The sequence below is a fragment of the Rattus norvegicus genome, chromosome 18 (assembly GCF_021556685.1).
Source record: "Rattus norvegicus strain SHRSP/BbbUtx chromosome 18, alternate assembly SHRSP_T2T, whole genome shotgun sequence".
Taxonomy (NCBI): domain Eukaryota; kingdom Metazoa; phylum Chordata; class Mammalia; order Rodentia; family Muridae; genus Rattus; species Rattus norvegicus.
Genome location: NC_141551.1, coordinates 75,512,491 through 75,656,008, shown reverse-complemented (window position 1 = coordinate 75,656,008; position 143,518 = coordinate 75,512,491). Strand labels below are relative to the sequence as shown.

Genomic DNA, 143,518 nt, shown 5'->3' with positions numbered 1-143,518 from the left:
TCCAGAGGTCTGGGATAAAAGGCTTGTGCCACCACTCCAGGGCTGGTTCAAGCCCACGTCCAGTGACCCACTTAAGGACACACCTACTCCAAGAAGGCCATCGTACTCCAACAGGCCACACCTCCTAATCCTTGAGTAACGCCACGCCCTGATGATCAAGCATTCAAATCTATGAGCCAATGGGGGCCATTCTTAGTCAAACCACCACATACTCGTACCTGTTGACCACTCTTCCGCAGTGGGACGTGATGCCTTTACTGGAGCGGGAGGTGGGGGAGGTGGGGAGGTAGCGGGTGGGAGGATGGTGGGGTGAGAAGTGGGAGGGGACTTGGGGGGAACTGGGTGGCAGAGATGTGGGCTGATCCCCTTTGAGAAGCAGGGCTCACCACCTGCTGGCTAAAGTGGCTCCTGCTATACCCAGGTAGTTCTGACACCAGGTACACTGACTAGCTCTCTAGGTGGTGTCCAGTACAGTGAACTGACACCAAGTCATGCCAGATCTTCGTGGGCGGAGTATATCGCGTGCGTGCGTGCGTGCGTGCGTGCGTGCGTGTGTGCGCGTGTGTGGGTGTCTATTTGTCTGTCTGTGTCTGCGTGCATATGTGTGACCTTTTCAATCACATTCTACCTCATTTGAGATAGGGTCTCCTGTTGAACCTGTACTTAGGCTAACTGGTCCAGTGAGCCCCCAGAGACCCCCGTCTCATACTTTCTCGAAGCACTGGGGTGACACATCCATGATACCACACCTGGGTTTACACGCCTGCTGGAAATCCAAACTCGGGTCTTCCTGCAAGCGCTAGAGTCACCTCCCCGGCACTCCAGCACCTGACCCAGTTCGTAAAGTCAAGAGTCCAGTGTTCTAAAGATGGCTTAACATCATGACTCTGAGCAAGCGTCCTTGGGAAGCAGCAGCTCCCACGTGTGTTCTCTTTAACCTACTCAGCTGCTTGTCATGTTATCTGAAACAAGTACCCTATGTGTATTTTTTTTTTTTTCGGAGCTGGGGACCGAACCCAGGGCCTTGCGCTTCCTAGGCAAGCGCTCTACCGCTGAGCTAAATCCCCAGCCCCCCTATGTGTATTTCTATACATGTTGGGCTTTATGACACCACGGAGGGACACCTAACGATATTTTTATACCCAGCTTGGTAGAACCTGCCCCAGATTAGGGGTGACCCCATTGCTTTCAGCCTTGCTACAACCTCAGGTTGAGGGACGGGATTCTAGCATGCCTTCTTGTTGCCGTCACTGTCCTCTAGTTGTGAGCAAGACTTTGTCCTTGCTCTGGCCACTCACAACTGAGACCTTCCTGTGACTTCGAGCAGCAGGGAGGGCTCTGAAAATCTGTTTGTTGCCTGGGCATGTCCTCCCATAAGGCTCCCTGTGGCCAGAAAATTTGTCATACTGGATCTCTGAACCTCTATGAGGAGGCACACGTGCCAGATACAGGAGGGGCCGTTTCAGATTGCCCTTGCTGCTTGGCGGAGGAATTGGACCTGGTGTTCCCTGGGGCGCTCTGTGTCTGTGATCAGCCCCGGCACAGCAGAAGCCATCTGCCAATCCCTCTACCAAGACCCAGCGCAATACCCAGAGGGAATCCAACATGGCACTGTGTTGAAACACGGTCCAAGAACTGAGTCACGTCAGAAGAGTTGTGAGTGCGTGTGAGAAAATCCCAAGAAACCCAGGCAAGAGTCTCGTGACCTAAATTTCCTCAGAACTGTGGACGTGCCCTTGGAATGAGCTTTCATGCCTCTCCCAAGCCGAGTGGAGAGCACTGAGTTCCCTTCGTATTACTCTACAGCTGGCTTTTGTCACTGTTCACACGCCTCTACGGAAAAACATATATGTGTATTTCTCGCTGTATGCGGTTTGCCCTTGTGATTGTACGCTTTCCTCATGGGACTCCTCTTAACCCTCAGAGTAAAAAGTTGACGGGCGTTCCGTCAACTTGGTGCTGGGTATAAAAATATCGTTAGTAAAAAGTTGGCTACTGCGTTAGGTTTTAGTCAGCCTCATTTTTAGACTCCAGTCTCCCAGGTTCCACCCCCTCCACTCACTCTGACATATTCTACACTTAGCACAACATAGTCCCTTATCCTGATTAGAGTCCTATGTTCAGACATTATCACTCGCCTCAACGTTGACTCTACATGGACACCTAGACCCACAGCCTGTCACAGCCTCTCACACCAGACATGCCCACACCAAGACAACCCTGCAAGACGCAGTCTTCCCCTTACCCAAAGCCCTACACTATTATACACATCCTCTAACCGGGCCACATCTGCTGATCCTTCTAATCTGTTCCACTCCCTGGGGTACCCATCTCTGCCATGTTTGTTTTGCACCTCTGTGATTCCCAAGCCACCAGTTGAAAAGGGGGGGGGTCACAGTATATATGTCCACTTGTCTAGAACGTCCTCTGTTCCACACTCAGGATAATGCCCTCTGCTTGAGGAGGAATTCAGACCAGAGGTAGCCCCATAGGCACCTTGAGGCTAGAGGCACGAGACACTCCCCCCTCCCAGCCCTCCACCCCCGCAGGTGCATGGGCCATGGGACACCAGTATGCTGTGGTGCAAAAGCTTCACTTGGGAGAGAGGAAGGACAGAGGCTGGGAAACGTACACAGGCCTGTGGGTGGCAGGCTCTTGATTTAGAGCCCCTGTAGGTGGTGTCCAGCAGTTTAGGGTCCCCGGCACATCAGTAAGCCCTTCCCGGGTCACTCCTTTGTTGATGCGCCTGATCTTAATGTGATTTAGGCCAGGCATGTACAGAGGGAGGTACATGGGGGAAGTGCTTCCAGAGGGCGGGGGTTCTGGATGCCCTGTCAATTATTGCTCTGAGGCCCAGGTGCTGCCAACAGACAGCTGAACTGGGTGCCTTCGTTTAGTCATGGCCGCAAAAGTCACATCTGTGGCTCAGTCTGCCAGGCTTCCATATTCCAGAGGAGCTGACTTATCCCTCCAGAAAAGGATCCTAGGAAGCTAGCCAAGCATTTTCAGGTCCTCTCCTTCATCTCTTCAGGGGTCCTTCACTGGGGAAGAGTGGTGGTCGGTGCCGTCAGGAACCATATGTATTAAGAGACAAGACGGAGCACTTCCGGTGCACACTTTACAGAGCACTCCACTCAGCCTCTGTGGTGATTTGTATAAGAATGGCCCTCATGGGCTCATGTATTTGAATGCTCAGTCACCAGGGAGCAGAATTGTTTGAAAGGATTAGAAGGATTGGGAGATGAAGGCTTGTTGGAGGAAGCGTGTTACTGGGGATGGGCTTCAAGGATTCGAAAACCCACGCCAGGCACAGTCTCTCCCTCTCTCCCAACTGCCCAAGGATCAGGACATAGAACTCTCAGTTACTTCTCCAGCACTGCGTCTGCCTGCGTGCTGCCATCAATATGAGGATAGTAAGCCTCTGAGACGGTCGCCAAGCCCCCATTTAAATGCGTTCTTTTTATAAGTGTTGCTTGGTCACGGTGTCTCTTCAGAGCAAGAGAACAGTGACTAAGGCTGCCTTGTATATGAGCCTTAAATAAAACAGACTAAAGAGGATCGGAAGTGTGGTGTCAGCCTGGGCTACACACAGAGACCTTGCCTCAGAAGGCTATAGCGTTGGAGAGATGGCTCAGTGCGTCGTTCTTCTAGAGGACCCGAGTTTGATTTTTAGTACCCACATGAGGTAGCTCGCAAGCTTCTGTAATTCTAGCTTCATGGGGAATCCAGTGTCTCTGCTCTCTCCACAGGCACCAGCATTCACATGAACATGCCCACATGGGCACACACCTATACACATAATTACAGAATGAATGCTTTAAAAGAAAACCTGAAAAGATTTGCCAAAGAATCAAATAGTCACTCGAATCGGATTAACGCAGGCCTCTGCTAGAAAGTCAGTAAGGAATTTCCCTCACCCATGAACACCTAACGATCTCCGGGTAGCCAGCCAGCAGACATTTACAGTCTCAGCTTCTACATCTAAGGAAATCTGCCTGGAGGCCTCATATCCCTGTTTATTAACCTCTGTAGGCTGTCCAGGGACCAATCCCAGGTCGTACCTGTGAGAGAGTGTGGGCAGAACGCTTTTTCACGTGTCACAAAGCACAGGCCAATGCTCGAGATTCCTAAGGTTTTGTGCAGCAAGGGACTTGGCTTTTTTTAGGATTTTAGAAATTCTTTGATGCAGCTTGATGGGGAGGGGGTAAAACTAAGCCAAAATCAAAATTCATTTTCTGTCAGTGTGGTGGCTCATGCCTTTAATCCCAGCACTTGGGAGGGAGAGGCAGATGGATCTCTATGAGTTTAAGGCTACCACCCTGTCTCAACAAAACAAAGCACACACACACACACACACACACACACACACACACACACACACACACAGAGAGAGAGAGAGACAGAGACAGAGAGAGACAGAGACAGAGAGAGACAGAGAGGAGAACGATAAAACAAAAACAAAATCCTTTTTTTTTAAAATTAATTTATTTATAGGAGTACACTGTTGCTGTCTTCAGACACCGAAGAGGGCCTCAGATCCAATTATAGATGGTTGTGAGCCACCGTGTGGTTGCTGGGAATTGCACTCAGAACCACCTCTGGAAGAGCAGTCAGTGCTCTTAACTGCTGAACTATCTCTCCAGTCCTGTTTCTGGGGTTTATTAAATGGTGTTTGCGATGTTTGTCAGCTTCCCAGCTCAGAAGTCTGATTTCCAGACACAGCATCCCGTGGCATAAAATTGTCTCTTTCTGGTTTAAGGACTTTGTGCAAGCAGAAATCTTGAGTGGCAGGGGTCTTTTTTAATTGCTGCCCAAAGGGTCCGTCCCTCTGTGATACTCGTGGGGAAAGCGTAGGTAGCTCAACATGAATACTTTGCCTTTACGTACATTCTTTCTGGTTGATTAATCTGCCTTCAGTTAACACTGAGTATCATAGATACACATCTTTCCCCTGCAAGCTGACCTCACACTCAGTGTGGCCAAGGCTGGCTTTGAACTCCTGATGTTTCTGTCTCTGCCTCTTGTGTGGGGATTACAGGTGTGCATCATTACCCCAGGCCCCAGTGTTTCACTCGTAAGTGAACTGAAAGGAGAACTTGCAAGCACCATGCCTGTGCAGTCTCACTTAGGAAGTGATGGCTGGCATTTCTTTCGGTTACATGTTATCTCAGAAATCCCGGATCTAGCAGAGATAAGCTGTTAGAAATAGAACACAAAACCTCGGCCCATCATCCATCACTGTGACTGTTACTCAGTTCCTGCTTAGGGCCTCTCTCAGAGAGTAGCGATGCCCCAGTATCTGACAGTCAGCCAGCAGCCTGACCTCGGCCTCATAAGTGCTTCAGGACGTTCTGAAGGGCATTCAGAGGTTGTGTGGTTGTGTGCGGTTGTGTGTGTGTGCACGTGTGTGTGCACATGTGTGTGCATGTGAGTGTAGGAGGAAGACAGATTATACTGCTGGCTTTCATAGGCTTCTTGTGAGTGTTTGTCTCTGATATCTTTAAACCCAGCCCCCTCATCTGAATAAGGAAGTCATGCTGGAAACCATTAACAGTATTTAACATCTTCCGGATTCTGGGTACTTAATAGTTATAGCCATTATCTATTCATTATCTATGAAGCTTGTGGGAGGCATGAAGTCAGTTTTTTTTCTTCTCTCTCTCTCTCTCTCTCTCTCTCTCTCATAGTCACTGTGACAAGTGTCTGAAGGAAGTGGAGGAAGAAGAATGGATTTTGACAGGTTTTCACAGGTTTCAGGTTATGAACAGGCTCTGATGCTTCAGACCACCGTGAGGTAAAGTATACCAGTGGCAGGCACGTTCTCCTAAGGACGCTCTCCTGACTGACATGTTTCTTCCCACAAGGCCATACTAGGTAAAGTAGTTTCCAGCATTTTCTAAAATAGCACAGCTACCTAGGGACCAAGTCTTCAGTGGGAGTGCAAGGCTAGTCTTGAAAGCTACATTGTGAAACCTTGTTTCCAAAAAACAAAAACAACAACAACAAAAAAAAAACAAACCCAAAATCCAAAACAAAACAAAACCAAAAAACAAAACAAAAAGAAAAAAACGAAAGAAACAAAAAATCCCTAAAAGTTGGCTCAGTTAACTTCTCAAAAATTTTTCTTGAGCTGAGGATGGCTCAGTGGGTAAGGGCACCTGTTCTCTCTGCTTCCAGGCAGGGTGCAGCGTGACCAGGTCTTTCGCTTCTGTGCCTTTGTTTTCCTTGCCACGACAGACCACGTGGTGGTTTGAATAAGAATGGTCGCATAGACTCAGGTATTCCAGGGCTTGGGCACCAGGTTGTGGAATTCTTTGATAGGGTTAAAAGGAGTAAGAGGTGTGGCCTTGTTGGAGGAAGCGTGTCACTGGGGGGTGGGCTTTCAAAGCTCCCTTCCCCCCACCCCTTCCAGTTGTTTGGGAACCACGTGGAGACCAAGCTGCACTTCTACAGATGTGCAGGAAGTCCTAGGTCCAGCCTGTGTATGTTCTTTGGTTGATAGTTCAGTCTCTGAGAGCCCTGAGGATGCAGGTTAGTTGGTTCATTCGGTCTTCCCGTGGAGTTCCTCTCTCCTCCAGGAAGTCACAATCCTTCCTCCTGTTCTTCTATAAGCGTCCCCACGCTCTATTCACTGTTTGGCTGTGGGTGTCCGCATCTGTCTGAGTCAGCTGCTGGGTGGAGCTTGTCAGGGGACAGCCATTCTTTACTCCTGTCTGCAAGCAAAACAGAGTATCATTAATTGTGTCAGGGGTTGGTGCTTGCCCATGGAATGGGTCTCAGGTTGTTGGTTGGCCATTCCCTCAGTCCCCAATCCCCCCACCTGTTGTTCATTTCTTGTAGACGGGATAAATTTTTGGGTCAAAAGTTTTGTGGGTGTGTTAGTGTACCTATCGCTCCATTGAGGTTCCTGTCTGGCAACAGGAAGTGGCCAACTCAGGATCCGTATCCTCAATGCTGTGAGTCACAGCTAAGATCACCCTATTGATTCTTGGGTGCCTCCCTTATCCCAGGTCTCTCTCGGTCTCTTCTTGGAGATGCCCCCTCCCCCCTCCCCCCATCAATTGCAGATTTCCATTCATTCTCATGGCCGTCTGGCGATTTTGCTTTTTTTTTGGCTAATTCCTGGTTCTGAACATCTGAACAGTGAAGTTTCCAGCAGAGGAAGCGAGATCAAGCCCAAGGGTCCTTACTGGTTAAAGGGAGAATGGTTGAAGAAGCCCAAGGGTCCTTACTGGTTAAAGGGAGAATGGTTGAAGAAGCCCAAGGGTCCTTACTGGTTAAAGGGAGGATGGTTGAACAAGCCCAAGGGTCCTTACTGGTTAAAGGGAGAATGGTTGAACAAGCCCAAGGGTCCTTACTGGTTAAAGGGAGAATGATTGAAGTGGAAAAACCGTTGACTCTGGGAGAGTAGCAAGGCAACTGTTCTTCATCTCCTGTAGTCAGGTCTTTTGATTTGGCCCTCAGGATTCTATTGGCATCTGTAGAGTGAAGGCCGATATTGAGTCAGCTTCGTCAAGCAGAAGGTTAGGTCAGACACCTTACTCCAGTGTGTGGTTACGTGGTCACTGTTGGCCTATGCAAGAGAGAATGAGCTTGAGTCTCGTCCATGGGTCAGAGTCTGGGTCTGCCTTAGTTGTCCAGTGGTCACTAAAGAATGACACAAAAACCGAAGAAGGAACTTGCTCTCAAGTCTGGCTGTTCCTCATGGCCATACACTTGAGTGTTTCCGACATTAGCCCATAAGCAGCTGCCACTGAGCCCTGATGGCTGAGAACACAAAGCCAGCCAGGGTCAGAGAACGGGTCCTTATTGTTTCTAAGCTCTAGCGATGTGCCATGGCAGGACCAGAAATATGTTTGCTTCTAATTTTCTAATTCGGAATTAAATAAAGGACAGTAAAATCACTGTAGAAAAATCACTAAAGAAGCAGAAATACATGGGCCAACCAAAGATATGTTAATTATAATGTCAGGAGTGAGGGAACTTTTTGCTATCGTTTTAAAATTTACTTTAGGGTTTATTTTTATTTGTGTGTATGAATGTTACCTGCATGTACGTCTGTGCACTGTGTGCATGCATTACCCATGGAGGCCAGAAGAGGGCAATGTAAACCATGGAACTGGAGTTACAGTTAGCTGCCGTGTAGGTTCTGGGAGTTGAACCATGGTCCTCTGCAAGAACCACAAGTGCTCTTAACCATGAAGCGATCTCTCCAACACCTTTTTATTTTTCAGGATAGGGTCTTACTATGTAGTCCTAGCTAACCTAGATCATGCTGGACTCAGAAATATACCTGCCTCTGCCTCTCCAATTCTGGAATCAGAAGTCTGTGCCTAAGCTGGACTTGTTTTTAAAATGGTGAGCATTTTGATTTTTATGAGAAAACCAGAATATATTTAAATGACTATTATGAGAAAGAACAGAATCCGAGTTAGGAATTGTATCGTTTTGTCCTGTTTTCTGTTCAAAACGTGTGGTTTCAATTTTTGCGAGTGGCTAATCTCCAATGTTTTCTCACTTCCTTCAGTTTTCACCGTTGCTGGCCAGCGCACCTCTGTACAGGCAACAGTGAGTATAAATATGGTGACGTAAGGCTCGTGCTAGCCTACTGGCCAGGCAATTTTGGCTGGGAGAGAACCACTCATGCATCTCAGGGCGTTAAGTTTGAGGTCTCAGGATAAAGATCATCCTAATTTTATTTTAAAACACATCATAAAAATGTCCCCTAACCAACTGGCGCACTCAGAGTTGAGGGTGCCGCTTGGTGCCAGAGTGGTTGGCTAACACCCTCCAGGACCTGAGTTCCGATATCCGTTCTGCAATACGGAACTATCAATAGATACCACGCTGGGGTTGAAGGCGCCGATTTACAAGTGAACAAACGCTGATCGCGGTTTCTACCGATAGTTTGTTCACGTGTCAGAAATCACTTTGCTTCCCCACGAGGCAGAGGCAAGCCTCGAGGCAGAGGCGAGCCTCGTAGTAGTAGTACCTGTTTCCTTCGGTTACTGCAGACGCTGAAAAACCTTGTTTCCCACGCACTGTGGAGTCATTATGACTGAACCCATAGCCAGCAACACAGTGTGCCTGAGATGAAGCTTTTTCTACGCATGCCTCTTCTCCGTGAGACACGTTACAGCCACCTGTGCTAAGGGCACGAGACAACACTTCTGTCCTACGCTTGTGACAACTTAAAGTAGCAGAGCCAACATGAAGCACAAAAACATGAGCGTGGGATATGGAAGAGACCACACTATGGATCCTTGTCTTCTAGGAGGATCTGAGACAAGATGGTAGATCATGGCCCCATTGGCCCAGCAGGGTGAGGCTACAGCAGTCAGGGAGGTTGCACTGTATAGCCCTAGTGGGGTTTTCCAATGAGACAGCAGTAGGACTGGGGAATCCTCCTGGGAGTGGAGGGCTGCTGCTGTTGGCACAGCCTCGGCAATTGTGGGAACATGAGCCCTACCTTGGTACAGAGTTGGTGTTGATAACGTATCACGTGATCGTTCCACTACTGGTGCAAAATGACCAGGCTGTGCTTCTTCGGGTCTTCTGCTTCTCCCAGGCTTCTGCTTCTTGCCACCTTGAGCCTGTGGGTAGTTTATTTTTCTCTGTTCCCCGGATGCAGGGTAACTTACTTCATCTTGTCTCCAAGCTGCCACTGCCTGCCCTACTTAGCTTCTGTGAGTCTTGCCGCCCCTCTCTGAAGCACCAGGCACTGGGAAACCTGCTCCTGAGGGTTCTCTGAGTGACTTTGTACTTGTTTAAAAAGGGGGGGTTGGGGATTTAGCTCAGTGGTAGAGCGCTTGCCTAGGAAGCGCAAGGCCCTGGGTTCGGTCCCCAGCTCCGGAAAAAAAAAAAAAAAAAAAAAAAAGAAACCAAAAAAGGGAGTACACTCCGTGACTGCCATTCGTACTTCTTCTCCCTTGTTCACATGGGCCCTTTGTTTCGTCATCTCTTTTCCTAAGGGTCAGTCCTTTGTCCTGACTGTTTAGGCTCCTAGTCAAGCATCTGTGAACTGATAGGACGAAGAGAACTGCACTACGGTCTCGGGAGACCCGAGCCGCGGGGGTGCTCTTAGAAAAGGGCTCACCCCCTTGTTCTTCGCCCCAAGGCCTTGTGGTCTTGATGTGTGCATCATGAACCCTGAAGATGTTAGTGAAGAACAGGCAGAAGTGTCCATTCCTCTTGATTGCTAAAGGACAACTGAGTTCTACTTCTCTAGTCATTTACCGGGAAATTAAGGTGCTGATTGGGAAGGGGTGTGGCTTAAGAGTGAGAGTAGGGGTGCTTGGGTGGATTCTGGTTACTATGAGAACCCTACATTCCTAACTCTTGTGAACTGGAATCTGGTACTGTTTCCCTTCTGAGGACATTGGTTTCCACTCACTGTATTCAAAACAATGACATGGAATTTTCATTACAGAAATATAGTACATATGTATGTCTTATTTTGTTTGTTATTAGTAATAATAATTGTTGGGAGCAGCCTTGAGATGGCGAAAGCAGCCTTCAAGTTAAAAAGCAATTGTGTTCTAGCCTTATGCTAGAATAATAAGCAATAGTCTTTAGGTTAAAAAGCAATTATATTTTAGCCTTATGATAGAACAAAAAGCAATAGCCTTAGGTTAGATCAAAGCAGCACCCGCAGCTCTACATAAATTCAATAGATAGCATAAATCTAGGTGTCAGATCACTGAGTACCGGTGGTCAGGCACTGATGGTCAGGTCACTAAGCAACCCACCCTGCTGTTCCCCCGCTTGGCCGATTTACCCAGCCAATATCCTGGTTATCAAGCCAGGCCCCTTCTTTTGTGGTCACCCAACCCCTCCCCTTGCTTCTACCAGTATATCTTCAGCCTGAGAAAAATTAAAAATTGTCAGCTTGATCAGACTTCTTGACTTGCTGTCCGTTCTTTGCATCTCTTGTCCCCCATTCTCTCCTAGGTGGACCCCAGACCCTGGTCGACTGCCCTGCGGGTCGGGGCAAATAATAATTATTATTATCAATTTTTTTTGGAAATAGGGTCTTACTACGTAGTCTTAGCTAGCCTGGAACTTGTTATGTAGAATAGGCTAGTCCCAAACTCACAACAATTACTTCTGTTGCTCCTGTGATTAAATTAAAGACATAATCACCAAGCCTGACTTATTTATTTATTTATTTATTTATTTATTTATTTAGTTTTTTTGGTTTTTAAAATTTTATTAATTTACTAATACACTCTCCTCAGACACACCAGAAGAGGGCATCAGATCCCATTACAGATGGTTGTGAGCCACCATGTGGTTGCTGGGAATTGAACTCAGGACCCCTGGAAGAGCAGTCAGTGCTCTTAACCACTGAGCCATCTCCCCAGCCCATTATTTTTAATTTCTTACTGGGAAGAAACTATATTTATTTGTATGCGAAGGAGTCTAATAGTTGGCATTTTGTCATCTACCTAAGGTGGAACATTGAGTAATAAAAGCATCTTTAGCACATGTTCAGACCTGAGATCCCGTAGTTGGGGCTGAGGTACAGCTCAGTGCTAGAGCCCTTACCTAGAATGCACTAGGACCTGGAGTGCACTGAAAAAGAAAGAAGCCCGACTAGACTGTTATGAAAAAAAATACACAGGATGACGGCAAAGGGGACAAGAAGGAAGAAAGGGAAACTTTACTTTGAGCCATGTCAGATCTAATCCACTTGCCTGCAATGGCTTCTGTTTCAGTAATGAAGCCTTGGCATAAAGAATTTGGATTTTCTCTTGTAGAAACGAAAATACTTTATGGGTGAATTTGGATCTGTTCCTATGGTCGCAATTAATTTCCCTAACGAAGCTTGCCAGCATCCTAGGAGACAGTGAGAGCGTCTCCTCTAGTCCTGAATGTGGTGCTTTCCTCACCGGAACAGTTGGTGAAGCAATTGCGTAAGTTAAGTTCAGATACAATGTTTTACTTATTGACCCCCATTGTGTATGGGCTTCGTTGCATATTAAGAAACCATGGCCCTAAGGAAATGCTTGTTCGTGCTTGACGCATTGCTAAATTCACAATACGCAAAGTGTACTAGAAAGATAAATAGAGATAGCACTTATCTCTGGAGGCCCAAAGTTACCTCTTTCTTATCAGTATAAGATAACAGATGTAAAGGACAGACAGTTGTCGATTCAAACACCCGTGGTCTGTGTGCTCTTCCCAATGAGTGTCTGCTGTGAGGAGAGGGCTCCGTACATCTCTTTTAGGTATAATTCAGTTCTGGTATTCAAGTGTCCTCCTTGCCCATTGTCTCTGTCCATATGTTCTGCCCATTGCTGAGCGTAAGGCAATGAATCCCTAAATTGTCAGTGTAGAACTGTTTTTCCCACTGTAAACTCTGTGGAATTTCATTATTTTATTTAACGGCTATGTGCTTAAATTTGTTATATCTCGTTGATCAGTAGACTTTTCTATCAGTCTATAATGTACCTTTCCCCTTGCGTGTCACGTTATAAAAATTTTAATTCCTTTTTTTAAATTTTTCACATTTTCCTCACCTAGTCCACCTGTGATATATTTTTATATATTTTTTATATGTTGGGGTGGTTTGCACGAGGCGTGGCTTCCCCACGGGCTCAGGTATTTGAGCGTATGGCTTCCAGCTGGTGGCACTGTTTTTGTGAGGTCGTGGAGCCGGAAAGAGAGGGAGCATCGTTCGAGGAAGCGTGACATTTGGGGCAGGCTTGGAGGGTCTATGACCTTGCTCCACTTCCGGTTCGTCCTGTCCGCTTCATTCTTAAGGTTGAAGGCGGGCCCTTTGAGCCTCGTGCTCCGGCCACATGCTTCGGAGTCTCCCCGCTCCGGTCGTTATGGACTCCCCTCTGGAGATTACTCGTCCCACCGGAACTCGTCAGTTGTGGCGTTTCGTCACAGCCACAAAAAGTGCCTCACACACACAGGTAGAACGGACCTGCGTTCATTTTGGTCCTAAGTTGGTTAAGTCCGCGTCTCTTGATTTTTAGGTTAAAGCAGCAGAATGTTTGCACACACGTTACGCCATGGATGGGTGTGTTTCTAGCTAGCATTTGCTCCTCACTATACGCATTCCTTGGAACAAATTCCAAAAGGAGAAGTTGTTGAGCCACAGAGCGTACACAGTGTACAGAAGCGCGTTCTTCCCGTAAGGTTCTGTTGGCTTGTACGTAGTGTGGCAGGTCATAGAGGGAGCTTAGTTCGACCATATTCACCCCAACCTCGCTGTCTCCCTTAGGCATCCCTCCCACTTCTCTGCCGGTCTCTTGCCTTCCTCTCCCATCTGCTTTCATGGGGCGCACGTAGGACCCCCAAATGAGAAAAATATACGACATTTATCTTTATCTTATTTCATTTAGTATGATCTCTAAATAAAAAGTTTTTTTTTTGTTGTTCCTACCAAAATACACCCCATAATTTTATTCTTTTTCACGGCAGGCTAAAGTTCCGTTGTGTATTCATGCCACATTTTCTTCATCTGTCCCGTTGATGGACACTTGGCTGATTCCACGACGCGGGTGGTGCGATTACAGCAGTGCCACCGTCCACATGGACGTTTAGACGTCTCTGTGGCGTCGTCTCAGAGCCCCGGAGCTACATACCCGGAAGTGGTGTAACTCGGTCACGGAGTTCTACGTGAGGGTTTTGAAGAGTCCGCGAGTCTGCCTTCCCACCAGTTTGCACAATAATTCCCTTTCCCCCTCAACCATACAATCCCCTGTCATGGGGTGAGCCGATGGCAGCCAGCCTGACTATGGAGAGATGCGCTCCCAAAGCAGTTTTGATTTGCATTCCCCTGATGGTCGAGGATGTTGTGCATTTTTCGTATGTTATTGGGTATTTCTGTTTTATCTTTGAGAACGATCCGTTCCTTGTTACACTTTAAAACTTAAACCCATACAGCGTGGCATTGGTATCTCTACCCTAACTCCTTGGAACGTCTTCCATTTTCACCCTGCTTGTGGCCTGAATCTAAAGTCTCTCGGAAGCAGCGAACTGTATAGTTGGGTCATGTTTACAAACCATTCTGGGGGTTGAGGGCGCGGCTCAGTAGGTACAGTATTAGCTTTGCACATGCGAGGCTCTGGGTTTAGTCCCCAGCACTATACAGTACTGGTGTGGCGGTGCGTTCCTTTGCCTGTAATCCCAGCGCTCAGGGGTGGGGTGGGGTGGGGGTTGGGTTAAAAGATCAAGGACATTCGTTGGCCTAGCCTTCTTCTTTTGCTTTAAATCTTTTATTTTCTTAAAAGAATGCTGCACCTCTCTCCCTCCCTCTCTCTCTCTCTCTCTCTCTCTCTCTCTCTCTCTCTCTCTCTCGGTGTGTGTGCACGTGTGTGTGAGAGACAGAGAGAAACAGAGGCAGAGAGGGAGAGAGACAGACAGAGAGACAGGGAGAGAGTCAGAGAGGGAGGGAGGGGGGAGGGAGGGAGGGGGGAGGGAGGGAGGGAGAGAAAAGAAGCATGTATGGATGAGTGGGGGTTGTATGTGCCGCAGTGGTGTGTAGAGATCGTAGGATAACTTTGTGGAGTAGGTTCTCTCCTTCCAGCTTGAGGTGGGGGTGGGTTCTCAAAACCAATCTTGGGTTATCAGGTGTTGGGGTCCAGAGTCACCCTACAAACCCCACAAACACCGATCCCATTCAGACAGAGGTAGTTTATTGAGCATATACCCTAGGACAGATCAGTCAGGACACAGACTGGATTTGGGAGGCACAGACCGGCCTATGCCGCTGAGCCAAGATTCTATAGGGCTTTCCTCCCAGTTAGGGATGGGGATGACCCTGTGAACGAGTCTTTGTTGTACCTTTATCCTGCTCTCATCGGTTAGGCTATTCAGCTGTGGCAGGGGACTTGCCTTGTCTGACTTTCCTGTCTTAACTTGCTAAGCCAGGATGTCAGTTACCCACCTACACGTCTTTTTCTGCCAAGCAGTACGTCAGGGAGGTTTGGGGGGGACTTAAACCTTACTCGACCCCTACTCAAAATGGAGTCTTATTCCAAATAGTTTCTTATATTGTCGCAGGTGTCTCTCTGATGCTGGGGTCCATCCCAGGGGCAGCTTACAAAAGCAAACACCATGGAAACTCACACGCAGGTATAAGGAGTGCTGGCGGGGGTTGGTTCAGGTCCAAGGTTATTGTGTCTAACGATACAATGCAGTTCTGGCTGATTCTTGTTGTGATTGGTTTCCAAGGGCACAGAACATAACAGAATATGTAATCAACTTGAACATGAGAAAGTTTCTTAGTAACAGCAGAAATAGCATATGAGAAAGTTTCCTTATGAACAGCACAAAATGGACGGCTAGCCAGGGAATGCTACCTAGGCCCTAACACTCGTCGGCTGGGGCAAGCTCCTTTACCTAACTCAGCCATCTTACTGGACCCCTAATAACTTTTCCACTAATATATCTTATTGGCTAGAATACAAAGAGATGGGTTTCATTATGACAGCCCATGCACACACCATCACATCCTCTTCTTTGCTTCCTGCCCCCCTTCCTGTCCCCATCCCCAACCCCATTGGCTTCCTTTCCCTTTCTCCTCCGCTTTTTCCTCATCCTTCCCTTTAGACCTCCGCTCCAATAATCTCCCTTTTACTTGCATACTGTGTGTGTGTGTGTATGTGTGTGTGTGTGAATGTGTGTGTGTGAATGTGTGTGTGTGTGTGTGTGTGTGTGTGTGTGTGGTGCCTTTCCTTGTTTAACTTAATGATCTGATTTTTTTTTGCAAGTGTCATAATTTTGTTCTTTTTTTTTTTTTTTAAAAGATTTAATTATTTGTTATATATATGAGTACACTGTCACTGTCTTCAGACGCACCAGAAGAGGGCACTGTATCCCATTACAGATGGTTGTGAGCCACCATGTGGGTACTGGGAAGTGAACTCAGGACCTCTGGAAGAGCAGTGAGTATTCTTAACCACTGAGCCATCTCTCCAGCCCCATAATTTTGTTCTTTCTACCAGAATAAAATTCTTCTGGGGTATGCATCATATTTTTTTATTCACCCATCTGATGGCAGACATTGAGTTTGGTCTCCTAAGGAATAGTTGTCCAGTAAAAAAAAAATTTTTTTTTTTACCTGACAGGTTTTAAAAAAATAATATTTAGTGTTTGTGTCTGTTAGGGTTTTCATTGCTGTGAACAGACACCATGACCAAGGCATCTCTTATAAGGACAACATTTCATCAGGGCTGGCTTACAGGGTCAGAGGTTCTGTCCATTATCATCAAGGCAGGAACATGGCAGCATCCAGGCAGGCATGGTGCAGGAGGAGCTGAGAGTTCTACATCTTCATCTGAAGGCAGGTAGCAGAATACTGGCTTCCAGGCAGCTAGGGTGAGGGTCTTAAAGCCCACACCCACAGTGACACGCCTACTCCAACAAGGCCACACCTCCTAATCGTGCCACTCCCTGGGCCAAGCACAGACAAACCACCACAGTATCTTAAATATATCGTTGCCTTCTGGCTTCCTTCTTTTGTTTTTACTGCTTGTCTTATGAGAAAGGATTTTGCTATGTAGTCCTGGTTGGACTACAGGATGTATGCCAGATTGTCCTTGAACTCGTGGGTGATTCTCTTGCTTCTGCTTCCCAAGTGGTATTGTCTTGCATAGAGTTTGGGTCTCTAGCCCAGGATAACTAGAACCCTCTCTCTCATCCTCCTGCGTCTACTTCCCAAGTGTTGGGGATCAAACTCATGTACGCTAGGCAATTACTCTGAAACGTGAGCTGCATCTCCAGCCTGCTCCCCCCACTCTGCCTTCCGTGTGTGTGTGTGTATGTGTGTGTGTGTGTGTGTGTGTGTGTGTGACTTGTATCCATGCTCATCAGAAGAGGTTATCAGGTCCTGAGCTGGAGTTTTATTTCGTCATGAGCCACCTGCCATGGGTGCTGGGGACAAAACGTAGGTCCTGGGCAAGAGCACCAAGCACTGTTTGAAGAGCTCTAGCAGGCACAACCATGGCAAACATGGCACCAGCAGGCCTTGCTCTTCCAGCTCCCGCTTCCTTGCTAAGCCACTACATTCCCTTATTTAGATTCCTCCACACTCCAAACGCTAGCCACCCAGGTCTGTTCCCTTATTTGGCCAATTCCTCAGGCTTGACTCATTCCTGAGGCTGACCACCAAGGTCCAGCTATCAAGACAAGACGTCAAGGTCTCCCAATCCAGACTCCCCACTTGTCTACCCTAATGAACGTGTCCAATCAGAACTCACCAACCCATCCTTGCTCACTGTAATACAGATCCTCCCTGTTTCCTTTTAAAACCACACCCGCAAATCTATTTGCTGCTCTTTCTGCCTAGCTGAGATTCAGCCTCCATGTCTCTTTGCCTTGTTTAATAAAGGATCACTCTGTGTTTGGGTGTGGTCTAGGCTTACTGGGACCCAGAGGTGAGGACCCCGAGGTGCATGCATGGGTCCCTTCACTCTTAACCGCTGAGTCACCTTTCTGATTTTTCTTTTTAAATCTTTAATGTATGGGGTTATAGATATGTACTACCAAGCTGGTTTACGTGAGGCTGGGGAATCAAACCTGTGTATGCTAAGTAAGCATTGTACAAAGTGATCTACATCTCCAGTCCTCCCCCATTTTGTGTGTCTGTGGGTGTGTCTGTGTGTGAGCAGGTGTGAGTGGAGGTCATAAGAGGTTTTAGACCTGGAGCTGAAATTACAGGTGGTTATTAACTGCCCTGTATGGGTTCTGGGAATTAGATTTCAGTTCTCTGAACAAGCAGGACAAGGTTCAAACCCCTGAACCATCCGTGGTTTTTTTATTTTAGCAGCTAAAAGTTTTCACCTTGGAGCTGTCATACCTGTATGTTCATGACCCTGGCATGTTGTGCCTTCGTTTCCGTTCAGTTCCAGGATTTTTTTTTCTTAACTTCCTCGTGTGTGTGTGTGTGTGTGTGTGTGTGTGTGTGTGTGTGTTTTCCAGTCATTTTTCTTCTCATTCAAGAAAAATGAATTTGTGTAACTTCTGTGATTTCTCTCCCTATTATTTTCTAATTTTACTCTCCTATGATATGATAAACTACAGATTATTTTCATACCTTTTGTATTTTTTAAACTTTCTTCGCGGCTTTGAATATGAACATTTTTAGAAAAGGTTTTTGGGCTGCTGAGAAGAACAGAAGTTGCACATCTTTGGATGGACTATTCGGTGAGGATCCTAAGTCCATTTGCTTGATAGTGTGGTCTAACAGTGTTTCCTTGTGCTGGTTTCATGAAGTTGGGAGTCTCAATGTTCGATCCATATGCCTGTGTCATTGTCACCTTTGGGGTGACTTGTTCCCTTTATTGGTAGCCATGGTCTTCTGAGATATTAGTAATTTTAATTTGAAGTTGTCTTAGTCAGGGTTTCTGTTCCTGCACAAACACCAGGACCAAGAAGCAAGTTGGGGAGGAAAGGGTTTATTCAGCTTACACTTCCACATTGCTGTTCATCCCCAAAGGAAGTCAGGACTGGAACTCAGGCAGGTCAGGAAGCAGGAGCTGACGCAGAGGCCATGGAGGGATGTTACTGACTGGCTTGCTTCCCCTGGCTTGCTCAGCTTGCTTTCTTCTAGAACCCAAGACCACCAGCCCAGGGGTGGCACCAACTACAATGGACCCTCCCACCCTTGATCACTAATGGAGAAAATGTCTTACAGCTGGGTCTCATGGAGGGATTTCCACAACTGAGGCTCCTTTTTTGTGATAACTCCAACTTGTGTCAAGTTGACACACAAAACCAGACAGTACAGAAGTCTACATCATCAGATGCCAGAATGGGCCAGTCTTTCTTCTTTGTCCTCGTCTTCATCCCTGTCTTCTTCTTCTTTGCTTACAATTGCTTGGTAAATAGACTTTTATTGTTTTTTTCTTCAGTCCATGAGACTTTTTAAACTCGTCAAGGTGTGCTTTTGAGCACATACATAGCTAGATCTCGTCTTTGCAATCCAGTCGTCCATTCTGCGTCCATTGTATTTGTGTCCCCACACCCACAGTGTTCATTTGCTCTTTCTGTGAGACTTTTTCCCTGTGCTCTGTTCTCATGGTTAACACTTTAGTTTCTCTCTCTCGGTGTTGTGAGTAGTATTCATTCCTTCGAGCACACACCATATTGCAGCCTTGGTGGTCACGAGCTGCCTTCATTTGTACTGTGTTTGAAATGCCCTTAATATCGTATTCATACGATATTATCTGTTATCAACAGTCATTTATTTTCTATCAACAGTCATTTATTTTCAAGGCTTGAAATATGTCACTCCAGGCTTTCCTGAACTTTAGAGTTTAGGGTAAAAAGTCAGATGTTCTGATCTGTTGGCCTTTGTAGGTGAGTTCATATTTCCCTCTTACAGCCTTTAACCTATTATATATATTTATATAGTGTATACTTATATATTATGTATTTATCACGTATATGTGTTAAATATATTATATATATAATAAATATATCACTTTGCATTTTTATTATATTGAGTATAATGTACTGTGAAGAGGTTCTTCTCTGACCACGCCTATCTGGAGTTCTAAATGCCCCTTGTGCCTGAATGTACAATTCTATTTTAGATTTAACTATTTTCTCCCATAATCTCATTGACAAGGTTGTCCTTGCCTTTGTTTAAACATTTCGAGGTTGTTAGGTTTGGTTTCTTGATTGGATCCCTGAGTTCTTAGTGTTGTAAACTTTTTTTTTGTCGTGCCTGGATGTAAGTGACTGTGGTTGGAATGAAAATGGCCCCCATCGGCTCATAGGGAGTGGCGCTGTTAGAAGGTGTGACCTTGTCGCGGGAAGAATGTCTCTAGGACTTGGCTTTGAGGTTTCAGAAGGTCAAGCCAGGACTAGTAGTTAATGTTCTCTCTCTCTTCCTGCTGCCTTGCCCAGCTCCTTCTCCAGCACCACGTCTGCCTGCTGTGAGGTTCTCACAGCATTATGTTGGGACCATAATGGACTAAACCTCTGAACTGGGAGCCAGCCCTAGTTAAATGTTTTTGTTTTATAAGAAACCCTAAGACAATGTTTCTTTGTAAAAATCTTTTTTTTCTCCCCATCTTTATTAACTTGGGTATTTCTTTTTTTTTTTCTTCTTTTTTTTTTTTTCGGAGCTGGGGACCGAACCCAGGGCCTTGCGCTTGCTAGGCAAGCGCTCTACCACTGAGCTAAATCCCCAACAACTTGGGTATTTCTTATTTACATTTCGATTGTTATTCCCTTTCCCGGTTTCCAGGCCAACATCCGCCTAGCCCCTCCCCCTCCCCTTCTATGTGGGTGTTCCCCTCCCCATCCTCCCCCCATAACCGCCCTCCCCCCAACAATCAGGTTCACTGGGGGTTCTTTGTAGAAATCTTAATCTTAACTTAAAAACTATTTTTAAGTGTGTATGGGTGTTTTGTTTCCCCCTGCGATTATGTTTGTGTACCAGACATGTATGTGCACGGCCCCTGAGAAGGCCAGAAGCGGGCATCGGATCCCCTGGAACTGGACTTAGATGGTTCTGAGCCACTGCTCGGGGGCGAGGAGTAGAACCTGGGTTTTCTGGAAGAGCAGCAGGCGCTAACTTCTGAGCCACCTCCAGCACTCCCTGTACCCGCAAATGCTCCGTGGCTCTCTCCTCGTGCCCGTCTATCCCCGAGGTTTTTACTTTAGCTTGGTTGAGGTATTGGTAGCACTCTTCACTGTGGGATTCCTTCAGTGTCTCGGTTTCCTTGTTGAACTTTTCTATTTTTGTCCACATCGCTGACCTTCTCATCCAACATGACGGCTACCTTATGCCGAGGGGTTTCCTTTCTGAGTCCTTTCTGCACTCTATCTGCTTGCTGTATTCTTTATGAGATTATTGATCACTTTTGCTACTGAACTTTTGAGATCTTCATCCAGGGTTTTACCCACTCCCGTGTCTTTTGAGTTCAGTGGTCGAGTCTCCTCTGTCTTTCAGAGAAGTCACGCTGGCTTGCATTTGGTCATTTCCCCCGGGTTGTGATTTCTCTTTCCTGGCTCAGATCACCCTTCCGGGGTTACCTGGAGGTCTTCTTAGTGAACGGCCCGTACTCGAGGATTCAATCCCCGGTCCCATTCTGAGCACCTAAAGCAAACTGCTGTAGTAGCAAGAACACCGAAGTGTCTGAGATACAGAAAGACAATCAACAAGAGTAATAACGCGCAAATATATTATCAATTGGCAGACAGACAGACAGACAGCATGTCGTGGAGGTAAGAGCTGTTTAGGACTGTGGAGGTTTGAATGAGATATACCTCATATTCTCAGGCCTTTGACTCTCTGGTTCCCCCTCTAGTGGTGCTGATTGGGGGTTGGGGGGGAGGCACTTAGGAGGTGTGGCCTTGCTGGAGGAAGTTTGCCACTGGGGATGGAGTTTGTGTCCTTCTTAACTTGCCCTCTCTGCTTCCTGCATGTGCCTGGGAATGGTGGGCTCTCAGTTTCTTGCTCCAGCAACCATCCTGCCTGACTCCCTGCCGACCCTCTGTGTTTTACTCTTTCCCATCTGGAAGTCGAATAAACCCTTCCTTCTGTAAAATTGCCTTGGTCATGGTGCTTTGATATATAAGTACAGAGCAAAGAATAAACGGCTACGGTGAAGGGATGTGGCAGGGAGACGGAGAAGGAGGTGAAGCAAAGTTAAAGGGAAGAGAAGAATGGAAAAAAATTTTATGATGGATAAAAGAGGAAGACATTAGGGGAAAAATGAAATAACAGATATTTCCCAATCATCAAAGAGATTTAACCAAAGTATGATAAAAATAAGAAGGGAATAAAAGAACGAAAGCATTCGGGTCAGGGTTCCGCGCATCCCCTCTCGCCCGCCACCCTGGCGCTTTGTGACTGTGTTTGTGCTGTTCTTTGATTCCTATTGGTGATAAAATGACACCAGGAGGAAAGGGTTTAATGCAGCTTACAGTTCCACACGGCAGCCCGTCGCGGAGGGAGCTCCGGACAGGAACCGCAGCCCATCGTGGAGGCAGGAGCTGGTGCAGAGACCATGGAGGAGGCTGCTGACTGGTTTGCTCCTCATGACTTGCTCAGCCTGCTTTTCTATACAACACACGACCACCTGTCCCAGGGCGGCACCACCCCTATGGGCTGGGTTCACTCACAGACATCGCCAATCTAGAAAATGCACCTCAGCTTGTCCATAGGCTAACATTTCCACAGCTGAAGTGCCCTCTTCTAAAATGACTCTGGCCTGTGTCAAATCGATATAAAAACTAGCCAGTGTGCGGTCGTCTGTTTTTTCGTACTTTTAAAATGTAAAATCAGTCCTATATGGCTTTCGGAAGTTCTTCCTTTCTCATTCTTTTTGAAACAGAGCATGTTTTTCTTATCCTAACACTTCTCTGGGTCACATGATTCCGATTCCAGTCCGTGATCTTTCTCAGCTCTTCCTCAGTAGTTTCGTCGTTCACTGAAACAGAGCCTTCCATTTCTTGTGGGTCTGCTAAGAGTCTCCTCTGAGGGTTGAACCTGATCTCATGACCAGTCTTCATATATACTATGAGGAAAACCTAACGTAACCACCTTAGTATAGCTGGAGAAAGGATTTGATAAAGTTCAATACTTCTTAATGATAAAAGAACAAAAGATGCTCAGCAAACTTAAAAACAGAAGGGTGACTTCCTCACCATCATAAGGTTATTTATGAACAATCCACTTCCTGTATCATACACAACGGAAGGACCGAAGCTTCCCCAAGGATCAAACCAAGGCAGAGAGGTTGGCCTTCACATCCACAATTCGGTATTGTACTGGAAGTCCTGGCCAGAGCAGTTAGGCAAGAAAAGAAATAAACATCTTCTAGACTGTGGAAAAGAAGGAGCAAAACTATATTTCAGATGATTCTACATGTAGAAAATCCTCCGGAAAGCCAAGCCTTGTAATCCCAGGACCCTGAAGAATGAAGCAGGAAGGGCCATGGATTTGGGGCTGACTTGAGCTAGTAAGACTGTCAAAAATAAACTAAAACAACATTTAAAAAAAGGAGAGAGATGGGAAGAATTCCTTCAGAATTTACGAAAAGCTACCATGGCTAATAACCAAAAGTAGTTATTACAGGATGCGAGATCAGTCTACCAAGATAAACTTCTATTCCAATAATGGCCCCCAAGAGGATAATAAGACCTGTATGGGGGCTGGGGATTTAGCTCAGTGGTAGAGCGCTTGCCTAGGAAGCGCAAGGCCCTGGGTTCGGTCCCCAGCTCCGAAAAAAAGAACCAAAAAAAAAAAAAAAAGACCTGTATGAGAAAACCTATAGAATATAGTTTTTAAATAAATGGAAAAGGTATACCATGTTCCTGGACAGGACGACTTTAATATATTTTCCAAGTTATCTACATATTCAATACAATTTCTATAAATATTCCAGTGCTTTCTTGGGAAAAGAGAAAAGCTGACATGCAAATTCATACAGAATTTCAAGGGGTCCCCAGTCAGCTAGAACAAGATTGAAAAATAAAAACAAAGTCGGAAAAAACATATTTCTCTAATTAAAACACTTGGTACTGGCATAAAGGCAAACATATGGATCAGAGGAATAGGACTGGGTATCAATATAGAATGCCTTATATTTTATACACACTTGATTTTGACAAGAGTGTCAGAGACTATACAATATGAAAAAGGAAAAATATCACCTCAATAAATAATGTAGGGAACATCCACATGCAAGATAATAAATGTGATACTTGCTTCAGTCTGTACAGCGAAATTAGTTCAAAATGGGACAACCATAAATGTAAGCCAAAATCAAACAAGTCTTAGAAGAAAGTGTATTTGTACGTCTGTATGACCTTGGATTTGACAATGAATTCGTATGTCTAATACCAAAACATGAACATCAGAAGAAATTTGATTTTATAAAATTAAAAGCTTTAAACTTAATAATGAATTATCAATTAATTAAATCAAAAGACACAGACAAGATTTTCTTTAAAGGAAAGAAAATTAGGAATGTTGGTGGCAGCGTGCTTATCCAGTGGATACCAGGTTAGGTCCTAGCACTACACAAACAAAAGATAAAGCAGAAAAGAGTTAAAAGATGATAACATAGTCTTGAACAATATGTTAATGAATGCTTTGTGGGCTGGAGAGATGGCTCAGCGGTTAAGAGCACTGACTGCTCTTCCAGAGGTCCTGAGTTCAAGTCCCAGCAACCACATGGTGGCTCACTACCATCTGTAATGGGATCAGATGCTCTCTTCTGGTGTGTCTGAAGACAGCTACAGTGTACTCATATAAATAAAATAAATATTAAAAGAAATAAATGCTTTGTGTCCAGAATCTAGAAGAGATAGTTATAACTCACCAAGAACACAGCACAGGTTGGAAAGGAATAAAGAGGCAGTGGGGTGAGTTTGTAATCCTAGTGCTTGGAAACCTGAGGCAGGAAGGTCTCAAGCTTAGAGCTAGCATGAGTTACATAGTGAAATTCCTTTCAAAACAAATGGAGGGCCATAGTATCAGTGGTTAAGAGCACTGGCTGCTCTTGCAGGGGACCCAGGTTCAATTCCCAGAACCCCACAACACTCTCTGACTTAAGTTCCAGGGGGACTGGTACCCTTTTCTGGCCTCTGTGAACACTAACACACATGTAGTGCACAGACATACAGGCAAAACACATGTGGTGCACAGACATGCAGGCAAAACACCTACGCACGTAAAGTAAAAATAATGGAAAGAGTAGAATTATCCAAAAAATTCTCCACAGATCCATGTAAATGAACAATACATATATGATGTCCAACACGCACGATCAGTCAACATATATAAATAAAAGGCAAAGCAGGATACCAATTCACTGCTACTAGGACAGTGAGGAATAAGAAGAGAAAAATGGCAAATGTGTCTAGGTCGGTCTCTATGATAGTGAAACACAGAAACACACATGCCCACACATTACATGTGACCCTTAAAACTACATGTGTGTAAATGTACAGCTTGGTTTTTCTTGTTTTTACACATGTGTTACAATTTACAGGAAAAAAAAACTTCACGTAGCTTCGTAAAAGTTAAATGAACATACAAAATGTGTTTTTAATCACTTACATATACTTAAAGTATATTCAAGTCTAATATTAATAAACTTCAATTTTATCAATATCTATGCATACAAACACAGACTATGTATAATGGTGTTCACAGCCTAGAGGAATGTCAACAAATGTAAGGACTCACTGTCACTTACAGCTACATAAAGTTAACGACGTGCTGCTCTGACACGTTTGTGGTCACTCTGGGGAGCTCAGGGTTTGCAAGTGTGTCCCCATCGCTTGTCTTCCAAGTAGTTGCACACTTCGTAAAAACTCAGTATTTTGGGGCTCACTGTATAACACATATATGATGCAAAATACATGTGTGTGTGTGTGTGTGTGTGTGTGTGTGTGTGTGTTAGTCAGATGTTATCTCCAAAGATCTGATATCTCCAGTAGTGGATATCCAGTAGTAAGTGTTAGGAGCTTAGAAGTGACACAGAGTTTGATGTGGACCAGGAGCAGAGAGTAGAACATAAGACTCTGAGCCTCTCTGTCTTGGCGTCTTCACCCATCACCATAGCAACACGATGGTCCTTATTGCACCCTACTTATCACCACCACATCCCAGCAGTCACCGTCATAGGCACCCGGCATCGAATTCTCACCATAACCGTCACATGCGTCACACCTTGCACTCCTAGCTCACCATCGCAGACCCCATCATCTTTGCACTCCATCACCGTGTATCTAGGCCGTCATCATTGTAATCCGTTTGTCACTAGGAGCGGAGAAGCCGAGAGTCCCACAGCTGCACAGCGGTCTGTAGCCCAGGCCTTGTGGCCAGGCGCCTTAGTATTAGCTGCACAGACAAGGTCATTAGAATAACAGTTTTTTTATCTCTGGAGTGAAACAACTCTGGTCGTGAAGGATGATCTTAATGTATTCCTGAATTATTTTTTCTTCTTCTCCCCCTCGTCCTCCTCATTTTTCTTCTTCCCTTTCCCTCCCCTCCCTCTCCCTCTTCTTCTCCTTTTCTGTCTTCCTCTTCCTCTTCTCCCTCCCCTTCTGGTCCCCCTCCCTCTCCCTCTTCTCCTCCTCTACCTTCCTCTTCCTCCTTTGCTCCCCCTCTCTCCTCCCCCACCTTAGCACCCTCCTCTTCTGGTTTTTGAGACTCAGTCTCTCTACGTAGCCTGGGTGCCCTAGAACTGGCTACATAGACCATGTTGGCCTTGAATTCACAGAGACCCACCTCTCCCTCTTAGTTTGGTAGAATTCATCATTGACTTCTCCGATTCTGGGCTTTTCATTTTCAGGAGACCTTTAATCACTGCTTTAAATACATTGCTTATTATTGATATACTTGGGTTTTAAAAATTGGTCTTGGTTTGTGGGCCACTGTGCCAGATGTTTTCCACGGAGATCTCTGGTCCAGCTAGGTTGGCGGGTCCAGGAGAAAGGAGGAGAACTCGGGTAGGTGTTGTTCTGCCTCCGTTTCAGGCCAGGCTTAGCCAGCAGGAGATGGACTAGTCAGCGAGTGGTGCAGGAAGGTTTCTGGCAGCAATTTTGGGAGAGCAGATCTCTTCCCCAAGCGGGCGATGTTACAGCTCTTATGACAGAAGCTCTCAGACAATGGAGTGATTCTTGTGCACCTTTAATTCTGAACTTGATCCTGAAATTTTTTGGATAGGTCAGACCTCATTTACATATTCGGGGGCGTGGTCCTGTCTCTAAGACTGATCTGTCTTGAGCCTATATGACCTGTGGTCACGTCCTCACCTGTGGAGGAGGGGCTTGGGGCATCAAGCTCTTCGTGACTTGATCTGTCTCAAACATCTCTACAGGGGTTTGGGTGGGTGGGGGGCTGCAGCTAGTGACACCCTGATCTGGGAGGCTGGGAATGTGCCTGTCATCCATTTTAGGGTCTCCTGGGGATTCAACCTATTTCAACCAGGAATCAGGGTACCTTTTGCTGCCCGACATTGGGTCAACTTTGGTAGACCAGATGTATCTTGAAATTTATCTACCTTCAGATGTTCCAATTTACCAAAGTATGGAATTTAAAAAGTATTTGCCAATGATTCTCTGGATTTTGATATTTTTTTATATACTTTCCCCCTTGACTCTGAAATTTATTCAAATTATTTCAAATTATTAATCTGAGGCTTTTATTTTCTTTGGTTAACTTGGATAAAGATGTACCAATCTCAGTTATCTTTAAAAGAACCAGCTTTTTGCTCCATTGAGCCTTAGATTATTTCCTTTTTTTTGCTTCTATATCATTAACTTATTATTTATTATTATAATTTATTATTTATTATTGGCCTTTATTATTTCTGTGTAAGAATTTTGAATTTGGCCTCTTCTTGCTTTTGTTAAACCCTGAGATACACCATCCATTTATTTGTTTGAGATTTTTCTCAGTTTTTAATGTCAGCATGCGCAGCTGTGGCCTTCCTTCTAAGCTCTATCTTCGGTGTGTCCCAAAGGTTCTTGGACATTGTGTTTTCACTTGCATTTAAACAGAACAATCAAACATGTCCCTGACTCCTCCAGCAACCCACTGATCCTTCAGAGACATAGTATTCTGGTTAGGGATGTAGCCAAGTGGCAGATCACTTTTTTAAACAAGAATAAAGACCTAGGTTCAATCCCCAGAACCATGCACACAAATGTATCGTTTGATCCTCAAGTATTTGTTTACTAGCTTTTCTTGTTTTCTTTAAATAAAGATTTAAAAATTAGTGTATATCTATGTGCATACCTCACTGTGTTTGCTGGTTGTGTGCAGGCCAAAGGGGATGTCAGATCTCTTGGCAGCTGGAGTTCCTGCCACCTGACATGGGTTCTGGGAACCGAATTCAGATCCTTCAGAAGAATACAAAAAGTACTTTTTTTTTTTTTTTTTTTGGTTCTTTTTTTCGGAGCTGGGGACCGAACCCAGGGCCTTGCGCTTCCTAGGCAAGTGCTCGACCACTGAGCTAAATCCCCAAGCCCCACAAAAAGTACTCTTAAACACTGATCTATCTATCTCTCCCCTCTTCTTCACTTCTGGGTTTTATTGATTTATTTTTATTTCATGTGCATTGGTGTTTGGCCTGCATGTATGTCTGTGTGGGGGATCCACTGGAAGTTAATTATGGTGCTGGGAACTGAACCTGGGTCCTCTGGAAGAGCAGCCAAGGCCCATAACCACTCAGCCATCTTTCTGGCCATGACTTCTAGTTTTATCACATAATGATCAGGGAAGACACAAGAATTTATTTGAATTTTTATTTGTATTTGATAAAAAAAAAATCATCTTATGGCCTAAAATGTGCTCTATTTTGGAGAACGTTCTATGGGATAATCAAAAGAATCTGTATTCTGCAGATATCAGATCGCCGTTGTACAGATATCTTTAGTTCCATTTGCTCTATGATGTAGCTTAACTGTGAAGTTTCTTCTTTTTCTTTTCTGTTTTTGTCTAGGTGATGTATCCATTGGTGAGAATGGACTATTGAAGTCAATGGCTTTATATTTGGAGCTGTCTGTCTCTCTTTATCAACTAATATTTGTTCTCATACATCAAGTTGATGTATGAAACTATACACATTTATATTCTGTGTAATCTGTAGTAATCTGGCTGTGTTCTGTGAACATCTTGAGGCTGAATGAACAAGTAATGGACAAGTAGTTTGGTGGGGAAAATTCCAGGACAGTGTAGCACTGAGGATGGCACATCTCTTCGCCAGGCTTGCAATGAAGAAAATCAGCAATTGCAGGAATATGAGAAGAGTGCATTTGGAGAGGAGAAGGAATTGCAAAAGCCTGAAGCCACAGACACAGTGCATGTAGACACTGCGTCTGCAATTGTCAAAGCAATTAGGCCATTAAGGAGAAGACACGGACTGCACTGGGGCTCTAGGGAAGGTGAGCCTTGGCCTGGCTCTGTTCCTTGCTTCATCTGTGCTCCTCCATATGCCCGGATGTGAGCAAGCCCTGCCAGCCTGTCTTCCCCGCCTCGGTGAGATGTGTTCTTCATAGCTTTGAGTCAAACAACTGCTCTCTTAAGTTTCGTCTTTCAGATATTTTATCACGGTATGAGATCACGCTAGACTCTGAATGACCTTTCTGGCCCTTCTTTTAACCTATCCGAGCACCCCCTTTTCCCATTTTCTATTTTTCTTTAATTGAAAATATTTTTTTTCATATAATATATTCTGATTGTGGTTTCCCCTCCTCCAACTCCTCGGAGATCCTCTCCTCCCTTCCCGTCTGAATCCACACCATCTCTGTCTCATTAGAATCTACAACAGGCGTCTAAAGAACAATAATAAAATAAAACGAAATAGGAGAAAACACAAACTCAACAAAACTGGAATAGGACAAAACAAACAAACAAGCAAACAAACAAGCAAAGAGAGGAAAGAGCGCCAAAGAAAAAGCACATATAGACACAGGGACTAAAAGGAAAAAATAGAAAAACATAAACAAAACTGGGAAAATCCAAGAACCCAAAACAACAAAAGCCCTTTCCCCTTTCACTCAATATAGCCTCCCCTTTCTTACCTAGACCCTTCTCATTTTTCAGACCCACACAGAGTAATGCTCTAGCCCATCGCCGTGCTAATACTCCTGTTCATTTTTTTAAAGATTTATTTATTATATATGAATACACTGCAGCTGTCTTCAGACACTCCGGAAGAGAGCATCGAATCTCATTACAGATGGTTGTGAGCCACCATGTGGGTGCTGGGATTTGAACTCAGGACCTCTGGAAGAGCAGTCGGTGCTCTTAACCACTGAGCCATCTCTGCAGCCCCACTCCTGTTCATTTTTTTTTTGTTTTTTTTTTTTGTTTTTTTTTTAAAAGATTTATTCATTTATTATATATAAGTACACTATAGCTGCCTTCAGATACACCAGAAGAGGGCATCGGATCTCTTTACAGATACTCCTGTTCACTTTTAAATATAGCACACATAGGTTTCTGACTGCAGTGGGGTCAGTGCTGCTGGCATTGCCGCCTGAGTGTCATCTCTACACATTGAAGTGTAGTCTATCGAGTCTGAACACGGCACTCCTGGGCCCTCCCTTCTTCCTCTGATAGCATTGAGCCCTCTGCTAAATGCAATGACCATGGTACACCAAGCTTGAGAGAACACAGTGGAGCAACCCTTAGCCTGTATGCGATATTCGGGTCTGAACCCTGCCTCTTCCAGGAAAAGTCCTCCTTAGATACCCTAGTTTTTTTTTTTTTTTTTTTTTTTTTTTTACAATCTTAATTCTGTTCTCACTTTTTCTAAGTGGTGTGATTTGACCAATGATATGAGTCAGATTTTTATTGCTTTACAAACACTTGAAACATTTTAAAACAGAAGGATTTGTATGGGTTCATGTTTTCAAAGGTTTCAGTCAAGAGTAGGTGGCTGCATTGTTTCTTGGTAAAGTAAGGCAGAGGACTGTGGCAGAGAGGGCATCATGGTGCGGAATTTCTCTAATGGTAGCCAGGAAGGAGAAAGGGATAACAGTCTGGCTCCAGAGGTAAAATAAACCCTTCAAAGGCATGCCTCATTGACTCCCATCTAAGATCATCTCCCCAAGTTCCACCGTTTCCCAGTAGTCCATTCAAATTTTGAATTCACCAATGGCTTAAAACATTGATTAGTTCACAATTATATATATGCTGCCTAAGGGTTTTACTGCTGTGAGCAGACACCATGGCCAAGGCAACTCTTATAAGGACAACATTGGGGCTGGCTTACAGGTTCAGAGGTTCAGTCCATTATCATCAAGGTAGGAACATGGCAGCATCCAGGCAGGCATGGTGCAGGGAGGAGCTGAAAATTCTACATCTTCATCTGAAGGCAGCTAGCAGAATACTGGCTTCCAGGAAGCTAGGATGAGACTCTTAAGCCCACACCCACAGTGACACACCTGCTCCAACAGGACCACACCTCCTAATTGTGCCACTCCTTGGGCCAAGCTTATACAAAATATCATATATGCATAACACACATATATGGATTAATTAGATTGCCTTACAAGATGGGGCTGGGTAGTCCACCAATGGCTGTATGGAGAGGCTAAGAACCTAATGGATGCTCAGCCCAAGAAGTTGGATGCCTCAGCAGAACTGTTAAAGCCTGGGGGATCCCTGCAAAGTGACTGGCACTGAGTCTACAGTAGAAGGCCAAAGACATTGGAATCTCTTGTCAGTGGAGGATCACAGTAACAGTGATCAAACTTACTCAGAAGTAACAAAGCACACACACACAAACACAGACACACACACACACATACACACACAGACACACACAGACACACACAAACACACAAACACACAAAGACACACACAGAGACACATACATACACAGACACACACACACACACACACACACACACACACACACACTGCTTTTCCCTCATATTTCTTTGTATCTGATCCACCTATTAACGAATGTTATCCACACTGGTGGTGTGTCTTCTGACTTCATTGTATCTGTTACAAGATCATCCTATCTTAAAGGAAATTACAAGTGCTTTCCCATGAAGGAGGTTCTCATCTTTCTGCTGTACTCTTAATACCCAAGGCAGATTCGTTGAATTAATAGTACCCAAGGTGATGGTCAACCCCCTCCATTCTGTCTTCTTACATTCAATACTATCACCTGGCCCAACTATTTCTCTAGTGAACATGCCACAAAAGTAGTGGGCATTGCAAGTGGCCCACAGACTTTTCCCCTCATCTGTGTTGTCTGTGTAGCCTGCTGAGTGGGACACATTCTTTTCAGCCAGCCAATCACCTCTGAGAGCTTGTGACCTTGTCTCCTCACATTCTGCTGAACGCTGTCACACCTGTTAACCTGTCGCCACTGTTCCATCAAAGGAAGAGGTCTTTGGATTACCACCTCGGTTACCGGATCAATGTCTTACCTAGAGTTATGCTCTGATTGAGAATCCATAGGGAAAACATGTGGGACATTTGCTACAGAAGTAGTAGGTGTTGCGTGTTCACTGGAGGAACTGGTGGGGAAAGCGGCGATGTTTAATACAGGAGTAGATGGGGGTTGGGTATCATCTTGGGTGAGGTTAATTCGTTAATCTGTTGTAAGGCTACTTATTTGTGAATTCCCTTCGGTATGAGCTTTCGAGTCACCAGGTATGATATGCTAGGCTTCATTTAAGGTTTGCTATGGTGCTTCTGTGCAGACCCCGTGCATGCACCAACGCTGATCCACTAGTCAGAGCAGAGAGTAATAAGTTCAGGTGGCAGGTGCTACTCTATCACACTGAGAGAAGGGATCTTCAAAGCGCCAACTACCTTTTTGTTATGTTAATAAACTGGCTGACTCTAGCACTTTTCCAGTAGCTTCCGGGTGGAGACTAGATCGAGAGTAGAACTGTGACTTTCAGCCACATTCCCCAGCCTTCCGGACTATCCAGAAGGCTGGAGGTTGAGACTATTACCAGTGGCCATCGATTTAACCTATCGCTCCTACATGATGTTGCTTCCATAAGAAGGGGCATCAAAGACTGGGTTCAGGGAGCATCTTGGTAGTAGAAATTTGGAGGATCTTGGACTCTCATGCTCTTCCTGAGGGCAAAGGGCTTTGCTCTTTCCATATTCCTGGGCCATCTCTTCCCTCTGGGGTTCACCAAAGCTCTGCAGGTCCTTTAAATAAACCACTTAGCATGTTTCCCCGAGTTCATAGCACCACCATTCCGTGTCAATACAACACAAGGAGGAGAGACTCAAAAGATGATGGGAGGTTGGACCCTACCAAGCGGGCGTGAAGTGACTGACAAGGTACTTTAATTGTAAGTGGGACTGGGTCACCTCCCAATGACAGTGTCAAAATTGAACTGGAGTTGAGGACACCCAGCTGGTATCCACTGCAAAATTGCTAGGCTAGAAGTTGCCCCACATTTCTTGGTGACCAGAAGTTTAAAAAAAAAAAAAAACAAGCCAAAATACCACCACCACCACCACCACCACCACCACCACCACCACCACCACCAAAATATCTGTGAAGACTGTTAAATAGAGACTAGAAAAAGAAAGAAAACACCCTGGTTTTCCCCATTTCTATATTGTTAGAACATCACTTTGGAATACTCTGGAAGCAAAGAGTGTTTCTCACTTCCGCTTGCTCCGACTCTGTAGTGAGCTATACTCATCTGTCAGGAAAGTCGGAGCCCACCTAAAGAGATTCCCTACAGATCCTGGAAGATGCTCTTTAGAAAGTCATATGTCAGTCAGCTTTACAAAGATTATGATGCCAACTAAACTCCTGAGCAACAAATCTCCCCAGGGATCCCTAGAGGCCAGTATAGGCATCTTTAGCTATAGCTTTGAGTAGAAAGATAGGCTCCCAATTAGTCTCCTGCACTTCCAGAACATATGGTGGTACAAGGTGGTGTCAAATACATACACAAAGCACAATAAAAGTGGTTGCCACGGCGAAGAAAAATTGGTTGTACACTAAATCAGTGTGGTAGTTTGAATATGCTTGGCACATGGGAGGTGACACTATTAGGACGCATGGCCTTATTGGAGGAGGTGTAGCCTTGTAAGAGGAAATATGTCACTGTGAAGGCAGGGCTTTGAGGTGTCATATATATGCTTAAGCCTGGCCAGTGTGATCCAAAGTCTCCTGCTGACTGCCTTCCAATCAAGATGTAGAACTCTTGGCTTCTTCAGCATCTTGTCTGCTTGGATCCTGCCATGGTTCCTACTGTAATGATAATGGACAGAACCTCTGAAACTATAAGCCAGTCCCAATTAAATGTTAGCCTTTATAAGAGTTGCCTCAGTCATGGTGTCTCTTTACAACAATGGAAACCCTAACTGAGACAAAAGTTGGTACCAGGAGTGGGGTATTACTGTGATAGGCCTGACTATGTTTTAGTTAGGAGGAATGTGGATTTGGGGACTTTGAATTTGTAATGCTTTAAGTGGGACTTAATGGGCTGTTCTATAGGAATATGGAACATTGATGCTGAGGGTAATTTGCACTCTGGAGATTATTCTCATGTTTTTGGTGAAGAACATTGCTGCTTTTTGCTCTTGTCTGAAGAGTCTGTCTGAGGGTAAGAAGAAGAGACTCAGATTAATTGCATTGACAATGGAATTCTCAGAAAGGCCCAGCATAGACTTTGTCCTCTGGTTCACTTTCATAAAGAGCATTTTGATCAAGTATAGAAAGTTTAAAAAGAAAAAAAAAAAAACAAAATGTATGGATCAAGTATTAAAGAGGCACCAGGGAGTGCAATGGAGCTAAATCCTGGGTTAGAGGAGCTGAGCAGATTAAGGGAGTGGTGACTTTGGGGTAAGATCCCACCCACCTAAGCTCATTGTTTATGTGTTTGCAGTTGAACAAGCAATAGTTATGTCATGTTAGCTGGTATTACCTGGTTATTGTTTTTATTTAGATTATTAATCTGAAATGAACTACAATCCAGAAATGGATGGCATACCTGTGATCCAGATCTTGAGGCTGGAAGACCCAGGCTTTTGATCTGGATCTTGAGGCTTAGTGACCATGAAAAACTTAGGCCCAGGATTGGAGAGATGACTCAGCAGTTAAGAGCACTGACTGCTCCTCCAGAGGTTCAGCTCCCAGCAACCATATGGTGGCTCACAAACATCTGTAATGGAATTTGATGCCCTCTTTGAGTGTGTCTGAAGACAGCTACACTGTACTCATATACATACATCTTTAAAAAAAGAAACTTAGGCCCAGGCATAATGGGATGCACATTTAATCTTAGGAGACAAAGGCAAGCCGGTTTTTCAGTTCAAGGACAGCCTGGTACAGAGCAAGTTCAAGGTAAAAAAGATTTAGGTCCAGGCATGGTGGTGCACGCCTTTAATCCCAGAATTTAGGAGACAGAGGCATGTAGATCTCTGAGTTCAAGGTCAGCCTGGTCTAGGCAGTGAAGGATATAATAGAACAAGGGGGCCATGTTCCAACTCCAGCAAGCAACAGAACTGGACAGCTTCAGCCACATGTCTCTCTCTGGCTTTATAGTCAAGAGGATAAGGCGACTACTGGGACAACTGAAGCTGGTGAGCTGGAGCTAAAAAACTAGCAGTGATTAAGAAGAGACCAGCATCGCTGAGGTGATAGCTTCTGGGAAGTGTTTTCTGAGAGCACAAAGAAGCTGGGTTCCAGAGATAACCAAAGTTGTACCTCATGCTGCAGCTGGACTTGGTAATGTGTAAGAATTACCCAGGAGGTACTGGTTTTGAAGGCATTGAGGGGTCATGGAGAGCAGCTGAGGCCTAATCCTGTGAGAGGTCATTGGTGAAGGTTGATTGCATTGCAACTGCCTTACAGTTGATGGCCTAGGACTGAAGGGGTCATGCCAAGAAGTTGATGCTTGGCACCATGACGAGAGCCTATGAGAGGCTATTGCTGAAGCCTAGTTGCAGTGAAAAACCTTGGCACATTGGGGATGCCAGTACCACAGGATGACCATCGAAAACATCAGCAGCAATGGAGTGCAGTCAAACAGACCCTGGAGCGCTACAAAGGGTAGAGCTGGAAATGTGGCCCAAGCCCTTTGGAGGTGCCCAGAAGATCATGTGTCAATTCCAGACACTGGAACAAGAAGCTGTAAATTTGAAGTTACCTTGGAGACCCCAAGATGTTTGAGATGCTAGAGCTGTGGGATACCTGCTGAGGAGAACCGCTAACAGGGAGCGGAGACAGCCGAAGAGAAAGACGTGTGCTGCAGTCAACGAAGCAGAAAAGTGTCGGAGATCTGAAGACCGCTTTGACATCAGACACAGAGATGCAGAGTTTGGAGTCTGCCCAGCTGGTTTCTGGCCTTGCTTTGGTCCAATATTTCCTCACTATGATATTGTGGAATAGTAATGTGTATCCTATGATGTTGGAGGTGTGTGATCTGCTTTTCGATTTTGATTTTATAGAGGATTACAGTTAAGAGATTGCATGAATCTCAGGAGAGACTTTGGACTTTTAAACATTGGTGAGAATGGGATAGACTATGGAGATTTTTGAAGTTGAACCAAAGGTATTTTTCATTATGCTATGGCTAGGTATGGCCTTCATAGACTCGTGTGTTCGAACAAGCCTATACCAGGCAGAGTGTGGAATGTGGTAGTTTGAATATGCTTGGCCCATGGGAAGTGGCACTATTAGGAGGCATTATTGGAGAAGGTGTAGCCTTGTCACTGGAGGTAGGCTTTAAGGTCTAATATATATATTAGACCATATATATATATATATATATATATATATAATATTATATTAGCTTAAGCCTGGCCAGTGTGATCCAGAGTCTTCTGCTGGCTGCCTTACAACCAAGATGTAGAACTCTCAACTCCTTACTCCAGCACCTTTTCTGCCTGAAACCTGCCATGCTTTCTACTGTGATGATAATGGACTAAACCTTTGAAACTGTAAGCCAGCCCTCATTACATGATTTATAAGCGTTGCCTTGCTCACGGTGTCTCTTCACAGAAACCCTAACTGAGACAGTATTGGTGAGAAAAGTTTAAAAACACAGTTGAGTCTACACCCAGTCCCACAGTATAATCAAACTAATGTCTAACATGGTAAGACATGGTTGGGCTAAGCCCCAAGAGTGATTTGCTCCTTTCACGGGTGAGGATATGTTTTACTTATTGCTTATTTTCAGGATGAATTGAAGAATTTACTTGTCCCCCAAGCCAGAGCCTTTACAGTCACTAAGAACTTGCTTGCTTTTGTGTTTCCCTGTTAAAACATGCCAACTTTCAGCCTACATGATCAAGGTCTACACATGATAGGACTGTCACCACAGAGTGTATGCTACCTCTTATCAAGAGCCATCCTACCTTGGCCACCTGCAAATTCTGGAAAACTTTAAGGAACCACACATTCCCATAGGGGAAAAAAAAAGTAGGAAAACTGGATGCAAGGTTCCCTCCTCCACATACATACTAAGACTTTGCAAGCCAGAGCTTTAAACTGTGTCTTCCTGAATTCATATAAAAACCTAAGCCCTTACATGCTGGTACCAAGAGTGAGGCCCTGAATGTAAAACCTGGTGTGAGTGTCAGACATTTAGGTCAGATCTATTAGCCTTCTTTTCCTCGAGACACTGAGAAGAGTTTACCTAAGGATCCCTTGAGACTTTTCTTTCTATTCGCAGAAAATTTTACATTCCCTTGTACTGACATATGATCTATGTCCAAGGTTCAATTTCTCCTGTATCTCTTATTTTCAAAAGGTGGCCCTGGCCTTTCTCCTTTTTTCATTTGGCTCCTTCTAGTCCTTTCCTTTCTTTGAAGATGGGGACAAGAAGGGTATGATACAATCTGACTGATCATACCTTGTGTCCTCCCCCCCCCTTTTTGAGATAAGGTTGTTTTTGACTTGTAATCCTCCTACCTCAGCCTCTCAGGTATTGGGGTCATAGGTCTGTCTCATTGCACTTGGTACGATAAGGACTCTCACACTGAATAACGAGGCTTGTAGTTGAGCTTAACAGGGGGAAAGATATGCCCAAACCAGAAAGGTATGGGTTTCCAATATCTAGCCCAGTAACAGGCAAAGGAGGTGGGCAGTGATTACAGACTGAATGAGGAAGAACACCGGAGGAGGAAGCTTGGGAGTAGAGGGGCCAGGGAAGGAGCCTGAATAGCAAGTTTTGTGAGTGTTTAGGGCTTTAGGAAGGGAGTATCCATAGTGTTACAGGCGAAAGACAGGTCCAAAACGATGAGGACTAAAGTCTGACTTTGGATTCAACAACTGGGAAATCACTGGTGACCAAGTTTCTTCAGCGTGGTTGTACTGAGGAGGCAGTACTTGAGATTGAGGAGTCAAGAGCAGGTGAGGAGAAGGGACAAAGGCTTTGAGAAATGGGAAGAAGTGCGATGAGACATTTGTGCGCATGTCAGTCTGTATGACGGGAAGCTGAAAGACTGACTTCATTTCACCCACGATTTCTCCGCGGAGATGGGTGGGTAGGAACATCACGCTCACTTGCTGCTGTAATTTCACAATCAAATTAAACTACCACTTATGAACAAATAGGATAGGCCGGCTCTATTTCAGTTATGACTTGTCTTCATGTAGGAAATAAAAGCAGGTTGTGGTCAGTATCATCAGCCCAACATTGGACACGCTTAAAACTGATGTGGCCACTTATCGAGTGCCTATTATCTCTAGTAACTAGGCCAAACTGAACAGAAGGCAGACTAGAAAATGGTGCAATCGAGGCAGGAGGATAAAGGTTTCCGACTGGGCAGAGCAAACGTGGTGCATACCACCAGCCTGGGGAGAACCTAGAACCTAGATGGCGGTTGATGGGAGCCCAAGTCTTGGTTTGGTTGTATGGACATGACCTTCTGAATGGAGAGTTGATGAGGACAGGGGTTGTCAGACTGGGAAATCTCTGGGATCCATAAGGGGCGGGGATAGAAGACAGGCCTGTTAAAAGGACTGCAAAGCATTTTAAGAGAGAGTTTCTATTTGTCTTCTCCAAAAGTTTCTGCTGAGCCTCTTGCTGCATCTAGAGCAGGCAGGCTTTCTGTAGGAGGGGCTTGGTCTTTCCATGGATGGAGACTCAAAAACAATTTGAAAGCTCCTTCTCCATGTACAATCCAACTTGAGAAATATTCCACCATTATGCAAATACATGCAATTAAGTCTCTTGTTACACAGTGTGGTATGGATGTAACTTTAATTCTCAAAATTCTCAAAAGGTGTGACACAAATTTTCTTAAGAAGAATGATGAGTCAGGAGATCCTATCCCGTTGGCTCACCAAGATATGTCAATCATAGGCACACTGGTCCAAGTTCCTAGAGTTTCTAAGTCCTATCCTCCAATGGCAAGCCAGTATCCTCAGGGCTGGCTTCTTATTGGTTTGTAGGTATGGGCGGGGCCACCCACTAGGCTCCCACTGGCTCCACCCCCATTCCATGCAAAAGAGGGCAGAGCTCTGGTGAACCCATGTGATTGGTCATGTGGTCGAGGACGGATCGCCCCACCCCTTCAATGACGTCACAACCAACCCAAACTATCTCGAGAGCTAGCCCAGAGGTGGAGAGGGCTCTAGACCCAGGGGGTCCAGGGGAGGGGGCTGCGGCAGGCCCCACCCCCTCCAGATCCTCGAGGCCCGCGGGGTCCAGGGGCCTGGAGGGGCCCGTGAGATGAGCCCAGGGGGTCCCCAGGCACACTCTACACCCATTGGCTGGCCTCGTCGGCATGCAAATAAGGCAACGTCACTTCCTGAGGCAGCTGAGCGCCATCTTCTCTTTCTGGCGCGCGGGAGGAGGGACGGGCGCGGGGCGGGGGTCCCGCCGCGTAGGCGGAGGACGCGGCGGTGTTGCGACGGCGGCGGGACGCGGCGCTCCTCGCGCCCCGTGGTAGGTACGGTCAGCCCGGCCTGCGCCGTCCCCGATCCTCCCCGCGACCCACCCGCCGTCCACTCCTGGGTCCGCCCCGACGTCCCCACCGCTGTCCGCTGCGCTGTCCCCACTGTGGCCTGCCGCGCCGTCGCTACCACGGTGCCTTCGGAATCCCGGACATTCTAGTGCGCGGCTCGGGTCCCCTCCGCGCCCGCTCGCGGGTCACGTGGGAGCGGGGCCGTTCTGGGGAGGGGGAAGGGCGGGGACAGGGGACGGGGAGAACAGAGGAGAGGACTGGGCAGGGAAGGGGGACCTGCGGAGCCCGGGCACCGGGAACAGAGGCCGGGATGGATGGGGAGAGGGGGCGGGGCAGGGACGGGACGCCGGGCGTGGCGAGTGAGAGTGGTTGGGAGCGAAGGGAGGGTGGGCGAGGACGCTACTGGGAGGCGCGGAGAGACTCCGCGGTAGCGGGCATGGCGCCCCTCTGCGGCGACCCGGGAATCAAGCTGAAGCCTGACGATCAGTCCGTTGGCGAGGATGGCGGGATGCAGGGCAGGATTGTGGCCACGTCTGAAGCGCCGAGTTTTCTTGAAGGAGAAGCTGATCTCAGGCACTGCCGAGGGCAAAGCCCTGCCCCTTCATCCAAGATGCTGCGGCATTCGTGACTGATACGCAGATGCTGAGTGTAAAATTTAACTTTGCATCTGCCATTTTAGAGGGATTAAAATAGGTTTTATTCGCACAGTTTCTACAAAGGTTTGATTTGACGTAGTGTATTGTAAGCAGCACATAAGTTTTGTAACTATGCTTGACTTTGAACCAAAACTCGTTTGAGTGCTCAAAGTTAATGCGCTTAGGATGAGTGATCACTCCATACAGGTAACCAACCTGCAGTATACATTAGTACCGTCGTAACCTTCGCCTCAAGGGTTTTACTAGTTCGGGGCTTGGACTGGTCTAGTCTGATGTGGGAACAAGGGACAGCATGTGTAAGAAGTTATGGTAAGTGCGATGTTAAGCTCTGGTTGGAAGTCATGCATATCGCCTAGAGATGTCACAGGTGGTGGTGATGTTGGCCCCATAACGATGTCTTGGGTAGATGGAGGCCCTGGTCAGAAAATAGCGTTGACACAGTGATCCTTAGGTAGAGGTCCTTAAGCACAGATTTGTACTTAGGATAGGCAGGAAATGAAGTCATTTCAGGCTATTTTAGGCATCTCGTTGAGAAATGGGAGGAAGAGAGGTCTGGATCATTGGCTTTAGGGGATAAAAGTTAATGTAGTTTTTAGCTTGAGGTTTTGGGATTTGACGATATCTTTTTCATTTGAAATCAAGCTTTCAATGTACTGTTGCTTCATTGGTGGTCCCCTATACTCTGGGAAGGTAGGGCTTAGCTTTTCCACACCGCACCCAAATCCTTTGTCTGTTGCTAACCTGCTAGTTAGAGAAAGCAGATTGATGACGGTCAGGTGGCTAGAAAGGGGTTTTCCTGTGGGTTGAGGCAGACTTTCTGAATCACAGTGTTTGGAAGTTGCTAAAAGAAAGTCCTAATAATGGTTGGGGCATCTTACGGAGGTTTTTTTTTTAATATTTTATTTATTTATTATATATGAGTACACTGTAGCTGTCTTCAGACACACCAGAAGAGGGCATCAGATCTCATTACAGGTGGTTGTGAACCACCATGTGGTTGCTGGGATTTGAACTCAGGAACCTCGGGAAGAGCAGTCGGTGCTCTTAACCACTGAGCCATCTTTCCAGCCGCCCTCACTGAGTTTTTGATTTAGATTTTACTAATATGATGATTATGTGTAGGGCGTTACCAGTGCTGTCAACTGCTCTTGAAGTAAATTCCTTGCATTGCTTCACAGATGCAGGCAGCTGAGGCCCAGAGAGACTAGGTGGTTAGCTAGATTTTCCCAGCTATGAAGTGTTTGAGTTGGTCTCATCCAGGAAAAAGCTCCAGGACCTGTGTGCTGTGTGACCCTTGCTGTGTTGGCACCCAAGATAAACGCGTTTTAAAAATCAGATTTTGTTGGGCATGGTGGCAGATGCCTTCAATCCCAGCACTCAGGAGGCAGAGGCAGGTGGATCTTGGAGTTTGAGGCCAGTTTGGTCTGCAGAGTGAGTTCCAGGATCACCAGGGCTGTCTTGAAAAACCAAAAACCAACCAACCAACCAACCAACCAACCAGACCAAACCAAACCAAGACCCAGATTGTCTAGGAACTAAGATTTTCTGTGTCCTAAAGGGATTATCATCTGATCATCTTTCAAAATGTGAAGTATGTGTGTGCCTGTATGCTGTGTGCCCATGAGGGGAGGTGCTTGTAGAGGGGGGAAGACCAGGTCAGTCAACAAACGAGCTCTGGTGCTGGGAACTAGACCTGGGCTCTTTCCAAGAGCATGGGCTTAAACATTGAGCCGTGGCCCCAGTCATGTACATTTCTTTCCGACTGCCTAAGTGTGAACAAGGACAACAACAGACATCCTTAAGTGGATGGTGGGAGGTGGGGGGACAGGACATAAGGCTGCTACAGGTCACTAAGGGAGTGGAAGACGTAGTCCTCCTCAGGGAACAGCATACTGATTGGTTATCAAACACCAAATGGTCAGCCCTGAAGTAACATGCAGACCACTCAAGTTGTGTTTAGGAATATATGTGCATACACGTATGTATGTAATAAGTTTATGAAAAATGCTCTGAATTTGGAAGAACAAGGAATGGAATGTGGGAAGGTTTGGGGAGGAAAGGGAAGGGGAGTGATGTAATTATAATATCAAAAATAAAATAATAAAATACATATTCATCAGAACTACCCTTACCTGGGCATGACACCAAAGCAATAGAAGGAGCTCCTTAGGAAGTGTTTTGTGTAGGAGTTGGGTAGTTTGAGGTATTTCGGTGTCTAGAACAGGTTAAAAGTGTCTTTCCATAGGTGGGCAGGAAGCTCCGTTGTCTATCAGCCACTCTTTCCAGAGGTGAAGAATCTGCAAAACAGGGTTCCATTCCTCCCGATAATCCAGCGTTCTCTGTGAAGTTTAGTATCTTAGGATGGGTAAACCCTGTGACTAGAACGTTGTGCCCTTCCCAGAGTGATTGTCCAGTAGACCAGGGATGCTGGAGGAGGTGCTTGGACATTATGAAGCTTCAATAATTGCCTGTTTCACCGCTCATTTCCTCAGTTCTGTTTTTTAAACGGATAGTTCTGGGGGGGGGGGCTCTATTTTAAACCACAGTAACAACGAAGGAATGGGGGCACTTAGAGTTGAAAATGAAAGGAAAAAACCTGACAGCATTTGGCCCTGTTCCCAAGCCCTGAGCAAGTATCTATAGAAGCCCTTTAAAGCTCTCTGGTTCACGCACCCTCACTCTGTAACCCCTCTGCTTCAGAGAACCGTGAGTGCCGTTGTTTCTGACAGTAGGCCAGGACCTGGCACTTTCTCCTCCAGTGAAGAGTAGGTCTTGCCTGTGTGACTTGACACTGTTCTGTGCAAACGGTAGGTTTAACATTCTTGTTTGAGCTGAGTGGATGGGGCAGAAAGAACCACCAGTGTTTGGAGAATGAAAAGCCCTAGAAGATAACAGTGGAGTTTGAAAGAGGAAATAGCTCATTTGAGAGGACAAGTGAACATAATTGACTATGGTCTTGTCCTGCCTTGTTCTAGCTAACGTGCTCAGTCTGCCTTGCACGGTGACTGTGTGGTGTTTGAAAATGTATCAGGTTCTTCTCGATAGTATAACTTTTGAAAGTGCATTCTGTTTAAAAATTTTTACTTCATGTTCTGTAGGATTTTTGTAAAGGTCCTTTGTTTTGCACCACTAATGGTCCCTGAAGCTCCAAGACAGCCTTTCCTAGGTAAATGATCTGACAAGAAACTTAACTAACAGTTGGTCGACTCCATAAAGTTTTTCCTTGTTATCTCTGAAAGTGTCCTCTCTGTTAATCCTCAGCCTCCTCCTCCCCTGGTTTGATTCTTCTAGCTTTGAGTTCTAACAGTTGTTAGATTAGGGTATTGTTTCCTTTACCTCACTGGCGTTTGATGGGATGTTTGCCTAGAATGTGTTGGACCTCAGTCTATCCAGTCATCTGACCATTTAAAATTTAAGTTTTTGTTTACTTAGCATTTGTGCTGTTTTGTGACATTCTTTCCTTGAAGGAAGTTCAGTCCGTTAAGTGGTTGCAGCCGAGTGAAGGAGCTAGTGAAGGAGGCTTGTTGTCCTGCTGAGCCCGAGTCCCAGAGACTGCCGTCTTCTCCTTATCTAGGGGTTACAAAGGCTCTTAGAGGGTTGGGGACCCAGAGTTTTGGAAGATGGTACCAAATTGTGTTTAAACACATAAGTTATCACTCTACTCCAATTACCGGCCTGTTAAGAAAGTTACTCAAAAGTTGACTGTCTTTTTTTTAGTTAGCTAAAACATTTCCCACTTGAATTTGACTAATACTTTTTAAAGCTTTTAAAGATGTCTAAAAATTACATGTGTGTATGTGTCTGTCTTTCAGTTGCACAGAAGAGGTCAGAGGGCATCTTAGAGAAGTCAGTCTTTGGATCTTGGATCTGCAGCAAGCACATTGACTTACTCAGTCATTTCTCTGGCCCTAAAAATATTTCCTGACACAGTTACAGATTTACAGAAGAGTCACAAATGCATTACAGACAGGTCTCCCCCCAGTTACTGATCAGATGTCAAACAAGGTCTGAGAATCATCCCCCAGAGCATTCTCACAAACAGAGCATGTTCTGTACAGAGTCGTCAGGACCTAGGAAGCAGTATATTTTCCTGTCTAACCTTACACGCCTTTGAAAATTGGGGAGTTGTCCCAGTGATGTCGTTTGTAGGAAAATGATACAGATTAGAGTTGCATGGTTTAGTTTATCCTTCTTTCAGGATAGTTCCTTAGCTTTTTTTCCTTTCATGATATTAAAAATATTTTAAAATTACAATAATTTTACTTTTGTGTGTTTATTTAAACAGATATGTAAGTGTGTGCAGAAGTTAGAGGACACTGTTGATTGGTTCTCTTCTGCAGGGACAGCTCAGGGAGCCTCGCTTGGCAGCACGCACCCCACTGGCCCTCGAGAGTTCATACATCTGAAAAGGTCAAATAATTGCCTCCATGTTTGCACAGCGCACTTCCTAGTTCAACACAAAAACAAAAACTGCAGTTTCACTCAAAGGTGCCACCATGAGAATGCAGAAAGGGATGATGTTTCTCAGGACCTGATTTCTAAGCAGAATAAAAGTACATACAAGTGGTCTCTTCCTGTGTGGTCATTTTGTGAGTCCTGTTCTCTCTCTAGCCCTGCAAGCCCAATTTCAACCTCCTTCCCTGGTGTAAGCCACAGGCTCCTTTCATATTTTTGTGTTTGGTGGCAAAGGTAGACTTGCCTTAAGATATTTCTTAAAATGTAAAACTTATGGCTCTGTAGAGAGAATTGAGAAGTGTGGCCATCACCAGTCCCTAGGAGAACTTTTCTGCACCTCTCCAGTCAGTCTGTTGACTCCCCTGTAGACTTGGTCTCTTTAGATAGTTCCTGTAATGAGATGGCAGAAGGACTCCATCCAGCATCTTCTCAGAGTGTAGTGTTTTTTGCATCAGCTCCTTTTATTGTCAAACGGCGCTGCTCCCTCTGTACGTGGCACATTTGCTTATCCACGCACCATTTGATGGACACTCAATCGGGTCCCACGTTTACAAAATTAGCTGCTGCACTTGCCTTCTTCCGACCCTGACCGTGCCAGTCTGTGTCTTCATTGATTTTGGAGACTGGACCTCGCTATAGTCAAAGGTTGGTATTGGCTAGGATCTTTCAGCTTCAGCATTCTGGGCTTCTTAACAGACCTACCCTGAAGAAGGATTTGTCCCATTCTTTATCACACTTCTCAGCTTTTATTGGTCTGGGCCACCTTGAGCACTTTGTAGAGTAGAACAGCATTTTATTACCACATTCATGAGTCTGAATTAGAAATCTGTGTGGAATGTGGAGACAGCTACCCCTCTGTTGGAAGGCTGAGAAGCCAGTGGTGACTTGGTAGCTGGGACCAAACTTTGCAGAAGTCCCTTTATTGTGTGGAATTCCCACGCGGTCTTGGGTTTGCCTGTGCAAATGTAGCTGGATTCCATGAGAGTTCTTAAGAATAAAGTGTCTGGGGTTAGGGATTTAGCTCAGTGGTAGAGCGCTTGCCTAGCAAGTGCAAAGCCCTGGGTTTGGTCCTCAGCTCCGGGAAAAAAAAAAAAAATGAAGTGTCTTAGAGTTCATTTGTATGGCATGGCCTCTGCCATACTTGATTGGTTTGGTTAGAAAGTTCTGTCCAGCATTCTGTTACCTATTTCAGGTTCTGTCATAAGAGGAACTTAGGGGAGAGGCACTGCACCATACGTTTTTTTGAAAACTGCCACAGGTTATAGTCCTTTGCTGCCATGTTTCTGGTGCTTAGATCGCCTTGGTTTCGGCCTGTAGAGACTTATCCCAGCTTCTTTCCTTGTTCTGTTGACGCGGCCAGCACTGGAACTTCTGCCCATCTGTCTTTGCCTTGCTTTAGCCATGGAATTCTTTCCCTAAGGTATCCCGCCCTGCCCCTTGTTCAGTTTGAGACAAGGTCTCACATAGTACAGCTTGCCCTTGAGCTTGCTCTGTAGAGGAGAATGCTGGGAACTCTTGCCACCGCCTCTCAGGTTCTGAGGGTTTTTTTTGTTTGTTTGTTTGTTTTGGTCCTGGAACCTGTTATGTCGACCTCGCTGGTTTCAAACTCACACATCCCCCTGCCTCTGCCTCCCAAGTGCTAGGATGGGAGTGCTAGCCCCTTGATTTGTAGTAGATGGTACTATTTAGAAACTAAGATTAGGGCCTCGTGTACCTCTGCTGTTGTCTGGGTGTGCGATTGCCACCGCCTTCTCGGGGGCAGAGGTGTGGACTGAGATACGCACATTCGTGTCCGCGATGCACCAGCTCCTGTGAGTGATGCTGCGAGTTGCAAACGGCGAGGTTACCCTGCTGCCTCCCAGTTTAAGAACTGCAGGGTTTATCTGTACCTTTCTAGGTATTTTAAGTTGGTTTTATTGGGAGGGACTGTCTGCAGGTATTACATGCACTGTAATCATGGAGAAGACAGTGGTCGGTATGTTCACACAGTTAAGCATACTTGGCTAAGTTGGATTGTCTCTTCTTTTGAGGCAGACTTTTGTTTAATAGTTTAAACTAGCCTCCAACCTGTGGTCCTCCTGCTTCATCCTCTCAAGTTTGGGGATTGCAGATACGTGACATCACCCTATTTACAGATGTTTGAAAGTTGTCATTGTCCTTTCCCTTCCCTGCCACCGATCAGTTCTCTGGCCGAAGGCAGCCACTGAGATCTCCAGATAGGTCTGTCATTTCTATGTAAATGGAATTATAATTATATATACGTTTGGTTTTTTGTGTCTTGCTTCTCAGCAGACTTTCCAAGGCTGTAGCATGTGTTGCTACCTCTCTTTGTTGTCCAAACTATGGGTGTCCACAGCTTGCTTGCTTCTTTCTGTCTTCCTGCTTGCCTGCCCTCCTGCCTGCCTGCCTCCCTCCTTTCTTTCTTTTAAAGATTTGTTTATGAGCACACTGTAGCTGTCTTCAGACACACCGGAAGAGGGCATTGGATCTCATTACAGTCGATCGTGAGTGAGCCACCATCTTGTTGTGCACGGCTTTCTTAATGTGATGGATGTTGGAGTTGTACTTGAATAATTCTCTGAACACTCTTGCCTGTTTCTCTTGGGTGAAGCTGCTCGCTTAGGTGGTGGCATCTTCACGCTTGTTCCCTTGAGGAATTCAGGCTGCCTTGTGAATTGGCTGGCCTGTGTCCTCACCTTTGGCATCATGTGCCGGTTCTGATTTCCCCACGCCTTGGCAGGCCAGGACTTTAGCTTTTTAAAGTGACTCCGATGTGCGGCAGCCTTTCCTGTGTTTTGTAAAAGTATGTTCAGGTCCCTGCTCATTTAAATTTTTTCGTTTTTAAAGACACATTGTATTTTATGTGTGTTTGTCTGCATGTATGTTTGTGTCCTATACATACATGTGCAGAACAGACAGCTTCCATATGAGTTTGAGAACTGAACCTGGGTCCTATACAAGAGCAACAAGTGCTCTTAACTTTTGAACTATCTCTCTTCAACCCTGTTCAGTTATGAGTTCTTTATTCTGGATATATCAGAAATGCAATAAAAAAATCCCCTCATTTTTGTGGAATTTTTGCTTTTGGCGGTGCCCTCAGAGACATTAACTTTGTTGAAGTTTGTCTAATAGACTTTTTCTTCTGTGTGGGTGCATTTTGGTGCCACAGTGGGCTCTGGTGCCAAATCTGAAGCCATCAAAATGTGTGCCTGGGTTTTCGTCCAGAGCCTGCAGTTTGGCTTCCGTTTTAGGCTGAGTTATGATGCGGGTGTCGAGTCGAGGGCCCTTCTGTTGCTCGGGTGTCCTTTCCTCAGCACCGCCTGCCACAAAGGGACTGGATTAGCTCTGCTAAATGGTACTTGTACACATACGTTAGTTACAATTCTTTCTTCTTCTTTCAGGAAAATATCAAAAATGTTTCAAATTCCTGTGCAGAATCTTGACAACATCAGAAAGGTGCGGAAGAGGGTGAAAGGCATCCTTGTGGACATTGGACTTGACAGCTGCAAGGAGCTGCTGAAGGTGGGTGACGGGTGACAGGTGACAACGACGGGACAGGCCTCTGGGGCTGAGATTGGAGAGTTGACAAAGGGTGAAATTCTTCAAAAAATGCGGTTTCCTGAAGTCTTGAAAGACAATAGGATGGAATCTAGAGACGTAGGATGTGCCACCAGCCGCTGACGTGAGGTGACCCTTCCCTAGTCCACCAGCCACCGCACTGACGTGAGGTGACCCTTCCCTAGTCCACCAGCCACCGCACTGACGTGAGGTGACCCTTCCCTAGTCCACCAGCCACCGCACTGACGTGAGGTGACCCTTCCCTAGTCCACCAGCCACCGCACTGACGTGAGGTGACCCTTCCCTAGTCCACCAGCCACCGCACTGACGTGAGGTGACCCTTCCCTAGTCCACCAGCCACCGCACTGACGTGAGGTGACCCTTCCCTAGTCCACCAGCCACCGCACTGACGTGAGGTGACCCTTCCCTAGTCCACCAGCCACTGTACTGACTGCAGTGCTCAGAGGTGACCCTTCCCTAGTCCGCATAGGTCTCTGAACCAAATTCCCTGCAGGATGAAAGATACAAGCGGACATGTTCTCTGCTTCCACAGCCGAGGGCAAAGCAAGCACAGAAGACCGACTGTGCTGTGGTGGTGGCTTTGTCTAGTGTTCTTGAACTGTCTATGCCATCTACATCATCACTGCTATGACAGTGAACTGAGTAAAAATGAGTGACATGACCTTAATTCACCCTTGGCCTGTTGCTATGCAGTGCTAGCTCTGACATGTATGTGTATGTTGTGGAAGGTGTCTGCCAGGCCACACAGTAATCCAGTTGTAGCAAGAATTTTGATTTCTTTGGAAACTTCAGAAATGAAAGAAACATTATGGGAATGTGATTTTGTCTTAACCCCAGGTGTGGGATGCGGGGCTGCTTCAGATTGTCCACAGCAGCTGAGATTTGCCTCATGCTCTAGCTAGCAGGGACATGATTTGCTAGTCGCAGATAGTTTCTGTGATTGCGTGACATTTGGAATTCTGGGGACTTTTCAGAGGGTACATAAATGCTAGGGCCCTGAGAGTTAGGGGCTTTTGGGAGGTTGTTGGTTGTGGTCTGTTGTTTGTAAAGAAGAAGAAATCAGATATACTGACAGTGAGGATCAAACTTGTCCCAAGGAACTTGAAACCCCTCTTGGGTAACGTTCTTCTGCCTGGAGGACTTCCTTTAAGTTGTAGCGTCAGACTACATTTAGCTGTCTGTTCTTTCTCTCCCCAAAGTAAGGTTTTATCTATGGTCATGTCATAGACTTGTCATAGAGAGAGCTTTGCTGTTTTATTATGAGAACAAGGCTTGCTTTGAACTCACAGAAATCTGCCTGCTTCTGTCTGGAGTGCCTGGATTAAAGGTGTACATTACCGTGCCTGGCTATGTTGGCATTTTTGTTATGAAATTCTAACATCCTTTTTTTTTCTTAAAAGATTTACTCATTTTATGTATATGGGTGTTCTGTCTGTATTATGTATGCCGGAAGAGGGCATCGGATCCCTCTCTAGATGGTCATGAGCCACCATGTGGCTGTTAGGAATTGAACTCAGAACCTCTGAAGAACAGCTACTGCTCTTAACAGCTGAGCCATCTCTCCAGCCCCTATCTTTTTAGATTTTTAAGATATGCTTTATGTGTTTGAATTTGGTTATGTGTGTATGTATGTATGTATAGCATGTATGTGCCTTGTCCCTGCAGAGATCAGAAGAGGGCATTGGATCCCCTGGAACTGAAGCCATCATGTGAGTTCTGGGAAGCGAATTCTAGCCTTTTTCTAAGAGCAGCACCTGATCTTGCCTGTTGAGACATCTCTTCTGCCCTCCCCCATCTTTATTTTTATTTTATGTGTATTTTGAATGTATGTCTGTGTACCATTTGTACGCCTGATGTCCAAGGAGGTCAGTAGAATGTGTTGGATCTGTTTGTACTGGAAATAGGGTGGTTGTCAGCTGAGAACTGACCCTGGTCTTCTGGAAGAGGGCTCAACTCATCCTTTTAACCACTGACCTCTCTCCAGCCCCTTTTCTTCCTCCTCTACCTGCTCAGTTATCTCTGACACATGTATGTTACCTATCATTGCGTGTACTCCTGGTTTGGAGTAATATTTTACTCCTGATTAGCTAGCTGAAAGGTTTTGATTGGATACTGAACATTACTTGTTTTATGACTGCTGGAATTTTGTGTGATCTCTCACTGTGCTGGGTAGTTTTATGTCAACCTGACAAAAGCTAGAGTCATCTGAAAGAAGGGATCCTCAGAAAGAAGGGATCCTCAACTGAGGAAACGCCTCCATGAGATTCAGCTGTAGGCATTTTCTTGATTAGTGATTGATGGGGAGGGCCACCCCATTGTGGGTGGAGCCATTGCTGGGCTGGTGGTCCTGGGTTTTATAAGAATCAGGTGGAGCAAGTCATGAGGCAGAGTAGCAAGCGTTGGTGTAGGTGAAGGTAGTGTATTAATTACCATTGGCCATTAACTGTTAATTGGAATTAACTGACTCAGCTAATTTCTTTTTGATTATTAAAGGTAATCCTTGATTATAAAGACAATACTATAAACTATAAATGTTATAAAATGTAGCTAATTGTTAGGTAGAGAATGGAATTTAATTGCCATATTTAGAGAGGTTGACCTGTGTGCCATGTTGAGCTTCTGGTTTCTGTGCACATGGCCGTTGGTTTACAGGGTTTATTTCCCGTGTTTGTACTGGGTGGTAACTTTGCTGGTTCTTTGGTTAGCTTTGTCTTGTCATGAAGTGTGTACTTTACTGACTGGCCCATTCGGGACTTGGGAGTGTTACTGATGACAGGTTTATCTGGTCCTGTCATTTACCTAGCCAGTAGCAGTCATTCTCTAGTGACCAGAGGCCTTTCATCCTTTTGCAGTGTCACCTTTCCCAGCTGTCAGTAAACTTTCCAGATGATGCATCATGGCACCCCTTTCTTCGGGCTTTTCTGAGCTGTACCTTGGCCTTCCCAATTGTATATTTCTGTTCTCTGTTTTCACGCCAAACGGTTGCAGCATGCAGGTGGTTCTGTTCTGTTGCTCCCACTGTGATGATGGCCTGTCCGTGGACGTCTCATTGGCCCCTGCTCTGGGTTCCATGGTGACTCTGAGGGCACTGCATACCTTGAGTTCTGCCTGCTTTTTGACACACTTAGAAGTGATTTGTGAATGCTCCGTGGCAACTTTATAGTGCGTGCCAAGGTAAAGCAAGAATAGGTTTCACCTCCAATTTAGAAAAGTGTCAAAAGTGAACTTCAGAGAGATGGGAAGTACTCTGGCTCATTTCCCTCAGCAACTGCTGTCATTGCCTGTGAAACCGTTTTACTCAGAGCCTCTGTCTCCTGCAGCGTCTGCACAGTTCTACACTCTGCTCGGGCCCTGCCTGCTTATCCCTTCCTGGCAGTGTTGGCCGCATGTCCCTCCTGGTCGTGCTCAAGTCAGGCTGACTGGATTTGGGTTCTCTGATTTCAACTTCTCTACATCCTGAAAGCGCCTATCACAGCACTTGTCTCCAACAGGAAACAGTGTTTGCTTGTGAAGTTTTCTCATACCTGTCCTTCTCAACTGTGAAACTGAGCTTGGAATCTCTCTCACCCTTATGACAGAAGTGTTGTCTGCTTCTCCCCCATTTCTACCCTGTCAGTTGTGTGTGGATGTACCCACCCCCTTTCCTGTTGTTCCTGTGGACCTGGGGCTGGGCCTGGGGCTCCAGACAGCTGCCACTTAGCTCACCAGCTCCAGTTAGTATACTTCCTTTGTACCAATTTTCCTACCTTCTCAATGGAGCAAGGTGTGTGTGTGCGCGCGCGCGTGTGCGTGTGTGAATAAAATAACTTCTGGGGTTAGATGACTCAGCAATTAAGAACACTGCCTGTTCTCAGGTTCGATTCCCAGCATCCATACAGTGGCTCTCAATCATCTGTAACTCCAGTTCCAAGGGATCTAGCATCCTACTGTGGCTCCTGTGGACACCAGGCATACATGGACATGTGTAGGTAACACATACGTAAAATTAAGGAAAAAGAAAGGAAAAATGACTTTTGTTTTAGGTGAAAATAGAAAACACTGGCTGTGTTTAGATCCTGGCTAGAAGGTCCTTCAGTGGGCATGGTGAACACTGCATCGTGGTGAAGCAGGCTGTTGAGTGCCCGTGTCAGTTCTTCTCTGGACTGACTGTTCTCGAGCACTGCGTGAGCTTAGGGACCATTGGCCTTGCTTACATGTGAAAAGGATAGGTAACTTTTTCTTTTGGGAGAGAGAGATCTCTGTTTATTTCTTATAAAGTTGTACTTTAATGTGGACAGTTTAAACCTTTCTCTTGAGACGCATACTTTAAATGGCAGACGTCGTTAATGACTGCTTCCATTCTTTGCCATGTAGATTTATGAGAAGGCCGACTGCTTGATCGTGAAAGGAGGGATTGTGTACTCACGCGCTCTGTCGCTGAGCCTCGTGGCCTGACAGTTTCACCTTTTGATTTTTCCAGTCAGGTGTTGTTAAGGTTGCATTTGGACTTTGGGATCCTCCTGCTTCAGCCTGGTGTTACAGGCATCCACCTTCACTTCTGGTTTTAGATATTTCTGTAACTCACAATTGATACATGTTTTTTCTGTCCCCCCCCCCCCCCCTTAAGGATCTTAAAGGCTTTGATCCGGGAGAGAAGTACTTTTGTAATACATCGTGGGGAGATGTTTCTCTTTGGGAACCTTCTGGAAAGAGAGCGGTATGTACTTTGTAATTTGTTTTCATGGGGGCAAGTGAGCCGAGGCTCCCAGGCTGCTGGTTAATTGGGAGGGTCTGCTCATGAGGTGGGAAGAAGCGTAGCTAGAGTCGCTGTTGATGCTGACAGCTGTCCGCGTGCACAGTAGCCAAGTGTCATGAGAACTGACTGGAAGACAAACCTTTGCTGGTAATTCTTCTGAATAAAGGCTGTGCCATCCAGTGCCATACTCATCATTAATGGCATTCTAGTCAGTGGGAGACTGCATGTACAAAGGTGATTATCTGAGATCATAACGGAACTAAAAACACTTGTCTAGTAATGTAGGTCATAGTGTGATGTATTGCAGTTTTTGTAGGAATGCTGGTCTTTGGGGAGAGAGGGAGGGTTTGAAGACAAGGTTTCTCTGAGTAACCCTGGCTGCCCTGAAACTAGCTCTGTAGACCTTGAACTCACAGAGATCCACCTGCCTCTGTCTCCTGACTCCTGGAATTAAAGGTGTGCACCACCACTGCTTGTGAGGCTAATCTTCATAAGCTCATGTGGCTGACATAGGAAAGTATAGTGCGTGCAGCCAAGTATAGTAAATAGATAATTATGACTGTTGCTAGTTTAGGGGAGGCTTGCATTGCTACAGGACGGGGATGTGTTCTTAGAAACGTGTCATCAGGTGATTGCATTGTTGTTCAGTAAGCCACATTTAAATAAGTGTGCCTACCCAGATGTACAGGCATCCATCCATCCCAGCTTAGTCATGTATAGCATGTTGCTGTGCTGAACATGGTGGACAGCTAGTATTACAGTGGTAATTATCTGAACATCTGTTTAGAGAAGAGGTACTTCAAAAGTATTATATGTAGAAGATTTCCTAAGAGTTCATATCTGCGTAGGACCTGAGCTTGCAGATCCTCCTGGAAGTTGTTGTGGGGAAGGCAGTGGACATAGATGATGCCTACTGCCAGCTTTCTGAATGTTGTACATTTAGACTAAACTATGTTTACGTTTTCATAAATTCTTAATAGTTAATTTTTAATATTTTTACTTTATAATTTTGACCTTTTATCTTTTTGATTTGTAAGAAAATACAATTAGCTTAAAATGCAAGTATTGTACATATTCTCTCCTTATACCTTTATTTCATATGCTCTATCTACTTTTAATCTTTTGTAATATTGTGCATGCGCTCACGCACGCACACACTCAACACACTCACTCACACACATATACTCACATTCTTCTACCTAGGCCTGTTGAGATTGGAGTCAAGATTGACATCTCCTGCTTCGTCCCAGTGTCCCAGTGAGGGTCTTTGGCACTGTAGGTGACCGGCCATCCCAGTGTCCCAGTGAGGGTCTTTGGCACTGTAGGTGATGGCCATCCCAGTGTCCCAGTGAGGGTCTTTGGCACTGTAGGTGACGGGCCATCCCAGTGTCCCGGTGAGGGTCTTTGGCACTGTAGGTGATGAGCCGTCTCTTCTGATGCAGTAGCTCCCTCCTCTGGGTCACCCCGGAGTGACCATTTGGCTTACCAGTCTCTCTTGTTACACATAGAACATAGAACCAGGTTCCCATAGAACTGTAGAAGATCTAGCTCACTGTTACAGACTGATGCCACACAGAAAGGGAGCAGGGTTCCTCTGGTCGCCTGGAGCACACAGGTTATTATGACATGGGGATGACTTCCATGAAGTAGAAAAGCTTGGAGTGTTGTAGAATCATTAATTTGAGAGCTGTAGTAACTTGGGGTGTGGATTCAGTTTGCAAATCTGATCCAAACTGGGCTTCTGTTAGAGCACAAGGCTCCTTTCGCATGTGAGATCCACAGCTTGGGAACAGTGTTCGTTGAAGCCAGAGATTTGAATATCCAGGAGTATGTGGATATCATACCCCGTGTCCATGTATCCTAGACTGTCAGAAGTTCTGTGGTGCCCTCCAGCAAACCCATCAGCTGTTGACCACAGACTTCCCTCTTCACAAGCGAGAGTTGTGTTCTTTTTAACATTTATTTGTGTGTGTGTGTGTGTGTGTGTGTGTGTGTGTGTGTGTGCTTGCGTGTGCGCTTGCATGTGCATGTGATATGGAAGTCAGGGAACAGCTTGGGGGGATCAGCTCTCTCCTTTGACTATGCGTATTCCAAGGAATGAATTTGGGTTATCAAGTTTGGTGTCAAGTGTCTATCCCCTGAGCTATCTTGCAGGCCTGAGAAGAGTCTTCATGAAATGATCTCTCACTGACTCTGGCTAAGGAGCTGCAAATTAGTTCCTACAGTATAGAATGGATTGAGTATTTCCACTGAGTATTTTAAAGGAACTTTAGATGGTAGTCTTGTGAATTGTTTGAGATATATAAATACTGTGTGTGGTCACATTGCCTTCAAGAAAGACTTCTCACAGTGAAACCCTGTCTTTGTAAACCAAATAAAATAAAATAAAAAGAGATTTCTTTTTATTGAAAGAGATGTCTGTATGAACTTTATGGTCAAGTTAGTGTCAGGTTCCAAATGTTTGAGGACACGGGCTTGGAAGGTGGCTTAGTGGGTAAGTGTTTGCTATGAAAGCAAGAAGACCCGAGTTTGGATCCTTAGTCTTGACCTAAAATCCAGGTGTGGCTGTGCACTGGATTATAACCTGCTGCTATGGAGGGATAAGGAAAAGACAAAACCGTTATTGGATCTTGCTGACTACCAGTCTGACTTCAAGTTCACCGAGACGGGCAGAACTAGACACCCTGGATCCTCCTGAAACCCTTCACACACACATGGGTGTATGCACCATACACTTACATGCACACAGAACACATACATGCACACAGAACACATACATGCACACAGAACACATGCATGCACACAGAACACATACATGCACACAGAACACATACATGCACACAGAACACATACATACAGTTTGGGCACAGTTGTCTTGGGAGTACAGAGGAGAACTTAAGCGCACTAGAAGCTCAGGGCTTTCTGGTGTGTCAGAGCAGGGACGCCAAGGACACTACAGATGAGGTAAGAAGGAAGGCCCGACCCCACTCCCTTTCTTCTCATTGCTGGGCCAGCAAATGTATTGTTGGAGAGTGAATAAACTTTGTCCAGTTTAGCTTATTGACAGTGTTTGTTGACATGCTTATTTTAATAATCCAGTCTCTCTGCCTCTGTCACACACATACATGACACTCTGGCAAGGGGAATACAGGTGATCAAGCTTGGTGAGAAGTGTCCACTGAGCTGCCCTGCCGACCCAAGTTAGAGGCTTTGAGTTAGAAATACTGTGTACACGTCTGCTGAGTGGTCAGTGCTGTAGAGAGGGGACACTGGATCACAGACTGAAGGGAATGATGAAAGTTAGCTTCCTTAGTCAGGGAGTTGGTTGAAGTATCTTAGGCCTTGGAACAGGGAGCTAGGGAGAGGCCTTTGTGGTTACAGCACTTGTTGCTCTTGCAGAGGACCCAGGCTTGAATCCTTAGACCTTCATGGTGGCTCTTAACTGTCTTTAAGTCCAGTTCCAGGGAATCCAATGCCCCTTTTGATCCCTGTAGTTACCAGAGACATGCATGGCACACCTACATACATAGACATTAAACAAATCTTAAAAAATGTTAAATAAGTTATAATAATAGCTTGAGATAACAGATTTGTGTATTAGACAGCTGCTGTGCTCTGGGAAAACGGTATGCATAGTGTGTAATATTGGCCTGATATCCCCATGGTGTCTCCTCCTTTCTTTGGGGAAATGGGATTTAGGAACAGGGGCAGCATGGCAACAGGAATGTCACCAACGCCCTGGCCCATGTGGCTTATACTAAGCAAGGTTGGGGAATCGCACATGAGGCTTTGTTAGGGAAGAGGAGAGTGCCCAGCTGATAGGTTTCAGAGGTCGGACCGTATACTGTAGAGGCTTGGGGCGTATGCACACTTGATTGGAGATGACACCATGCGGAGTCCTGACCACCCTGAGTGAAGAGAGTACTCAGGTTCTGATGTCTTGTCTGCTTTGCGTTCTTTATGGATAGACACCTTTCTTTTCCATGGGTAGGTGTCTCCAGCCCGCACTGCCAGGCTGTGAGCATGTCCCCATTGCCTTCCAGGGAAGCCGTCCACCCACTAGGAACATGCGTGTCCTTGAGGGACTAGGAATATGCGTGTCCTTGAGGGGACAGTGGCTGTGGTTCAGTCTCCATCTTGCTGCTGATGGGTGATGTGAGCCGTTCTCCTTTGTTGACTTGGCTTTCAGAGATATCCTTTGAGAAGCTTTGTAAAATCTGTTTTGTATTGAGACTTGTACCTGTTCCTTGTGTTCTGGGCACCTGACCTTTATCAGGTGTTTATAGGGCCTGCTCAGCTGCTCATATGCTGCTTGAGAACTGAAACCTTTGGTGGCGTCTTGAAGGAGCTGAAGCGTCCTGCTCCCTCCCATGGAGTAAATTTTATCATCTTCTCCTTTGTTGGTCCTGCTACTGGGCCTTTCAGAACCTTGGCCACCCTTGAGATTTATTCAACACTGGTAGATAGAGCAGGCGCGCGTTACCACATCCCTTGGCCTGTGCTTGACGGCCAGCAGGTAGACGACTCTGTGCTTGACGGCCAGCAGGTAGACGACTCTGTGCTTGACGGCCAGCAGGTAGACTCTGGTTGAACTACACTGTACTTCACCTTAGTTTTGTTGCCTTCGATTCTGAAGTAAGTCTGGGTTCCAGATACGTTAAATCTGAAAGGGTGCGTGTTTCGGGAACATTGGAAGTTTGCTTTCTGCTTCCTCTTCAGTCTGTAGCCTTCACTTTGTGACTGTTGCCTGAGACTACTGAAGGTCCTGAAATCCTAGAACCCAGTTTCACTGGGGACTGAAGGTCATTAATAAGATGTTGAATTGTGCGTCTACCTTATCAGACCCGAGTGGAGGGACAGTTTCGGAGGGAGTGGAGTGGGCGTGTGTTTACTGGAGTGACTGAGACTGCAGTTTCAGCAAGGACGGGCCAGCTCTGGTTGCTGCTGCCACAGCCTACTGTGGGCCTCCATAGTAGGTGACACGGGGAAGGGGTGCTGTGGTTTCTGTGCCCTGGTTCTGTGGATTTAGGTGAGACTGGAGGCTTCCATTCTTCCGTGACTCCAGAGAACAGGAGCCATTGTTGTAGAAGTGACGGCTCTCCTTAATGCAAGTGATTCTTGGCTCCCAAATCTGTTGAGTTTCTGCCTTGTCAGCTTGAGAACAGTTTCTTGTTTATTCTTTGAGACTTTCTTACATGTATATAATGTATTTTGATACCATCCACTCTGCCCCCTGTTCCTACTCCCCAGACCTTTCTCCTGTGACCGCCTTTGTTTTATGTCAGCTTGACATAAGCTAGAGTCCTCTAAAAGGAGAGAACTTCAATGGAGAAAATGCTTCCACAAGATCTGGCTGTGAATATAAGTAAAAAAAATCCAATCAAAAAAAAAGGTCCTGCATTCTCTTAAACAGTGATTGGCGGGTGTGGGCCCAGAGAATTATGGGTTCTGTAAGAAGGCAGGCTGAGCCCATGATGAACCTAGCACTGCCCCATGGTCCCTGCAACACTTCCTGCCCTGCCCTCTCTCCGAGATGGACTGTGACCTGGAAGTGTAAGCTGATAAACCCTTCCCTCCAGCCTGCTTTTTTGCTCATGGTCTTTTCATCACAGCAATACCAACCCCACTAGGACACCCCTCTAACTGTAACCTCCTCTTTTGTGGTGTGTGTGGTTGTCATCTGTTTGGATGATGCTAGAGATGGAATTTAGGGCCTCCTACATGGTTAGCAAGCTCTCCACTGTCGATCTTTATCTCTCACCTGTGCTTTCATTCATTCATCTATTTACTTGTCCATCACCGACAGGGTTTTACCGTGTTGCCCAGGTTGGCCTTATGCATTTTATCCTCTGGTTTCTTCTCGAGTAATTGGGATAACAAGCCTGTCTTCCTAGTTAGCCTAGATCTTAATTGTCTTGGGGAATGGGGAAAATACAGTTAAGAAGGTCTTACAGGTTGAAAGCTAGGTCAATTGTAGTTGAATTCCAAGTTTTACAGTGTGGAGTGAAGGGGAAGCAGTGGGAAGGTGGAGGAAAATAACTTATTTGCAGAATATTATAGGACATAATGGAGTAGAAGTTGAAGTGATGAGAGAAGTGGGTTTAGGTGATTACCTGGAGTCAGCAAATGAGGACTTTGGACTACATCGAGTGTCCAGAAGTTAACAGTACTTGATAGTTTCCCAAATGGTTAAGCAAAAAAAAAAAAAAAAAAAAAAAAGTGCTGAAAAGAATAGTATTTGAGACGTGAAAATGATGTGCAAGCACCAAGTACCGTGGACATGGTTTTGTTGGCGGCACAGCTCAGTTTACTCACGAGCCTTGTGGAGAGGCAAAGCAGAGGCCAGGGAACTGCAGCATGGCTCCCAGTCGGAGGCTTCCGCTGGTAGAGTGCACCGTTGTTGGCGTTGTGATGTTCGGAGTGAAGCACACAGATGAGGGGAGTATAAGGGAACCTGGTAACTCGTTCCCCTGCCTGAGACTCTCTTCTCTTTTGACAGAAATACAGAACAAAGCCCTACTGCTGTAGTCTCTGCAGGTACTCAACGAAGGTGCTCACCTCCCTCAAAAATCACCTGCACCGATACCACGAAGAGGAGGCTGACCAGGAGCTCATGATCCCCTGCCCCAACTGCCCGTTTGCCTCTCAGCCCAGGGTTGTGGGCAAGCACTTCAGAATGTTCCACGCGCCTGCGCGGAAAGTCCAGAGCTACACAGTGAACATCCTGGGTGAGGCGAAGACTTCAAGGAGTGATGTGATAAGCTTCACATGTTTAAAATGTAACTTTTCAAACACTCTGTACTACAGCATGAAGAAGCATGTGCTGGTGGCCCATTTTAATTACTTAATTAACTCCTACTTTGGATTGCGAACTGAGGAAACAGGAGAACAACCGAAAGCAAGTGATCCAGTTTCTGTGGATAAAGCCCTGCCATTTGACAAGTACTACTGTAAAAAATGCAGCGCCATCGCCAGTAGTCAGGATGCCCTGATGTATCACATTCTGACATCAGATGCACATAGGGACTTGGAGAATAAGCTGAGGTCTGTTATCTCAGAGCACATCAAGAGGACCGGGTTTCTGAAGCAAATGCATATTGCTCCAAAGCCAGTGACCCACATAGCTTTACCGCCAAACAGCAGTGCTCCGAGCATTGCAGCCCCTCCTCCTTGCTTCCAGCTTGCTTTGCCACAGAACAGTCAAAGTCCCGGCACTGTGCAGTCAGTGACTGTGGCCCCAGGCACTTCTGGGAGCCTTACACACTCACCACCTACCACGGCCCAGTCTCATGTAGCTCTGGTCTCCAGCTCTTTGCCTGTGTGCCAGAGTAGCCTCACCTTGCAGCAGTCCGCTCCCCCACCTGTCTTTCTCTCTCACAGTGTCCCACTGAGTCAGCCCGTCAGTACTTCTGTGCTGCCTCTCACTCAGCCACTTGGGCCTGTGAATAAGTCTGTTGGAACAAGCCTCCTCCCTGTGAACCAAGCCATGTGCTCCGTGAACCAAGCTGTCCGCCCTGGAGTTTTACCCCTCCCTAAGCCCATGGGGCCCATAAACAGACCTGTGGGCCCTGGTGTCTTGCCTGTGGGTCCCTCTGTTAACTCAGGGGTTCTCCAGGCTACATCTCCTGGGGTGATTTCTGTAGGTCGAGCAGTTCCATCAGGAGTCCTTCCTGCAGGTCAGGTGACCCCTGCTGGTGTGATCCCTGGGCAGACAGCCACTTCCGGGGTCTTACCCACTGGCCAGGTGGTCCAGTCGTCAGTTCTCCCTGTTGGCCAGACAGCGCCATCTCGAGTTCTCCCTCCTGGCCAGACAGTGCCCTTGAGGGTTCTCCCTGCAGGCCAGGTGGTACCGCCTGGGCTGCTTTCTCCAAACCAAACTGTCCCCTCGGGAGTTGTCCCTGTGAATCCAGGTGTGAACTCTGGTGTTCTTCAGCTCAGTCAGCCAGTAACACCAGGAGTCCTTCCTGTGGGCCCACCCGTGAGGCCTGGTGTTCTGCAGCTCAGTCCGTCTGTCAGCACCAGCATCCTGCCCGTGAGCCAGCCGGTGAGAGCTGGAACGTCCCAAAACACTACTTTCCTTACTTCAGGTTCTATTCTCAGACAGCTCATTCCAACTGGGAAACAGGTGAATGGAATCCCCACCTATACGCTGGCCCCAGTGTCCGTCACTCTGCCGGTGCCCTCCGCTGGAGGCCTTGCAGCTGTTGGACCGCCACCCCAGGTGCCGGTGCAGTTCCTGCCCTCAAGCTCGGGCACACAGATGGGCAGCTCCTTGCCCAGCCTGCCCTCGCCACAGGTGCTAGTGAGCCCTGCCCCTAGCGTGTTTGTTCAGGCTACCCCGCCTGTGGCAGATGCAAATCAGGCACTCAGACAGGCCAAGCAGTGGAAAACATGCCCAGTTTGCAACGAGCTCTTCCCTGCCAACGTCTACCAGGTCCACGTGGAAGTGACTCACACGCAGAGCGAGGCCAAGTCCAGTGAGAAGCCTGAGCCCGAAAGGCTTGCTGCATGCGCCCCATTTCTGAAGTGGATGAGAGAGAAGACAGTGCGCTGCCTCTCTTGTAAGTGCCTGGTCTCGCAGGAGGAGCTGATGCACCATTTGCTCATGCATGGCCTGGGGTGCCTGTTCTGTCCATGCACTTTTCATGATGTCCGGGGCCTTGTGGAGCACAGCAGGACTAAGCACCTGGGCAAGAAGAGACTGTCTATGGATTACAGTAACAGAGGTTTCCAGCTGGACTTGGATGCTAATGGGAACCTGCTGTTCCCTCATCTCGATTTCATCACCATACTGCCACGAGAGAAACTTGGAGAGCGAGAAGTGTACCTGGCTATCCTTGCTGGAATACACTCCAAGTCGTTGGTCCCTGTGTACGTTAAGGTGAGGCCTCAGCCTGAGGTTGCACCAAAGATACCTAACAGACAGAAGCTGACCTGCCCGTTCTGTTTTGGCACATTCATGGCTGCTGATGCCTACGAGCTGCATCTGAAGGAGAGGCACCATGTCATGCCCACAGTCCATACAATGCTCCGGTCTCCGGCCTTTAAGTGCATCCACTGTTGTGGGGTCTACACTGGAAACATGACCTTAGGAGCCATCGCTGTCCATTTGCTCCGTTGTAGAAGTGCTCCAAAGGACAGCAGCTCAGACCTGCAAGCCCAGCCAGATTTTATCGAGAGCAGTGAACTGCTGATGGTCAATGGGGAAGTGATCCCCGAGTCCACCTTTCCTCTGAAGAGAAAGCTGCCAGAAGGCCATTTAGGGCCAGAAGAGCAGGGGGACGGGGACGAGCCCCAGCTCACAGTAGACACCGATGCGAGCCCAGGTTCAGAGAAAGGGCTGAGTGCTGTGCCTTTGAAGAGACAGAAGAATGAGAGCAGGACAGAGGGGTCAGGGGCCAGTGATGACTCCCTGCAGGTGTTGGCATTAGACCCCAGTAAGTACGGAAGTCGTTCCTATGAGGAAAAGAAACAGTTCCTCAGAGACTATTTTCACAAGAGACCATATCCTAGTCGAAAAGAAGTGGAACTACTGTCCTCGCTCTTGTGGGTGTGGAAAATCGACGTGGCCTCATTCTTTGGGAAAAGGAGGTATATCTGCATGAAAGCAATAAAATCCCACAAGCCCTCTGTACTTCTGGGTTTTGATATGTCTGAGCTTAAGAATGTCAAACACAGGCTGAACTTTGAGTGTGAGTCACAAAACCTGTAGGAGAGTAAGTCTGAAGTCTCCTGACTTCCAGCCCTTCCCACCTCTCGCTCTGTTGTAAGTGTCCGAGGCCCTTCAAGGTGTCCCAGGTGCTCAGAAAGCCTGAAAAGGAAGCACACACTGCCACAGAGGAGCTGTTCTCCGCAGTTTGCGTTGCGGCTGTCTGTTTTCCTTCTGTCATGTAAATTAAATCTTTGGTATTCCATGCACGCCTTGTTTCCCCACGAGTGTCAGTGTCAATAGCAACAACCTGGAGTCTGCAGATACTTGGTTTTTCATTTTAGAGAATTTCTGCTTGTTTGAGAAACTTGATTAATAGAAAATTGAAGCGTTGCTCCCTCTTAGTTCCTAGCTGCAGCTAGTGACAGTGTGTGTTTAGAGAAGCAAGCACTCTGATGTGTATGACTCCCTAAGGACATACTTTTAAGCATTAACTTCTGCTGATTCTGTGACCGACGTTTGCTTAAGGCTACAAATTTGATTTACACCTTTTCAAGTGTCCCCTGACAGCTATTTTTTTAATATCATTATTCATTAAAAAAATCCCAGATGTTTTCCATTTATTAAAATATCCTGACTCTGAGGTCTGGTGTGTAGTAATAATCAAGTGTTGCTTTATAAATAAAGACTCTGTAGGAACAGAAATGCTTTATGGTGCACACTGTCTTTTGCTGTGATGACAAGTCATTTCTCCATTCAAAGGTAAGACATTTTTAGTGCCTTTAGACTAAACTGAAAACCCTGAGGCCCTTCCTTCTTGGAACTGCTTGTGAACAGTGGGAAGGAAGGGCCCACGATAGACATTCGTGTCTGGCTCTTGATTTAGACACAACCTGAGGTGGAATTCGGGTTTCGGGCATAAGGCGACAGGCAGACGAGCTGTGCCTGTGGTTAGAGTAGCTGGGGATGCTGTGTGGGAGTCAGGCCTTCAGATGAAGGGATGGTGAAGCAGTGAATGCTCACAATCCTGCCGATGCCACATCTTGCTTTTCCCCCTCCCTACGCGATCGGTAATGTAAAGCACCAGACTTGGTAACGAGGGCCGGCCAGCTCTGGTCCCAATCACCCTCACCCCTCCGGGTGACGCAAGCAGGGGTTGGCCCTCAGAACACGAGCTTGATGACCCTGGGAAGCGCTGCAGTGTTGCTGTATGGCGGTTTTAAAATACACTTGCATGTGATCACTGAAGTGTTGACTCGAGGCGGTTATCTGTGACTCTTGTAAATTCAGAGCCTGTTGGACCTTATTTTTTTTTTTTTTTTAATTTTCAGAGTGTCTATTTTTGAATTAAAATTTGTTAAACCACTGAAATTAGAACTGTTCAATTCTTATAACATTAAAACATTAAGTTAGGCAGGGCGGTGTATACTTGTCTGAGCTCCAGAACCAGGAAGGCTTTGTGTGCCTAACGTGTGTTCCATGTTACCCTTTCAGACTCCCCGTAGCCTCTCGTGTTGATGCTGCTCTGCACCTTGTGTTGTGCAGAGGCAGAAGCGAAGGTTCATGCAAGCGTCCAGTGGTCCAGTCTGCTCGGGATTTGAGCTACTATTCCTGGATTTGTGCTAAAACTCATCATGGACAACTTAAACCTGGTTTCCTTGCTCAAGTTCAGGCACGATGCCATGTCTTTAGGCTTCTATGTAGCTCTTTTAGTGTCAAGATCTAGAAACCACCCTGGTGTGAGGCATCTTCCTGGGTATACAGACCAGTCTGGAGGTAGTTTTAGAGTATTTACTGTGGCTAGGCACCCCTTTGAATTGGAATATTCTTAATGAGCAACGGGAGGAAGGCCTGGTTAAGTCAAGCCCTCCACCCAGGCAGTCTCAGCTGAACTTTGCACCTACAAGTGAAGTTTCCACTAGTGAAATGCTAGAACTGCCCCACGGCTGCCAGTTCAAGCCCGTTTATCCTCATTGTTGTCCGGCGTGTGCTTGTTCTCTGCTTTTTCCTAACAGGATGTCACTGCTGGCCTGTTCTACTGTTCTGCCTACTTAAAGCCTCAGCTTCTCAGGAGTCAGCAAGTAAAAGACCCCAGCTCCAGAGCTCTTCTAGTTCCCGAGCGCTGTCCTGATTGTTACTCCATCTTTAATACCTATTTTGACCACAAGCTTAAATAGATTTCAGATGCTAAAGGATCTTGTGTGAAAGTGAAGTTTTGGTTTTTGAGACAGGGTTTCTGTGTGTATCCCTGTCTCTCCTGGAACTTGTCCTGTAAACCAGGCTGGCCTCGAGTACACAGGTCCATCTGCCTCTTCCTCCCAAGTGCTGAGATTAAAAGGCCTGGGCCATCTGAGCTCTGTTTGTTTGTTTGTTTGTTTGTTTCTTAAGGTCTTTCTGAGTAGCCAGGCTCTCCTCAAACTCAGAGAGGTCTTGGCCCCGAAATCTGACTACGGGAACTGTGAACTTGTGCTACCACGACAGCATACTAAGAGGCCATTTTTAAAAGAAGTAAAGCATCCTGCCCTGAAGATAATTTTTTTTTTTTTTTGGTTCTTTTTTTCGGAGCTGGAGACCGAACCCAGGGCCTTGCGCTTCCTAGGCAAGCGCTCTACCACTGAGCTAAATCCCCAACCCCAAGATAATTTTTTAAAGCTTAAGTTTGTTGACATGTGCTGGAGGAAATGCATTTATCATATGATGACATACATGACTGGGACAGAGTGCAGGGCTCTGGAGTAGGCGTAGCAAGTGTCAAGGTAGCCACTGCTGCTGTCTTTATTCTAAGTCCAAGATAGAAAGGCAAGGCAGCTGAGGCTCCCATCACATTAATGAACTCTGCTGCAGGGTCGTGGTTGTCTGGTATATGTCACTGCTGATGCCTTCACTTTGCTCCTAGGGATAGTAGAGATCCGGACCCTTTTTTGAAAAGCTATACATTGAGAACTAAGCAGCACACATCTCTGCCAGTACCCAGGAATGTACAGTTTCCTAACCGAGTACTTACTGTTTACATCAGCTCTTGAGATTCTACACAACATCCCATTTCTTGATTATAAAAGGCAAGTTGAGCTACAAATGCCATTGAAGCCAGTGATAGGGTGCTTGCTTGGCAGTGGGAGGTCTTGTTCAATGCACAGCACTGCCAAGAGCTGAACAACTGAGGTAGTAAAAGCAGGTGACCTTGCTACTAAGCCATTAGCATGGTTTCAGCTTGGTATTTTAAAAACATGTTTAAAATGGGCTCCTAACATGATTTGGAGGTCTGTTCAGTTATATGCTGGGAATCTAGGGAGGTGGTTTGGTCTATAAATTCATAAGTCCATTCTATTACAAAGTTCTTTCATGTATCTTTAGAGCTGCAAATTATTGTCTAAATTAAGCACATCTTGTCCTAGAATCAAAATGCCTGCCAATGTCTCTGAACTTAGAGTAATTGAGACGAAATCCCCCATAGAACTTCAACACTAAGCTCTAGATCTAACCTGCTTGAGTCTGCTCTGACCTGAGGGTCCGTGCCGGCCTCTTCCCACTGCTTGTTTTTTTCCCTTCTGGGATTTATTCTGTGTATCGAGTATACCATAGCTGTCTTCAGATCCTGAAGATCCGTAGAGGGTATCAGATCCTGTTACAGATGTGTGAGCCACCATGTGGTTGCTGGGAATTGAACTTGGGGACTTCTGGAAGAACAGTCAGTGCTCTTCATCACTGAGTTGTCTCTCCAGCCTTGTTTTTCCTCTTGTAAAACAGCGTGTGGGGAGGAATCTGTCTGTGTCTTTGCGAGAGGGTCATTTGTTCTATTGACTTTGTGTTTTGAGTTCTGTGTAAATACTCATCTGGCAGATACATAGCTGGCAAAGATTCCTCTCTACTATGTGGGTGTCTTCTTCAGCAGATTATTTCCTTAGTTGTGCAGAAACCCACTCAACCCCTGGCTTTAATTCCTGGACATAATGGAGTGAAACCCCTTTGATCCACCTGTATCTTGTAGGTGTAGCTTATGCTTTCCTCTAGTCCTTTCAGCACTTCATTTAAAATGGAACTTTGATCTACTTGGAGTTGATTTGTGCAGGATGACAGAGAATGGATCTAAGTAACCACATCCCTCTTCCCAGTTACATGGATAAACATGCACGGATATTTTCCAGTTACATGGATACACATCATATATTTCTAGTTTCCGGTTACATGTGTATACGTGTATATAAATCTGGAATGGCAGTCCCTCCACTTTACTGTTTTTGCTCAGGATTGCTTTGGTCTTCCCTGGTTTTAATGGATTTTAGGATTCGTTTCCATTTTTCTGTGAAGAACGTTGGCAGATATTTTGACTGGGATTGCATTAAACCCATAAGATTAAGGCAGGACACAAAACAAACCATTTCAAATTCAGAAAAATAATTCCATGCATCTTACCAGATTGTCAGGTAATAAAAAATTGATAGTAAAAATTCTGTAAAGTACATAAACTTGCTCTCTTCTGTGTGCACACCCTTCTCTCTCCTTCCCTACTTCCCCTCCCCCATGGTCACCTCCCTGGACTTGGTGCTTGGGGCCAGTAAACTTGCCCACCCAAGTGCAGCATCCTTGAATGTAAGAGCTGGTTCTTTGAGAAGTAAAATAGACTTTTGGCCCAGTTAACCAAAACAAAGACGTTCTGAATTAACTGACTCAGGAAGAAAGAAGCATTACAAGATACCAAAGAAATTCAGAATATTGTAAGATAATACTTTAAAAACTTGGAAAAAATCTAAAAGAAATGGCTGAATTTCTAGGTTCAGACTACCAAAGTCAAGCCAAGAAGAGATCAAAACACTAAACAGATCCAAACAAAGGAGACTGAAATAGCACTAGAAAGCCTTCCAACTAAAAAAGCTCAGGGCCAGATATATTCACAGCAGAATCCTACCAGACACTCAAAGAAACTCCACATTTAATTCTTATATCATTAAAAAGGAAAGGACAAGAGCACTCCCAAGCTCATCCCACAAAGCCAGTGTTACCTCAGATATCAAAACCAGATCAAGACAACCAAAGAACAAAATTACAGACTGAGATCCCCGATGAATACAGATGCAAAAGTTCTCAGTGAAATACAGCAAATTGAAAACTGGCGAATATCAAAAAGACGGTTCCCTGGGAGTTGGCCGTATCCAGAATGCAGGGACGGTTCAGCACCCTTACGTCAGTAAGTCCTATAAACAGACTGAAAGAAAAGTCTCACGATCATCACAGTAGCTAAAGAGAGAGGCTTTGATGAACTCCAGCGTTCTCTCATAATAAAACTCCTAGAAAGGACGGTGAGAGGGAATGCGCCTCAACCCAATGAGAGCGACGTAAGACAAACCCACGGCAGTGTTACCTTCAACCAAGAAGATACTCGTGCAGTCCCCTCAACGTTAGGAAGGAGACAGGGCTGTCCACTATTCCCACTGCGTTTCAATAGAGTGCTCAGAACACCAGCTGGATACAAGTAGGAGGCCATTGCTCCTATGCGTAGATGCCATATGTAAGAGATCTCAAAATTATACCAGAAAACTTCTAGAAATGATTCAGCAAGGTGGCAGGAGAGGAAATCAACTCAGATATTTAGGACTAGCCTTTCCATGCACTAACAAACATTCAGAAAGATCCTGACACACTTCCTTTCCAACATCTTCGAGTACAGTAAAATATCTTGGAAGAAACCTAACCAAGAAGGTGGAAAGGCCTCTCCAATGAACATTTAAAAATTTTAAGAATTGAAAGACAAAAAAAAAAAAAAAAAAAAAAAAAAAGGACATCCCACGTTCACAGGAGAATTAATTCTGTGAAATGAACATTCCACCAAATTAAAATTTAAAAAGCAAACACTCTATTGGTGATGCTCCTGAATATAGTGGGGAAAGTTTGTGAGCCGGTGTCAGGACTGTAGACTCCTCTTCACAGGGAAACAGGCAGTCCCACCGATGATTCCCATCTACTCTGTTAACAGAGCTCTAGGAGCTGCAAATGTCAGGTTCCTACTGTCAGACGACCTTAGTTTCCTGGCTGTACAGATGACCCTTTCAGAACTGTTTCCTGTAAAACCAAAAAATGCTAAACGGCCCACCTAACTTTCACGGCTGGAAGGTCCGCCCGGGCAGCATCCATCCTTTCGGTTCAGGACAAGATGCTGTGTGCTGGTTCAGATGAGAACGGCCCTTTGTTGGCTGACATGTTTGCATGTGTGGTCCGTTACTGGAGCCCTTTGAAAAGGACCAGAAGGTGTGGACTTGTAGCAGTGTCACTGGGAGTAGGTTTGGAGGTTTCAGCCCCGCAGGCCAGGCCATCTCTGCTTGCTGTCTGTAAATGAGGATGTAGTGCTGTCAGTCAGGCATAGTGCCATGCCTGTCTGCTTCTAGCCGTGACCAGGGACTGACCCTCTGAAAGTTGCAAGCCCCAGTTCAATGCTTTCTTTTGCCCACATCATGGTCTCTCTTCACGGCAATAGAGTTGTAAGACATGCTTAGATCAGGCATGTGGCCCTGGTTCCCACCCAAGCACCCATACCTCACACTACAGGATGTGAATGGCTGTGAAACTCAACTTGAGAAAGTGTATCCAGCTGGCATGTACCTGACGGCGCCATTGCTAGGCCTCAACTGTACCTGACTGCGCCATTGCTAGGCCTCAACTGTACCTGATGGCGCCATTGCTAGGCCTCAACTGTACCTGATGGTGCCATTGCTAGGCCTCAACTGTACCTGACGGCGCCATTGCTAGGCCTCAACTGTACCTGACGGCGCCATTGCTAGGCCTCAACTGTACCTGACAGCGCCATTGCTAGGCCTCAACTGTACCTGACTGCGCCATTGCTAGGCCTCAACTGTACCTGACGGCGCCATTGCTAGGCCTCAACTGTACCTGACAGCGCCATTGCTAGGCCTCAACTGTACCTGACAGCGCCATTGCTAGGCCTCAACTGTACCTGACGGCGCCATTGCTAGGCCTCAACTGTGCCTGACTGCGCCATTGCTAGGCCTCAACTGTGCCTGACGGCGCCATTGCTAGGCCTCAACTGTACCTGACGGCGCCATTGCTAGGCCTCATCTGTGCAGGGTTTGAGTTTTCCCCGCCCTGAGTTGGGAATGTTGTAGTTCATAGTCGCCATTTGGAAAGATAAAAACGGGTGCTATCCCTTCTCTGGCATACGTGTGCTTCCTCTTGGAGGCCAGCAGAATGCTTGAGACTTGAGCGAGCCCTGAGGACAGCATTATAGTTTTGGTAATGTCAGAATGATAGTGTTAGGGAAAACTGCAAACAAGGGTAAATGTAGGGGAAGTTGTGTAAAGACCCAGAAAAACTTCCCCCGAAGACTTGAAAGGAATATTCTGATTATCTATCAATGTGAGTATAGGTCTGTTTCCTTATCTGTAAAGTAGTAATAACAACACATAGGGGATGTGCCAGGGTTAAGTGGAACAGTTATGGCACGTTAGGCTTCGAAACACGCCAGTCAGTCCTTCTGTGTGCCCATGTCATCTTGCCAGTGGCATGTAAACTTAAATTCTTCCCTCACTCTAAACACAGCTAAAGTGTATGTGGAGGTTTGAATGAGAATGGTCCGCGTAGGATCACATATTTGAACGCTTGGTCTTGGTTGGTGGAAAGGTTTGGGAAGGACTGGGATGTGTGGCCTTGCTGGTCGTGTGTCCCTGGAGACTGGAGATTTCCAAAGCCCACGCCATTCCCGGTTAGCTCTCTTCACCAGCACAGAGGCCTCGCATGTGTGAATCAACTGCTTTAAGTTCTCAGCGACTGCTCCAGCACCATGCCTGCCTGCTGCCTCAGCGGCCACGGACTCACCCTCTGAAGCTGAAGTCAGGCCCCGGTTAAACGCGTCCTTTTATACGTTACCTATCTCTTCCCAGCAATAGAACAGCAGCCGAGAGGAAGAGGAATATCAGTAACACACGTTAACTCAAAAGAAAAGCTTTTTATTCTGATATGTACAACAAAAAAATTTAATATATAATGACAGATTATTTGAAAGAAGAAATAAAATGGTAAGAGTAGAGTTCTGTTTAGAAAAATACTCTCAGGCATCTGCTAAACACATGTAATTCCTCACAGACAACAGCTTACAAAGCTTAGACCTCTTTGCTTTAAAAAATGTTTTGAATTAATTGATTCACATCTACCAAACAACTTGGGCATGGCGAGAAACATCACTTCCTTTCTTGGTAGCAAAAACAGCGTTGTTTAACACGGAATACCAAGCGACAGTGTAGCCGAGAACAAGTCTTGTAGGAACTGAGTAGCAGTTTTTTTTGGTTCTGTAATATCTGTCTTAGTAAAACCCATTCCAGATCGCTGCAGCAGCACAGAAACAAAACAACTGCTCTTAGCGATTTGGAAGCCATGGATCTGGGTGTCTGGATTCTCACCGAGACCCACGGAGGGAGCATCTTGCTCTCCTTGTGTGGATGACGCTCAGCACATAACTGAGAAACAGACACAGGCCGAGAGAATGATCCTTAGCCAGAGCAGCTTCTGCCTGGTAAACAGTTCCCCGAAGGAAAGGAAACTATCTGACTGGATTCATTCTGGACAAAGGACAATGCAGTGAGATGCATTCACGAAGAGGGCAGTTCCGCGTCTTACCAGCAGGTGACACTAGACCATAGGGCAGCAGCTGGGGCACTCGACCTGGCTACTTTAAACCTTTATTTCCATGAAGGATTCACTTGGGTCAGTTTGTTCTCAGTTAATTAATGTGATATTCTCCCCCAACACTGTATCCAAACAGAAGACACAATTCATATAAGATTTAATTGGGTCAGACATTAACAAACCTCCAAGAAGGTTAAAGAGAAGTGACCTTCTGTCAAAACCATTAAGTTCCCTGCGACTTGTTAGGATAATTCCCGACACTGCTCTCTGTTCCAGGAGCAGACATCGACGTGCTCTAATCTTCTCTTATAAAAGTAACCAGCCGTTTCAGAAGCAAGGCTAACACGCGCATCCACTAAACGGCTGAGGGCCTTTGGGGCGATACTCGTTTCTACTGAAGACATCTTAAAACTGCCCCAGTCACCCAACCCAACGAAAACACTGGCGGAACAGTTGATTTTGAATCCCACGTGGACTCGCTGGCCTCACCTTCTAGCCAGCAGAGTTGCTGGACTCCTAAATCCACTTTAAGCTGACAGCAGTGACTGCCTGGCTGTCGTGGCTGGGACAGCTCTGCAAATCCCTGTAACCGCAGTGGTTCTTGAGTATAGGCCAGAGGGCTTTTTGAGCTGGTTGTAAACAATGTGAAAACAGACTTTCTGTGATGGAACCCAGTCTTAGTTTCCATTCTCCTGTCACAGCCACCCTGGGTCAGTAGAGCACTCAGGCATCACAAGATAGTTTTACACGAACTGGTTAAAAACATGAATTTTACTATTTTTATTTTAAAAAAGTCATCTATAAAGCTTCATTTTAAAAACAAGTATTTAAGCAGTGTTAAAAATACTCTGCGCACTTTGTATTTTGTTTCACTCTGCAAAGGTTCTGGACATGCAGTCAGGCTGGCCCAGATAATTTGCAGTCGTGCATATTTTAAGTTCTGTGGAAAAAAAAATCCTATAAAAATAGTATTCTTGTTCAAAAGTTTAAATAAAGAATAAGGTTGTAGGAATGATGATGAAAAAAAAGAAAAGATGAAGTACACAATTATTTTCCTTATTTTAAAATTGACAAAAAATTTAAAGCATTTCCCTTTGGAGTCGCTATACATCTAATAGTACTACCCGCTAGTTAATACTTGCCAGCCGTGCGTCTTGGTAACACACAGTCTGTCTGGGACTTCAGCCTGCCAAGTGGCTCCAGCCCTAGAGGGTAATGGCCGGTCCGTGTTCCTCCACCCCTCCCTGGGGGAGGACCAGGCTGTGTCGGGGGTCTGGTTTCAGAGAGCTGAGAAATCTGTGGATGCTGCCATTGCTCTCCCTCCCAGAGCTATGCAGGCCCCCGTCCCCTCTGTGCAGCCTGTGAGCCAGGCTGGCGCCATTGGCCCTCGAGAGGCTGCCTGGAGGCACAGCCTGCATCTTGGGAATGTGGTGAGGCTCTAGAGCCCCCTCGATGACGATGTCGGCCTCCTCATCACTCTCCATTTCCTCAGAATTCTGCAGGGCGTGGGTGCCTGGCAGGCTGTGGTGACTGGTGGTGCTGTCTGTGGACTGGACAGAGCTGCCGGAGGCGCGGCTGCTGCGGACCACATTGTTCCTTTGGTTGGCGGGCTTGACAGTGACAATGAGGTTGTGGCTGTTGGCTATCATCATGTCTGTGACTTGATCCAATGTCTTTCCAGCGACCTCAATCCCATTCACCTCCAGGACTTCGTCATTCACAGCCAGCAGCCCAGTGCTCTCCGCAAGGCCGCCGGGCACCATTCGGGAAATGAAGATCCCTGGTACCTTTTCCAGCCCGTGGGGTGTCACTCGCACGCTGGTGCCATCTCGGATGTAGAAGCCCAGCGGCTTCTCACAGCCGTGCCGGTAAAGCCTCACGCGGCGGTGCGTCTCAGGGAGGATGTCCACGTCAATGATGGAGGACACCGGGCGGAAGTCGTGCGGCATGCTGATGTTGAGCTGGGCACGCCGACGCAGACCCTCATCCCTCAGGGTCACCAGCACCTTCTTCTTCCTCGACAGAGTGCCTGCTCCGAAGCTGTAATGGTCTGCCTCCTCTGAAACAGTCCAGAGAGCGTAAAGTGAGAGGTGCGTCACTCAGAGGCAGAAGAGCACCAGCGTCCCGCGGTACCCGGACGCCCGTGTCTGCTGTCCTCACAAACGCCAGCTTTCTGTTTCCTGCCCCACATCTACTGCCCTAAGTCTGAATCCCAGAAGAACTACTCTCTCTGGGACTTGACATACAGAAAACACCTCCCAGAGCTATGGCCAAACTGGCCCACAGGTAACGAAACACAAAGACTTAGGGTGGGGGGCAGAATGAAGAGCTTGCAGTAAAGAGAAGCGGCAAAAGACAAAAGGGCTGAACATCTGGAAGGCTGGCAAATAGAAAACGGATTAAGGCACAGCTGGGCCTGGCTGTGGGACACTTCCACAAGACAGACGGCTGGACTAGGGGCTTCCTTCTTAAGCATATCCAGCCAAGTCCCTAGAGGACCCCTGTTATCCCGTCTCATCTTGCAGCTCTTAGGTCAGAGGACTGGCTCTGTGTCAGGCGAGTTCTTTTCTGTGTAGCACTCAGGGCCAATGAGGAGTTTCTTAGGGAATTAGGTTTTTGTTTTGTTTTGTTTTGTTTTTGCTAGTTTCTGGTCAGTGGCTGATGAGGTGTAGCACAGCACCTTGAGCCAACAGGGTGACAGGCCATTGCAAGGTAAGACAGGATGAATTAACTGGACAAGGATATGCTGACTAGCCTGGTCAAAAGTGCAGTTTTAAGAAAGCGAAAGGGAGTAGACTGGTGTCTGGAAATGCTGAAGAGAACATTTTCTCAGGTTAGAAAAACACGGCATTTGTTTTTATACTAAGCCTTTAATTTTTGACATGTGAGGCTATATAAGAAAGCACATCTGGACTCTGATCAAAGGCCTCAGTCCCTGTGGCTCGCCTCGAGGGATACAGAAGTGTCTGTTCTGCATACTGGTCCTGTAGCATTTGCACCTCATGGCGGCCTCCTCTGCATGGACTTGGGTGCTGTGATGCCTTTCTTTGCCAACAAAAACCCAACTAGAAAAGTCCTTGCAACACCCCTGTGTTCAGAGGCTGACCATTTCTTCGACCCTTGCCATTACAAGCAGGACGCTGAGCGGGGCCGCAGTGGTCTTTCAACAGCACTCTGCTGTTATTGGCTTCCTTCACGTGCCCGACTGGAAGAGACAAAAGACTGATGGAATAAACAGAATTAGGCCAGGCAGGGATGGCTGGATGAGAGAAAAGACTAAGAGACCAAACTGGAGGCAGCCCAGAGCCCAGAGCTCTCCACGCAGGCTAGTGGGAGAGCCCAGAAGTCTGACCTGGGAAGAAACTCAAAGCCAAGAGGGCCAGTGCTAGGGGCAGGGCCAAAGAGGACATCTCTAGGTTGCAAAGCCCAGCAAAGAGAAGTCCCACTGTTGCTCAGGCTTGCATTAGGCAGGTCCCCCATCAGGTGGTGTTCTCATGAGCACGTGTGAGAAGGACGCCTGCCTGCTCAGTTCAGGGAAGGCTCCTGCTAAGACCACACACAGGCTGATAACCAGGACGGCTTCAAAAGAACTTCCATCACCTGTAGATCAATGCCTGAAGCTACACCCATGATGGGCCCTGCGCTAAGCACACGGGACCACTGTGTTCAGGCTCCTCCCGGGAGACCCTACCTAATACGTTCACTGAGCCAGAACCCGGGGTGGCTTTCTGGAAGCAGCCAAGCTATAGTTTGCAGTGTGTGACTCAACTCCATGCCTCGGCTGAGCTCCTCTGCATAGAACACACCAGAAGCCCATCACGAGCCCCACAAACAGCAGATCACCCGACACCACCCTGGGGCAGTATCTGTCAGGCACAGCAGCTATGGAAACCAGGGGGATGAGACCCCAGAAAGAGGTAGGGGCATGCAGTGCACGGTGCAGTGCCAGGTGAGTGGCGGCCCCACAGCTCTCCATGGCCAGGTTTTGCTGTAACCCATGGAAAGTGAGCATGAACTTGAGTTCTAAATTTCTCTCCACGACATTAAATGGATATGTTTTATCTGTTAAAGGTGGGATTTTTGGCTCTCCTGTCAAGTGGGGCCCAGGGCACAATGCAGCCATTCTTGCGTTAGAGACCCTGTAGTTGTGAGCAGTGAGATTTAACAAGCCAGGTTGCCTAAATTTTGGCTTTCATGGTATGGCTAGCCCCTAGTGCCTAGCCCTGTTTTCTGGCCCTGACCCTGCCTCTCCAGCTCCCGTGTTTATTTAACTATGCGTCAGGAGGTGTTTCAGCAGAGCTGCAGGCTCAGGCAAGACAGCTTTTCCCGTCACTGTTTCCCGTCACGTTGACCAACAGAACCTCTCACTTTTCAACATAAGACAGTGCTCCACAGAAACAGCAAGGGAACGGGTGGGACCTTGGTAACTTACAGAGGCCATGCTTCGCTGCAGGTCCTCTGCTGTAGCTCCCAAGACAGTGATACCATGTGTGAGACATGTGTGCCAAGTACATATGGAGGGCAGAGGCCAGGGCACAGCTCTGAACATAGCGTCTGACGGGGACGGGCACATCAGAGTGGTGTGGTTACAGATCACACATCTCAGGGCAGAACGCTTGGAGCTGGTGCTAATCCAGGAGCCCTGGGACGAGCTTCCAAGGCTGGAGCAGGTGCCCCTGTGGCTCCCTGGTTCATCCACACTGACCTCCCTGGGGTCAGCCTGTGGATGCTGGCTTGTCTAGATGCTCTTGTGATGCTGTTTGTGGGGAATGTGACTACGGAGGACGCATGCCCCAGCAGAATGACCAGGGGCTCACAGAGCAGGACTTGGGCTCACAGAGCAGGACTTGGGCTCTCCCTGTGCAGTAATTTTTCCTGGTTGACCAGGTTTGTAGACCAGCTAAGGCGGTCCAGAGCTCTCATTCGGGTCTAGTGAGGAAGGGCTATGCTCCAGATCATAGCTTCATCCTGAGAACCACAGAGTTGGAAGTCGGAGACTATGTCTGTCTCTGACAAATGGCTGTGTTAGGAAAGGGTATGCTGGCTTCTAGGCAGGAAATAAGAGTGAAGTGTTCTGGGGGACAGGCAGATGCCACATGAGTTGAAACAGTATTTTCTGAACTCTCGGGGAAATGGGGCCACCGTAGACGAACCTGGGCTGTCTCTCCCCAAAGCAAGGTGAGCTGCAGCCCATAGACTTGCATGCAGGATTTTCAGACAGTAACGTGTTTCTATCTCTTGCTAAACAGAAACCATCACACGTGGATTTTGTTTATAAAAAAAATCCTAAATTATTCTAAAGAATGCCTCATTCCTAAAATTCCAGCCTTGGTTTCTAAAATAAATACCCTTTAAAAGAGGAAAATTGTCACAGCTTCTTCACCACGCAATATGCTAAACTCTTTTCTACAAGTGAACAATGAAAAGAATTTCACTTTTTGAGCTGAATATATCTTGTCTTGTTTTCCCTCATATTTCCTTTCCTTTCCTTTCCCTCCCTCCCTCCCTCCCTCCCTCCCTTTCTAACTTCTGTTTCAAGATATCCTCAATAAGGGGACAGGGAAGAAAATGGAAGTTTAACTCTGTAACACTCTGGAGACTACAGGTCTTTAGAAAGACTTTAAAGGAGATATTTTGTCACATTCAATCTCTTATAGCATATATGTACTTGGCATGGTTAAACTGTCCCTAACCCTGAGCCAAGCCTTTTCTTGGTGAGGAGGATTCTGCCTCCTTCTGCAGGGCTGTGCTCCCAGGAGGAAGCCTGTTTACTGGACTTTGGCACAGGACAAGAACAGGAAGGAGCCCCATCTTTGTGTGCTGGCTTCTTCTAGGAATGCAGGTGTTTGCTTCTGGGACTGGGCAAACCCAGGGCTTGGTATCAGCTGGGTCTGCTGTGCTCTCAGCGGAGAGACCCCTTTTAATTTTCCATTAGGTATTTTGGATGGAGATTGGAACAGGCATCAAAGTCTACTTCAAATCACTGCTGTGTATTATGACTACAGACAGAAACCTCAAGAGAGGTGACTCACCAATGCCATGTCTAACATCAGATGGTAGTGAGGTCCCAGCTCTGGCAACGGGCCACCCACAGCCTGCTCTCTGAAACCCAGTTAGCCAGCCTGCGGCAGCCCGGCAGCCCCAGGCAGCATTCTTCTAGGTGAGCAGCTGCTGAGGATTACACTGCCTTTGGCTCACGGGGAGACTCACCCGACCACTTCAGCCTCCACTGCCCTGGGACTCTTGGCTTCATCAGCCAGAAAAATGTCTGGAATCAGCAATCATCCTGTTCTAGGCCCTGGAGCACCTGCATGTTGGAACAAGCTGTTTCTAAGCAGTGGGGAGCTGCAGGCCAGGACCCAGGCTCTGGAGCTGCTGTCATGGCCTCACCATGGTGAGCAGGACCATCTGCTCCATGACCTCTGCTCTCAGCAGAGGTCCATGCTCACAGGGTCACGTATGTCTGGGATGCTTCTCTGCTGTGGACAGTCGCATCGCTGGTATTCCCATTCTCAGAGAAAACAGAAATAGAAGAACCGTCTCCCATCAGCCATTGGAAGCAACAGCAGTCCAGGCAGGTACGCGGTGATCTCCACACATCCCGGGGACCTTCCCTCTGAGCAGTGCATGACATCAGTTCTGCCTTTGCTTATTCTAAGTCTCCCAGAGAGCAGCAGCCTGAACATGTGTCTGCGTGTCCCCTGGACGGGGAATACCGACAATCCACCCTGAAGAACAGGCAAGGATGTCCCTTTATATGAGCTCTGAGCACAGACGCTCATTCCAGATGACCTCGCAGGTGGGGCAGAGTGACAGGTCTGGCATGGCCTGCGCACGATGAGAATGTGTGAGCATGCTGGTGGGCACCAGGCACGAAACAGACTGATGGGGGCTTTCGCCATGTGACGGCGCTGTATTCAGAACTGCCTCCCTGTCTCTTTAACCAGGAGGCGCCAAAGAAGAAGGTGTGGGGACATCCTGGGGAAGAGGGTGAGGAAACCTGTCTCACCTGTCCTGCCCAGTGCTCTTGGCCATGTTCCTGGGTCTACAAGGCACTCAGGATAGTCCCTGCATCTCCCACAACCGCTTGTCCTAGTGGAAGTCGATTTAGATGGCATAATTAATTTAAATTTAAGTTAAAGACCTTTGAGGTAGGGCCTTACTATGTAGCTCTGGCTGGCCTTGAACTCACAGAGATTCCCGTATCTCTGCCTCTGAGTGCTAAGATTAAAGGTGTGTGCCACCACCGTGCTCACCAAGTGATGCACACACAGGGCCACATTGTAACACTTGCTTCGTCACAGTACAGGATAAGGGCACTGATCTGTGTTGGTTGTTTCTTTGTGTGTGGCTCGCACAGTAGGATGCTTTCTTTGTGTGTGGCTCCCACAGTAGGATGCTTTCTTTTAACTGCTTAGATTGGGAATATTTGTTCAATAAATATCCATTCTGAATGACTTTTAGTGGCCAGATAAGATTCCACTGTATGGGATTCCCTGAATTTCTTTAACCCACCCTGTTGTCAGACATTTAGTTAAATTTCAACTTGATCTACAGAGATGATAAGTGGGCAGCTTGGTCTGTGCATGTCACTGAGTCCGTCCTGAAGGTGAGCCCCTGTCAAAGCCTCTCTGTGGACGATGTAAAATAACCCCCCTTAGCTATTTGAAGGTATGCTGGGCCCCGTGTGTCCTGATCCAACCACAGAAACAAGTTCAAGGAAACGCCACCAACTGCAGCATCCGTCTGAAATCACCATCGGTCTGGTGTGTGTGTGTGTGTGTGTGTGTGTGTGTGTGGCACAGCACGAGACCTCAACACAGCAGCGGCAGCCATGAGAAGAGGGCAGCTAGCTCAACAGGGAACGAGTTTGAAAACCATAAAGAAAGGGAAGCAGGAAGGCAGGACATGGCTTTCATTCTCTCAAGGACATCAGAATGACGGGCTACCTGCAAGACTTTGAGTGGCTCGGCTGGCATGCCCACACACGCACACCCCAGCCTCTACTCGTCTGTGGGCAGCCCGAGACCAGCCAGCTTCTCTACCCACATAACTCAGATGCAGACAGATGGGAAACACCTAGAGGAGCCACACCACTGCACACAGGACAAGCTGGCGCAAGACCTTGTTTCCAACAACAGAAAGAGACATCAGTATTTTAACGCCTGTCACAGAGGTTGACACGCCAAATGTGCTCCTGGATTCCCCGGCAGTTTTATTTCCCCACCACTTCATCTTGAAGCCTTAAGACTTATTTCTTTCCTCTAATTTCACTCCAACCTCTAACCCCTAGGGCACCCCAAATGATATGACTGCAGAAAAGCGCACTGGAATTCCCTTGTATGGGCAGCGTCAGACACCAGTCACGGGCAGGGCTCCTAAGCTCCAGCAAACAGACTTCAGAGCTGCGTGAAGTACCATCAAGGGCTGCTTCCGCCTGTGCTCTCCAGTATGCGGAAGAAACAACGGCACAGGCTGGGGGTGAGGGTGTCTTCTATCTTTAACGTGACAGACAGACATCCATCTATGGCTCTGCGGGCTCCACCATCGAGCTCAGGGCTTCCAAGTACATACGGGGGCTACATGTCGAACAGCGTATCTTAGGACCTATCACCGTGGTTCCTTTACCAGGAAAAAAAAAAGCAAGGATTTCAAGGAGCAGCCTGCTGTGCACTGTGGTTCACTCCTGTAGTCTTAGCCATCGAGAGGCTGAGACAGAAGATTTAAAATCTGAGGCTAGCCTGAGCTACGCAGAGGAAACCGTCTTAAAAACAAAACAAAGCACCACAGACACGAAAGTGAGTCACCGCCAGGGCAGACGAGGAGGGAATGGCGGCTGCGTGAGCGCCTTCTAGTTGAGTGCTGGGGTCACAGAGCTAGCTGCAAACACCGGGCCGGCTCGCACGGCATCTTGGGTACCCACTCATCCTCACTACCACTCATTCAAGGAGCCTCTGGAGTAGGCTCCTCTCTACAGGAGTCTGTCTGTCCTGCTCTGATCAGGTCCTTGGGCTTCTCCTGAAGCTGGGTGGTTTTGCCCAGCACTCCTCCACAGGACCGTGAGGCCAGGAGGTCATACTCAGGGCATGTGTTTCTATCCTCCTGTCTCCATGGAGAGGAGGCTCATGCTGTGCTCGGTGGGATGCACAGTAGGAGAAAGCAGGCTATGGCAAGGAAGGTCTCCCCTGCCTCAGTGTCATAGCAGTATGTGCTGACACTTAGGATCCCTGATGACACCACAGCAGGGGACACTAACCCATCAGAGTCAGGATTGGAACCTCCTAGCTAACCAGGAAGTAACTGGTGCATTCTGACAAGACACGCAGGATCTCACCCGCCTGGAGGCCATGTGCACCGGTGTGTGAGGATCAGATGCCCTGTGGTGTGGGTCTCTTGTAGTGGCTCTTTGAGCTATTGGGGCAGCCACCGTCTCACTATGCAGAAGGTGTGGCCCTCCTAGGCTGTGCTGTCCCAGGGTAGAAAGGCTTTCCCTCAGCATTCAGTCAGCCTCTGCTTCTCAGATGACAAAATCCATTATCATCACAGAGGTCTGTGGTCACCTCTTCCTTTTCTGTTCCCTATAAGCACATGGGCAACCCTCAGGTGAGCAGGGAACACAGGGGTCTAAGACACACCCCCCTGCTCCCTGCCAAGCAGCACAGGGAACACAGACATAATGTGTGTGCACTCAGAGGCAACCCTTAGTTAGAGGGGAGGCCCGCAGAGGGCGAAGGGGCAAGCACCTAGCAACAGGAAAGATCCACAAAGTCAGCAAGACTCCGCTTTGACACAGGTTACCCCAAAGTAAAAAGGCTTGAGATTTCAGGAGGCTGAGAGCAGAGTAAGTGTGTGAAAAGGCGCTTTCTTTCAACAACAGCCCCAAAGGACTTAGTTTCCACCTAAGTAGTCTTTTCTAGAGATGTAAGGGAGTTTCTTTCTTTAACATTTTGTTTCTATGGAGAGAAAGGAACTAAAGCTTTCACAGAGCAGAGCATCTGTACTCACTATTGGGAAAAAATGGGTGCAACAATAATGATCAAAACTCTCCAGTACCGTCTGTGCACTCCTAGGTCAGCCTGCTGGCACCGTGGTGCTCCCCTTCTGACAGGAGAATCCTCCATGAAGAATCATACCTTCTGTGTCCCACACACTTTGTCTCTAGAGAGGCCAGCATGGTAAACACCTCTATTCTTTATAGAAGATTTTTCATGATCAAAATTAAGAGGAGACAGAAGGGCATCCACAACACCGGCTGGCAAGGCAGTGAGATAGACCTTTTACCTACTGTCTGGTCATTAGCGCTCATTTGCTCTCCCTCTCTCCCTCCTTCCCTCCTCCCTCCCCTCCCCCCTTCTTCCCACTCCCTCCCTCCCCTCTTCTTCCCTCTCTTCCTCCCCCTTCCCCTTCCTCACTCTCTCCCCTGCCCCTCCCTCTCTTTTGAGTTGCTACCATTTTAGAATATAAAATTTAGTAATTTTTTAGTATGCTGTGGAACCATGACCACTACCTATGACAGGATTTTTTTTTATCACTCCACAAGAAGCCTGTACAACTAATGTCCCCATCTTCTTGCCCCTGAGAACTTCATTGGTTGTTTTAGGCATTTGCCTGTTCAGGATACTTCATTCGAATGTAATCAGGCAACAGTCTGCATCTGGCTTCTTTAGTGCCCGGGATGTTTTCACTTCCTAGTGTCTCCTCCTCATGGCTCATCCACACTGCACAGGCTAACTTCCTTACTTCCCTACATGGCTGAATTCCGTTCCCTCCTGCAGATTTCATGGCTTTACTCTATTCACTGAGCCATGGATATTCACTCGGTTATTTTTACTGTTGCCTGTTGTGAACAATGCTGTGGCAAGCATATCCTACAAGCTTAATGGTCAACGGCAATCCTGGTGTGTGTGGTGTGTGTGTGTGTGTGTGTGTGTGTGTGTGTGTGTGTGTGTGTGTGTGTGTGAGTGTGTGGTGTGGTGTGGAGGGGACCTAACCTACAAGCTTTATGGTCATTGGCAATCCTAGTGTGTGTGTGTGTGTGTGTGTGGTGTGGTGGGGACCTAACCTACAAGCTTTATGGTCATTGGCAATCCTGGTGTGTGTGTGTGTGTGTGTGTGTGTGTGTGTGTGGTGTGTGGTGTGGAGGGGACCTAACCTACAAGCTTTATGGTCATTGGCAATCCTGGTGTGTGGTGTGTGTGTGAGTGTGTGTATGTGTGAGTGTGAGTGTGTGTAGTGTGTGGTGTGTGAATGTGTGTATGTGGTGTGTGTGTGTGTATGTGGTGTGTATGTGTGAGTGTGTGGTGTGTGTATGTGTATGTGTGTGCGGTGTGTGTGTGTGTGAGTGTGTGTGTGTAATCATCTGCTGCAGTGACCTAGCATTCATCTTTCTGCTTCCTAGCTGTGGCTAAAGCATAACCGACAGCTCACACACCCCTGCTGCCACCGTTAAAGCAACTGCTACCCCCAAGCCTTTCCCAAAGTAATAAACTGTACTTGAATCAGGAGCCAAACCCAATCCTTCCTCCTTTAAAAATATAAGGGACTGTCCAGATCCAAAGCTATGTCCTCATACATCTCTGTGTACCAAACACAGTAATTGTTGCCCTGGGTTCTGACATCAGAAAAGCAAGCATCACTCTGCGCTTCTCCATCGGCCTTAGAGAACTGGATCCACTCCACCAAGTGCTAAGAGAAGGGACATGGTGAGAGAATCAGTGTTAGAGTGTAAGGCCCACCGTGTACAGCCACCAGTGTCTCCAACCTCACACAAACGGACTGCACATTAGGAACTGGTCTCCTCTGGGATGCTTAAAACCATCTACCAGACTGGTAGGAAGATGGAAAGACACAGAACTACTAGGGGAGGAAGCATGGTTATGTCTGGTGCTGAAACAACCTGTGGGAATAGGCCACAGCCACAGGGCAGGGCAGCTGGACCCCAGAGAGGAAAGCAGAAATCGGTGACCCGCCCCCCATTAAATAAGGTTCTTCAAACAACTTTTTCTTGAAAGTAAAAAGAATACCAAATGCTGACAGTGCTTTCTTTGCAGAAAGGAAGCAACCCCTGAGTTTTGGGGTGAGGGCTCTGGTGGGTTACTGAAGCTCATACCACATGCGCACAGAAGGCAGCGTGCTGTCTTGGGTCTATCACTCAGAGTTCTCTGTGGATTCAAGATTCCCAGCATGCACACTGCTGCCATGCTCCCAGCCTCTAAGAGCCACTTTCTAGTGCACTGGAGTCTGCTGGCCCGGGGAACTGTTTGCTATGTCTAAGCTGAGTTATGACAACCATGGCTTGAAACTATGTTATTTATGTGGCCTATGGGGCTTCTGCAAAACCCTAGGTCTGTACCTGGCACTTTGTACATTGTACTTAAGCAAGGTCATGGCCAAGCCCCTTTCCAGCAAAGCTCCTAGGGGCTTGTGAGAGTGACCCATCCAGTTCCTCATTGTTCTTGCAGAGTTTGTGGCTGGCATCTTCTGACAGAAGGGAGACTGAGGCCAGAGGCTGCAATGTGACCTCAGGACCCAGCCTCACAGTTTGACACAATGGCGAACAGGCTAGACAGAACAAAACAGGAAATGTCCAGTAATCCTACCCGTTATTGACAGCCTGGTGTTAACATTTTCCATTACAAACTTTGGATCGGGGCTCTACCCTTCAACTCCGTTTAGCCTTAGTTTTTTCTCCCCAGTGAGCCCACAGTTGGTTGGGGCTTTAGCATATGGATCTGAGGGATACAATTCAGTTGAGAGCACCATGGGTACTTGTCAGTGTTCTTGTGCATTTTGTGGTCATGGCTCTCTTTGTCAGACAGAGCCTACTCTGCTGTGCTACAGGGATGTAATACTGCCAACCTCTTCAGTCCCTCTGGGTGGGCACCTAACAAACACCTCTGTCATCCTGGCCATAGAGAACATGCATGATCACCCAGTCCATGCCTGTGGGTGACCTGCTCGCAGAAGCAGGATTGAGGCTGCTAACTAAGCTGGGCCGTAGGCCTACTACTCATAGTCGGTGGGAGATCCTCCAGGCAGCCTCTCTAGACCCAATATTCTCAAGTGTGCGTCAATCACAGCATCATGGGTATGAATGCCCTGCTGTCCTCTGCCCAGTGGTTAGTGGGTCTAAGAGGGAGCTGGGTGAGGGGGTGCTTCCAAAGGGGGAGAAGCTCTATGCTGAGGGTCTGTGATTAGGAATAATCCAAAGGGGGAGAAGCTCTATGCTGAGGGTCTGTGATTAGGAATAATCCAAAGGGGGAGAAGCTCTATGCTGAGGGTCTGTGATTAGGAATAATCCAAAGGGGGAGAAGCTCTATGCTGAGGGTCTGTGATTAGGAATAATCCAAAGGGGGAGAAGCTCTATACTGAGGGTCTGTGATTAGGAATAATCCAAAGGGGGAGAAGCTCTATGCTGAGGGTCTGTGATTAGGAATAATCCAAAGGGGGAGAAGCTCTATGCTGAGGGTCTGTGATTAGGAATAATCCAAAGGGGGAGAAGCTCTATGCTGAGGGTCTGTGATTAGGAATAATCCCCAGTGTGGAAGAGTAGAGAACCCCAGGCAGGGTGTGGGCAGGACAAAGCACAGAGATGGACAGGCAGGCTTCACAGACAGAGCATCCACAGAACAGAGGCGGGCCCAAGAGGATAGAGGCACCATTAAAGGACAGGGGCCAGGAACCAGAAGCCACCTTTTCAAAGCACATGAGTATGTGCCTGTCATTCAGGCTTTCTCTGTCTCCACTTGAAGATGGATGTCTAGAACACAGGCAGGCTTTTCCATCTCAACCCAACTTAATTCTCAAACAAGTATCAACCATACTGTACACTCCCCATTCTTTTTAAAACGAGAAACGAAAAGGCTCCAGACGCCATGACAAGCACCTGATCCTCTCCCGTCCCACCTGGTCCTGGCCTCCGTGGAGAGCACAGGGGCAGCTGACTTGACCCAAAGTGAGTGGGTGTGGACATCTGTGGGATTGGAAAGAAGAAAGCACAAGCAGTCCCAGAGGGGCCTCTCCCACTGCCTGCCCATGCTCACACGCTCGCACTGACACACAAAGAATGAGAGCTGAAGAGGGCGGAGTCTCACTGGCACCAGCAGCTGTGCTGCGTGGACACTGGGATGAACTGAACCCTGGGCCATGAGTGCAGACCCCGGGCCACAGGCAGAACATCAGTCACTTAGATCAGCCTCACAGGCCCTGGAGAATAGGGCACACCCATACAAACATGCATATGCACACACAGGTGACCAGCGGCCGGTAGGGGAAAGTGACTTCCTTTTTTTGTTTGTTCAGTTTGACCAGTTACGATTTGTCCCTTAAAAAACAAACAAACCCCAAACCAACAAAACCCCAAAAAACAAAACAACAACAAAAAACCAACCAACGGCAAGAGGGTGAGTCTGGTCATTCTTGGGACATGGACTATATCCATGGGAATCCTCGAGGTGATAGCCTTTGGGGGAAAGGGTGTTCCTTATAGCTGTATTGGTTTCAATACAATTTCCTCCAACCAGCAGAGTCAGTTCCGAGCCACTGGATAGACAGGGCCTACTTCGGTTTGGCTTTGCAAACTTGGTGCCTTTCCCCCAGATCTAAGGGGCCCGTGTTCACGGCCATCTGGCCTGATCACACGTCACTGCAACTGAGCTCCCACCTCCCAGCTGCTCTTCTCTGTGCCTGTCCCCTTCGCCATGGGGGAATGGTTGAAGGGCAATAACATGGCTTCCTCTACAAAAAGGAAAAGCTCTCCACAGTGTTCTGTCCTCTGGGGGGACTGAAATTCCACAAGGAAGGGGTGAGAGGCATATCTAGGAGAGCTCCAGAGAGCTGCAATTGGCAACTCCCTCACCCCCACAAATGCCCAGCCTTCTAGATGTCTTTACCACCGTGATTTGTTAGGATACCTTCTGTAGCCCCAGGCCTTCGCAGAGACTGCCAGATGATGAGTGAGGACACGGCCTATGGATCTCACAGCAACTGGGAAAGTGGAACCTCTCAGAGACTGCAGATGTTCAGGGCACCCTGGGAAACTTAGGGTCTTCCTATGTGACCCACGGTGGTCAGTATCTCTGCGTGCTCGAGCCACTACAGAGGTGAGAAGAGGGTGAGGATAGAGTTAGGACAAGAGGAGGAAGTCGCTTCAGCTTCCTCAAATGTCTCTGCCCCTTTCCTCATCCCCTCTCCCCTTCGGGGCTGTGCCAGAGGGCCACCCGTTCTCTACTCCCAGAAGGAGGACAGCAGCAGCCACAAAAGCTACTTGGGAAGCAGCATCCCATGAAGCAGGGAATATGCAGGGGCAGGGAGTGAGGCTTAGTGCAAGGATTGGGGAGAGCTGGTCACAAAGCACCATGGGGAACGTGCTGCTCCCTCCTCCGAATCCTTCAAGGCTCAGAGCATAGCCAGGCCAGGTGGTCTGGTCCACAAGGCAGTTAAAGGAAGGGCCTAAGGCCGCCATGACCAACCAGGGCTCTACTGGGACCCACCCGGGAGAGGTTAGAGTGCAGATAAGCCATCAATGTGCACACACAAAAAAAGATTTTTTTTTAAAAAAAATACTCTTTGCTAATTAATGCCTGACCAAAAAGAGTTATCTAGTTATCCAAGCTACCACTGAGAGGAAGGGGACCCTTGCTTCACACTCATACCCCCAGCAAAGAGAGTTCTTCAAATGCCTGGGACCTTAAAAGGTTTAGTCTGCATGACAGGAAATAGCTGAGAGGCGGCCTTTGCAGGTAGGAGGGGAAGGCAGATAGCCCAGAGGCTCAGTCCTCAGCAGAATCCACACAGGGCCCCATCGGAGCTGATGCTTCCAAACTCATATTGTCCAATGACCAAACTCCTCTCCTGTTCCGACCTGCCTGAAGGCCTGAAGGCAACTGGGAGGGATCGGCCTGAGCGCCCCCGTTTTCACAGCCGAGGAAAGTCCAGGGAAATGTACCTCTGTGTGAGGGAAGAGCTGTCCCGCAGACCTGAGTTTCTCCTGGCCCCACGCACAACCACGCCGCTCCCTCTGCAGCTTCCCTGGGTGTCGGCTGTCCCAGGCCTCCTCACTGCCTTTGCCCCTGTGACCCTGTCCACTGTCTCCGATCTGCACCTAACCCTCCCGCTAGTTCTCAGTGCCCCCTCCCACTGTCACTGACAATACAGCCTCAACCCACAGAGATACAGGGAGGGGCGGGCACCCGGATCGGGGAATCATTTTTGGAAGTGGGCGGACTCTCTTGTGCAGAAGAAAACAAACAAAATTGTTTTTAAAAGAAAGCCCTTGCTTGTCAATGCCTAAGGAGTCCATCTTCCCTCGTTCTGACACCACCTGAACTCTGACGTTCCCTCCGACAATAGCTGAAAACGCACAGGAAAAGCACTTTGTATGTTAGGGGGCTGGTTCTGAAGATGAATGTAGAATGGCTTTCGCTGGTGATGGAGGAAGCTGATTTAACCCTTTTGTGTGTGTAATAATTACCTAGAGGTCATCTGGGAGGTGAGTCGTTCATGAGGTTATCACGAGGCGCGTTCACAGCACTTCGGAGTGATTGAAAACTCATGACCTATTATTTGGATCAATGTTTCTGGAGGCTTTTTAAATTGATATTTCCATTTTATCTTTCAGTTCTGGGCACAGGGCTGTCCATCCGACTGAAGCTGCACATGCTTCTAAGAAGCTGTGAGCTACAGGCCAGCTGGTCAGAACTCAGTCCTTAGCCTTCCTCCCGGCTGCCTCAGCTCACGGGACGGAGAGCGCTTGGACCTCACATAGGGCCTGCTGGCAGGCAGTCTGTTCTCCACTGTGGGACGCCCATGAAGCCTGGTAAAAGCATAATCCAAAAGGAGGCTGTGAGTGGGGAACCTGCGTCCTTTGAATTAGGCTTCCGAAGGGCAGGAAGAGTCTAGCACAGTGAGAGACGGCGAGGAACAAGACAACAGTCAGGTTATTTCAAATGAGCAGCAAGCACAGGTCAGGAAATGCCACTCAGGCGGAGCAGGAACATATGTCTATTTTTCCAGCTGCTCTAAAACTGCACATCAGGTCCCCTGGTGCCAGACGGTTCCCAGGGCTGGGGAGATTTCCTGAGGGTTCAGGCCAGCGAGGGAGGGAGGCCTGTCCCATAGAATGCACCCAAACCTAAGCTCAGTGCAACCCACAGCCAGCCGCTCTCTCCCAGAGGCTTTGTCTTCTGTCTTCTGTGCACGGAGACCGGAGACCCGCCATTTATGCCTGCACAACATTCCTTTGGCCCCAGCGCTCCCTGCCTTCCAGACCACAATCAGCTAAATTCAGCAAAACCAGTCACAATGATTCTTCTGTTTCAAAGTGGCCATAACAGTTTCTATAAAATTTTAATTAGTGAAGAAGGGAAAACAAAATGAGTGAAACCTGCAAGTGAAGCCTTTTAGCTGGCGAGTCGATGTGGACGCCCACCCGGGGCCAAGTGTGCACGCGTGTGGTTGATGGTGGGGTTATGTCAGTGGGGGTGGGCGCTGCCTCGAAGTTCCTGCCTTGTGTTTCTTGTGGACTTTGAAAGTATGTTAGTGGTCAAGCAGCTTCGTTTTCCTCAGCCTTCTCTGTTTTCTGGACAAAGTGACCTGAGCTGATGCCTCCTGACATGGCCGAGGAATACCTGGCCTCTAGCCGGAGGGGGCACTCACAAGGCCCCCAGCAGGTCAGGAGCAGGTTGGCAGCGCCTCTCCTTACTCTTCTAGCCTTAGCAACTAAGCAGGGAAAGGGAACAAGCTGGCTGCAGGTGAGCAGTAAATCCCTCTCTGGGAGTGAGCCTGCCGCGGTCTTCTGTGACCGACGATCACTGAGCTCTCCTAAGTGCACCGGGCCACACAGATGCTCACGGTTATGACAGCCAAAGGGAGCAAACACAGCAGGCAGTGCTCCACACACAGCCATCTTACCCCATCACGAGGAGCAGCGAAGCACCGGTACATGCTGTCACACGGACGGACCTTGGAAATGACATGCTGAGCGGAGGAAGACCATGGATTGTGGGGTTCCATTCATACAGAATGTCCAGAATGGGAAAACCTATTCAATCTGAAGGTAGATGGGTGGTTTTCGGGGGCAGGCGAAGTGTTAGGGTGACTGCTGATGGGGACAGTCTTTTTAGGTAGGTCACGAAAAGGTCCTAGATTCTGCTGTGGCAATGCTGCATGACTCTGGGAAGGCGCTGACAACCAGCCAAGGCCAAGGGATACTCTGGGCAGGCCGGTGACATGGCATGTGAACCGTGTCTCCAAAGCTTTTGCATGGTGTATTCTGACGTGTTGTAGCCTTAGATGCCTTCGAGAGTCCAACCTTCACTTTCTCAGTTGACGCTTCTTCCTTTAAACTTCGACAAGCTGAAACCGGAAAGTGTCAGCTATTCTCTTCTACCTGTGAGCGTGAGTTGCAGGTAAGCCCCTTATCCTAGGATAGTCCGTCCTCCATCTTTAAGCAAGTCCAGGTCTGCTATCTCTGAGGATAAGGGAGTTACACCAAAGGCTTGCGAGCGGGCCCCACTGCTTGGAGTCTGGCTACCCTCTTGTGAATTCTAGTCAAACTAAATATGGCCGTACTCCCTGCTCATGGTCTTCATTCTGTCACTTCCCGGTTGTCTCCACTTTGGTTACGATGGCCTTTGAGACTGCTGGGCCCAGCTGTACGCAGTGAGGCGCAGTCATGAGGGTTAACCCTGGGCCCTTGCCTGCCTGTTTACTCAGAGCACATGATTAAGAGAAACAAAAAGAGCTGCTAGCCACTGCGTTTTAATGGTAAGGAGGTTGCTTCTCTGCTGCTCTCAGGAATGTGCTAACACTGCTTCATTAACAGGGCCAATCGTGCCCTTGTCAGATACTGATTAATAAAGTCATATATTTTTTGTACAAAGCAGAGATAAGCTACAAGCTCTTAAGGCAACGTGGAAGGAGTTGGTATTCAAAGAATATACTCAAGATGGACGAGATCAGTTCTTCACTTGTTCTGGACCCAGCATTTTAGTTAGTGAAGTCCTGCCATCTTGGAAAGCTCTACAGTGTGTGTGTGTGGGTGAACCACTCTAAGAGTGGTACCCTCTCTCACCCTGTGGCCTTTAAGACTTTGCTCCACCACAGAGTCCTGCACACGGCCCCCTCCCTCCCATGCAGGATATGACACTGCCTCAAAGACTCTTGGCCCCCAATCAGCACTATACTTAGATCTCATCAGGTGACATAGCCCAGAGGGCTCAACGGAGTGAACACTGACAGCCAGAAAGCTAAAGCTAGGTTGTAAGGCATGCTTTCCGAGCCACTCTCAGAGTGTCTGGCTGGAACTGGTAGCAAGGGGCTCCAAGTGGAAGCTAGATCTACACCAAGAAGACAGGTCAGCTCAGCCCTGTGCACAGACATGCGTGTACAAAGTTCACATCTGCCTTCACACACGTACTCTTTCTAGCACATTAGTAGAAGGTTTTGAGTCTGCAGCTCCCACCGTGAATGTGTGAGACTGTCTAGAGTCATAACCTGGGCATATTCCACTTAAACACTGTGTGTCACACCCCAACTAATGAGAATGGGGTGAGGGCTGTGTGGGCACCGAGGTGTGGTTTTGCTCTTTCATAAAGACTCACCCTTGACAGCCAACTGGATCCTCAGAAAGTAATCAATTTCAATGTATTGTAAAATGGTTAAAATCCATTTTAACGAAAGCACACTAGCTTCTACTGGCTTTCCTATCCAAACTTGGAGTCACAGCAATGCCATAGCACTCTGAGGTGAAGTTATTCTAGGTACACAAACACCCCAGGGTACATACAATGAGACAAGCGTGTACACATACCCTGTTTCTCATACGCTCTCACACGTGCTCACAATTAAAAAAGAGTATGTGTGCACACACAAACCTTCACATATGTGTATAAACAGGTGCACACATACTCTTTCAGGATACAGGTGAACCCGCACCCTTGCATAAACAGTCAGTGTGCATGCACACAGACTAACTCTTGCTGCAGCTCTCAGTCCTGTCAGCAGTCACGTGCTGACAGGATTCCGACTGTCTGTAGCTTCTATTCCTCCTGTACATAAGAAGTAGCACACAAGAACCAGGAGACTGGAAGCACTCAGAAGACGAAGGCAGGGGGACTGCTAACTAGAGGCCAGCCCACACCCAAAGTAACACATAAACACTTACTTCCAATCCCTGACCAGCCTCAGTCACCTTCTTTATTTTTCCTGGCTGCTTGTTAGGTTTTTTGTCAGCTTGATGGGGACTACAGTCATCTGGGAAGAGGGACAGCTCAACTGAGACAATGCTTCCACCAAGCCTAGAGGCAAGTCTGTGGGGCCCTTTCTCGATGGATGACTGGTCTGGGAGGCCCTGGGAGGCCCAGCCCACTCTAGGCCTTGCTGCTGCTGCCGGGCAAGTGGTCCCGGCTTGAATACATAAGCTAAGTGAGCTGGTCAGCAGTGCTCCTCTGCCACTTCAGCTTCAGCTCCTGCTGCCTGGCTCCTGCTGAACTTCTGCCACGACTTGCCTTCATGACGGACTGGGAGTGGGACGGGTAAGCCATGAAAACCCCTTTCACCACCATGCTTTTGGCCGTGGGCTTTATCAGAACATCAGGAGGTGTTAGCACTGGTGTTAGGTGCAGTTTAAGTCATCAGAGTGGTTTCTGTGCAGAACTCCTCTACTGTTTTTGAGGCCAGCGGACTTCTCCCCAAAGATACCACATGGGCCACTCCACGCTGTGCGTGGCCCCTTAGGGCCCACATCCTGCTTCTGCACCACACCATCAGGATCTTTCTTGTGAGGACCAGTCTGGGAGACAGGAGGCTTCAATGGCTTTTAGACTTTTGTTTCGAAACGAGTGAACATATGCCTTTTATGATAGAAAGTGTGCAAATGCTACAGGCCGTAGGTGAAATCCACAGGCAGTAAGTGTGAGCAAGACCACAGGCCGTGAGAGCGCAGCCCTCCACTCGAGCAGGTCGGTGGGTCAGTTAGCTGCCAGCCCTGGTGTTTCAGGAGGAGTGGGGAGCAGCAGAGGTTACCTCAGCCCCTACCAGCTTGGCATAGACAGACCAAACATGCCTATACCCAGCTTCTCAGTGCCTGGAACATGGCTTCCTGGCCCTGTACACCTACTGTGTGAGCACAGGCTTCTCTCTGTGTACAGTTCAGCCCAGGGACACAGTAGCTGACCTTCACAAGACCCTTGAGAGACTTCAGTCAATCCCCCGAGGCCTGTAGCTAACAAATGGGGGAAACCGAGGCACAAGGGAGGTGAGACGACCTGTTCCAGACCTTGAGGCTACTGAGTTATGAGTTGGACTTCCAGTCAGCCACCAGGCTTTGTGTCTGCTGGGACTTTGGTGGCTCTGAGGGTGTGAGTCTGGAAAACTCAAGTTTGGGTGCTGTTCTCAGACAAAGAACTTAACCAAAAGCATGTAACAGAGGGGTTCCTCCCTACCCCTCCCCGGTCTCCAATGTGGTTTAATTAGACACAGGACTCTGTGGTACTGTGGTGGAGGGCGAGGGAAACACCCTGTGTCCCAGCCCTGCTGCCTGCCACCTAAGGGACCATACTATGTCAAGTACTCTGGTTTGCATGCTGCACCCTGCGGATGTCTGGGGAATGGGGATCTGGGTGCCAGACTCTGCGTTTCTTCCAACCACGACTCTCCCCATTCCTCTCATAACTGAGAGGTCAACTGGAAGCAGATTTCGGAGAGCCAGGTACCTTCCTCATGCCAACCTGCCTCCCCAGATTCCTGTCCTAGGTCTTGAACTACCCCAGCCCACTCTCAATGGGCCTTTCCCATGTATAGGAAGCACTAGAGAGAGCCCAGACTCTTCTGACCCTCACTTGGCCAGAGAATGGTTGCCTCCCACCAATCCTTGAATGTTCAGCATGGAGAAGTAAAGGAAACATGAGTCTCGGTTTCTTATAGAGATCCAAGTCAGAGGTAGGCAGGGCCTTGGCTAACAGCCCTCCTAAGTTTGCTGGACAGCACTCTGAAGATAATAAGAGGTCCAGGAGAGTCAGGATAGAATGTATCCCTGCATCTGGGCTGCTAGGCTCACCATGCACCTCCTGCAGCCTCAGGTGTGAACAGGAAGTACATGAGAAATAACTTATGGCTAGGATAACGGCTTCGGGGCACCACCTGGCTCTGGCCTGCCCAGTGGGCTGCTTGACCTGACACTCCCAGGCTGTGGGCAGAAGACAGACTCCAGGCATCCACATGTTGTCTCCACCCCAGGGTTGGCTCGACAGCTCGGCTGTGATTCAGTCTGTATTTATGAGATACTGCAGTGGTTACCAGAGAGTACAACCATAATCGAAAAAACTGAAAATAACTGTTGGCAGAAAAGCCCATATTTAGGGCAAACCTCTTTCAGTAATTCCCAGGGCTTTGTGAAGTCACCCGTCCAGACAGATTGCAGAAGTCCCACAAAGGAATGAGGAGTGCCAAGGTCTTGGGGGAGGAGAGGGATAGACTACCAGGCCCTGCCCATCCTCAGCTGTGGGCCTGCACCAACTCTGATAAGGTGAATTCAAGAAAAACAGGAGAGCAGGCCCTACTACCGGTGACACCAGCAGACAGCAGGATACACTGGTGACAAGAATGTCCCTTCTCTTCCTCTCCTTCCAGAAGATCGCTAACTTCTAAGGCCTTCAATTATGCCCCTAGTGCGACACCAGGAACCCACTGTGGGTTGTTTGGGCCACTCTTGGCTGTAGAGCACTTGGGCAGTCCTTTTGCAAGCGCTCCCTGTCGGCTCACAGATACCCGCCATCCTCTTGAAGGCCCTTCACTCTCGGGCTCTTCTCTCACCCGTCATCAGACCAGACCCCTCCAGGAAACCTCAGTGGCCAGAGACCCAGAAATACTGCTGACAGAAGCATGTGGGAATCGCTCGATTGTGATACCATATAGTTAGAGTGCATGACTTGCCTACAAGCCTCACTTTTTTAAGTTGTTAAGTTGAACAGTTCTGTGGCTTTCAGCAAAATTCAGAGTTGCACGGTTACCACCACAGTCTAATTCCAGAGTGTTCTCATCACCCCCAAAAGAAACCCAGAACTGAGGGTACCCCTCCCTGTCCTCGGCTAACCACCCCAGGCGGGGATTTGTCCTGGTCAATGGACTGTTGCAGAGTTTATTTACACAAGTAAGAGCCTGTGTGGGTACGGGCCCAGGTCTTCCTTCTGTTAGGACAGTGTACCTTGTATTTCCCACTTAATATTGTAAAGACGCTGGGTTTTAATTCCTGAGCAAGCCTTCTTCCTGATGTTCAAGGAGGTCTTCAGTACAGGCTGACAGTCAAGACCCAGCTTTGGGAATCCATGCGGATAAGGGTCCTGAGTGGCAGGCAGCCTCCAGTGAGGGGCGAGCTGCAGCAGGACAGGGAATAACCAAGTCTGTCTCTTGTGTAGACTCCCAGAGGACATCGTACAACCCACAGACATCTGGTCCAATGGAATTCTAGCTAGCAGGCCTCATTTGAGCACGTGTAGTATTCTGTAACTTAAAAGTCCAGCATCGTGTGTGTGTGTGTGTGTGTGTGTGTGTGTGTGTGTGTGTGTGTGTGTGTGTGTGTGTGTTAGGGGGATGAAGACTTTGGAGGCAGACTCAGGAACAATCCTGGCTCATCACCTGATGCCCTGTGGCTCCAGAAAGTGTCCTGTCCTGTCTGGGACTCAGTTCTGTCCTCTGTGAAAGGAGCAGTTCCACTTCTTAGAAAGACTGTAAGTGGGGAAACCTTGTACTCAAGGAGAGCGGACACGGAAGCTGGGAGTGTGTGTGAAGCCTGCAGGGGAGGGGGGAGGGGTCCTGGCACCACTCTGAGGCAAGGAGCCCTGGGTGCTCTCCTAGGTCCTGGCTGTACAACAAATGCATCCACTCGAGAGCAAGCTCACCACCATCTTCTCATTCGTGCCTAAAACAGTCCGTAACTGCATGCCCACAGCCAACAGATAGGACTTCGGAAGTCCCTACCCCTATGGGCCTCCCATGTGTCCTGAGGTTTTGACCCCTCCTGTCTTATACACAAAACAACCACACAGCATCGGGACAAGAAACGGGTCTGAGGCACTGCCTGGACAGACACTGGACAGCTAAGCATCTTTCGGTGTGAGACATGCCTCCCAGCAGGAAAGAAGGTCTAAGAAAGCCTGTTCCAAGAATGGCAAACCCAGAGGACGGAGAGTAGCGACCACTCTGGCCCCCTTGTGCTGGACAGCAGAATGGATCTCTCTGGTGCTGTGCTGCACATCCTTGCAAGTGGGCTACAGACTGAGACCCCTGTGCAAGCGAAGCCTCTTTCCTCTGCCCATGATGGCGCTTCCTGTGCTTTCCCGCCCTTGTATATGGTTCTTAGAGCTTTGCTGACACAAGAAAGCCTTGTCCAGCTGGGAAGAGATGAGAACAAACATTGCTCAAAAGACCCGGCAGTTCCCTACAGCTCATGGACCGCAGCCTCCATGTGAGTTCCTGAGGCGACACAGACATGGAGTTCTGCCAGGGGGCAAGAGTGTGGGAAGCTCAGGCACAAGAGTCCTGCTGGTTCTTTGGTCTGTGCATAAGGAGTAGGCTCTAAAGATACTAAAGCATTCAGACGCTGGTCTATAAGAAGGGCAAATCTACAGATGCCAGTCAGTGTACAGTGTGAACACATTTGCCCAGAAGGCTGTTAAAGAAGCCTCGTATCCTAGATGCACAGAACACATGAAACTCAAGAAGGATGACCAAAATGCAAATGCTTCACTCCTTCTTTAAAAGGGGAACAAGAATACCCTTGGGAGGGAATAGGGAGGCAAAGTTTAGAACAGAGGCAGAAGGAACACCCATTCAGAGCCTGCCCCGCACATATACAGCCACAAAACTAGATAAGATGGATGAAGCAAAGAAGTGCAGGCCGATAGGAACCGGATGTAGATCTCTCCTGAGAGACACAGCCAGAATACAGCAAATACATAGGCGAATGCCAGCAGCAATCCACTGAACTGAGAACGGGACCCCCATTGAAGGATCAGAGAAAGGACTGGAAGAGCTTGAAGGGGCTCAAGACCTCATATGAACAACAATGCCAACCAACCAGAGCTTCCAGGGACTAAGCCACTACCCAAAGACTATGCATGGACTGATCCTGGACTCTGACCTCATAAGTAGCAATGAATAGCCTAGTAAGAGCACCAGTGGAAGGGGAAGCCCTGGGTTCTGCCAAGACTGAACCCCCAGTGAACGTGATTGTTGGGGGGAGGGCAGTAATGGGACGGGGAGGGGAACACCCATAAAGAAGGGGAGGGGGAGGGGTTAGGAGGATGTTTGCCTGGAAACTGGGAAAGGTAATAACAACTGAAATGTAAATAAGAAATATCCAATTTAATAAAGATGAAAAAAAAAAAAAAAGAAGTCTCATTAGGTGTCAGCCTGATCCCAGAAACAAGAAAGCTGGAGATCTCTCAATTTTATGATTCAGACTGGCGGGAGGTTCATCGGTCTTAAGCACAGGTGTGCAGAGGCACAGACGGTGCATGGCATGGGTAGAGGAGCTGTTCATGTGGCGACTACCGTCAGGGAGGCTTGCTTCACATGCAGGAGTGCTTTTCGGCATGTACATCCCAGCCGTCTAAGCCTTGAGTCTAAACGCTGTCATCTGTGTCTAAATTCGTGCCAGGAGTTACCCAGAACACCAAAAGCACGTGCCTTCACATCTTTTTATGCAAAGTCAGCGTGACCACATGAAGGATTCCATCTGATCCTTAAGGAATCGTTAGCAACCCTGACAGCTGGGCATCTGGCTGAGTGAGGAGCACGGCCGTGCATGCACGACTGAGTTCTATCCCTAGTGCTGGGGAGAAATCCTGCAGATGTAGAAGTTACAATACTTATGGCAGTGCCTCTTACCGAGGGGCCACGTGACCATTCCCACAGCTAAGGGTATTTTTCTGGATGGTCTCTGAGTCTGCCCTCCCCACTGAGGTCATCTGGCAGGGTCCCAGTCCTAACTGCAGGAACTCCCAAACCTGTATACAGCACATATCTGACCCCCTGGCTGTGGCCTTCTCGCTCCCATACAGGAGTGAGGAGAATGATGCAGAGGGACAGACAGACGGGCAGATCTTTCTGGAACAGGAGTGCTAGAGCTGTCAGTTCTGGGCCCTGCTCCTAGCAAACTCAGTGCAGAACACTCGAGTCTCCAGAACTCATTTCCTACCAGAATGGATGTTTTTCTGGTTCAGAAAGACCCAGAGCGATGATAATCGGAGTGGCGTGGCTAGTGCTCTGCATGTGCTGACAGGAACTGGGGAATGCCTTCCTGGCCCCAGTGTGCACACTGTGAACCCCAGGCAAACCACAGAGGTGCTTAGCGCCATATTTCCTATGACTTCCCCATGGAGTACCTGTGCACAGGAGGCAGGGATGAGACAGTGGGAAAGGCAGCCTCAGGTCTTGAGGAACACATTTTAGCATGGGACAATTATCTCCCAAGAGATTTGCTTTTTGAAAAAGAAAATATAATCCCTTGCCTTTGATCTGGAATATCCAACAAGGCCACCGACAGACATCAAAGATAAAAGATGTTTTACAGTAATCTGTACCTTGATATACCAACGACTGGAAAGTTCTGAGGTGGACGGCAGTGACGCCCACCTAACAGTGTGGACACACTGATTGCCACTGGAACGTGTATCTCAAAATGGCTAAGATGATAAACTCATATCTTATAAAAAGCAGATCATTGTGTCAGTGGCACTACTAGCCTTCATCATTTCCCAAAGTCTACCTCAGTCCTCACATGGATCCGTGTAGCCGGCTCCATGTGGGAACCGGAACGTGTGGCTGGACATGGCCAGGGTGAGCACACACACCCTGGTTCGCTGCCACGGAAAAACGACAACCAAATAAACAGCTCTGACTTCAGTGGGCGTCCTCACCCCAGCCCTCTGTCTGCCTTTGCTAACTGCAGTAGAGCGGCTGGAGGAGGAGGAGCCTTGCACACAGGTGGTGACCCCTGTGCTGACCCACTTTCCCACAGGGGAGGTGGGAGGTACAGAGATAAGGGCAAAACAGGAAGAGAAAAGTGCTGTGTAAGAGGAAATCCAACTCTCCCGAGCATTTCTGGAAAAAGTGTTCATGGTGGAAATTTTCGTATCTCTGGACTCCGCCGAACGGAGAGAAGCGAATCACGCCTGCAACGACCTCCTCACCATAACGTGCAGAAAGCAGGGCTCTGTGTGCTCTCAGGTGACGGCTTAGGAGCCTCTGTGTGCTGAGTCATGGGGAAGTTGGGCCACAGGCTATGTCCCAAGACTCCTGGGGCTGAGAGCTGAGGAAAACCCAGATCACATAAGGGCCCTCACAGGGAATGAAGTCTGAGGGGCCCTGATGTCAGAATTCTTACAGAGGGGGACTCTGGGAGTTGACAGCGCTTTGGGAGAGTGAGTTGGGAATAATATGGATGGGACAGAGAGACTGAGGTGGGGTGTTCTGAGGGCCCAACGGGGGCTGAGTGAGAGTGTAACTGGGATGTGCTCCGTAAACTATGGAGGCCACTGAGCTGTGCCCCTGCGGTTACTTAAGAGCAGGGGAGCACAGGAGAAAAGAGAGACAGTGAGAGGTCGGCTTAGCTGGGGTCCAGGAGCATTTCTGGAGACTTCTGTGAGCACGGCTAGGCCGAACATGACATGGGAAAGCTGCCCACGATGCTAGGAGACAGGCTGGAACCGGACACAGGGAAAGCGGGAAAAGGCAAGTAAGCACCTGGGCACTACAAACTCAGCACCAGAACGGAGAAAGGTACCAAGGAGGTGGTTTCCAGCAGGGAACCGGAAACCATGGCCTGAGGCAGCTTCCCTGCTCCAGGTGGCTTCTCAAGATCTCTCTCTCTCTCCTTCTCTCTCTGGTGAGTCCCGACTGCAGGGTGAACTGTTCGTGAGCCCAGCTGTGCCGCCTGCACTGACTGACAAGCTCCATGGCTACCATCTATCTGAACAAGGTATCTTCTGACACCGCAAGCCTTTTGAATAGACTGGGATACAACACGGGGCCAGTGTCCAGGTCTTCCCCCAGGGACTAACTAGAGCCAACACCTACCTGTCTCAGCCCAGCAACGTTTTGGCTTTGGATTCAGAACTACCAGCAGCTTGGTATCTAAATGGCTCCTGAGCTTGGTAGCCCAACAGCTGCACATGGAGCTCCAGCCTCTGGTGGAGAGAGAGCTGTGTTCCCGAGCTTCGGGTAGTTGCCGTGACCATGCCACAGATGTCCCAATTCAAGGCAATCTGAATGCCAAGTCTCCCTGGTCCGACCTCCAACTCACCTGTTGTGGGGGCCTCACATTCTGCCTCCCTGAAGCCTCCGGTGAAGATGAGCTTTTCCCCAGAGCTCCTTAACCTATGTGACAGCTCCTACGTGAGCACCTACTGTCTACAGGCCCTACTGAGCCCTTACTGTCTGTAGGCACTCATGGAGAGTGCAGCTCCTAGCGTTCCTACCATGTCTTCCCAGTGCAAACTTCTGCTGGCACCCCTAAGTTGACCTGCACCTCAACTCCCTTCCTGACACCCTACATGACCTTGTGCCTGTCCCAGAGGCTCCTGTTCTCACCCCACAGTTCATTTCCAGTGATACGGGCACTGCCTCCTCACAAAGCCTCCTGGGCGGGTCTCACGCTGTAGCCTTTTGACCCGGCCTTCCTTCAGCGCATGCCCTGCTTATTCTGAGCACAGCACCTGTCATCTGGAGAAAGCTGCAGGCCACTCCGCTCGAGGGCAGGAGCCTTAGCCTAACCTTACATCCCTAGGAGGCAGCAGAGCTCGGAGCACAAAGTAGGTACCTAATAAGAAAAGGCGTCCTGTAACCGAGTGGCTAACTGAACCAACCCTCAGAGTCATGGCTTAATGGAGAGTGCATGACAAGTCTTCCAGAGTGCCTCTGGCGGTGGACTAAACACCTGAGCAGGGAGTGGCAGTCTGTTACAGCGATGTTGATGATGACGATGACGACAATGATGATGATGGCCTATACAGGAGAAGGTTTTCTTGCGGAGGGCTCTTGATTTTATGGTATAAAGTTTGAGCTGGCTGACTTAGGAGCCTACATCTGGGTCAAAGGGGACAAAACACTACCATGACTTTTGAGAGGTCACATGTCTAAAATCTCTGTGTTAAAGCAAATGACTCCAGCCAACCCCTGTGGTCCTGTCAGGCCACGTGGGTAGCTATGGAGCCCCCACTGGACACCTTTGGGTAGCATAGCCTGCATGTCCACTACCAGCAGGAGGCCTGCTCTGCCTACCACCTCTGTTGGACTTCTCTGTGTAAGCAGCCTCTGCTGGCTTCTCAGGAGGCTCCACTCAACCATCCGCTCTGCGGTGGCCCCCAGAGCTGCATGACCACATGCTTGATTTTCTCGACAATGCCCACAATGGCTGGGCTCACACTGCCCGTTGTAATTTATCGTGTGGCCCCCATGCTGAGAGGGCTGATGTCACACTTGATGTCCTCACCACAGAACCTAGGAGAGGCCAGTGAGCTTTTGGGGAAGGAGTGAACCCTCTAGCTTGCACATCTGAGATGGATCACCACGAGACAAGATCCCATGGGCAGTATCCTAGTTATTGAGCGGCCTCTTAGTGGTCTAGACAGGGTGCAGGTTACCCAGCAGCCACTGTAGCTGTTAGAAGAATTCCTTACATGTAAAATCACTGTCCCATGACAGGACCCTAAGTTACTCAGGAAGTCAGGAGGGCAGCCCTCTTAGACTATTACATGATTTATGGAAGTAAGGGGGACAGCCCTCTCTTAGACCATCTATTATATGGTTTTTGTTCAGAAATCCACATCACCTTGGCTCCAGGGTATCATCAGCCTAAATTTATATATATATATATATACCTATTTACTGCCACCCACCCAGTGAGCGATTCCGATGCCAGAGAGAAGAAACAAGATGACATTTGCCTTTCTAACACACTGGTCAAGTGACAGCCAACTAATTAGGCCATCATGTGAGCTGCTCACATGAGCGGTATCCACACTGCCAGATGACATGTGACAGGAGGGTAGATGCTACAGGCTGACAAAGTGAGGTCAAGAGGAGCATCCGTGGAAGTCAACACCAGGTGCCTGCCCGGGAGGCAGGTTCCCAGGGCTTGCAGCAGCTGGGGGACGGCCACCATCTGCATGGCCCCAGTCCTTCTGGCAGGAAGACTGGTCTTCGCCATCGTGTCTGAGAAGACAAATCTAAAGACTGCGTTTCCATAGGGCATAACTACGTTCAAAGATGCCTCAGATACAATGCTGAAGTCCTACTGAGGACAGGAGCATGGACTTATACACCTTCCCTGATCTAATAAACCCGGCAAGAATTCGTTTATCCCAAGAGATAAACTGACAGCTCTGTTAAGCTGAATGAAGAAAGGCTGGGGAAACCAGCCACAAAGGTGCTGGTGGCATTTAGGTTCATCGTGACAGGAGATGCTCATCAACCCACAGCTGCAAAAAGACAAAAATATAGCGCCAGGCCAAGGCCATCTCCATGCATGGATACAATGACCTGTTTATTGCTAGCACATCCGAGGTCTGGAACAACACTGCCAAATGGTGAATGTTGTCTTGGGGGAGGGGATTATTCCCCCCGAGTTTCTCTACACAAATATGTCACAAACAGAAACATCTTAAAACAACAATTTATAGAGCACTTCACAGTCAGGTGTATTTCTGACGCATTGCACTTCGAAAGCAAGAAGTCAAATTATAAACACTAGGCCTGACTGTGTGAGAGAAGTCGAGACCAGAGGGAAAGAAAAGCATTAGCTGAGCAGGTGTGAAAATCTCACCATTTGCACACCAGGTCCCCGATAGGGCTGCTGGAGAAGGCTAATCCTAGACAAGCTGGCCAGCAAGGGCACAAGGACACAAGGCAGACAAGCTGAGGCCTACGGGGTGGCTGTGAGTGGCTCCCAGACAGCCACGTTCCTCTGAGTGGTGGGTGCCTCTGGTACGCAGCCCTTCACAAGCTGCCTCAGCACATTCTCCCCACGCCTACTCTGAGCCAGGGCTGCAGGCCTGTTGTTTTCTCCGCGTTCCCACGGTAGTGTAGCGAGAGCCTTTTTGGCCTTTTGAAAAAAGCAAAACAGAACAAAACAAAACCAACATAAAAAAAAAAGACAGAAAGGAAATCTCCAAAACACGCAGGTTTCTGGGAACTGGGATGGCCCCAAAGCTCACGTGCTGCACAGCGGAGCCTGTCCAGCAGAGAGTTGAGAGCCAGCTCCATGCCTGTCCCTGTACGCACCGGGGCAGGACAACACAGTGGGGTCGGAGAGCAGAGTGTGCTTTAAAGGCAGCGCTAGGCAGCCTCTGAGGAGAGAGTAACCTGGGAGCTCAGGCTGCTCACTGGTAAGGAACCCTCCTACCAAGAGCTGACGCTAAGAATCCAGGGGAAACACTCTGAGCAGCATTCTTATCCTTAAAACTCTCGGAGAGTCTGAAACCAAAGTGGAACCGCTCCACTTCCTCTGAAGAGCGCTCCTTACTTTCCACAGCAACTCAATTAAATGAAAACACAGACAAACGTAAACTCGGATACATCTAAGCATTTGCAGCTAAGTGTGCTTTGTTCATTCTAGGAACCCGAAGTGCCCAGAACAGCTAATGTTAGGAACCCCCACCCCCCACCCGGGCAGGAGCCCACCTTGCTCTGGGCAGGGCCTGGAGGTAGACAAGATCATGGGCGTCACTGGTGCTTGAAGGACTGACCTGATGAATTAGTGGTAATGATGTTAGTGTTTGTACTTCCTGTTTATTCTGCTAGAAATAGGAGGAGGCACAAGGAGGATCCCTCCTGGCCTCACTTCCAGCAGCGTCCCGAGTGTTCCTGCACCGGCTAGGGAAGGTAGGAGGGGAAGGCAGCGAAAAGAAAATGAGCCACTGAAACTCACTGGGGCTGCAACCTAGGCATGCAAGCCATGCATTCTGACCGCTTTGTTACTGTCTCTATGAACTTGATCATCCTGGACTTTGTTACTGTCTCTATGAACTTGATCATCCTGGACTTTGTTTTCACACACACCAAACTCTCATTACTCGGGGCTCTTTCTTTCTGGGAAGTCGCTAAGAGCAATGTGAGTTAGTGAAGCCAGGGCCATGAGCCCTGGAGAAAGATATGCTTGGGTTTCACGAGACTCCAGTCATGATGCTTTCAACAACCAATTAGCATCCCACCTTGCTGAGCTCATGGCCGGTGGACCTGAACGACACGTCTGTTAACACAACATCTCCACGAGGCAGGTCACCACGCCCTAGGCTGAGAACCTTAGGGGGCACTCAGGCCTTAGGCTCCAGGCCACTGGACAGACGGAAATCACCAACAAAAAAGAAAGCAACACAAAAATGACAACGGAGTCGGTGGACAGAGTGTGCAAGAGACAGATGCCAGCAGGAACTCAGACAACTCGAGGTGCTTTGCTGTATGTCCTCAGCCAGAAACGTATATGTCAAGTGCACCAGTGACCAGAAAACCACCCTAAGAATTGACTCAGGGTTGCAAGTAGATATTAGCAAACAGATATGCTCTCAACCACAGACCCCTTCCATAACAAGAGCAGGACATCTGTCCCCGTGTCCCAGCTTAGTTCCCTCAGCGAACCATTTGTGATACCCACCGCCATGGGGCAGTACTTAGCAGGGTAGCATTCCCTCCTGTGGGCATGCACACTTGGTGCTCTGGTCCCTGGCAGGTAGGTTCTTGGGCTGTGTTCACTCTTGGGCTGTTGTGAATGGTGCTGAGTGCTGTCTTTACGTGGGGACTTACCCCGACCCAGGCCCGCTTCATTTTTCACCTTATTGTTATGTCCTTGTGTGTCTGGAGGCAAGAGACTATTATTGTAAGAGGCAGACTGAGTGTTTTGAGCAGAGCTGGGGGCTTCATACATTTATGAAGATGGTCATATAGTTTCTTCTTAAAAACCCGTGTCAGCTAGGGTTGGAATGACGGCTCTCATTTTGGAGCATTTACTGCCCTTCCCAGCACCCACACTGCACTGTTCACAATCACCTCTAGCTTCTGATACCTTCTTCTAGCCTCCAGGGGCACTCCCATGCAACAACCAGAAGTGCACAGGAGAGAGTCACACACGCACACACGCACACACACACACACACACACTACAGGAAGTGACCTGGGCCTCATTGGGTAGGACTCATGGTGGTAGCACCATGATGAGGGTTCAATAAGAACTGGCCTCTCCAGATCAATGGACACTTGATCTTCATGGTTATGGGCCGACAAGACGGTCCTGCAGACAAAGGTGTCCAGCCGTCCACAGACGTACAGATGCCTAGACCCTTCCCCAACAGTTACTCCAGTAAAACTGCACAGGAGAGTGAAAAGACGGCTCTGAGCGATCCAGAGGTGTGATGAGAGGCCAGGACAGGACACACGGGCCCTGGCTGAGAGTTCGTAGATGTGGGCATTGCACAGAAATCCAGGAAGCAGATGTCACTTTCCCACCTCAGAAAGGATGGTGGGGCCTACGAGAAGGACCTGGGTTCATTTGACAGACGAACTCACTCTGAAAAACACAGTCTTGTGAGTACCACGCTGCTCCTCACAGCAGAGGAAGACTAACGAAGAGGAAAAAGAAATAATATGGACAGGGAGACTGGGCCTCCACATGCTGAAGGAGGGAAGCCACCTGAACTGTGGGTGAGGATGACGCAGCCCCACCTAGAACATGCAGACCCGAGCTCCCGCCCACTCCAGGTTCAGCAGCTCCATGCTAAGGGGCTCTCAAGATAGCCTGCCTCTACTGGGACCTCAGAGCCCCCACTCCACAGCCAGAAAACATTAGCTTCTTTCAGGACGGGTAACAAGGCCCACGTGCATGGGCGACAACTCTCCAGAACCTTCACCCTCTGCCTGTCCCTGTGAGTGAGGCTCTGAGCTGTGGTCACTGTGGCATAGCCAAGAACCAGCCCCGGGATCCCCATAGTCTGGTGGAGATGAATCACAAGCCACTCTAAGAATCTGTAGTAGGTTAACATCCAGAGAGAAGAAGAGGACAGACGAGCAGCGGAAACCATGAACTGATTAGAGCAGATTGAAACTGGCCTGTCTGAGCAGAGTTCCAGGGAGGGGTAGTGGGATGCAGGGGTTTGCACCAGGACCAGCTGTGGCTACCACAGAGGACAGAGAAGAGCTAAGAGGGCACTGTAGGCTGCAGGGAGCATGGGAGTCCTGATTCCAGTGTCTCCTACGAGGGACGGACTAGTCAACTCTCTGCAGCATCAGCAACACCCAGGTTCTGCTATGGAACAGATGCTGGCATGTTCTCATTTTGCACCAGAGAACTGGACTAAAGTGAGGTCAGGGTCTCCTCCATCACCCATGACCACAAATAAGAATGGCACAAGTCAACAGGCCACAGACAGCCCTTCGGCATGCCATGTGTTATGCTCAGTAACTCGAGCAGTGCCGTGTCACCCCCACTTTGCAAACAATGACACTAGGGTGCAGGGAACAGACACAGGCCTGGCCAACAGTTCGGAGTCTCACGGCCAACTTCCCACCTTGGCTCTTCATGCCCTCACTCAGCCCTTGACAGCGCCTCACCCTGGGTCTTTCTGTGAAAAGCCACGAGAAGGATCTGAAGTCACATGACAGATGACCTCACACTAAAAGGCCAGACTTGTAAGTGCCATGCTGCTACTGGGGCAGAGCAAGGAAGAAAACGAGGTAACACCAAAGGATGCTGGGAAAACACACCTATGCCAAGGCCTTCTCAGCTGGCATGGCTTTCTGGAGCATGGCTTTACTGGGGTTCTCTACTGGTTCCTCAGATCGTGCACACTGCACACAACAGTGCTCACGATGTTCAAAGTAGGTCCGTCCCAGGCAAAGGGTAATGATTAGTAAACTGATTATAAAAGTGCTCTTTTTTCTACTTCTAAGCTTCCCTTGCAGCTAGCTCTTTCCTTTAACATGTTCCTAAATGACAAGGCTCTGCCTAGCTTAGATGAGAGGGAAAAAACCTGAAGTGCATTTCTGAGAGGAAGGCAGGGTGAGTTCATAGGAGACCAAGCTGACCCCGCTCCAACCCCTCCTGACTTCAGCCACCAACCTATACCTACATCTGTAAGCTATTTCAAGACAAAACATCGGTTGCTTACAACAATGGTAGGATTTTAGAGGTTAAAGTTAACCAAATTTAAAGTTAATATTTTCCCTAGTCTTACAAAGATGTGAAAAGTACACACTTAACTAGGGCCCTCAAGTTTAGCTCTTAGGATGACAAATGCCTCTTTGTTACCGAATTCACTTGCCTCTAGTCAAAATACCCAAAATACCAGCATTATTAACTCTTCATAAAAGACTGAAAGCATCTGCATTATTCTTCTTACATCTTTATAGGGCAGAGGTCAGCGCTATTTAAGGTGAAAAAGGCAGCGTGATTACTTTTAAGACCTTTAAACAAATTAGCATTGCTCTGAGAATTAATTTTAAAGTCTACTACGAAAGGCCAGAGAACTGAATCTCAGTGTCTCACACCAACAGTTAAAAGTTCTACTCTTTTCCTTAAGTGACTGCTACGGGAGCGGAGTGCACAGCTTCCCCCTACCTCGCTTCTGGATGAAGACTCGAAGCAAGGGGTTCGCACTTGAGACGGCCTTGCAGAAGTTGTCGTCATTGTTGATGGGCAGCAGGTCCCCGTGTACATCAGCATAGCCAATGGTCACTTCGGTGTTGGAGATGTGGTGGGTGTGCACCACCAGCTGGTAGAAATCTTCAAACTTCCCAGGCTTGTGGCGGTCCAAGGAGAACCTTCGGAACTCGGCCCCAAACTACAAGGCAAGAGACGGGGGGAGAGTAAATTCTGGGGAAGAGATGGTGAGAAGACGGCACAATGTGCTCATGGAGCAGTGCGGTAATCAAGTCCACTCCGCAGTCTTGGGACTGAGTGAGTCGGATTCTATATAAAACATATAAAATTTTATTTTTAATGTTTGCTTTAAAGTTTTAGGTTCTCAGATGACTTTAAAAAAATCCCCTTTGTTTGGATTAATCTTCCCCATGTTTCCTACTCCTCCCTGCTTGAACCTTTCCACTCACGGAATCGACTACCACATTATCCATGGACTACTTACTATCTTCCTTTAAGCACCCACCATGGCCTCTTACAAGTTTTCTGGCTCCTACAACAGTAACTCCAAGTAAACACACGCCAGGACCCACAGACGAGAGGCAACAGAAAGACGCTGTGCAGGTGGCTGGAGGCAAAAGGCATTGACTGTAAGTTTGTGAATCTTACGAACTGTGACAACTGTGATACTTGTGGAACAGTGACGCTTCTGTTAGGGGTGACCAACTGCTTTTGATTTACTGCCCCATACCATAGGAGGGAATCCACGCTGGGTACTGAAGCCTGGTCAAAAACCTATCATGGCAGGGGGGGAACGGAAGGCCACAGGGGGAACTCAACATTGCTATTTAGCTAAACCGACAACACAGCGAGCAACCTTCTAAATATTTATGTTTATAACCACAAATGCTTAATCAGAGAGGGTTCTCTTTCCAGCGAATCATGGTGAATGAAGCTCGTGGTGTTGGTCAGATGCCTGCTCTGGGTCTGCCCCGGAATGGGTCCCTCAGCAGAGCTCAGGGAGCCTTACCCCTCACTGCTGAGCTATTTGCAATAGATAGGGAGAAGGGAAGTCACTGTCTTCAGCTGTGGACCCAGTGGTGACCCCCAGCAGGCTTCGATGGACAGTTCTAATCATATGCTAACACAGATGGCCCCGATGTAAACTAAATGGGTCACCAAAACAAACCGGAAAGTCATCAACGTTGGAAGAGGACAGGCAGGGAGGAAGGAGAAGCATGACGCAGATGGGAGACGTGAGATACGTGTGGGGGAGGAGCAGTCAGGTCAGGATGCAATTATATACAAGTTGAGTTAGAAAGAAAGAAAGAAAGGAATAACAGGGGAAATGAAAAGAGGACCAGCTTCCTTTCAAAAGAGCAGTCAGCTTCCGCCTCTGCACAGTAACTGGCGGCTCTGTATTTTCTACAGAGCCTGGGCCTGACCTGGTTGCCCATGGAGCTGCTCCCAGAGCTTGTGTTTGCCTCCAGAAGACCCCAGCCCACAGCCTGCGGGTCACCTCTTGAAGGCTGCAAGGAGATGACCACGGTCAGTATGACCTGAGAGTCTTAGCTCACACTAGTCTGCAGCATAATTAAGAGGTAAGAAACAGGGCTGGAAAGTATCCAGAGTTAAATGTTGAATGTTACACGAGAACTGCCATTACGGCATCTGGACATTATACTGGACAGGTCATCTCAAGTCACTGGGGTCTGCGTCAGAAACCACCTCAATGCTCTCGGGTTTGGGGCCGTATCCCAGGAATTTGTGTTTCTAAGAAAACCTCCCAGAAGTAACCAGTGTTAGCCTGGGTCCGCATACAGAAGGCCAGTGGCGTAAGGAAAATGGCTCCCAGAGAACTGTGTGAAGACAGACTTGCCTGAGAAGCGACTGCTGGTTCCACTTCTTGCCGGTCACACAGAGCAAAGCCAACCTCTCGCCTAACTCCTCTGCCCAGGACACCCAAACAAAGGAACAATTCGAAATGTTGGCAAAACTCTATATTCAGTGACTAGTCAGACCTACCGTCCCCGCCCACACACACACAGTAGGGGAAGAAGTATGGCCAAGAGTTAGTGTCTGGCCAGTCACATTTATGCCCAGCTAATGCCCTGGAAAGGGCTCTGGCTCATCTCTGCTGGTGTCAGAGGTGAAGATCTTTCACCCCAGCATTTCTTCTCAGAAATTAACAAAGACAGGGTGCCATCAGTGGGCAGCCAGTCGGAGCACACTGGTCTTCATTCAGAGGGGTTGGAAACCTCTAAAATACAAGAGATAAAGCCTACAGTCCAAGTTCTACATGATCCTTTCCCAATGTAGGTATCCAATCAGATCGTAACACATTTACTTCATGTTTCCCGTCTGTAGCTGACTTCTGCCGAGTCCTTGAGCACACCCCTTTCTTCTCAAGGAAGACTTGAAAGACCGTAAGGGTGAGTAATGCCCCCGGGAGCATTTCTCTCCCATCCTTGTTTGGGTCTCCTCAGCAAGATGCATCACCGTACACTCACCTGAGGAACTCCCTTCCCTCTGCTCACAGCACCCCACACTGCAGACTCAGCACCCAGAAGCTCCCACACTCAGTACCCAAGTTCCCCAGCAAGGTTCCCACCTCAGTTTCACCTGGCAACTCGTCGGCACGCAGCTCGACATAGTTTTCACTATTTGGACAATTTTCCTAAAACGTGTGCCTTCCTGTAGCAATTTGGAAAGACAAAGGAATTCAGACTTTTCTTGGCCTGAGAAGTCTGGTTTGTGTTTGACCTTGTGACCTGCCTGCCGCTCAATCAGAGAGCCGGTCGTGTTTACTGTTAGATGCTGGTCACATCTCCAACAGAGAGGTGAGAAATGCATTTTACCTAGAAATTAATTATTTTCCACTTAACATCAGAGTAAACAAGGGGCCTTTGAATGAAGGATTTAGTAGGTACGACTCGGTAATGCCACAGGATCCTTGGTAATGCCACAGGATCCTTGGTAATGCCACAGGATCCTTGGTAATGCCACAGGATCCTTGGTGATGCCATAGGATCCTTGGTGATGCCATAGGATCCTTGGCAATGCCACGAATGTTTCTACCTTTCAAACACTGAGAAGCCACATGGCTCTAAGGACCAGATAACACATCTTGCCTATCAAGTGCTCTCCCGTTGTTCACTTTACTCGGAATCAGAAACTGTTCATATGGAACTCCCAGCAAACAGATTACCTAAATGATTCTCCTGGTTGAGCTACTCTTGACACGTGACCTAGGGAGAGGTCAAAGAGCCCTCTCCTCACCTCCTCACCTCGGCGGCCTCACTACACCTGGCTGCTTTCACTGACGGAGCATTGGATCTGTGTGTGAGCGAAGCTCATGATGGTGTTGACATCTGTAGCAGTAAAAAGCAGACAAAGAAGACATTTTCCAGGTCACTGAGCAATAAGTACCTTTCATTAAACGAAGGGTTTGTAAGATGCTTATCCTGCATGACCTGCAGTTATCGACCAACCTCTGTACCTATATTTCAGTCATAACTTGGTAGACGTTGTAATAACTCGATGTAGAATTCTTAAGAGGTAAATTCTATAATCCGCAGTAGCCATTTTTGTTTTTATTTAAAAATGTAGTTCTTTAATAGCTCCATGTTTTTATATAATTTTTATTTCTACGTGTATATAGTGTGTCTCAATCACATCAGACCTAGACCTTCCCTCCCCTCCTCCAGCCTCAGCCCTGCTCCCCTCCCCTGTGTCCTCTTCTTTGGGAAGCGGTTGCTGTGTGCACATGTGTGTGCCTGTCCCATGAAAACTCTCGGCAGCCACTCTCTTGATATTTGCTGTTCTGTTTTGTTCGTTTGCCTTCTTGCTTTGGGCACAGGGTCTTGCTATATAGATTAGTTTAAGCTCAGTTCTTGCCTTTCCTGCCTCAGCCTGGGGAGAGGCGATTACAGAAGTCTGACACCACAGCTGGCTCATTTTAGTCATTTGTACAATGTAGGGATGGTTGTTTCAATACATCTCCAATGATGTATGCCTCTCTCTCTCTCTCTCTCTCTCTCTCTCTCTCTCTCTCTCTCTCTCTGTGTGTGTGTCTGTGTCTGTGTCTGTGTGTCTGTCTGTCTGTCTGTGTTGCCTAAGCTGGTCTTGAACTCTCAGACTTAAGAGATTTCCGTACCCCGGTCTCCTGAGTGATGTCATTACAAGCGTGTGCCAGTGTTCCTACCTCTGGAGCTCTTTCCAGTTGTCAAACTGGAAATACCACTGGCCACAATCCAGGAGTGACTTTTAACCGAGGTTTTATAGCCATATGAAAATATTTCAAATTAAACTTATCTAAACTTTACACAGAAGCCCGGTAGATAATCAAGCATAAATTAGTGGGACAGAAGAATAGAAGAAAAATTTCTTGGGATAACAAAGAAATTTCAAAGAGAAAAGGAATTATGTAAATTTTCTGATCAGTGCCTATTCTATTTTAAAATGTCTAATAGAAATACCAAGCCACCCCATTCAGAATTCACTGTCTACACTGAAAAGTTCAGCTGGGTGTGGTGACATGCACACAGGCAGGAACATGAGCTTGCCTGTGCGCGTGAGCGCCCACACACACACAGACCCCTCCCAAAGTTGCCTTACTGGGTCTAGCTAGGCCAGCAAGCAAGATACTATATAATAGAGTATATATAGGGAAGGGGAAAGCCCCTCTTTCCCACCAGCACTCAACTCAAACAGCTGACTCCTTTTTCCTGGAAGAACTGATTCTAGGCACACGGAAAGACGTGAACATAGCCTGGTGCAGGTCACCTTTCCAGAAGTGTACTTATCAAAGAAAGGAGCGACCAGCCTGAGCCATCTCCCGGCAGTCCCTATCAACACAGGAGAGATAGGACCTCTTCTAATGTGTGTAAACCCAAGTGCTTATAATAACACAAACCGTCAGACGTTTAAGAGTGCTTATTATGATAAAACTATCAAATAAGAGAAATAATCAAGTACTCTTTACAGGAAGAATGTCATTGGGAAATTCACAGGTATGTAACTCCTTAGTTTCCACAACTTTCAGCAAAATAAATTGTCACTCCATTGGTGACCTCAGTCTTTATGTCTGCCAGAGGACAGTAAACACCGAGGGAGGCCATCACCTTCACCTATTAAAGCTTAAAGAGAAATTAATCGAAATACAAAATTCTTAGACCAGTAAGCAAAAGTACATTATGCTCAGCTGGGGATGTGGCTCGTGTCTGGGATCCTATCATTCAAAAGACTGGGGCAGGAGGATTGCCACAAGTTCCAGGACAGCCTGGACCACACAGCAGAACCCTGTCTCACCTAAAAGTGAACTTCATTTTGATTCATATATTCAACAACAACAATTAGACGACTATATAGTTCAAAAAAGATACATGTATAATAATATAGATCATCTCAACTAATCTGTCTGTCATCTGCCTCCTCTCCCCTCCCCTCCCCCCCGTCTCTTGAAATGAGGAACTGCCAGCTCAGTGAGAGATCCTGTCTCAAGGCAATAAGTCAGTGATGAAGGCAGATATCTTCCTGCCTCCTCAGCCTCCAGATGTATGCTCCCCCTCAACCATGTGTAATTACAAACATACACACACACACACACACACACACACACACACACACACGAAAAGAAAGAGTCGTGAGAAAACATACACTCACATGGAGACTAAAGTACATCATACCAAATCTTACAGAATGTGGCAGCAGCACGCACAGGGAAACTTAGAGGTCTAAACCCCTAAAGGGAAATGCATTAACTTAAACGTGCATCACTAGAAACTAAAAGGGAAAAAAAAGTTCAAATGTAACCCGAGCAAGCAGAAAAAAGTGGACAGAAGATGAGCGAAAGGAAGAAAGGAAGGAAGGAAAGAAGGAAGGAAGGAAGGGAGGAAGGAAGGAAGGAAGGGAGGAAGGAAGGAAGGAAGGAAGGAAGACAGACAGAAAGCAAGCAAGCAGAAAGCTGGGCCTTTGAAAAGATCAACAAGATCAATACATCTTTAAGTAGGGGGAAAAATCTAATTATTCAGATCGTGAAGGAAAGGGGGGACATTGCTGTGGATCTTTAGGAAAGAGGGATTATGAATCTTCCACTAGCAATGGCCACTGTGATAAGGATCCCCGCAGGAGGTTTCTGGTCTAGGACTCAGCTCAGGAGACATGGGAAGATGAGTCTGAGCACTGCGTAAGGGCAGAAATCCAGGAAGCCGGACAAGTCCCACAAACATGGAGCTGAAGGAGACAGGAACCAACCGGGACATGTGCCAGTGGCCAAGCCGGGACAATCTGAGCAAGAAAACAAAACAGCACAAGATAAACATCCACTGATGTAAACAGATGCCAGAGTAAACACTTGACAGACAGAACTTCCACGAAGAAGAATACCAAAGGAGTTATCTGAGCTCGTCACTCTCAAGGAGGGGGGCACAATTCTTCATCTTCTGCACATGGGGTATGCATGCATAAGGAACTTCCCCCCAAGGGTACAGTGTGGGAAAGCAGGAGAGCGATTTCACAGTGGGGTCTCTGGACACACTTCTCTCCTTGGAGGTCATCACCAGTGGCAAGTCACGGTGGCCAGCGTGGGCGCCTGGTGTGATGGATAGAAACGGCACACTGCCCTTGTGGTTTTCCCTTTCAGGGTCAGATTCTGGGTCTAATGACAGAGAGCTCAACAAACAACAAAATCCCCATCAAGGGACACTCTGTAAAACAACGGCCGTCGGTCCTCAAAAGCAAAAGGCCATCAAAACCCAGGACAGTCAGAGGGGCTAGCACGGTCAGAAGGAGGCATCATGGGGCTGGGGATTTAGCTCAGTGATAGAGCGCTTACCTAGGAAGCGCAAGGCCCTGGGTTCGGTCCTCAGCTCTGAAAAAAAGAACCAAAAAAAAAAAAAAAAAAAAAAAAAAAAGAAGGAGGCATCACAGATGAGTGGAAGGCCTTGCCCTGGATGAGGTCTTGGAACTTCAGGTTAGAAAGAACAGCGGGGAAAACTAAACCTGAATAAACCACAGGCGCTCTTAATTACAATGTGTCAGCATCGGCTCATTCCTTACAAAAATACCCCAGGGGAACATTACGTGTCCCAGACCAGGGAGAGGACTGTGGGCTGTATGAGAACCCTCTGGGTCCTCCCTGCAATTCTTCTGTACATTGAAAACTGTTCTAAAATGCTTTAAGGCATTTTTTATATTAGTCTACCAAGCTAACAGGTCTCCTTGTGGCCTTTTCTTCTACTCTGTTCGGGCTGACCCTCTCTTGTCCCCCACAACCATGTCCCTCCCCCTACATGTCCCCTTCTGCCCTTAGAGCTCACCTTTTCAGTTTCATGCCACATGTGATGTTACCTTCCCGACACTTTCCCGACACCACGCCCCCATTCTATTGCACGCTTCCTTCTCTAAGCTCTCACGGATGGATCTGAAAATATTATCTGAAGTGACCCTGGCTCAGAAGGAAAAAAAAAAAAAAAACTCGCATGCTTTTTCTCACATGTAGACCTTAGCTTTTAGTTTTTTTTTTTTTTTTTTTTTTTTTTTTGGTTCTTTTTTTTGGAGCTGGGGACTGAACCCAGGGCCTTGTGCTTCCTAGGCAAGCGCTCTACCACTGAGCTAAATCCCCAACCCCAGCTTTTAGTTTTTATACGTGTATAACTACGTGAGCTTGAATGTGAACATAGGTTGTCAACCTAAAATAATCTTTTTCTGACTGAGCAAAGATCTTTACCAACCCCGTATCCAACAGAGGCTGCTATCTAAAATATATAAAGAACTCGAGAAGTCACCCACACACCAAATAACCCACTAAAAACTGGGTACATCCTATGGGGCTGCAAACCCCTTCAGCTCCTTCAGTCCTTTCTCTAACTCCCCCATTGGGGTCCCCACGTTCAGTCCAATGGTTGGCTGCAAGCATCCTCATCTGTATCAGTAGGGCTCTGGCAGAGCCTCTCAGGAGACATCCATATCAGGCTCCTGTCAGCAAGCACTTCTTGGCATCGGCAACAGCGACTGGGTTTTAAAATAAATTTTTAAGAAAAGATGATCTGTGAATCCTATGAGTGGCCAAATCCAGAATTAATAGACTTTAGATGGTATAGTTAGGTTCCAAGGAAGAAACAAACTATAAGAACTTATTTAAGAGGGAAGAGAAACTCCAAATAACTTATAACAAGGGTATTGAATTAATTTCTAAGATGCCCAGCAAGGAGATTCCAGGCCTCATGCTTTCTTCACTCATGAATTCTACCAAATGTCCATGGAATTTATAGCAACCTTTCATACTATTTAAGAACGGTATGAACGAGCACATCTCACCTTACTCTAACAGACCAGTAAAAACCCACACCCCCCAAGAAGGCATAAGAATAAGTTCACAGCTCAAAGTCCATCATAAAGAGGACAAAAATCCATTAAAAATACCAGCAATCTATAATCAGTAACATAAAAAAAGAATTATACAACCAGAGCCACCAAGGTGAACTACAGGCATGCGAAGTCGTGGTCACATCTGAAAACAAGTTATTGGAGTACACAACATTAAAGGCCAAGAGCGGGGGTTGGGGATTTAGCTCAGTGGTAGAGCGCTTGCCTAGGAAGTGCAAGGCCCTGGGTTCGGTCCCCAGCTCCGGAAAAAAAGAACCAAAAAAAAAAAAAAAAAAGGCCAAGAGCAATGCAATCATCACAACACCGAAACCAGTAAAAATAAGACTCAGCAAATTAGGACCACCCCAGCTAGCACCCCAGCTAGACTGTACTTGACGGCTTAAGGCAGGCTAGCCTGCCCCAGAGCTAAGAGAAAATCAAGAACGTTCATGTTCACATTTGAGCACAGGCAAGAAGGCGAGGAGGATGTTCGAACATTTCTATTCATAGACAGAATTTACCTAGAATTCCCTAGAGCTGATGAGTGACTTCAGCACAGTTTAAAGACAGCATCATAACACAAAACAAATGTTATTTTTAAAGCACAGCAGTGAACAATCGATCTGGAAATAAAGTAAAAAAAAAAAAAAAAACAAACCCAATTCTACTAATAACACAATGAAGGGATATAATACTTTAAGAATAAAGTAAACAAAAGATATGAAAACTCGGAATATTGTTGAGAAATTAAAGAAGATACAAGTGGATGAAGGCATTCTGTGTTCATGGATTGCAGGACTTGTCCTTAAAATGGAAATGTTCCCTGAGTTCCTCTACAGATTCAAAGCAACTACCAAGTTGGTTCCTAAAAGTATTTGGACATGTGGAAGACATAACATACCCAAAAGAGGGGCTGGGGATTTAGCTCAGTGGTAGAGCGCTTACCTAGGAAGCGCAAGGCCCTGGGTTCGGTCCCCAGCTCCGAAAAAAAGAACCAAAAAAAAAAAAATACCCAAAAGAGGTTCGGTCCCAGCTCCGAAAAAAGAAAAAAAAAAAAAGAGTGGTATTAACAAGGCCAGGAATATATAAAACATACCCAAAAGAACCAATCTTGAAAAGAAGAACTGGAGGACTCACACTTTCTAATTTCAAGCTTCCTAGTGTGGTGCTTGGTACACTGTGAGGACTAATCATGTCCATTGTGTTGGATCGAGAAGTACCTGAGACAATGGGTTCCCAACCTTCCTCATGTGACCCTTTAATAAAGTTCCTCAGGTTGTGGTAACCCCCACAAACAAAATTATTTTCATTGCTATTTCATAACTGTTGTTTTGCTACTATTATGAATCATAATATAAATACCTGATATTCAGGATATCTGAAAGGGTCATTTGACCCCCAAATGGGTGGCCATCCATAGATGGCTAAATCACATTTCTGGGAGTGGCCAGAGACATGTAACTAAGAGGGGAAGCCCAGCCTTGGTATGAGTGGTACCATTGCATGAGCTGGGGCTCAGACGTATAGGAATAAGACTCCACTAGAGCAGGCATGTACTCTCTCTTGTTGTTGGTGCTGTGTTGTGACCTGCTCTGCCCTGCCATGTGCTCTATAGCCATGGCTGGCTGAAGCCCTGCACTAAAGTAAACCTTCCCTCCTTCAGCTGCTCATGCAGGCCTTTTATCACCGTGACCCAAAGTCTGACCAACACATAGAAGATCAATAGAACCAATACAAACACATGGAATAAAACACTTGATTTGTGGCCAGCTGATCTCCATTAAGAATATCGAGACAATCTCTAAGAGAAAAAAATAATCTTTTCAACAACCAGTGCTGGGTCAGCTGGATACCTAATTGAGAACAATGGACTCCTAGCTTACACCTCATTGATTCAGGGCTGACGGTGAAGGCTCATCATGCCTTTAATTCTAGGGCTCAGGAGGCAGGTGAGCTCGAGATAGTTCTAGGACAGCCAGGGCTATAGAGAGAAGTCCTGACTTTAAAGGTTCTGATTGGATCATGGAGTAAACTTGAGAGCTGGTATTTCAAAAAAACTCTCAATATACACAGGATTACATTTTTATTACTTGGTTTAGGCAATTATTACTTAGATATGATACCCATGGCATAAACATCAAAAGGAAAAAAATTAGGTAAAGTGGATTTCATTAAAATGTAAAGGTTCTGCGCACTGAAAGATACCATCAAGAAAAGTGGAAAGGTTATTTACAGAATGGGAAAAGTATTTGCAAATTAAACACCTGATTAGGAAATTGCATCAAGATCATATAAAGAACTTTAAAAACTCAACAACAGGCTGCCAGATACATGGCTTGGCAGGACAGTGCATGGCAGGCAGATCTCTATGATTTCAAGGTCCACATAGAAAGCTCCAGGCCAGGGCCACATAGAAAGAGCCTGCCTCAAACAAAACAAAACAAAACAAAACAAAACAAAACAAAACAAAACAAAACAAAACAATGTAACTCAACAACAGAAAGACACTCACCCTCCCACCCGCCACCCCCTAAAATGCTCAACAAACTGGACTAGACATTTCTCCAAGGAAGATGCACAGATGCCAATTAACACCCGAGCAGATGGTGCTGCATTGCTAGTCCTTGGGGAGACGTGGATCAAAAGCTCTGGGCAGCTTTCTCAAGCCCAAGAACCCTCCAGAATGCACACGACCACTCTGTCCTCAACACCTCTCCTGACTGCCTGCACTCTCTTTATTAGTAAGCTCGAACCTTGGAGAAGTCTATCCAGTCACTCCTATGGCTCCGAAGGGCATCCTCCTGAGGTCCACGGGAACTTGCAGGGAGGTGGAGTCAGCTGAGAGAGGCTCACGAGGTCAGTGGCTTACTCTGCCTGAGCTGCTTACTCTGCCGCGTGCTTCTGTCTCTAGCTCCTGCCTCACTACAGGCTCAGAACATGATTTTTGGATCAGAACTTCCAGAATCACAAGCCAAAAATGCACCTTCTTTCTCATTCTAAGTGATGTGCCTCAGGTAATCTAATAGTAATGGAACTCCAGTGAGTGAGATACCATTTCAAGTCTATTTGGATGGCCGTGATAAAGATGGTAAGAACATGCTGGTGTGAGTGGGCAAGAATATGAAGCCTCCTGCATTTCTGATAGCATTTCAACTGTTGGCGGAACAGTTGGGGAGTTCCTTAAAGTGTTGAACAGAGTTGCTACATGAAGGACCGCTTCACCTCTAGGTGTACAGTCAAAGAGATGAACCCGCACACGTGTAAAGAGCAACGGAACAAATACAATGTTTATAGCAACATTGTTTTCAAAATGAAACAAGTGTCCAATTGTCCAACAGGGCAAAGGAAGCAGGGTACAGGCATATACCAGGATTTGTTCTGTGGTCAATCCATGCTACAACAATGAAGGGCCTTGAAACTATTATCCTAAGAGGGGGAAAAAAGACCTGAAAGAGTTTATAACACATCCTACTTATATGTTATGTCAAGACTAGGCAAATCACAACGGATAAAAAGTGTAATAGAGAAATGATGTTGTGGGCTGAAGGGGAGAAAGGAATTAAGAGAATCCTTAGCCGGTATGGTCATAGGGGTTCTGTCTGGGTGAAGAAAATGTTCTAAAATTAGATTGTGGTAATGACTGTGCACCTCTGAGACTGTATTTAAAACCGCTGAATTTTACAATTTATAGGTGTGAATTTCATTTCCTATTAATTATAGTGTCTACAGCTGTTATTAAAGAGTTCACCTTAAAGATTATGTTTGTGAAACAGCCCATTGGAAAGGCTCACTGGAAGCCATGATCGAAAACTCGGAAATCTGTAGGGAAGCGCTAGACAGGTGCTACCCATGGAGGCTCTGGCTCTCCCTCGGTAAACAGGAAGAACGGTGACTCTGGGGGTCTAGCATTTGTCAGCGCACAATTCAGAGAACAGTACAGTTAAGAGATCAGGGAGGCCAGGCCCTATGACTTCGGGGCCTGTGGAAGGAGGAATGGGCTGTGAGGCTCGGGCCAGCAGAGCTGGTAGAGCCAGCTTTTCCAGTTTGAATGGGAAGGAGGTCAGAGGACAGGCGCTCTGAACAGGGTGGAACATGCCTTTTCCCCTCACACTCCTGTCTCCACCCTGACCCCCCGAACTGCAAAAATTCCTCTGTTCATCTCTAATTCAGAAACCAAATTTGGACAATTGGTGTTTCCGGCGTCAGAGGGCTCTCTGGTCATTACTTTACTTATTCAACGTGTATCCTCATCACCACTCCAATTCATTGCTTTCCAAGTTAAAAGGCGCTGTTGTGATTTAATTTTCCTTAGTACTTCAAGGAATATGTAAACTTACCATATGTGTTTCCATGTAGAAACCTATTGTGCTATGAGAGTGGCAGAACTCAAGTTTGCTCAGCTAAAGTGATGGCCTTGATTAAACTGTAAGCTTCTCACCTCCCAGGAGGCTACCTTTCAAGGCCCCAAGCTGATGGCTCCGGAGAGAGTGAGAGATTCCTCCAAGGCTACAAAGTAACTTGATTCCCTCCTGGTGGGGAGTGGGACCTTTAATTCTTGACTCTTACTTCCTTGCTCTTTCTGAAGCATTTAACAGTGGCCACTGGTGGCCAACAGTCCTTGCATTTCTCTTACCACAGAAAACAGCCGTTTAGAAAGCAATTTAAAAATGGCCCCTTAAGGTTTGTAAGTTGTAGAGCTGGTTGTCAGTCGATGGAGCTTTTAAAGATGACTGGCTCACACGGGATCTGATATAACCAATCACAGGCGTTCCTCTGTAGGGCTTGTTTTGTCCTACATGCTTCCTCTTCCTGGGTCTCTGCCACAAAGTGAGCGACTTCACCTTGTCCCGTCTTTGATGTTCTCTGCCTTGCCACAGGTCCAGAGCTGGCCAAGCATGGACTGAATCCTCTGAAACCGAGAGCCAAGATAAACTGCTTCTCTTTTTTAAGTTGTTTTTCAAGCATATTTAACACTTGATGGGAAGCAATGAATACCTATCAAACACATGTAGATACCATTTTCACTTAAAGACATCTCGGTAAAGAGGCTGGAGAGATGGATCAGAGTCCCAGAGCATGCTCAGACTGCTCTTCCAGAGGACTCGAGTCTGTCTGGCAGCTCCTAGACATCTGTGTAACTCCAGGAGGACCCAATGCCCCTGGCCTCTGCAGGCACCTGAATTCACATGCACATACTTAAAACCAATAAAAATAAATAAAAACACTTCTTGCAAAGCAAAGAGCATCCCCGGTGATGCTCTCTGCATGCCCTTGTTTTGGACTTTGTGGTAAGCCTGGCTGACACCTCAAGCTTAGCCCTGACAGCATCTTCCTTCCAGGTTCAGGGAAGTGAAAACTGGCCACAGCTCTGTTCTTACAAGCTGTTGTCTCCCTATTGGTGCTTGGGTCTGAGCCCACTGGGTCCTCTGACATCACAGAAGGAAGGTCTTCTATCAAGTCCAAGACCAATGGCCTGTCTTGTATTTAGGGGTAAGAGATACAAATACACCGCCCTTTACGGAGGTAGGCCACAAAACTCAAGCGGTGGAAGGACTCGATCCCTCATTCTCTGCCAGGATCTGAGGTATTCCAGAGATCGCTTCCCTTTTCCATCGGGTTTCACAAGAAGGCAGAGTAAAAACTGAAAGGCATAAATTTCTGACTGTCTGTCATCCTTTGTCATTTGAAACATTCTGCGTTCGAGAAATATTCTCCCCACTTCTGCACCCAAGTTAAATCACTGCTTGTCTCTGCACTGGCCGGGGAAGTGGACCACACATATTCCAAGCACAGTAGTTTTGGGTCAACCCACAGAAACCAGTATCATTCTGAAGAAGGATAGCCTGGTGTCTGGTGCTGTCCCCAGGCACATCCTGGAGACCACATGATTCATGTGTGCCTGAGCCTAGGGTGTCCCTGCTGGAGCAACCTCAGTCTAGGCTGGGTCTCAAGGGACCCATAGATGTGTACCAGATGGAGACATCAAATGCCGTACAGATGCCCAATGGATATGATAAGAATACCTTTCCCAGCCGTGTCTAACAAGCATGCCTCTTTAAAAGAAAGATCACATAGCACGTGGTTTGCCTTTCTTTATGGTTTAAGTAGGGCTACGACTACATAGTTCTACACTCAGAAGGAATGCAGGATTCTCCCACCACTCATGTCCTCCTCCCCAAGCAATCAATGATTCCAGCTTTGATATGGTCTTCAAAAGGTTTTATGAGAAGAAGGGTAGTAAACTATGTGACCTGAATGTCCTCCTCCCATCAACAGGGTCTTGCTCAGCAGTCCTGGCTGGTCTTGAACTTGTGGTTCTCTTGCCCTCACCTCTAGAATCATGGGCTTAAGGCAGGAACCATCTCACCCCGTCTTCTTCTCCAAACAACAGTAGCAAACTATCTAGCCATGAGGGCACACCCCACTTTTTCATTAAATTGCTATATTGTGTGTGTATGTATGCGTGTGTGTGTGTGTGTGTGTGTGTGTGTGTGTGTGTGTGTATTTACCTCGGTGTTATGGTCTATGGAGGATGGAAGAGATACCCCAACTTACAGATGCCCTCCAACTTGAAAAGGGTTATTTTTACTTCGTTGCTGGCTTCCTAAGGTGGCCACAGGACAGGATACCATCTGTCTCATACTAAGTGAAAGCCTGCTTAAGATCTGGGAATCTATACCAGTCAGAACTGGCTCAGGGACCAGCCCACCTCTCAAATCCAAGCAGTCACACATCTGAAAAAGTTAATCTATATCGGGAAGTAGCAGGAACCGCCTAACTTCCCACTGAACTAATGAAGTAAGCTTACCAATGAGCTTTAAGTCTCAAAGTCTATAGAAGCCTGGGCACTGGCGCTGACTTGGGAGATCATGAAGCAAGGCCGGAAGAGAAGGTCGTCAAACAGGTCCATGGTTCTCACGGGCTGCGGGTTCCCCTATCCCTGCCCGGGGCACATATACTTCCCGAATTCTCTATCCTTCTGAAGCCACAGGCTGGCCAACATGTTGGCAAAAACAAGGAGGCAATGTTTCAGAAAGTAATTCCAAGAATAAGAGCCACAGCCAAGTGAGGCAGCGGAACCTCCTGGCTGCCTGGAGGCCCTGGGTGCTAACGTGAGGGGGGGGTGGGGGCTTTGTTTCCAAGAATCACCCAAGAAGGAAACAGAATGAACCAATCACGGTGGCATACTCGCTTGCTATTGGCTGACTCGAGTGGGGTCCCCAGTTAACCCTGAGCTGTGGCCTGGGCCATACACGTGCTGCAGGCAGGAACTCTCTGGGGGACTCCGAGGCTTCCATCACAGTCTCATCCTGAGTAGACACTAGGAAGAGAGCACCTGAGAACGCGCTTCATCGAAGGGCAGCACAGGAACCACTGAGCCATCTGGGTTGGGGTGGGGGGCAGGACACTGCCACAGAATGTCCTTTTGGGGGATACCCTGTTCTTTATTTGAACTTCAAACTATATGTAGGAGCTTACTCGCTGAACCAATCTCTTCTTGTGCTTCAGAGTCCTACAAGAAGAACATGGTCTCCATTTTAACCACTGAAGGGCTTAGTATGCAGTAGCAGCCAGCAAGACGTTTACTGAATGGCCAAGGAAGGAGCGATGCATTGAGTAGTCCTACCTTCATTCACCCACTGAATAGTCTTGGGGCACCTTTGTGCCCAGATGCTATCGTACACACTTAGGACATGAGAGGGCCCAGAGAGGAAATGCCTGCCTGCCTGCCCTGAGGAAATCTATACCCTTCAGAAGGTGGGCAGCATGAAGCAGAAAACGGTCAGCTCTGCAGTGAGTTAGGCAGAGAGAATCATGGGAAAAACAGAAGTGGGAGAACTCCGTGGCCTTCAGGGTCATATGTGATGGACCAGTTGTGTCGGTCAGCTCCCTAACGCTGGCTCTGACTGGGATGGCTCAGGCTGCTAGATCTCTACAGCTGCTTCTCCAGGAAGGAGGCTATACTTCCCAACCCATGGCCTGCTCTTCAGCCCCATTTTCCCAGTAGCTTTGGTCTCAGCAGACTGTACTGTTTTTCCCATCTGGGACGACGGGGTGTAGCTCCCAATGTCCAGATTACCCAAGATACCTGAAGTGCTGCCGGCTTGCAGGCAACCTTTCTGGCACCCTGGAGCCTGAAGTGCTGGTTTCAGTCCCGCCCTCCCTCCGCAGAGGTGGGATCTACCTCAGAGAGTCCAAGAAAGGTTTTCTCCAACTGAAACTATTCTCCTTGTATCTCTGCTGCCAGCTGTGGTGCAGGAGGGACATCGATGTAGCTGGAATAGCACTTGCTTACTTGTATACCCAACAAAGCACCAGAGGAAAGAAGATGGCGGTGGGTAGTCCAGGAGGGCTCTACGGTACATAGGTGTAGGAATGCCCAAGTGTAACCCAGGCCTCCTTCCTCTCCAGCATCCAGTTCCTAGAAACTAGACTTCATCTAGATTCAACCACCTAGATCTAAGGACCTCAGGCATCTCACAGGGGGACTCCCAGCAGACCAGGATGTCTCAGAGGCACAGGGAATGCACGGTAATCGAGAGAGGGGAGAGGGCCTGAATGTGCCAAGTGCTCTGGACCTCGAAGGGGCCTTCCGAACCCAGAGGGTTCTCGCTCTGCTCCCGGCCAGAACAGAACAGAGGCCTGACTCACACTATCCTGAACTAGAGGGTTTTTGTGACTGGAAAGAACCGCCATCTTTCTACACAAGGATAACTCTCAGACTAAACAAAATCTGCCCTGCAATTCTGGAGGCTGCTACGGTCCCAACCCCACAAGGCCTGCTCCTGCAAGGATCCACCCTGTGGGGCCGAGCTGTACCAGGTCCTGCTCTACCACCAACGGGCTTCGCCTCAGGCCTCTCTCGGAGAGACCCACCCTTGTAGGCTCTGCCTTGTACAGACAGACACCCGGCTATAGGGCCCTGCAAACAAGAACAGTCTCCTGCAGCCAGAAGCACTGGATAGGCCCACAAATGACATATACCAAAATACTTACGACAATGAAAAAAATGGAACCAGTAAATGAACAACACAACAGTCCAGATTGGCCATACCCACAGACAGGAGTGATGTTTTAAAAACGTTTAAGAATTCAGGGACTTCTTTACAGGGTCTGAGAAAAATGGAACTCAGCGCTGAATCTGCCCTGTGAGTCCGATGAGGTCAAAAATATTTGGACACAAAACAACAACGGAACAAATCCTGGCCTTAGGATCTCTGAGAGAGAAGCCCAGCACACCAGGGAAGTTGGCCTGCTGGTCCCATGTCCTTAGAATGCACCGGCTCCTGCACAGGCGTGATCTTGAACACACAGCATCCAGGCTTACGGGAACAATGTGGCTTGGAAGTGTCAAAACAAAGGAACATCATCTTTTATTCTTTATTTTTGAGAGAGAATGTCACATATCCCAGGCTGGCCTTGGATTTGCTATGTAACCAAGGATGACCTTCAATGGTTAATCCTCCTGCTTCCACCCACCAATGCTAGGACTGCAGGAATGTTCTATGCCTGGCTTAGGTGGTGCTGAGAATCAAACCCAGGTATTAGCGCACGCTATGCAACCATTCAGTCCCCTCCGCTGTACTCTCAGGACTGACAACTAGGGCTGCCAACAGCCATTCACAGTTAGCGTCTACATTTCAGTATTTGTCCATTCAAGAAAATTCCGAGCAAGGCCTGCTAGAGCCAGCCCTGGGCTGGGGTTAGCACATGGTGCTGAATGAACGACTTGCCTTCACGTGGCTGAAGGTTTGCTGACCGGCAGGAAATCTGTCAGCAGTCATATACGCAGCACCTAATTATGGTCGGAGACATGCCAGGGGAGTGATTGGGAAGCCAGGCCTTAATTTAAACTGGGTATGCGAAGCAAGCAAGTCATTAGGTAAGGAGACTGGGGGATACACGCTCCATCTATGGGACAAGCTGGAGGGCAGCGCAGGCCAGAAACACGGTGCCCTGCCCTGTGCCAGGCGCTGTAGGGAAAGGACAGGAAGGGTCCCTGGCACAAGCCGAGGCCCTCTGCATGTCTCTAATGTTCCCACTATTCATGGAGATGGGTCCTGGCTTCACAACCACCTAACTCCAGAGGAAGGAGTCAGGCAGGGTCAATGACGGCTCCACCCAGGTTACGGCCGAGACTTGCCGTGGACTGTCGGAGACATGGCCAGAGCAGGATTTGTTAAGGAGAGAGAGCCTGGATCACAGTCATCAGATATTCCAACTTGAATGGGGGTGGGTGGGGTGGGATGGATGGATAGATGGATGGATGGACAGATGGATGGACAGAAAGAAGAGGATAGATGATAAAGACATGATAGATGGGATATATATGCTATACATGCATATATAATATGATGTTGTTATATATTGTATTATCACATAATACATATAATCATATCTATTGTATAATATATTATATATCATATATTATGGAATGATAGATAGATAGATAGATAGATAGATAGATAGATAGATAATAGTTAGAGGGAGATAATAGATATACCACAGGTGATGCTCTGAAAGGCACACTGGGACACAACTTAGAATCAGGACACACGCCTGTGAGTCAGACAGGGTGGTGCTTGGTCCTTTCCTGTACCTTGTCCTCCCATTGCCATCAACGGTGATGATGGCATCACCATCACACCTGCTTTACTGCCTGGACCAGCACCACCGGGTGCATGACACTGCCCAGTGTGACTTGTGAATCAAGAACTCTCACTGGAGTAGGCCCATCTGGGAAGCCATGCACCTCTGAGGAAAGGCTTGCACCCTGGCTCACCCAGAGACTTTGCACTGGGGACCCAACGCAGGCAGGGCAGGGACAAAGGCCAGAGACAAACAAGCATGACAGAGACGAAGAAGTCACTGTCAGGCAGCCTATGTATCTTCTTCAATCCCGACAGCAAGTCTACACGCAGAGAGGTATCAGTGTCCCGTTTTCACAGATCAGGAGAGCAAGACCTAAGAGCAGTGGTTCTCAGTCTGTAGGTCTTGACCTTACAAGGATCGCCTGTCAGACGTCCTGCAGATCAGATATTTACACTATAGTTCCTAACAGTGGCAATTGGCAGTTGTGGAGTAGCAGTGAGTTGATTTTATGTGGGGGTCACCTCAACATTAACGAGTCACAGCATTAGGAAGGTCGTGAGCCGCTGAGCTAGAGGGGGCTCACTGACCTGCTCAGTAGCAAGGCTCGTAATGAAGAAGCTGGGGCCCGCTCACAAGAGCGATTGAGACAACTGTAGTAAGACGGTCAGACAAGGAAGATGAGGGGGAAAGGGAGGCCTGAAGCAAGGGACTGGCATGGGTAGGAGGGGCTGCCAGTGAGGACAGAGGCTGCTCGGTACCTGGGCAGACAGACTGACTGTAGGTAGGGTGGAGTGCGAATGTACCTGCCCATCTGTCTCCCCCTCCACAGGACTTTCCTGGACTGCAAACCCACAGCGAGAAGCCTAGTTACAGAGCAAACAGTCTGACCCGCGCTTATGAAACGTCGAGGCGTCAGGCAGTTTGCAGGTTGGGAACTGTACAAGGGAGGCCAGCTGGTCCTGGTGACTCATGACACAGGTTCAGACAACAGAGTCAAGTTGGGAAGGACGCACCATGCTCAAGACCACAGCAGTTCCCAGCCCTGTTCTCTGCACTAGCTTCACAACGCTGGGCAGTGCACACCACGTCTCTGGGTCTTAGACTTCTTGGTAAGCAGGGGTGAAGAGCTGCTCTTTATAGGGTCTTGTGAGAATCCAAAAGGAAGCTTGGTTGTGCTTCAGTGTGGGAGGAGAGCAAAATCCCCTGGAGTGGCCAGCACCTCAAGGCTCTCACCGGGTTGTCAGACAGCCTTCCTCACAAACCAAACCTGCACACTTCCGGACATTCAGGACAGACCAACTGCAGATGCTTATACTATGGGCAGCTCTGCTCCAGCTCAGCTTTCACTCCTAACTTCTGAGGGAGAGCCTGGCTTACTAGGCTTGTCCCTTCCGTTGCTATAATGGAAGTGGGAATTCTTCAGGGCCATTTTCCAAAACCGAACAATGCTCTTATGGTTTGTTTTTAAGTAACACTGTGAGAGGGAGGGAGAGATGGCTCAGTGGTTAACAGCACTGACTGCTCTTCCAGAGGTCCTGAGTTCAATTCCTGGCAACCACACGGTGGCTCACAACCATCTGTAATGGGATCCGATGCCCTCTTCTGGTGTGTCAGTGATAGTATACTCATATAGATTTTTGTAAAAAAAAGATGTTGATGGTGGTGGTGGTGGTGGTGGTGGTGGTGGTGGTGGTGGTGGTTGAGAGACCGAAGCTTGAAGCTTTAGGTGGCTGCTAGCCTCTCCTCTCAGCTGTGTGATTCAATGGGCCTCTGCTAAGTGACCTGGCTGTGTCGGGGTGTGGAGAGCCCAGTATATAGTGATACTGTTGCTGCAGACAGCCTGATGAAGCACTGCTAAAGGAAATGGGTGATACGCCAAGCCTGTACTCCTAGGCTGTGCTCCCTGCATCCGCCAGACACACAGCACACAGGGCTGAAGCACCCATGCTGTGTTAAGAGGCAGGATCAAAGGCTCAGGCTGCTGAGGGATGGGGACCTCACAGGATACAGGAGGCCATTTAGGAAGCAGCCCAGCCCGGAGCACACGTCCGTCCGTCCGTCCGGGAGACAGCAGGGAGGGAGGTGGGTGGATACTGACCTCAGCAGGCAGGTGTTGTGTGTTTCCCAGGGATGGAATCATGGGTCATGGAACTGGATGGTTCAGGGTGATGTCGCAACTCAAATTCTGGACTGAAACACCCGGGGCTTAATAGTTTTGTCATGAGCTCTCTCGATGAACCTCGGGGTCCTCATTGCCACAGAGGAGAAACAATACTCTGTAAGGTGTTGTGAGCATCCACAGAGTGTATGCCAAGTGCCCAGGATGAGGCCTGGCACAGATGTTACCCAAGGCTATGGCCACCAGACTCATTCAAGCTGATGAGTGGGGTGCCACCGTACCTAGACTGTGCTTAGGATGTGTGTCTGTGTGACGGCTTCTTCCACAGGCTGGATCACGTTCCTGGAAGTCATACCACTAAGCGATAGGTGCTAATTGGGGGCCTGGTTATGGCTACTGCCTAGGCTGGGAAAGGAACCTCTATGTCCTGTCCAGCTCCTTTTCCTCCACTGCCATTAAGGTCCAACCCCTGAGACAGTGGCAGCACAGGCAACTGCCTGCTCAGATTTAGTAGGGTCACATCCCCCCCCCCGCCCCCAGCAAATCTCTCCTTCTCCAACAAAAGGAGCATCTGGGTAGAGTTTTCAGACCAAACTGAGCATACGAGGTGACTCCATACGGGCTCCAAAATTCGGCATCGACTTCTCAGGCTCAGCCTCAGGGAGAAACTGTGTTGTCTCCTTTCTCATCTCCGTCAATCATGGCACTGACAGGCCTTGGGCGGTATTATGAGCAGGTGCGTGTCCTCTGCCCTGCAAGGGACCACCCTGCAGGCAGAGAAGTTTATTTGTCCCATAGCAACGCCCTGCTATTTCAGAACACTGAGGGAGTGAGGACGCGCTGGCTATCCGGAGGTGGGGCAGCCAGTGGCTTAGGCCCGTGAGCCGTGGAGAACAGGATACTAATATTACTTTCATTGCTAAATTCCTCTACAACAGCTGACCACCTAAAAACAATACCATACACAGCCCTCAAATTTCTCTTCCCTGATCATGCCCGAGGGTCTTTCTATGGGATCACATGTTCCTCTCCAAAAGCCATCTGAGGAGAGACTTCCTGGGCCTAGGTACCTTTACCTCACTGATTTGGTCTGAGAGGCAGAGAGAGGAGGTTTGCCAACATGGAATGATGTCGAATTTAGCTTTGACAAGCACACCAAGAGGATAAAATGAAGAAACAGAGGCATTTGCTCAACAGCCAGGACTCTGAAGAGGAACAGAGAAATCCTAATGGTGCTTTGATGTATGAGAAGACATGGGGCCTCAGGTGTGTATGGATGGGAAGATGGCCAGGGAGACCAATGCCCCCATAGTGAAGGTGGAGTGCGAGATTTTGGCTCTATAGGTTCCCAGGCCTAGCATGAGGCTTTGTTCCACACACACTACTTCCTTTTTCAAAGGGAGGTGGCCCACTTCCCCCTCACAGGAAGAATGAACACTGCGGAGATGGCTCGTGATGGCCCAAGCTGGCTGACCCTCGCTCACGCATCTCAAGTCGCCTCCTGCTGTCCACATTTCCAGGAAATATCAACATTTGGGTCTCTGAGATTCAGAAGGTCAAGAAATCCAAGTACAGAAGCAAGCATTCGGCCACGGCGAGGCCTTGCAAGAGCCTCTTCGTTCGCACGTCGGCAGCGGGTGACCAAAATGGCAAAAATAGACTTTCCTTGATTTACTCTGATTAATCCACAAGTATCTAACGAGTTGCTGTTCGGTTCCTCAGAGCTGCAGAGCTCTGGTGCTTCAAACAAAAACCTGAAAAGAAATGAAATCATGGACACAGCATGGCCATTTTATACATCTGGAGGACCCTAGCCCTAACCCAGGCCACACTGCCTGGCACTGAGCACTGGCAGGTACACACTGCCTTGGTTGGTTGGAGGGTCACTGAACAGGTCAGGGTAGCAGACAAGCTACAGACTGGATGTAGGTGGTCCACACGTGGATACAGGTTATCTGTACACAGATGTATGTGGTCCACACATGGATGCAGGAGGTCCACACACCACGATGAGATGTAAAGCAAGCTTTCTCCTCACCCAAGCCAAAATGACTGCCACAGGGAGAATCAAGGCTCCTCTCATCCCCAAGGGGTAGGCCTGGTGTACTGGGTGAATAGCTCTGCTATGGGGATGTGGGTCAGGCCGAATCTCAGAGACCCAGGTCTACCCAAATGGAAACCTGGGAATATCAACAGCAGGAGCAGCAAAGGTGTATTTTTAATGTCCCAGGTTTCTGTTTGGTTTAGCTGTTCTCCTCCTCCTGTCCCATAGAATTAGCATGAGTTTTCTCCCCACGCATAGGAGGGCTGCTCTTGGCAGAAAGATGGCTGTGAATCACGTATTTGCCGCTTTCGGAAAGTAGATATTTTCTAACATTGCGCTGCGGACGATGGTCGAAGTCGTCACTGTACGGAAAATCCTCTGGCTTCCCATCTCGGTTCGTGAGCACTTACTGGATATGCACCGTGTGCAAAACCTCACAGGTTACTGCTGAATCATGACTGAGAAATGCCAGTAACTTTCTGGGCTTGTCTTCTAGAATGTTCAACTTGATGTGCATGTGATAAGAGGGTTAAAGAACTCCAAACAAGGAAAAGACCAGAGCCCAACAGGCAGCTGTTGCATCTTCTGGAAGTTACAACCTGGGAACTGGTACAGAGAAACCCCCCCCCCCCGGAGTTGCAAAGAACAAAGGAGGGTATTTGGGGCATCCCCAGAGGACAGGCATGGCGATCGACCCTGCAGTCTGATAAGAAAGCTGGGCTGTTGACCTCTGGCTTCACATAAACGCCAGGTCGGGGACTGGTAATGCTTCAAATGATAGGATGAAGGACCGTCCCCGCCCCATACACACACCCGTGTCACCTCCTCCAAACCTGCCCTGCTGAAAATAGAGAACACGGTGTCTGCTTTCTTGTCTTTGTACCCCAACATGGGCTCCGCACTTGACACACAGTAGTTGCTGGGTAAAAAGAACAAAACCCCACGATCAAATGACTGAGTGGCAGGCAGGATCCGCATTTTATAACCAGCTACGGAATAGAGGGTTTCCCTGAGAATGTGCATCGATACAATGCAAGGAAAAGAGAACATCTTAAAATCATGGTCTCAGTTGCTTCCATGAGCTCCAGACCTAGAGACTCAGGGAGACCCAGAGTTAGAGTCTCGAATACTAACTGGGGACACCAGGATGTGGCATCTGTGACCTGGCCTGGATTCCATGACTTGACAGTCCCTAAGGAGAGCCAGGAGCCTTCCCCACTTGTCTTCATCAGGGTTTCTATTCCTTCACAAACATCATGACCAAGAAGCAACTTGAGGAGGAAAGGGTTTATTCAGCTTACACTTCCACATGGCTGTTCATCACCAAAGGAAGTCAGGACTGGAACTCAAGCAGGTCAGGAAGCAGGAGCTGATGCAGAGGCCATGGAGGGATGTTACTTACTGGCTTGCTTCCCCTGGCTTGCTCAGCTTGCTCTCTTATAGAACCCAGGACCACCAGCCCAGGGATGGCACCACCCACAAGGGCCCTCCCACCCTTGATCACTAATTGAGAAAATGCCTTACAGCTGGCTCTCATGGAGGCATTTCCTCAAGGGAGGCCCCTTCCTCTGTGATAACTCCAGCTTGTGTCAAGTTCACACACAAAACTAGCCAGCATATCACTAGTGGCCATAAGCTATTATGACACTGATTGGGTTCCAGAACCCATTAGACCCTAGACAGGGCAGAGACATTCCCAGGGGTTCAATGTCCCCTTACAGGTCATGGAAGTGGCAGGAAACCACGTTTTATAGGTTAAGATGGGGACTGATGAATTCTTTCTTGAGGCTTCAGTGTACTGGGAACCATGCCTGGCACACATTTCACACATGCACTGAGGATGTTAAGTGTTAACTGCTTTAAAATGGGTCCCTTTACACAGAGGGCAGTACCCCATCTGTGCTATGTTTTACATCCTGTGTGTCCAGTATAGCTTTAGAGCAAGAGCATGCTGGGAAGGAGTTGAGGGGCTAGAAAGGAGTCTAACACCCACACTCTGGGGCCAGGATTTATACCCAACAGGAAGTAAGGGGTCAGTATGCATGTGCATTTGCACATAGACAGCCAGCTGGGCACATCTGCCTGTGTGTTCTGCTGCTGTCACCTCATGCTCCCTTCACGTTGTCCCTAAAGGACCAGAAGACCCTTTTAAGCCAAGGCACACCTCTCCTCTGTCAATCCAGACACAGTTCACAGACTCGAGAGCTTCTGAGACCTTTAAAGATTCCGTCTCACAATGCCTTTCTCTAAACTTGGGAGAACCCCAGCCCAGTCTCTGGAATGCCCCAGGTCCCAGCCTATAGTTCCCCCACCCCCTTAGCTCCGGAGATATAGTAGCTCCTGACCACATACCCAGAAAAGGTGGCAAACCTTCTGGGGGGCAGTGACATCATCCGTGTTCCCCAAACTAACATCCCACTGCCTGGGTCCCTGTCAAGAATTTCGGCTAAAAGCAGCTTCTCCAATCAAGCCCCAGAACCTGTTGAAACACATATGCACAGAGATACGACGAAGCAGAGTCTTAACAGGGTGTAGCTGACACACAGGTGAGTCAAGCCGTGTCCAGGCAGTTCTCAACTGGCCCACAGGAGGCAAGGCTCAGCCATCCAACAGGGAGGCCTGGCCCAGCTGCCATCCCACCCCATGTCTCATGCCAGATAGAAGGGCGGGTCCCTGCAGGTCCTCGGCAGCCAACACACTCAGCCAGAGATAAGATCTCGGGGATCAGAGGAGACAGGCTGACAGAAGACACTGTGTGCCCAGCTGTCCACAGCACAGCTGTGCCAGCCCGACATGACCAGTCAGGGCATCTATCTAGGTGCTACTCACACACATGCCCTCCCAGGAGGCCCAGGTTAACGTCTGAGCTAGGCTATACGAGGGAATGGATACTAATTCCAGTCAGAACCTGGAAGACCAGTCTCACTTGCTCTCGTGGGACACACCGTAGACACGAGGCTCCCAAGAGCCAACACAAGGAGAAGGGGGAGGAGGATTAAGGATGAAACCGGGAAGCTAAAAAGAGATGGACAGACAGCACACGGCCCTGGTAGTCCCAGCTCATTGACAACTCAAGAAACAGACAAATTAAATCAGCAGAGAAAGGAGCAGGGTAGGGGATGGATACCAAACAGCATATATGAAATACCCGAAGTGGTTTCTCGGAACATTTTAAAAAAGCTATTGCATGTGTCTGATCGTGTGTGTGTGTGTGTGTGTGTGTGTGTGTGTGTGTGTGTGTATGCTGTGGTGTGCATGCCATGGAGTGTGTGGGCAGTCAGTTCTCTCCGTCCACCTTTATGTGGATTCCAGGGATCGAACTCAGGAGGCCAGGCTTGCTTGGCAACTGCCTTTACCACTGAGCCATCTCACCAGCCCAAACATTTACTAATTATGTATTTGAGGCCTTAAAAATGTGCATGTCTTTATCCCAAGTATTTTGAAACACACAAAGCCCCGTATTTGTTTAATACAACCAATAACTTTCATTTGCCGTATGTTTTTTATTCCATGTAAGCTTTCTAATAAATATTCAATACGGTTCACGGTACAGTTTAATATGGGGGGAAAACCAGGCAGAAATTCCAACAAGATATTGGTTATTTTAATTATGATCAGGACGGTAGATGTAATACTACGTAGCCATTTTTTTTAAAGTTCTGTAAAATTATTAAAGGCATGAAGAAACACTTGTCACATGTTGGCAGATTGAAAGGAGACTGCACGTCACGTCTTCGCGATCCTCGCTCTAGAAGCAGCGACGCGACGTTTGCCCGTGAGCACATGCCATCCAAAGACGTGAGGCAGCAGTTGTGAGAAGTTTATCTGGGACAGAGCTACCCTCTGCCAGCCTCAGGTTTCTTTAGGGAAGACACAAACAAGAAGGAAACCTTCAGTCTCGGACAACACAAGGTGGGCCTCGGGACGGATCCTTTAAAAATGAGTAGAAAGGGGGGGTCAGAAAGGCAGAGTGAGCCAGGTTTCATGCGGAACCGTCAGAACAGCTTTGCAGAAGGGGGGGGCAGTCTAGGAAAGGCTCTCAGGTGGGGAAAAGCACAGACTCTTGGGTAAGGGCACAGGCCAAACCAGCTGTGGATGGACAGGAACCTGGAATCATTAATTCATTTAGTTCAGGAGCTGGGACGCTGCTGAGGTGAGAGGACCTGGGGCTCCTTTCACGGTCTATAAGCAGAAGGCAGGGCTGGTCATATCAAGGAGGGGAAAGGTTTCACTGAGGACGGGATGGATGGGAAGTGTATCCGCTGAGCCACCCCCATGGCTGACAGCAGCGGCCTTCTTGGCCTTCTTGCCATCCTTCAGAGCGGCCTAGGCATCTGCCCTTCTTCCTTCGCCCAAACACTCTCCCCTACGAATGTTCAGTCTCTCGCCTCTTCTGGCTGCAGGATGGAGAGGCAAAAGTCACAGCGGAGCGAGGAGGGTGGGCGGAAACAGGAAACGGAAAGTGCACAGGGCAGAGGAGCAGATGAGCTGGAGTTAACAATTTTATTTTAGGGAATCGTAAGGGAATCTGGACCGGGCAGCAGCCACCAGGCCGAGGACCTGTGCTCTCTGCATACACACCTGGTACAGCCAGGAAGTGGTCGGTGTGGCAGATGACTAATGATGGCAGTCCTGAGAGGTCTCACGGCCGGCACTTACAGTGCTGAGACCCTGACTTGTGGCTGGATGCTGATGATAGTGGGTGTGCTGCAGTTCCCAACATGTCTTCGCCCTCACCGCTTCATCTCACCTCAGGAGGTGAGCGCCTCCTCTGAATGATAATACCCACAGATGGAGTGACTCAGACAGGGAAGCTGAACACCTTGCCTCAAATCCCCAAACAAAACCTGGGCGCACTGAGCGGCCCAGCTGCCGTTTCCTAAGCAAAACCACTACCCTCGAGTTCTACACTTGAGTTGCGTGAAGTCCTCGCTGATAGCAAGTTCTGCCTCCGGCACGGTGACAAAAACCCTTGCCCTGAAGAGATGGACTCCACAGTAACACACGTCAACTACAGAGTGAGAGGACAGCAGGAGGGTGTGTGGAAGGAAGAGCCACATGGGACATTCTGGACAAGCAGTGAGGGTGGCATGCTGTGGGTTGGGGAGTGTGTGACAGCCATCCCAGCGCTGTCTAGGTCAGTGTGGGCTGCCCCCCTCCCCGTAAGTCTCCACTCAAAATAGCATCTGAGCTTGAAGCCTCAGGGACACAGAGTGGCATTTCTCCACTGAACAGAGCTGGAGGAGGTAGCTGGGTGAACGTGCCAGGAAACAAAGGTAGGTGGCCTATTCTCCCCCAGGCCCACAGCCCAGAAATGCAGGATAAGGCCTGGCGAGGGCACTTCCTTCAGATCTGTCCCATGGCCTCGTTCTGAGTCTGGTATCGTACAGCGCTACACACAGCTACTGAGCGCCAGTACTGAGTGGTACTCAGTTCACACTCGGCAGTCAGGAAGAGTCCTGGTGATGGGTGTCGGTTTACCTTCACCGTGTTGACGCTCACAAGAGTGTTACACACCAGTGCACGCGCACCAGCGTGCACATGGTGCCCTATTGAGCTCCCTGCTATTCACACAAGAGGTTAACATCATAGGGGGCTGAGCACAGTGACCGTAGGCTTCTGTGTTCCTTCTCACGGTGAATGCACCGCCATTTCCAAACAGTATAGAGGAATGAAGGGGCTGCCCTTCATTTCAGCGCCGTTCAGGCAACCCTTCCAACTTCCCGCTGCCGTTGATGGCCCCAACTTCAGGGCTGCAAGAATTTGGGATTTGGGAGTACTCTTGGACAACAGAGGGGATGGGAAAGTCATAGGATTACCGCCTGGCAACAGGGTAGCAGGTCTCGTTATAATATGTAAGAGATTTCCCATATGTGGAGACCCTGCAATTCACCATGGGTCCGCAATCCTGTTACTGGGGGACTGCCCATCCTCAGGACTCTACAGAGACCCTGAAAAATCTTACGCCAAAGAACTCTTCTGCGGCTGGTCAGTAGTCTAGTGAAAGCATCACCTGACCCAGGCCTTAGGCCCATAAGAAGCACTGGGGGGAACTCACACATGGGGACCTGGACCATTCCGGCACCTCTCCCTTCTTCACCCAGAATACCACAAGAAACAAGGCTACTCATCTCCTAGTCTGTAAAAGGCTCCAGGGACTTCTCCCACCTGGCCCTAAGCAACAGCAGTTCCTTCTCCATCCCGGGGGGTCCACATTGTAGACCTTCCCAAGACCAAAGCTTTTGCAGCGAAGGAGCTGCCTCCGCAGAGAGGAGAAGCGCCAGATCCTATCAGCCAATTATCCAGACAGGGCTACACGCAAGTTCGGGCACGCTCTGCCTAGGCACAAGCAGCGGGAGGGGCCTGGGCGCGCCCAGGGGGTCTGAGTCTGCGCCTTGGTCGCGCCCCCGTAGCGGACTGTAGTCTGGTCTAGGGGAGGCTCGCCCAAACGGGAGTTTTACTGGTCCTTGCACCCTAAGAACCCGGGGGAATCTAAGCTGGGGGCGGGGGGACACTTGGGGAAGATGTCTAGGTAGGAAGGGTGCTCAGGGATGGGTCGAAGAAGATTGAACTTGGGCCAGGGGAACGATCAAGGGTTCTGGGTCTTGAGGTAAAGGAAGGGCGCCTGGGACTCCCGGTCTGGTACCCATCGGCAAACAGGAGGTTGGGCCAGGGCCCAGATTTGGGAGCCGACCGCCAGTCTGCTCCTTAAGGCCAAATAGGCGGCGCAGCCAGGCCCCCCTCCTGGTTCTGGCCCCCCAAAGACCCCTCCACGACCCGAATCCCAGCAGTCTCCAGTTCCAAGATCGCCCCGGAAACACAGCCCTCCCCTCCAACGTGTGGCGCGCCGGGGTCGACTCTAGTTCGTGGAACAAAAGAGCAGCTCTCGTGGAGCTGGTTCAGAGCCTACACGGACTGTCCCATGGCCCTCCGCCGCCGGGCTTTGTGTTCGCATAGGGAGTAGGGAGGATCGCTGAGGTCCCGGAGCACATCCCACCAACCCTGCGCAGAGGCATGCAGCGCCTAAGCTCCAAAGTTGTCGACTCCGGTCGCCTCCCACACCGCTCCAGTTTCCCTCCGCGGGGTGCCCCATTCATTTGCCACGGGAGCGAGTGCAGACCGCCACGGTGGGCCTCGAGCGCTTACCTTGCTCTTGACTTCCACTGCGCTGCAGTCGTAGAAGCGTAGGGTCTGAGACTTATGAAAACTCCGGTTCATGATTTCGGCCCCACTTAGCCTCGCCTTCGCTCTCGCCGCTCAGGGGCCTCAGAGAGAGTCTCCGTGGAGACGCCCCCCGCCGTCTGCCCGGGCCCGGCGCCGGGCCCGCGCTCGCTAGGGCGCCCGGCTGCACGGCGTGAGGCGGGCCGGAGCGGGGCTGGGCGCGCGCCTCGGGGACTCCAGGGGCCGCGCGCGGGAGGAGCTACGGGACGCCTCCCCCGCGCCCCGCCTCCAGAGCCCCGCCTCCAGGGCCCCGCCTCCAGGGCCCCGCCTCCAGGGCCCCGCCTCCAGGGCCCCGCCCCAGCGCCATCAGGACCCGCCCACGCCACGCCCCCACCTGGTACCCTTCCAAAAGAAGCTCTGGGCCATTTTCTGGGCTCACGGGTTTGCTTTTTCCCCAGCGGTCGGCCTAGGAAAGGGGTTCTCTAGGAAAGGGCATGCTAAGGAGAAGCAGCCCAAGTCTGATCTGATCGGGCTCCACCTTGCCTGCCTTAGTTGCCAGGCTGTATGTAGGTGGTCCGGCCCGTGAAGTAGTGAACTCTTAACACACAGGCAGGACAGAAAGCGACCGGATAGTAAACCGATGCCAAGTTGTGAAGAAATAGTTAAGGTTAAAAACTAATATTATTAGCAACAAGAACTGAAACGTTTTTAAAAAGGCAAGAGAGGAACACTTACAGGCGGGTTTGAGGAGCAGCGAGGGCTTTTCTGAGGCTGTTCATAGAAAATAGGATAGGTTTGGAGAAAGACAGGACTGACAGTTATATCATGGAAGACTTATTATCAAGAGCACTTAGAAAGAGGGGAGAGAAAACCCAGGATGGAACCTGGCTCCTCCTTAAGAGTTTGTAAAGAAGTTAGGACGAGACACACCAGCTTTCACAACTACCTGAAAATGTCTTTAAGTGTTTTTGTAATTGACTTGTTTACTTTTTTGTGTACACTGTAATATACTTTACAGAATTGTGATCATTCTGCTTTGTCACCACCTGGATTATGACGGATGCTTTCATCAGTTGTCTTTAGAAAATGTTCTTAAAAATGCTTATGTGGGTGAAGATATAACTTCTAATGGCTCTATTTTATTGGCTACGTTTGCGTTCTATACATACTCATATTATTATAAGTGCTGAATTCCAGGTTTCACTATTTTTGAGGCTTTTAAAAGATATTGACTATTAAAATGGAATTATTAGGCTATAAAACACATCTACCTCTAAAGCTTTTAAATACAGACTGCCAAATTGTATTCCTTAAATTTTAATTTTTATCCAGTTTTGCTGTGCATTTATTCTGTTACAGCCAGGGTTTAATACTGGGGCCTGTGGTCACAGCAGTTTGGAATTGTAATTCTGCCCTTAGAAGAAAGTCCAGGTTGTTCAGAGGACCCCAGACAGGCACGGGTGAGGAAAGCCAGGAAGACATGGGGATGGGGAGGATGATGGTCAGAAAGCTGCAGGGGCAAGGGCAGGCTCCTCTCTTCTCTCTTCTCTCCCAGTCCCTTCCCCACCAGAGCTCCTCCCTAGAGCCCCTCCTCTAACCTTCTCTTTCCTTCCTTCTCTCTCTCACAGGCCTTTACATACCCTCGGCCAGTCTCCAACTTGCTACATAACTGAAGCTGCCCTTCAACTTCGCATCTTCCTGTCCCCACCTCTGTAACGCCAGGACTACAGGTGAGTGTAAGTACTTCCATACTCTGTTTTATTCAGTGCTGGGTATGGGATCCCGGACTTCACGATGACTTATGGGAAGGGACGGACTCCCAACTTAGTACGGTCCTTTGTTGAGGAAAGTCACAGGTCTGCTGCTTACAGTTTCCGCCAAAGGGACTGTTCTGTGGGTGGGGGAGGCCCAGGAGCTCGGTAAGGGTTGAGCGCCCTGATGGTTAATCCTGGTTGTCTGCTTGACTCCATCCGGAAATAACCAAAGCACAAGCCTCTTGGTACTCCTGTGAGGGGTATCGTAAATACTGAACTTATTCCTGGATCCTAAACCTACTTATTTCTGAGGCTTTTAAGAAATACAGACTCTTGGTCAGATTGTCTGGAGCAGAAAGACCCACCCTAAATGTGGACAACAGCTTCTGGTGGGGACACGGGTAAAAAGGATAACGGAAAAAGAAAACATTGCTTTCTGTCTGCTTGCCCCCACTCTCACTGGCATGTCCACCTGTGCTGTTGCTGCAGCACACTTGGCTGGTTCTAGAGCCAAGCTCTTTGGGCTTCTAATGTAGATTGAAGACCAGCAGCTCCCAGGGATCCTCTAGGCCTTCAGTGCCAGATTGACATCCAGCCACACCTGTGTGTGTGTGTGTGTGTGTGTGTGTGTGTGTTCATTCATTCATATTTGTTAATTCTATCATTTCTGGTCCTTTAGATAAACCTTGACTAACTCAAGCCTTAAGCCAGACATTTCAAAAATGGATGATGAATACCGGTCTGGGGAGTGGGTGGAAATGAAGGTCCAAGAGCAGGTTCCGACTTGGCGGTGGTAGTGTACACTTTACATCCCAGTACCCAGGAGGCAGAGGCAGACAGATCTCTGTGAGTTCAAGGCCAGCCTGGTCTACAGAGCGAGTTCCAGAAGAGCCAGGGCTACGCTACATGGAGAAACCCTGTCTCGGAGTAGGGTTGGGAAGATAGCACGTTCGAGTCTCTGAGAAAGGGAAGGTGAGGAGGTACCAAGCTTCAAGTAGTCCTTGGTTGGCAATGGGTCAGCCAGACGGGAGTGAGACAGTTCTGTGAATCCTGTGGCTCTCAGTGAGGGGCTAAGGCCTGTGTGCTCACCTGTTCTGTCAGTAACAACTTACTGAATTAACACCACTACTGAAGGAGATCCCCAGGAAGCTGGCAGGCCCAGCGGCTCTGCAGAGGGCTTGCACTTGGATATCAATCACCCGTTGCCTATATAGACTGTGGCTTAAGGGACGGCAGTCTGTTTCCCTGTACACAACCAGGGTATCCCTGTGAAAGGCTTTTCAAGCCTTAGAACTTCAAGCCACTCCCTCTTGGCCCTGGCCTGGCAGCCTGTATTTTCATATCTCCACGGGGCCACAGGAACCTTCAAATGCTTACCGGTAGACTGGTTTTAGCTGAAGACTGAGAAAGGAAATAGAGATGGACAGGCCTAATCTTCCTCAAGTCCTGGCTCCAAAGGGTCCACCGAAATTGGTAACCCTAACTGAGTTTGGTGGCTCATGCCTTAGTCCCAGTTATTAAGGGGTTAAACTAGGAGGATTGAGAGTTCAAAGCCAGCCTGAGCAATAGTCTGAGATGGTCTTCAACCAACCAACCAAACAACCAACCAAACAACACATCCACCCCAGGTAAACAGATATAGATTCCAAATATAGCCAGTAGGCCAGTATTTCTCCCTTTGTGGGGACAGTTGAATGACCTTTACGCAGAAGTCACCTAAGACCATCAGAAACCACAGGTATTTACATTGTGATTCATAACAGTACCAAAATGACAGTCACGACGTAGCAATGAAAATGATTTTATGCTTGGGGGTTACCACAATTTGAGGAACAGTATTAAAGGGTTGCAGCATTAGGAAGGTAACCAGTCCTTGAAAAAAATGAATAGCGTAGAACTTCAAAAATCTTAGATTTCTAGATAAGGGGCGGCTCAAAACACTTTATCAGAAGGATAAAGGAGATTGGCAAACTCAATTTCTTTCCCAGCTTTTAAGGCAACAGAACACTCCTAAAGGGGCTGTTATCAGGTTGATAGGATTTGGTAGTAGAGAAAAGTATTGGGAATTACTAGGTTATCCAAGCTGTACTGAAAACGTTGATCCCACCCAGAGAGGCCCCGGGTTGGAGAAAGGGAAGCCTTGTGTGCTCATGGAGCAGCCCATCTGAGATCTCAGGAGTGGTGAGACCTGGGTTATGCTCAGTGGTCCTTAAGCAAACCACTGTGCCCCGCTCTCCCCTCTGCTGTGGGACACTTGGCAATGCCCAGAAGCATCCACTGTGAGAAGGGCAGGGTGTGCTACTGACTGCAGAGGCTAGCGATGCCGAGAGGGTCAGCCCTTCCTATAGAAAGGGCTTCAACCCAGTCAAAATGTCTGCTATGCCAAGCGCGGTTGTTCCCCACCCTCAGATCCCTGCTGCTCATTCGTCACCGACATCTGAGGTCCCTGCGGGAACCTCAGTGTACAGAACTCTGCATGCACACTTTAAGTTTGCAGAAGTCTGCACATTTCGAAGTGTGCGGACATGTGCTGGCCTTGTTTTTGGTCTCCAAGTCTGGTGATAAAGACTGGGAAAGTCAGCCTGCTGTGAAACCAATAAAAATAAATACCAGGCTCGGCTCAGCTCTGGGCTCCGCGGCACTTCAAAGAAAAGCAAACGGTGCAAGTCACATCTGCCTACAGGAGATGAAAATGAGGAAAACCTCATTTCGGGACCTTTCCCTTCTCACGGGGACTTCGGCGTAGAAGTTCCTAAGGAAATGTGTCGAAATAAAATAAAATTACAAACGCAAGGCATCGACTTAGTGGGTCAAGCCCCATCTCCCTGTAAGGCAAAGGACCCAGAGTATCCCGCTCAGACCACCACTGCACCCCCCCAGGCATCGGCGTTCATCAGCAGGACCCTGGAGGTCACAATTCAGAAGACGCTGAGCGTCTGGGTGCTCTGGGATCTGGCTAAGGCCTGAGATCCGTCGGAACCCTGGGGGTGGGGTATGGCATTTGGGCGAATGCCAAATGCGCCCGCCCTGCCACGGTTTTGCCAGAGCCTTTTCCAGTGTTATTACAGGGAGAACGTCGACTGGGAGTGACCTGAGCCAGCGGGTGATTCTGAGCCTCCGTTGTATCTCATCATCCGGTCCTCTGGTTGTTCTCTGAGCTCATCTCCTGCCTGAAGTGTTTCCTGTCCTCCACCCTAGTCTTCATTGTCTTTTTTATCTTACTCTATGTCTGCTGTATTTCAGTGTACTTTCACTTTTTACTTAGTAGATTAAAGTTCTCAAAGAGGCGATCCCTTTCAGAAGAAAGCACTAGGGGCATCGATTTGGAGACCTGCCATCCCCCCACCCCCCACCCCCATCCCCCGCCATTCTACTGTTGCCTAAGCTCTACCTCCAGTGTTCGTTTTCCTGGCATCTCTCTTGTCCCCTTGTCCCAAGGCTTTTCACGCTGTATTCATTCTCTGATTTGTGTATTTTACACTAGACGGATTGGCCCATGGGTTTGCTGTTAAGTAAGTAGGTCCTGTTGAACAGCAGGCTCAGGGTTGTCCTGGGCAAGCGGGTTCTGTCCGATCTCCTCTCCCAGCCAGCTAACATGGCATAGGTGAGATTAAGTGGTTGATTCCCGATGAAGAGTCATTCGTTCTTTTTTTTTTTTTTTTGGCTGTAGCAGGTTCTAATGGCGACTGTGTAACGTTACAGGGCAAGGAGAAGGTGCCGTGGGATTGCCCCCAAAAGAAGCGGTTCAGAACACACACCCACAGATCATAATTTTGAAGCCCATCAATGGAAAGAGGTAGCAGAGAGGCAGTGAGGACTACCGCTCAGTGGTAGATCTCTCTCCAGCTCCCGGTGCAGGCCTGAGGGGTGGGAAGAAGGCCTTCCAAAGCCACTGTAAAAAGCATGTTGGTGCGCACCCCGGATCCTCCCCCAAATGTGAAGTGTTTTGGTGCAGGTTGATTGCATTTTGAGTGGTACAATTGTTTAACAGCGCCACCTCTAGCAGTCACTCACGGAATTTATTGTCATTGATAATTAGTGAAGGGGGGACTTTTATGTTTAGGTTGTTGAGGTAAAATTTCTCAGGAAAACATTCTCTAAGGTATGCTTTTTTGATTTTGTTTTGTTTTTATGATCGAATCACGAGTCGTTGTGTGTGTCAGGCATGGGACGTTTGTATATCCCTTGGATGAGACAAGAAATAAAGTTCCATAGTAACTCGTCACCGGCATTTGATCTTCACGTACAGAGTGTGTCTTTCCAGGTTTCGCTCTCACTGTGCTCACAGAGGATGCTTCTTTCTGCCCTTGCGGTGGGGATGCTTTGGGCCTGTGTGGAACGTTCAGGGCAAAGACCCAGCAGCAGCTCCTTATAGGCAGAGAGCGCTCTCAGCTCTTGGCCACAAAAGAATAAATTCCCCACATTCCAGAGCCATGTGGAAATTGTTGCAGCTGTTCATGTCCTCCAAAGAGGCTCTGCTGGAAGCCCCCCACTCCCGACAATGAGCCCTCCATAGCCTCCATAGTCCCCCCGGCCAGCCCACACTCCCATTACTAACTGGTCCAGGTGAGGCTGTTTGCAAGTGTCTGGATAGGAGTGTGAAAGGCAGAGGGGCTCACCCCAGCACTGTGGCTTTGCCCTGAAGCTCTGAAGCAAGAATTCAAAAGGTTAACAAAAAAAGTACCTAGGGCCTCTTGTTCCTAGGATCACACTACTCACAGATTAAAATCTCAAGCGTTGTGTGTGTGTGTGTGTGTGTGTGTGTGTGTGTGTGTGTGTGTGTGTCAGGGGAAGGGGTTC

General features: G+C 47.9%; 2 protein-coding genes and 3 long non-coding RNA genes across 8 annotated transcripts; 2 read left to right on the top strand and 3 right to left on the bottom strand.

Moving 5' to 3' along the window:
• Positions 1 to 5,032: 5,032 nt before the first annotated feature.
• On the bottom strand, positions 5,033 to 9,145 carry LOC108348824 (uncharacterized). Of its 2 annotated transcripts, none has more exons than XR_015643089.1 (3): positions 8,993 to 9,145; positions 7,359 to 7,573; positions 5,033 to 6,713 (listed from the first exon to the last, which is right to left on the bottom strand). It is a non-coding gene; the product is annotated as an uncharacterized LOC108348824 (long non-coding RNA). The 2 variants fall into 2 exon arrangements; XR_015643090.1 differs by having other exon boundaries at positions 7,359 to 7,478; positions 8,993 to 9,131.
• Positions 6,411 to 13,987, top strand: LOC134483064 (uncharacterized). Of its 2 annotated transcripts, none has more exons than XR_015643092.1 (4): positions 6,411 to 6,531; positions 8,528 to 8,568; positions 11,760 to 11,915; positions 13,435 to 13,896. It is a non-coding gene; the product is annotated as an uncharacterized LOC134483064 (long non-coding RNA). The 2 variants fall into 2 exon arrangements; XR_015643091.1 differs by lacking the exon at positions 6,411 to 6,531 and adding an exon at positions 8,235 to 8,358 and having other exon boundaries at positions 13,435 to 13,987.
• A 24,632-nt stretch (positions 13,988 to 38,619) lies between these two features.
• Positions 38,620 to 54,249, bottom strand: LOC120098235 (uncharacterized). The gene is made up of 3 exons (XR_015643088.1): positions 53,964 to 54,249; positions 42,138 to 42,302; positions 38,620 to 40,016 (listed from the first exon to the last, which is right to left on the bottom strand). It is a non-coding gene; the product is annotated as an uncharacterized LOC120098235 (long non-coding RNA).
• Positions 39,205 to 63,794, top strand: Adnp2 (ADNP homeobox 2). Of its 2 annotated transcripts, none has more exon segments than NM_001437442.1 (4): positions 39,205 to 39,330; positions 47,862 to 47,982; positions 52,646 to 52,735; positions 59,274 to 63,794. In NM_001437442.1, coding segments are annotated over 3 exon segments (3,411 nt in total). In that variant the 5' UTR covers positions 39,205 to 39,330; positions 47,862 to 47,874; the 3' UTR covers positions 62,487 to 63,794.
• A 6,563-nt stretch (positions 63,795 to 70,357) lies between these two features.
• Pard6g (par-6 family cell polarity regulator gamma) lies at positions 70,358 to 137,148 on the bottom strand. The gene is given in 3 exon segments (NM_001100973.2): positions 70,358 to 73,113; positions 106,660 to 106,882; positions 136,950 to 137,148. Coding segments are annotated over 3 exon segments (1,149 nt in total). The 5' UTR covers positions 137,022 to 137,148; the 3' UTR covers positions 70,358 to 72,259.
• Positions 137,149 to 143,518: the final 6,370 nt, after the last annotated feature.